Source organism: Myxocyprinus asiaticus, chromosome 33, assembly GCF_019703515.2.
Source record: "Myxocyprinus asiaticus isolate MX2 ecotype Aquarium Trade chromosome 33, UBuf_Myxa_2, whole genome shotgun sequence".
Classification (NCBI taxonomy): Eukaryota; Metazoa; Chordata; class Actinopteri; order Cypriniformes; family Catostomidae; genus Myxocyprinus; species Myxocyprinus asiaticus.
This window is the reverse complement of record NC_059376.1, coordinates 10,785,686-10,929,864: the sequence shown is the minus strand read 5'-3', so window position 1 is coordinate 10,929,864 and position 144,179 is coordinate 10,785,686. Positions and strand designations below refer to the sequence as shown.

General features: G+C 37.8%; 1 protein-coding gene across 4 annotated transcripts; it reads left to right on the top strand.

The window, feature by feature from the left end:
- Nucleotides 1-38,108: 38,108 nt before the first annotated feature.
- On the top strand, nt 38,109-126,447 carry LOC127423957 (fibroblast growth factor receptor 1-A-like). Of its 4 annotated transcripts, none has more exons than XM_051668679.1 (18): nt 38,109-38,692; nt 54,761-54,931; nt 76,325-76,582; nt 77,617-77,697; nt 79,447-79,619; nt 96,546-96,669; nt 101,753-101,943; nt 105,316-105,460; nt 110,470-110,660; nt 112,167-112,312; nt 114,012-114,133; nt 117,270-117,380; nt 118,519-118,709; nt 118,885-119,007; nt 120,022-120,092; nt 120,189-120,326; nt 120,411-120,516; nt 122,589-126,447. In XM_051668679.1, the coding sequence occupies exons 2-18, from the start codon at nt 54,829-54,831 to the stop codon at nt 122,766-122,768; spliced, it is 2,454 nt and encodes an 817-aa protein (XP_051524639.1). In that variant the 5' UTR covers nt 38,109-38,692; nt 54,761-54,828; the 3' UTR covers nt 122,769-126,447. The 4 variants fall into 4 exon arrangements, with proteins under 4 accessions (XP_051524639.1, XP_051524637.1, XP_051524638.1 ...); XM_051668677.1 differs by lacking the exon at nt 105,316-105,460 and adding an exon at nt 102,916-103,066; XM_051668678.1 differs by having other exon boundaries at nt 77,614-77,697.
- Nucleotides 126,448-144,179: the final 17,732 nt, after the last annotated feature.

Sequence of the window (144,179 nt, the reverse complement as noted above, 5' to 3'; positions counted from 1 at the left end):
AAAAAAACTTTTTTTGAAATTGATGACTTGGACCAAATAATAAAGCAGCCAATAAGTGCCCAACATAGATGGGAACTCCTTCAATACTGTTTAAAAAGCATCTCAGGGTGATACCTCAAGAAGTTGAGAGAAAATGTCAAGAGTACATGTCTGCAAATACTAAGCAAAGTGTGACTACTTTGAAGATGCTAAAATATAACACAGTTTTGATTTATTTTGGATTTTGTTTAGTCACAACATAATTCCCATAGTTCCATTTATGTTATTCCATAGTTTTGATGACTTTACTATTATTCTAAAATGTGAAAAAAAAAAAAAATTATAATAAAGAATGAGTGTGTTTCAAAACTTTTGAACGGTAGTGTATATATTGACAAAATAAAATCGTTCAGTCATTGAATTCTTTGCCCTAAACCTGATTAAGTTACTTGTGAAATTGTGCACAGTGCGGTGTTGTAGTACTCGAGACCGGTCTCCACTTTTTGAAGGTCTCGGTCTCATCTTGGAATCTACCTTATTTTTACTCTGTCTTGTCACGGTCTCAGACAAAGAGGACTCGGGATTTTATTTCAAGACCGTTTAAGACCACAACTGCGGGGGATATCACTAAATTGCCTGTGCATTGTCTGATTTATTTGTTAACATAATTACTGTGATTGGATGTAAAACTTCCTGCTTCAAATGCAAGCAATAACTTGACTCATTTCTAATTTGAAATTTTTGTTACTGTTAACGGCTGTCACCCCTCCCCGCCCCCTGTGATACAGTGATATGATGTGTAGATTCTGAGGAACTGTAATCTTCATGGGGCGCGTTTGACAACTGAACCGGTGAATGGAGGCCGGGTGGCTGCTCCTAGGTTACTAGTGTCTGCCGGATCCAACCTCTGTCAGTGCGATTATGTGTTTTTTTTCTCTCTATCAATAACGCGATTTATGCGACTTATAGTCAGGTGCGACTTTATTTCCGGAAAATACAGTAAATAAATTAAAAGTGTATTTGCTGTGCCATTGCAAGAATTAATTTGCAAGAACAAATCTACAAATTGAAAAAGACACAAATTTGTTGGTTTTTCATTATCCAATTAGCGCTCTTGGCATCTGTGACCTCATTTTACAGCGTACCTATGTTACTTGCGTTTTTTGCATAGCTGAATTTCAAACATTACGAGTTCTTGCTACTAAGACAGACAGAAAACATGGACAAGTTCTTGAAAAGGAAAACTATTGATGATGGTTATGTGGGATAATGGTGTGCCACGGGATTTTTTAATCGTAAAAAGTGTGCCGTGGCAGAAAAAAGGTTGGGAAACACTGACCTAAACCACAAAGAGTTCATCTGCAAAAAAGCGTCCAAAAGAAAACACACAGCAGTATGTAAATTCTGCAATGCAATGCTTACCGAAACAGCTGGGACCACGTCAAACTTTTATCGGCACTTAGAAAGGAAGCATAAAGAAAGATAAGCTAAGTGTAAGTGATGCTATCAAAGCTAGCTAGCTAACGTTAGCAATATGCCTCTTGCTGCATTCCATTCAACTCTGGAAAGTTACTATATTTTTTAAGAAAATACAGAGAAAATTAAAGACTTAAGTATTGAATAATTGTTTGATATATTCAGTACTTGATGGTTTCTAGGGGAAGAGTCATCCAGATAACCTGATGTGATGCTTGCACAAAAATGTTATTGTTTTAGGTGGATGGTAAAACTTGGAAAAGGAGAGTTGAATAAAGATGGTTTCAAATCACAAGTTGATTTCAGCTCCTTAGGGTTTGTTTGTATTTGTTTGCTCATAGAAAACAAAGGAATGCCTCTGCAATGCCTTTTGATTATTTTATCAAGACATTTCTCATGGTACACTGATACACACACACACACACACACACACACACATACTATGTTTTTATACTGTATCATTGTGGGGACTCTCCATAGACTTCCATGCATTATTTGGATTTTATACAGATCTAATGATAATTTCTATCCCCTAACCCTAACCCTACCCCTAAACCTAACTCTCACAGAAACCTTTTTGCATTTTTACATTTAAAAAAAAAACATCGTTTAGTATGTTTAATAAGCCATTTCCCTCGTGAGGACCGCTGGCTGGTCCCCACAATGTAGGTGATCTCAGGTTTTACTATCTAATGTAGTATAAACATGTACACACATACACACACACACACATACAGTATATATATAAATATGGCAATAAAAGAGGTGAATTGTTTTCTGTGGGTGTTTTTATGGGAATGTGGATCATTCAGATTGGAATAGTCATGAACAAGTGCCTGTGGTTAGCATGTTCCACATTTTATCGTAAGTGTGTCATGCAGTGTGAGACTCGCACTGGTCTGGTCTTGGTCTCAACTCGGTCTCGCCCTGCCTTGGTCTTGGTCTCGACTTGGGCTCAACCCCTCAAAGTCTTGGTCTTGTCTCGGTCTCGATACACTCTGGTCTTGGTCTTGAATTGGTCTTGGTTTAGGTGGTCTTGACTACAACACTGGCACAGTGGTCTTACCTTAGCACTGGTTCCTTATCAGATTATTCAGCCTGAAATGGCAAAAAAAAAAAAAAAAAAAAAAAACAATTACCAAAACCTTTTCTAGAGCAGGTTGTATGAATGACATATGGTAACTTTTGAAGTATAACATGAAATATCAAAGTTACTGGGTGAAGAGTTGAGAACAGAGTGAACTGTTTGCTCGGGACTAAGCAAAAGTGCGAAAAGTTTAACATTCCCAAGGTCAAACCATTCGTGCAAACAAAGTAGAAACACGAACAAAAAGCTCCAAAAAAGATTGGCTTACTGTACCAATACTCAGACGAACAATTATTTATCTGTCTTCTCATGCTCCAAAGTCCATTTATCCTCATCACAGGCACAAATGTTAAATTATTCTGTCTTCTCACACAGCGCCATCCATTTATCCCACGTCACAGACAAACTAACGCTTGAAAAGCAAACCGAAGCTCACAAAAGCTTAAAATGCCACACAAAATCACACACCCCTGGCTTATCTTATTAACACGAATAAATATTTCTTGGTTTTGTCCCACTGACAAATCAAGTTTGGCTGCAGTACAGGCACAAACGTTTGTTCCTATCATCACATTAAACCCTGAAGAGTAGACATAAAAAAACTTAACACGTTGGGAGATAAGTTAAAATGTATTTGCTAAACATAGCAAATACAACACATCTATAGAGGTGGACAAGCCCCACATTACCTAATAGCCTTTTTAGACCTTTGCTGGATGAGACTGGGGGAGTGACAGTGGATGGAAATCGAATCTATGTAGTCGACATCATCGAGAACTGGGTGGAGTGAAGCAGAGGGAGAGGTAATTGAATATCCTCAACCTTGATTTAAAACATCATGTCATTTTGATGATTGTGCTTACTTAAAGCCTTCAGCATGGACAATTGTGATGCGAGATGGGAGGTGTCAGAGAGAAAGGAGAGGATCAAGGTCAGGTGTAGGGTGTGTTAAACAGTCAGAGGGTGGGGCTGTGTTTAGTGATATTACAAGGAAATACTGCAACACCTTTTCACAGGTACACTGATCAGTGTCAAGTCCTCTAGCTCTGACTATGAGAGTGTTGTGTATCTGTATCTGTAGTTCTGCAGGTTTAAACTCAGATTATAGTAAAATGCCCACTTTTTTTTACTGTATGAATAATTTATTTTAATCTAACTAAGTTACTGACTTAGATGTATAAATGTGTCCCTAGCAAAGAGTTTGATTTCAATGGATTATAGTAATCATATGTACAACTAGAATGCAATGTGAGTTATATTGGATAGAAGTTTCTGCTAAATGCATAAATATGTTCACCGGATGACTTACCACAATGGCAAAAGATTAAGCCTTCTTTATTTCTGTGGTTTAATATACTGTATTTGTTCTCTAATATTGTCAGAATTCCAATAATAACATGAATAAAATAATCATGCGAAAGCTGTGTATGGTGTGAGATATTCTTTAAAATACTGTGTGTTGCATATGACTGCCACTTAGCTCAAGTAAGCATTAAATATGTTTTGATGTGTAATTAGTTTAGAATATATGTAAATCATTTAGAAGAAATTTTTTGTAGTTATTCATTGCTACATAAATGAAAGAAATTGATGTAAAAAAAAAAATAATGAATTAAAAATAAATGATAATAAATCCTAAAAATTGTATTTAAAAAATATTTTAAAATAATTTAATAAAAAATGTATAACTATCTTAATAACTATATACATAATTTATTAAGTAATTTATATATTTATTGAGTTATATTTATTAAGCAATGCCAACTTTCTTTCCCACCAAAAGCCTGCGGTCGGCTAATGAGCAGAGCCTAGTTGTACCGACACAAAGGGGCACCAAATCACTTTCCCAGACTTTAGACTTCATTGTACCTTGTTGGTGGAATGACCTTCCTAACACCGTCCGTGAAACAGACTCCCTCTCTGTCTTCAAAAAATGACACATCTTTCCATGAGTCTGTATTTGTTGCTTGCTAGACTGCTTAGCATTGCTTATCTTTCTATTTTCAGAATTTAATCTTTAATATCTCCCATTTGTTCACAAGTATTGTTTTTTTCCGCTTTTATAATTTTAAACTTTTATCGTGATTAAACTGCGTGCTTTTGCCACACACATTTTTTACATGGATCTTTGCAGCTATCTCAAACTGGTAATCAGGAACCACCACAACAACAACAATTAAATGAGGGATTCACATCGATCTCAAACCCCACTGATCAAAAACCACCACCACAACAACAACAAACAATTGCGGTAAGTCATGGCAGCACCTCACGTTATCGCTACTTGCACCACATGTCACATGTTTACTATAGCTTCTTCCGTCAGCAGTGAGGGATTTACATATGATAAATGTAAAGAAGTAGTCAAGCGGAGAAGATAAATCAGTTAGAGACATGCATCCAAATGCTAGGTCAGTGAGAAAAAGAAGCCTGTAGATACAGTTTCGGATGCGGGTAGTACAGCGAGCAACACACATACTTTGGTTCTGGCTGTAGAGCCCCTGCAGCAGGGACATCTCGGCAGCATACTCGTAGGGCAAAGCAACACCACTCTCCTGTTCCTGTTAGGATTTCCAATCTATTCTCCCCACTCAGTGATGCACCCACTGAGAATCATGTTGAAAGCACATAGGTGACTCTATTGTAAGGAATGTGGAAATAGAGACTCCAGCCACTATTGTTAAATGCATTTCAGGTGCCAGAGCATCTGACATCAGATAAAATTTAGTGTTGGCTAATGCCAAACGTAGATTTTCTAAGATTGTTATTCGTGTCGGCACTAAAGATGTCCGTCTTTGTCAGTCGGAAATCACTAAAGATAATGTTAAATAGGTGTGTAAACTTGCAAAAAATTATGTCAGACACTGTAATATGCTCTGGTCCCCTCCCTGCTCGTCATGGTGACGAGGTTTATAGTAGATTAGTGTCACTGAATGGCTGGATGTCTGAGTGGTGTCCGGAGAATAGCACAGGCATTATAGACAATTTAAATAGTTTTTGGGGTAGACCTGACTTGCTAAAGAGAGACAGATTCCATCCCTCCAGGGAAGGTGCTGTGCTCTTCTCTAGTAGTATGGCTCATTGTTTTATAATAGTGATAGTACTGGGGCCCAGGTCAGGAAGCAGACAAACTGGCTAATCCAAACGTCTGCATGCTGCCTTGAGACGTCACACAGGTCATATAAACTACAACACATAGAGAATGTATCACCTATATATCATATAGAGACTGTGTCTGTTCCCTGAACTACCAAACACAAAACCCTCAATCACAACCCTATCAAGTCATTTAGAACAAAATGTGATGTCAAACTTAAAAAAAAAAAAAAAAACTGAAGATACACATCAGATAAAGGTGGGGCTACTAAACATTAGATTGTTTTCATCCACTTTACTGATTTTCTGTCAGATCTAGTAGTTGCTATGGATAGAGCTTTAATCGTTGGTGACTCATCATCCACATAGATAATGAAAATGATACACTAGGATTAGCATTTATCAATATTCTCAACTCTGTTGGGGTTAGACGAAATGTGACAGGTCCAACCCATCACCAAAATCATAAGCTAGATCTAATTTTGTCATATGGAATTGATGTTGATAATATAGAAATTCTGCTGCAGAGCGATGATATCTCAGATCATTACCTCATCTCTTGTATGCTGCGCTTAGCAAAGGTCACTAAATCCATGCAACGTTATTGTTCATGTAGAACTATTATTTCAACAACTAAAGATAGCTTCACTAATAATCTTCCAGATTTGTCTCTGTAAAGGATCTTAGTTCGTGGGCAATGGAGGAGTCAGGAGACAACGAAGCAGGCTCAAGTTTAGTCCTTTTATTCACTTTCTTAAACACACACAATCGACGGTAACTGTCGATAACAAAGGAATAGTTTTTAAATAAATGAAAGCACTCTAAATCATACACACACTCTCTCTCAGTTTGGGGCTGTCGTGCTCTCTGGTCACTCTCTGCTTCTCTAATGCTTTGGCATGCCTTTTAATCTCCCTTCACCATCACTATAATGAGAGACAGGTGTTAGAGATAATTATGAGCCAGGTGACGAGCCTTACCGCTCTCCCTCTCCCGCAGACTGACACATGACTCCCCACCACTGACTCAGGTTGGGGAAACATCCGGCCTGCCTATTCCCCCCCATTTCTGGAGAGAAAGTCAGCCACAACCATCTGCACCCCCGGTCTGTGGATCACCTTGAAATTAAAGGGCTGGAGAGCCAGATACCAATGGGTGATCCACGTGTTAGTATCCTTCATGCGGTGGAGCCACTGCAGAGCAGCATGATAAGAACAGAGGGTGAAGGCCCGCCCCAGTAGGTAGTAGCGGAGGGTCAGAACTGCCCACTTAATCGCAAAACACTCCTTCTCGATGGTACTATATTTTGTCTCCCTGAAGGAGAGCTTGCGACTAATAAATAGCACTGGCCGTTCCTCCCCCCCCACCTCCTGCGAGAGCACCGCGCCCAGCCCCCTGTCAGATACATCAATCTGCAAAATAAAGGGGAGAGAGAAATCAGGTGCATGTAAAAGCAGCCCCCCACACAGTGCGGACTTTACCTTAAGGAAGGCCTGTTGGCACGACTCTGTCCACTGGACCGGATCGGGAGCCCCCTTTTTAGTAAGGTCAGTCAGCGGGCTGGTGACATCAGAATAACTAGGCACAAACCTTCGGTAGTAGCCAACCAGCCCATCGTGGCATTGGATAAGCATCAAATTTGGACACTGCATTCACTTTGGTAGTCAACACAGAAGCGGACCGAGCCATTGCTCTTTGGTACCAGAACTACAGGGCTGGCCCAATCGCTGTGCAACTCTTGTATTACGCCCATTTCGAGCATCGCCTCTAATTCTTCCTGAACAATCTTTTTCTTGTGTTCAGGAAGACGATAGGGGCAGCTACGAACAAAAACCTCCGGGGTGGTCTCGATATGGTGCTCTATGAGGTTTGTGCGACCGGGTAGGAGTGAAAACACATCTGCAAATTCCGCTTGAAACCTGGCAAAATCTGTAAGTTGCGACAGTGAGAGGTGGTCTCCGCAAGGGACCGGGGTGAATGAACTTGATTTGGGACATACCTCCGGCCCGAGCTCCACCCTCTCCAGAACTACCATCACCAAGGCTACCGGTACTGCCTCCCTCCATGGTTTGAGGAGGTTGAGGTTGTAGGTTTGACGTGCCCCTTCCCTATCTGTTCACCTAACCTCATAATCAAGATCTCCGACTCATGTGACCTCAAAGGGTCCTTGCCACTTGGTGAGTAATTTGGAGCTCGAGGTGGGCAGCAATACAAGCACTTTATCTCCTTGTGCAAATTCCTGTAGTCAAGTGCCCTGTCATACAGTCGGCGTTGACGTTCTTGCGCTTGGAGCAAATTCTCCTTTGTTACCTGCCCCAAAGTGTGGAGTTTTGCTCTAAGGTCAAGAACATATTGAATTTGATTTTTACTATTCGCAGTTCCTTCCTCCCAAGCTTCCCGTATGACGTCAAGCATGCCGCGCAGCCGGTGCCCATACAGTAGCTCAAATGGGGAAAACCCATTGGAGGCTTGCGGGACCTCTCGTATTGCAAACAGCAGGGGTTCGAGCCACTTATCCCAGTTTTTGTGTACAAACTTACGAATTATGTTTTTTAAGGTCTTATTAAATCGTTCGACCAACCCGTTGGTTAGCGGCTGATAAACGCTGGTGCAAATCAACTTAATGCCTAATAATTCATATAATCCGGACCAGTGTCCCCACCTCCATCACTGGACACCGCTCCTGGCTGTGTCCGGTTTCCCAGCAGCTCCAGCAGACCGGCCCAAGTCTTCCTTCCGCTCTCGTGGGGGCGGTCTCACCAACCTGGAGGGGATAGCGGAGGGAAACAGGGGGGTAGGAGAGACAAACAAGGGGAAGGGTCCTCTGGACCGGGGGCGGGGTTTGGGCGGGGCTCCCCCCCACCTCCGAGGAGCAGGAACTGGGTGGGAGTGAGGGGAACAGGGGGAGGGGAGGGAACATGAGTCACAGGGGGTGGAGAGAGAGAAGAGAGAGAAGAAGAGACTGCTTCACCGCCTCCTGGGAATGCCGCCATGTAGTCCTCTGCCAGCTGGACAGCTTCCTCCAACGATGCCGGGTGGTGGCATTGGACCCACTCGGACATGCCTCGGGGAGTTGGGAGATGAACTGCTCCAGTACCACCAGATCGACGACTTCCACGACGCTGCGGGTTCCCCCCACTAGCAAACATTTCCGGCAGGTGTCACGGAGCTGCTGCGCAAAAGCGAACGGGCGGCCATCCTTCCAAAACTCAAAGAGCGGAAGAGCTGCCGACTCTGCTCCAGGGTCCGACCGATCCATTGTTGGATGGCCTTCCTCAGGTGAATGTAATCCAGGAGGCTGGCGACGGGAAGTTGTTGTGCCACAAACTGCGCCTCCCCTGAGAGCTGGGGCAACAGACGGGCCACCTCCAATCCTCTGCAGTCTTTTCAAACAGGTTGAGGAAGGCCTCTGGATCATCGTTTGGCCCCATTTTTGTAAGAGCCACCGGTGGGACAGGCTCCGAGGAGGTCGCAGCACCAGCCCTCTCCCTGGCGATCAGGCTCCGAAGCACCTGCCAGTCCTCCGCTTGTGCCTGGAGCAGGACTTGAAAGTGTTGTTCATGCTCCCGGCATACCTCCATGAGGGCTTGGTGTTGGGACTGCTGGATACTGGTGAGGGTCTTGAAGACTTTGCCCAGCGGTGAGGACTCCATAATGGCGTTCTCCTCCAAAGCCGGGTTTTGGCACCTCTGTAAAGGATCTTAGTTCGTGGGCAATGGAGAAGTCAGGAGATAACAAAGCAGGCTCAAGGTCAGTCCTTTTATTCACTTTCATAAAACACACACAATCGACGGAAACCGTCGATTACAAAGGAATAGTTTTTAAATAAATGAAAGCACTCTAAATCATACACACACTTTCTCTCTCGGTTCGGGGCTGTCCTGCTTTCTGTTCACTCTCTGCCTCTCTGATGCTTTGGCGTGCCTTTTAAGTCTCCCTCCGCCATCACTATAATGAGAGACATGTGTTAGAGATAATTATGAGCCAGGTGATAAGCCTTACCGCTCTCCCTCTCACGCAGACTGACACATGACCACGCCCCCCATGCCACAGTCTCAAATAATCAGTATGCCAAAAAAGTTCAGAAGAACTTGATGTTGTCACAGAAAACATGGATATAGACTTCTCTAGCACTCTAGATAGTGTCACCCCCTTCGATTAAAGAAAGTTAAAGGGAAAAAATCCCACACCATGGTATAATGATCACACTCATGCTCTCAAGAGAGCAGCTGGGAAAATGGAGCGCAAGTAGAAGAGTACAAAATTAGAGGTATTTTGTGGTGCATGGAAGGATAGTGTCTCTAACTACAGACAGGCTCTAAAAATGGCCAGGTCTGCATATTTGAGCAAACTCATATAAAATATCCACAACAGTCCTAGGTGTTTTTTCAGTACTGTGGCTAAATTGGTTAGTATTAAAACTTAGACTGAACCAGATATTCCATCGCAACATAGTAGTAATGACTTCATGAATTTCTTTACTGATAAAATCAAAATCATCAGAAACAAAATTGGAATAACACATCCATCTGCCACAGAAACTCAAATTATTCCCTACGAGCAACTTCAATCCTTTGCTGTTATAGGCCAGGAAGAGCTAACAAAAATGATCTAAACATCAAAATCAAAGTTCAAAGTTAATCAAAATTAAGTTTCGTATTAATTTTAAAATTATGTTAATTACTTACAAAGCTTTGAATGGTTTGAACGCTATAATCCATTACGCTCACTACGATCGCAAAACTCGGCCTATTAACAATACCGAGAATATCAAAATCTACAAAAGGAGGGAGATAATTTTCATATTTGGCTTCTTAACTATGGAATAGTCTTCCTAGCCGTGTTTGGAACTCAGACACTTTCTCTCAATTCAAGCATGATCATAGACAGATGAATAAAATGTTAGGAAGGAAATTGTGTAATTCTACAAAATAATTAGAGAAGTCTGCCATTTTTAACTCCCTGTGACAAAGGACCCCTTGGGGTTCCAAACCCTGGCCAGCAAGAAGTAAATGAAGCAGAATAAACAAATAAATGAAATAATAAATGAAAAAACATTTGTAATATGTGGAAAGCTGTCTGATTATGACAATCGTGGTGTAAAACAAATAATTACATTAAGCATGAAAAATTAGAACTTGTCTATCAATGATCACAAACTGATTTTATAAAAAATATATTCAGACTTACAAGTATAAATATATTCGGATTTATATTTATATATTCAGACTTACAACTATATATTCAGCTTTATATTTATATATTCAAACTTACAACTATATATTCAGCTTTATATTTATATATTCAGACTTACAACTATATATTCAAATTTACATTTATATATTCTGACTTACAACTATATATTCAGAATTTCAACAATATATTCAGGATTTACATTTATATATTCTGATTTTATATTATTATTTTCCTGTTTGGCCCCATATATATATATATATATATATATATATATATATATATATATATATATATATATACGCCATGCGAGGTTTGGACATGTAAACGGCGAGCTCTGCATACTTTGCTAGTTTTAACACTTTTAATTATATAAACCGGTGAGATTCGATACACTCTGTTCCATAACTGTTCTAAGAGGACAATATGTCAAAGAATTCAAAACCTCAGGCTCTGGAGACATTAAAAGACATTAAGCTGACACCCCTCCGGAGGCCTCAAGCCAGGGAGCCGATTTGGCCAGAGAAGTGAGGAAAATTCGGCGAGAATTGTTGAACATGTTGGCAATGCTGACATAGGTCGTTGCTGACTTGGAAGATCTTGCTGTAATACGTCGATCGATCACTGCCATGGAGACAAAATTCACTGAGGTGGTCACAAGAGTGGGGGATGTCAAGAAATGGATCGATTATCTGGAGTCATCGGAGAGGGAATTAGCTGCTAATCTGCTAGTGACCAAGGTGGATTTGGAGAACCGTAACCAGCAGAATAACATCTGAATCATCGGAATTCCTGAAGCCGAAGATGATCAGGATATGGTGGAATTCCTGGACGGGCTTTTCCCGAATCCGCTTGACATAACAGGCCATAAGCTGGAAATCGAGCGAGCTCACAGGGTTCTGGCTCAGCGATTCGCTGATGGAGACAGGCCCTGATCAATTCTGGCCAAAAAGATCTTGTGTTGCATGAGGCGAGGAGTAAAGGAAGGCTTTTTTGGAAGAACCACAGCATTTTCTTGTTCCCAGACTTTGTGAATTCAACAAGCGAGAAATGTGATCAATTCAAAGAATGAAAGAAACTCTTACATCAACGGAAGGTCGCTTTTGCACTGATGTTCCCGGCCAAATTGAGAATAGATGCTAAGGATGGCCGCAAAACATTTACATGTCCCCAGCAATTGATGTCCTTCATAAAGTCAATGGACTGAATAAGTTATTTTGTGGTGCTCATGTTGTAGCCAAATGGACCGACTCACTGAACATTCACTTGACTGTTTGAGGAACTAGGCGCCTTTTTTGTTTCTTTTTTTGCTGGTTCTGCCTAGCGGCTGGACTTTGTTTTGTGAAGTAACACTCCTTCAGGACTGTTGAGTGGATGAATCTGCATGTTCTTTGTGCTTATGCCTCTTATTGGCTGGAGTTCATTTTGTGGAGTATTTCTTGCAAGACATTGGAGTGATTAGGTAATTTGTTGCACTCATGTAGCAGCCAAATGGGCCGGCTCACTGAATATTTGTTTGACTGTCCGAGGCCTTTTTTGTTTTTTGTTTTTGTGCTGGTTCCGCCTAGCGGCTGGAGTTTGTTTTGTGGAATAATACACCTTCAGGACAGTTATGTGGATGAATCTACATGTTCTTTGTGTTTATTCCGCCTATTGGCTGGAGTTTGTTTTATAGATTATCTGTTGTTGTGTAACTCTGTCTCACAATATTTGTATAGAAACACCGGACTTGTGCAATCCAACAGCAAATTTGTCTCAGGGGCTCTCGTAGGCGTGCATGGACTGTTTGAGTTTAGAGGGATGGACGCCAGTTGGCACTGTCATGTATAGGATTAATGTGCACGTTTCTCTTTTTTCTGTTTGTTTGGTTCTGGGGGAGGTTCGGGGTTTGATTGTTGCACTAATGTTGGAATGTGGTCTTTATAATTTTGTTTTTGACACACAATCTATTTTTTCTCGTATGTCAAAATGTCAAATGTTAATATGAGTGGATTGTCTCTCTCCACGTGGAATGTGAATGGGTTGGGGCACACCATAAAATGAAGGAAGGTTATTTCTCTTCTTAAGTGTAAGAAATATGATATAGTGTTTCAAGAAACGCATCTTTCCTCGCAGGAAGCTGAAAAATTTGGGAAGATATGGGGTGGACATGTTTTCTTTAGTGCTGGCTCAAGTAAGAGCAGGGGAGTCATTACACTGATAAGTAAGCATCTACAATTCAATTGTCTCAAACAGATTAAAGATAAATTAGGAAGAGTCATTATTGTTTTAGCAGAAATTCAGGGGCAAAGTCTTATTCTGGCTAATATTTACACACCTAACATTGATGATCAGGGCTTTTTTTATAGATCTTGAAGGGATGTTCACTTGCCGCTGGCACCCCTCATGGTATAATATTGGGAGGAGACTTTAATCTTTTCATGGACTCAGTCCTTGATCATAGTTAAACAAAAGTGTGTAAGCCCCCTAGAGCAACATTGACACTTCACAGGATGTGGTAAAATCTGGGTCTTACAGATATTTGGATAGTTTTAAACCCATCTGGTAGGGACTATAAGATTTACTACAGAATAGATTTTTTTATATCTAAGTCCCTCATTTCATCTGTTGTTGATTGCTCAATTGGAAACATTTTAGTCTCAGATCATGCCCTGGTGAGTTCAGAGGTGTTGCCACATATGAAGAAAAGGAAATCATATAGTTGGCGCCTTAATGTATCCCTTTTTCAAAATCCTGAACTGACGGCTGAGCAAAAAATTCTCTTGATTCTGAGATAACCTTGGAGGAGTTTGGCGGGGTAATTAATGCCTTGCCTTCAGGCAAGGCTGCGGGGCCAGATGGCTTTGCCGCTGAGTTTTTTAGATATTATGCTACAGAACTGGCTCCAATTTTGCTAGAAGTTTATATGGAATCATTAAAGAATGGAAAGCTTCTGCCAACCATGACGCAAGCCAAGATCAGTCTGATTCTTAAAAAGGACAAAGTTCCAAGCGAGTGTAAGAGTTACCGTCCAATTTTCCTGATCCAGCTAGACGTTAAATTTTTTTACAAATTTTGGCTAACCAATTAAGTTATGACATCTCTTATACATATAGATCAGGTGGGGTTTATTCAGGGCCGTAGCTCTTCTGATAACATTAGGCATTTCATCAATATCATGTGGTCAGTGGCGAATGATCAGACTCCGGTCGCTGCCATCTCACTTGACACTGAAAAGGCATTTGATATGGTAGAGTGTGATTATCTTTTTAAGATTTTGGAAATGTACGTGTAACGGGATAAAAGGGAAAGAAGGAGGTGAGAACCGGACAAAGCATCAAATTAATATTTAATTAAACAAAAAGACACAAACATAAACACATACAGGGCAGCTGACAAAGCTCTCTCTCTCTCGAACTGCCACCTATTTTGGAATGGTAAACGTCCCAGCTTACATTTCAGTAAGTTGCACAGGCTGATTGACAAAGGTGGGCTAGGCCTACCCAAGATTTTGTTTTATTATTATGCATTCGGTCTCAGACATTTGGCTCATTGGTCACTTCCACCTGAGAGAGCCCCTCCCTGGTTTTGTATTGAACAGGAAGTTCTTGCCCCTATTTTGCCATTGCAAAGCCTTTCTATCAAACTAACTGGAGAAGTTAAGTAACACCCCGCTGTCTCGCATTTGCACTCGGTATGGACAAAAGTGTCCAGAGTGTTTAATTCAGACATTTATTTAAATGTTGCCTCAAGCATATGGCTGAATCCAAAATTATGTATTAATAAGTCCCCTTTCTGCTGGTCAGAGTAGATTGTGAGAGAGGTTAATACACTCGGTGACCTATATGAGAGTGGAGTGTTGAGGTCCTTTGAAAATTTGGTTCAACATTTTGGGATTCCCAGATCTCAGTTCTTTAGGTATTTACAGCTGCACCACCTAGGTCATGAGGCATCAGTGTATTACTCCCTGCTAATTTAGAGTCTGGGGGACAGAGCTTCAACTTCTCTCAAGAAATTATGGGAGAAAGATTTAAACTTTGATTTGGAGGAGGGAGTGTGGGCTAGGATTCTAAAAAACATCAAGTCTGCATCTAGAGATGTAAGGGTGCGCCTTATACAATTCAGGATTTTACACTCTAGATTGTATAGGCTTGGTCTTAAAGACACATCCACCTGCTGGCGATGCCAACCAGAAGATGGAGACACAACCCATGTTTTTTGGTGGTGTGTTAAGATCCAAGAATTTTGGTTGAAGGTTCAGAGTGTTGTGTGTGACCTATTGGGCGCTCAAATTTAATTTTGCCCCAGACTCTGTATTTTAGGTGATGGGGCGGTCATCAATATTGGGAATAAACACATAAAAAACTGGGTTCTAACCAGTGTTATGATCACCAGACAAGTTGTTTTAAGGGGATGGAAGTCAGCTGAAGTGCCCCCATTTCAGGAGTGATACATGAAGATGGGGAGGGTGGCGGCTTTCGAGGAAGAATCATCTAGAAGACTGGGGAACTTGGATGTGTTTGTTGGGAAATGGGACAACTATTTAGCATTCTTGGAGGGCTTTCGGGGAGGGGCAGTGGAGAGAGAGGTATAGTTATAACTGTGTGTGATTATTATATATATATATTTTATTTATTTTTTTGTGTGTGAGTATATACTCATGGGTGACCACAAGATTGTTGGGGGTCAAGGTGGGGTCAGGGATTGGTGAGGGGGGAGGGGTAGTGGTGGGGTTTAAATGTTGATTCTGTGTATATATGTTTTGCTTTTCTTTGTTTATTGTATGAATCAATAAAAATGTTAATCACAAAAAAGCACCTGCCTAATATTGTGTAGGTCCCCTTCATGCCACCAAAGCAGCATCATCTTGCATCTCATAATAGCATTCTGAGATGACATTCTTCTCACCACAATTGTACAGTGCGGTCTGAGTTACCATAGACTTTGTCAGTTTGAACCAGTCTGGCCATTCTCTGTTGACCTCTCTCATCAACAAGGCATTTCTGTTGACAGAACTGCCACTCACTGGATGTTTTTTTGTTTTTGGCACCATTCGGGGTAAATTCTAGAGACTGCTGTGCGTGAGAATCCCAGGAGATCAGCAGTTACAGAAATACTGAAACCAGCCCATCTGGCACCAACAATCATGCCACAGTCCAATTCACTGAGATCACATTTTTTCCTCATTCTAATGGTTGATGTGAACATTAACTGAAGCTTCTGACCTATATCTGAATGATTTTATGCACTGCTGCCACACGACTGGGTGATTAGATAATCACATGGAAGATTGTTGGTGCCAGATGGGCTGGTTTGAGTATTTCTGTAACTGCTGATCTCCTGGGATTTTCATGCACAACTGTCTCTAGAATTTACTGTGAATGGTGCCAAAAAAAAAATAAAAAAAATCCAGTGTGTGGCAGTTCTGTGGTCGGAAATGCCTTGTTGATAAGAGAGGTCAGACTGGTTCGAACTGACAAAGTCTACGGTTCGGCTTGGCGCTGTTTTGGTGGCACACAGGGGACCTACACAATAGTGGTTTTAATGTTGTGGCTGATTGGTGTGTGTGTGTGTATATATATATATATATATATATATATATATATATATACACACACACACAGTATATACTGTATATATATATATATATATATATATATAATTCTTGTTGCACTCTAATCTGTGTACAAATTTTTATGTTTCTGCAGCACATAAGTTTAAGTTATTTATAATTATTTACATGAAAATAATTTATTTTAAATTAACTGAAATAATTTATAAATTACAAAAGAAATTTTGTTTTAAAATAATAAAGCCAAAAATTATATCTATATAAATAATTATATACTGTAAGTTACTTATTAAGTAATTCTATATTCACTGAGTTATTTTTTATTAAGCAGTGTTACTAAAAAAATAAATAAAAAGATTTTCCCCGTTACATAAAAACATCTAAAATTAGTATTTGTATTTTTGCAACATGAAAGTTTAATGTAAATAATGCATGAAAATCAAAATATGCAATTGTAAATATTATAATTGTTAGATATAGATTATTTAGCATGTAAACTGTTGATATCACTACCCTATTAAGCAAAGGCACATAAAGTTTTTCTTTATATATATATATATATATATATTAACTGTTTAAGTTATGTATAATTTTTTTATCAGATACTTCTTTCAGAAACATATACAGTACATAATTTGAAACTCAAATGATATGCTTTTAAATAGTTTGTTAGCATTTTAATACATAAAAAGTGATGTTTGGAAACTGCACAATATTTCAAAGTTTGTCTGAGCTAAATGTGTTACAGTCGGACGGTCATTTAAAGACTACAATTAAAGTGCTCCATTGCTGTGGGCCTGTTCTAACATGTGAGGTATGTATGTGAATGGCATACATTCATAGACTGTAGACTGCATGCTAACTAGAAAAAACCCACTTAAGCCTCTCTGACATTGACAAATGAGCAAGAGAAATAAAAGAAAAATTAAGAAGGAAACGACAGATCATAGTGTGTGCACCAAGGGCGTAGATTTGGTGTGAAAATTGGTGGGGGGGTTGCAGCGTGAAGCATCTACATGTTTCCATTGATCATGGTATAAATATTGTGGGGGGTTACCTCACCCCCATCCCCCCTGGAAACTACGCTTCTGGTGTGCACCAATGTTAAAATACTCTTTTTGTCCTTTTTTTTTTGTCATTCCCTTATTCACCTTTGGCTCATACAGGGGTGTAGATTCCAGGAGGTAACCAGTGTTCAAGCCAAATCTACGCCCTTGGGCTCATACACGGCTCATACACACATACAGCATGTTTATCTCATGTTTTTGTCCAAGTTTTTGTCCATTTTTTCCATTACCATGCAACATAATTCAAACCAAACCTTGTGAGCTTAGCAATGGTTTAAGTTCATTTTCTTTTTGTTGATTTATGCCTTTTCAGAAACCTTTAAATCAAACTGGAGACCTCATATGAGTCAGGAGAGTCTTGTTTAATTTACAGGTTTTTACACTGGCATAGTTAAGAGGCAGCATAAAATTGCTTTACTCTGCTGCCACACCCTCTTTTTCTGTTTGGATTGTTTATTAACAAAAGGCAGCCGATTCTGGCATGATAACAATTTACACTTGTGTATGTGTATGTTCACACCCAGGTCCATATTGTTTGTTCAAATATGAAAAGACAAGCAATCAGAGAAGAGAACTGCATCATAAGAGAAAGAGATTGAATAGAAGTATAAAAGAAGTATCACAGAGGACAAACAGCGTATCCATCTCAGTTTCACCAGCAGCTGTTTTTAGATTAAGAACTTTATAGTCAAACACAAATGAATTCCAAAGATACCATCTCACACTACACAGTTTAGATAAAGAATACTGTACATTTGCTAAAATACAAACAAAATATAGTGCAGATGAGTTTGTTTTTATACACATGATGCAGAAAAGTACATTTAACCAATTATGGTTACAGCAACTTTTAGTGTGTGCAAGCAGTCTTTCATTTTCAAATGATAGAGTACCCTGCTGAAAAGACCAGTTTAGACCAGCTTAAATTTCCATGCTGGTCCATGCTGGTTTATGTTGGTTTTGTGCTGGTCTATGTTCTTCGCCATCAGGAAAAAAAATTTTTGTTAACCAGCAAGCTGAGTTCATGTACCCCATCAGACATTTTTGCATCAATTCAATTAAGAACACATTTCCCTCTAGAGCTACTCAAACACGAGTTCTGGTCGCATGGAAACCAGGAAGTAATCGTGTTCACATAAACAAAGGTGAGCATGATTCGGAGGTTGCATTTTTGCTCTAAAATTAAATTTTTACTCCACTGACTATTTGGTTTAGGGTTGGGGTTTGGGTTAGGGGGTAGAGTTAATAAAATATTCATTCCTGTTAACTGTGTTAGACTGTGCAAGAGTCATTTACAACTAAAAATGCAACTCACTTTTGGCAGACATTTTATCTGGAAACTGGAGCTCTCATGTTGCCCATCCATTCAACAACACTTCCAGCTTCAGCCACTGGGGGCAGTGGTTCGAATTGTGGTAAGCAATAACTGATTTCACCAGCAGAACTTTCGATCTCCTGATGGCAAATTCACAGTGCGATCAGTCTGCCTCTTAAACTGGATGGACTGTAATGATTTTAAAAATGTTTTAGCAACAATGTTGTTTTGAGCAGCTCAGCTGAGAGCACAGAGTCTGTAATGGCAGCTGCAAGATTGAACGGGAATTTGCGCTGAGCAAAGTTTGAAATAAATCTCACTTATAGGTCATAATTTTGGCACATTGGTATGTGCTGAACATCAGCATCTCTTGGCTCATTTCAGGTCTTGAGAGAAGGATCACATCTCAACACAGGAAAATGTAGTCCAGCCAAAGAGATAACATCATCACTTGGAGAGTCAAATTATACACTGGGAAATCCCATGGGTGCCCTTTTAATTTGTGTTGATGTGCTCATGATATTGATACGTGTTTACTTCTAATCTGAGCTCAGCCTTTTTCGTTACAGAGGGAGAGAAAGTGTTTTGAGTGAGTATATTGTAATTGATTATGGTAATGTAATGTGCTCAAAAGGATCACAGTTATTTGTATTGCTTGGCAAGGAATGACTGAATAGCCCTTCAGATGAATAACTTGAATTGTGTTCTTTGTTAGAGAGATATTTGTCTCTTAATAAAATGAAAAATATCTACACTGAATGTTTTAACGTGCCATTGTTGAAACCAGCCAGACATTGCACTATTTATCTATAAACATGCTACAACACATTAAAGCCTATTCAACAAAAGCTCACTGTTGCCAGCTGTGCAAAAGCTTTCATTTTTACAGATCACAACTAACTTTGCTGTCAAAAGTATCCTGAGCAATTAAGATCTGGGTTGCAGCCAGCTATGTGCATGTAGAAAAAAAAAACTCTAAAGCTTTTCTTTTTGTCATCCTCCCTGTTTTAAAAATAGTTGGCTAGGGGAAATGGTTTAAAAGCCTCCCCTGTCATTTTCCTCATGCAGAGAGCAGCCCACACCCTGTACATTAATGTGTGATGCTTAAGATCCTGTCCAAGCCTGCATGAGGTCACACTGGTGCCATTACGATGAATTCTTGTTTGATTAGAAAATCTGATCAATGTGAAAACATTTTCTTTCTTTCTTTCTTTCTGAATAAATAAATAAGTATATATACATATATATATATATATATATACACATAAAGATTATAATTATTTTAAAAAACACGTTTGTAGGTGATTTCCCCACAATGTAGGCATAACCTGATCCACATACACAATGTCTACTTCGCTATCTAAATAGTATATATATATATATATATATATATATATATATATATATATATATATATATATATATATATATATATATATACACTACCGGTTTCATTATCAAACGTAAAAGTTTTGAAACACTTGACTGAACATGTTTCTCATGATCTTAAAAATCTTTTGATCTGAAGGCGTATGCTTAAATGTTTGAAATTAGTTTTGTAGACAAAAATATAATTGTGCCACCATATTAATTTATTTCATTATAAAACTAAAATGTAATTAAAAAAAAAAAAGTTTTTGAAATTGATGACATGGACCAAATAATAAAGAAAAGCAGCCAATAAGTGTCCAACATAGATGGGAACTCCTTCAATACAGTTTAAAAAGTATCCCAGGGTGATACCTCAAGAAGTTGGTTGAGAAAATGTCAAGAGTACACGTCTGCAAATTCTAGGCAAAGGGTGATTTTGTATAGTCACAACATAATTCCCATAGTTCCATTTATGTTATTCCATAGTTTTGATGACTTTATTATTATTCTAAAATGTGAAGAAAAAAAATTATAATAAAGAATGAGTAAGTGTTTCAAAACTTTTGACCGGTAGTGTATATATATATATATATATATATATATATATATATATATATATATATATATATATATATATACTACACATATTATACAGTACATAGCAAAACAAATTATGTACACAATAGTGTTGGTGAAGCTACTTTGAAACAATAGCTTTCTAAGCTAAGCTACTCGTAACTTAAATTGTTTAAACTACAGTCAAGCTACTCTTTAACAGAAATAGTTAACTACACTACACGCTACAAACAAAAAGTAGCTTATTGCTTTGAAACTATTTAAAGAAGAAATGTTTCAGATATACAGTATAACAATCCGATTCTTTTATTAAAATTAGCAATCTGTTCTGATTTCAGAATTTAATATCACCTGATAGTAATATTAATTAGGGTGACATTCCCTTATGAAAATTAACCATGCTTTTACAACAGTAACCATAATTTATCCATGACATTTGTAGTGAAACTATAATAATCACAAAATTAACTGTGGTTACAACAGTCACTACAATATTACTCTAGTAAAAAAAACATGACCATCCAAAAGAACCGACTCACTTCGGTTTTCCCTGTGCTACATGAAGGAAAGAGGATGGTTTAGGTGTGTATGTTTGATTCCTCCCTTGGATGCATTGCTTTGCTCACAATTCTATGTGACAAATGTAGCGTTTTGTGATGCTACAACGCTACTTGTTGGAAAATGGAAAGGCTACATTATTGTGAAAATAGCTGAACTACTGTGATGCTACTGAAAATTTATTTAAAGGGACAGTTCACCCAAAAATTTAAATTCTCTCATCATTTACTCACCCTCATGTCATCCCAGATGTCTTTCTTCAGCAGGACACAAATTATGATTTTTAGAAGAATATTTCAGCTCTGTAGGTCCATACAATACAATTTAATTGCTGCCAACATTTTTACACTCCAGAAAGCACATAAAGGCAGCATAAAAGTAATCCATGCGACTCCAGTGGTTAGATCCATACCTTCAGAAGCAATACGAAAGGTGTGTAAGAAGCAGATCAATATTTAAGAACTTTTTTGCTATAAATTCTTCTCCCTGCTCAGTAGGGGGCAATATGCATGAAGAATGTAAATCACCAAAATCACAAGAAGAAGAATTTAAAGGTGAAAGTTAAAGTGGAGACTGACTAAGCAGGGAGGATAATTTATAGTAAAAAAAAATAAAGAAAAAAAAAAAAAAAAAAGACTTAAATACTGATCTGCTTCTCACACACCTTTCATATATTTTCTGAAGATATGGACTTAACCACTGGAGTCTTATGAATTACTTCTATGGTGACTTAAGTGATATTTGGAGCTTCAAAATTTTGGCACCCATTCACATGCATTGTATGGATCAAAAGAGCTGAAATATTCTTCTAAAAATCTTCATTTGAGTTCTGCAGAAGAAAGAAAGTCATACACTTCTGGGATTGCATAAGGGTGAGTAAATGATTAGAGAATTAGAGAAAATATCTCTTTAAGTTAGTAGTGTTGCTAGTTTTACTTAACTACTCCCCAACACTGGCACACATACACATTGCTTACCTGGCCTTAAAAATGAGGGCATACCATAGAAGAAAAAAATTAACATTTTGCATTTTTAGAATAAGAAATAAATGCATCGTTCAGATGTTTTTCAGATTACCTCAGTGTCCTTGGATGCCCCTAAAGGAAGGTTCTGTAAGATTTAACTTACTTCTTGTGACAGTTCTGCCCCCACAGCAGAGCTAAAGTAACCACCCCCCAGCCCCACACACACACACACACACACAAAGACACACACTGTTCATTGAGCTGCTCCATCTATCCAGAACAAAAGCCACAGAAGAACATGCCGGAAAGACACAGAAAGGCTGACGGAGGACACAATGTGGCGTTGACAGGTGCATGAGCTTTATCACAAGTGGAGGTGGTTCCAACGTTGCTGTTGCACAAGTTACCTCATCCAAATCCTAACAACTCCGACCACGTCTAAAAAAAAAACCCCACATTCATCAACCCTTGTAAAATAGTGATATACAGTATCTTTCTAGCAAAAAATCTCAATTCTCAGTTGCCCAGGAAGTGGTTAGAGAAACCGTGGGAGCAGTTAGGGCCTAAAATCTAGGTATGAAAATTGGTATGCAAACATAATCCTGCAGGTCCATTGTTCAGAGTAGGTTCCTCTCCTCTTAGAGCCGCCGAATGGCACCTTGTGGTTTTCTCTTTTTTTGCCTCTCCATGGATGAGAGGGTTCCTGTCTTTACTCGTGCCTGCAGAATTTCCTTATGCTGAAAAGGAGGGAGGAGGTGTATAGACATGGAGGATGAAGTCTTTGTGAAGCAAAGCAGAAGTCAACAGCCTGTTTTAAAGGGAAATAGTTAAATGGGTGTTTAGTGGCAGGTGTTTGTTGCTGAAAAGACGAAGACATCTGTCTTATTTGTCTTATGCAAAAATTGTGACTGTCATTTGACCGAGATTGTGTGAGTGGATGAGAACGGGTGATTTTGTGTTGTGTGTTTCCAAAACTACCAGGATATGCAGAGGTCCCTGGGAACAGTCAATGATTAAACATCTGAACAGACTTTATATAAACCTCCAATAACACAAGGTCATCGTTTTTATTGCCCCTTTATGGTAGCTTGTGACTTGCTGGTGTGTGTGCTCACTTCTTCACAGTTAGAGAGTGCTATACAGCTCAGTATCCAGCTGTCTGTTCACCTACATACCACATACACATATGGAGGACCCTATTTTCAGACCTCAGATACTAGCTCTGTTCCAAAACCTGGTGAGCTGCCTACCTAGATAGCATTTTGAGGCAACATCATAGGTGTGGTTCTGACAGGAAAGCTGTTCCAAAATGTAGAAGAGACCATCTTTTTGCCAAATCCTTTCTCAGTATTTCACTTACTAGCGAAGGCAGGGAGCTTTTTACTTTTAGCTCCAATCCAGCAAAATGATGAGCATTAGGTGTGCAATTAATGGTTAATAATTTTACTCATTTAATCATTCATGTGGCCACACATAATAATGGGAAATTTTGTTGCAAACACTTGTTGCTGCCTAAACCAGCTAAATAAGTCTCATATTTTTATCATTATTCTTCATTAACTGCACAAAAAATGCATACAAACTAAACTGCACAATCAAAATCCTTTATTAAAACTAAATTATTACCAATAACAATTTTCTTTCACCATGATTCATAAATTGACATGCAACCAACTCAGAAAGTTGGGACTCAATAAAAATCCATAGTTTCCCACTCATAATTATGACTTTGTGGTGGCATTCATGTGTGCTCAACTTGTAAATACGATCATTCTGACAGGACTTGAACACACTACATGAACCATGATTTGCTATTGCAGGTGGTATTATATGGGCAGGGGATATTATCATTCTAGAGAGCTATTTACTGGACAAAAAGTTTTATACACTCTTGAGTATGAATCATCAGCTAGAGGTCTGCATTCCCGCGGAACTCCCACAGGACCTGCGGGACCCCATCAGATTTCTTGCGGTGCTGGATTAAATTTCGGTGTTGAAGACGGGAGCGGATGGTACATCCATGAGTTGTGTGCGGGAGTGGGCGGTCAGAGAAGAGCCTGAAAAATCCGATGTGGATATCTATTTTTATACTAAGAATTCATGAATGCAAAAAATCAAACAAAACAACAACAACAAAGAAATTATTATCATTTTATTTTACAGTTAATTTATTTTTGATAACAATAAACAGAAAATCCAACGTGAAAATGTGCACACAACATGTGCATCAAATTATCCAATATTTAGAGTAGGCTATATTAAACGGCACTTTCCAAGAATGGCAGAGAAAAGTGTGGACGTGAAACTGGGACTGGAAAATGGCCCATTTTATTGTTAAGAAACCAACCTCAGGCTAGTCAGATGAGCATCAAGTTGTGCGGTGTCTGATAAAAGCAATAACAGAAAAATAAAACGTTATTTGTGTACACTTGTCTATTTGTATGGCTTTTGCCCTGTGTGGAAAACAATGCAGGGTTGCGGGAATGGGAACGGTCGGGAAGAAAATCACTGGTTTCTTGGGAGCCCGAGACACCTCTTGTCTTTGATAAAAGGCCAATGAAAATTGCTTGCCACTCCCCCGGACATACGGGTATAAAAGGAGCTGGTATGCAACCACTCATTAAGATTTTCTCTTCGGAGCCGAACGGTCATGCTCACGCAGAGACAGCATTCGTGGATGGTCATGTACTCATTGTGAGGACATGTCCATGGCAACGATGCAGTCGCGGCTCGCCTTCGTAAGAAAGCAAGCCACCCCAGAGGCTCCCTGTCTCGGTCCTTTTACCCACGGGTATGGGGCCAGTGCGGCTAGCACTGGGGACGATTTGGGGACCTCAATGGGACCGCCTCCGCCAGGTATCCCCCCGCAGACCTCCCATTCCCCAGCATGCTCGTCTGCCCCGATCGGGCTTCCGGATGAGTCCGCCGGCTCGTCTCACAGCGAGTTCGACCTCTTATTCGGAGCCAGCGAAAGTGATGAGCTCTTGAGCGCAGCATCGGAGAGCAGGCTCGTCCAGTAGGACATTGAAGCCTCAGCTGGGATCCTCCCTTCGGGGACGATTGCCCAGTCACAGGCTGACACGGAGATGATGACATGCTTTCTCCCGCTCAAAGCCACGCCCCGCCCCCGTTCCTTTCTTCCTGGAAGTGCATGAAGAGCTGACAAGGTCGTGGGAGGCACTTTTTACTGCCCGATCCCGATCTTTTCAGTTTCCTCGCCCTCACTACCCTTGATGGTGGGGCAGCCAAGGGCTATTCGGCAATCCCCCCGGTGGATAAAGCCCCCAAAGCCCCCGTCCAAGGCCTGTAGGTTTATGTCGTCTCTGACGGCCAAGGCTTACGGTGCCGCTGGACAAGCCGCCTCTGCCCTGCAAGCCATGGTTCTCCTGCAAGTCCGCCAAGGCGATAAAGGAACTGCACGAGGGTAGTTCCGCCCCGGGATTGAAGCAGGAACTGCGCTCGGTGACCGAACTCGCTCTCCGAGCGACGGAGGTCACGGCGCGGTCTCTCGGGCAGACGATGTCCACATTAGTGGTCCAGGAGCGCCACCTTTGGCTCAACTTGGTCGAGATGGGTGAGGCCGACAGGACATGGTTCCTTGCTGCCCCCATCTCCCATCCTGGCCTATTCGGTGACACCATCAAAGACTTTGCCCAGCAGTTCTCGACAGTGGAGCAGCAAACGGAGGCTATCTGGCATATCCTGCCCTGGCGCTGCTCAAGATCCCGCACCCCGTCTGCTCATCGCCAAGGGCGTCCCCCTGCATTGACTACACCGGCTCCACCGCAGCCTGCCCCTTCGGCCCGGCCCCGACGTGGAGCCCACCGCAGGAAGCAGACACCACCTGCACACCACGACGCAGTCGACGGTAAGTCCTTAGGGAAGCACGACTTGATCATCAGGTTCCTGAGAGGTGCCAGGAGGCTGAATCCCTCCAGACTGCGCCTCGTTCCCTCATGGGACCTCTCTGTAGTTCTTCAGGTCCGGGCTACTCTCACGTGATCCTGAGACCCCGACCGGGCTATGTGCCCAAGGTTCCCACGACCCCTTTTAGGGACCATGTGGTGAACCTGAAAGCACTGCCCCAGGAGGAGGCAGACCCAGCCCTGTCGTTGCTGTGTTCGGTGCGTGCTTTACGCATCTATTTGGATTGTACGCAAAGCTTTAGGATCTCTGAGCAGCTCTTTGTCTGCTTTGGTGCACAGTGGAAAGGAAGCGCTGTCTCCAAGCAGAGGATCACCCACTGACTCATTGGTGCCATAACTATGGCATATCACGCCCAGGACATGCCGCCCCCAGTAGGGCTACGAGCCCATTCTACCAGGGGTGTAGCGGCCTCCTGGGCCCTGGCCAGGGGTGCCTCTCTAACAGACATTTGCAGAACAGCAGGCTGGGCAACACCCAACACCTTTGCAAGGTTCTACAACCTCCGGGTGGAACCGGTTTCATCCCAGGTAGTGGCACGCAATACAAGCGGATAAGCCCGGGATAGCCGGCCGGGTGTATCGCTTGTACATAGCGCCTTTCACCTCTTTTGAGCTGAAGATGTGCGGCATTAATTCCCAGTAGTGTTCACAAACTTTGTTCCCTGGTTGACTTCCTCCGAGCCCTGTGGCAGTCGAGTTTTCGGAGAGACTCACTGCCGGCCCAGTACATGTGCTAACTAAGAGTCCTGTTTTGGGGTAGGTGCTCCGCATGTGGCGGTTCCCTGTAAGGCTAACCCCATGCGATGTATATCTTCCGCTAATTCATTTCCCTGTTGGCAAACTGCATCTTCCTTGGGCAGAGCCCCTCTGCCCCAGTCTCCATGTTTGTAGTAACTCCTCCCCTGTTGGGCAGGATCTACCTTGAAGACTGTCCACATGGTCGGCAAGACCATGTGACGTATTTTTCCACTTAAATACCCCCCCCCCTTTGGGCGAGGTGTGGTCTCCACGGTGTCCTCCTTGGGAGGGATACCCCCCGACTAGACCTGGTGGCCCAGTCGGATAATCCCCCTTCTTTTTTAGGGAGTGGAAAAAAAGAAGGAGAAAAGAGGCCACGACTGGGTTAGCCTGTCTCTATCTTTTGGGTAGTCGACTTGTCCCCAAAGGGCCGTTCGACACTCATAACTATGTTGGGGGAGGTTACGTGTCGACCTGGTGTGCCAGTTGTGGCGTTTCGTATAGGGACCCCTATTGTCACTACATCGACACAACGTCGAGTGAGTGACAGATAGGGAACATCATGGTTACTTGTGTAACCTCCGTTACCTGATGGAGGGAACGAGACATTGTGTCCCTCCTGCCACAACGCTGAACTACCCGCTGAAATGGCCGGACCTTGTCTCGGCTCCTCAGCATAAAACCTGAATGAGTGGTTGCATACCAGCTCCTTTTATACCCATATGTCTGGGGGAGTGGCAGGCAAATACCACTCGCCAATTTTCATAGGCCTTTTATCAAAGACCAGAGGTGTCTCGGGCTCCCAAGAGTGACCCCTAGTGTCACCACATCGACACAACGTCTCGTTCCCTCCACCAGGGAACGGAGGTTAAGCAAGTAACCATGACGTTATATCACCTGGAGAGAGCGAACCATTAGCATTCACATTCATCTGAATAGCAATCGATGGTGCATGCACCCCGGAAGTATGCAACCTGCATTCTACCATTTTTGCTTATGGACACTCAGTTCTGGGCACTTTTTTTGTGCCAGTCACCTGAGCCATAAATGCCATGTGGCTTATCACTCTGGGGTCACAAGAAAATGACATCATGACAGCACTGATGACACATAAAGAACATGCACAATCCCAATGCTAACTTTATTCCTTTAGAATTCCACTATCCCATGTGCAACAGGGCAATCTTAAGGATCTATTTTAATTAGATAGTGTGCAGACACACCCTGTGAAGTTATAAATCTCTCTGATAATTAATGTTTTAGTAATTATCATAGAGGAAAGCTGTGAGGTGAGGACAGACCAGCTTTTCCTTTAATAGGATTGTCTGGTAATCAAGAATCCCTTTTAATAGCCATAGAGCTGTGAAGCTAGAATTAAACCATATGTTTTCAAAAATCTGAACAATGAAGAATTACAACTTTTCCTGGATATTTGTCATTAGCTTTGTACAAAACAAGAGCTAACACTACAAAGTTATTAATGTTTTATCTCCATGAAGATTTCAGTTATCACAATTCTTTTTAAAACATGTTTTACTTCAGAAAGAGGATTGCATTTGAACACAGCATCTCTTACAGACAGTCAAGATGATTTGCAGATTTAATTTAAGAAATGCCAGTGTCACTTAGCAGGCAAATGTTTTATGATTTATAAATGATGTAACGGCAATGTGCTCACTTTGAGCATCAAAGTTACATATGGGGATCTAGAAATATGACAGTTGGATATGTAAATATGGCTTACAGATATTATAGATCTTTTATCTTTGTGTTCTCTATGGCAAAGCAGGTTTGAGAGGTTGCAAAGATTTTGAACTGCATGCTTTGCAAATGTTTATATAGGCTAACTTTGAATTTTTACAACAAAATTGTTTCTAGATCTGTCGATTTAACGCGTTAATTCAGAACGATTAATTATATAAACAATAACATGCTAAAGAAATGAACACAATTAATCATCCCCCCCGTACCGTAATAAGTAATATTTCTACCATCGGAGCCTGTCAAGCTTGAAGTACCACTTGTTTTCAGCAGGGGGCAGTAAGCAAAACTCCAGCTGTACAGGCAAGGCACAGTATACAGTATATACGTGCAGCTGTATAGACAACAAATAAAATGGCATACTACCGTAATACTTTTACTATTTCTGCCATAGAGAGATATTCCGAACTCGGCCTCAGGCCTCCATGACACTGGCAACAGCACGTGTTCTCAGAACGTGTTTGTGCATTTAAACACAGCTGGACGAGTACAATTCTGAATGCAGGGATCACGAGACAAGTTCTTCTACATTTTAAACTACATTTAACTTGACACAGCGACCTAAAAAATGCTGTTTATGATGCGAAACAACCAAATTGAGGTGCTCCAAAAGCGCCCTTCTAATGCATGTTAGTGGTGCTTGCCTCTAAAAAACACTACTATGCATTGGTTGGTTGCCAGGAGTCAAGACATTGCAACATGGTTGCTAGAGTGTTCTGCATGGTTGCTATGATGTTGCTAGTGTAACGGCTGGTACGTGATAGCTGTTCAGTGTATAAACCTCACTCTCCTGACCTTGAGAGACACACTAACGACCGAAGCTAGAGCCATGGCTTTTCAAGCCTCCTTGCTAGCGCGTCCGACTCTCATTGTCATGTGTATTCTGTTGATTCATGTCTTTTATTTTCAAATGTTTAGTTCTTGTTTCCCTTGTCATGTGATTCATGTTTTCCCTCCATGTTCATGTGTCATGTTTTCATTGGTTTATTGTTTAATTATCTTGTTATCAGTTCTGTTTGTTCATTGGTTTATGTTTCCCCATGTCCATGTATTTAAGCATGTATTTATTTATTCATGTTTTCCATTGTGTAGTGGTCTAGTATTCAATGTGAAGGTGTATGTGCATAGTCAAGTCATGTTCATAGTCAAGTCACATTCATAGTCAAGTCATGTTCATAGTCAAGTCATGTTCATAGTCAAGTCATGTTATAGTCAAGTTCATGTTTACGTTTAGTTCACATTTGTAGTCAGGGTTTTGGGATTCCACATCTGTAAATAAACTGCACTTGGGTTCTTCATCTTCACGTCTTCGTCATTGCCATCATTGTCAACAGTTTCAGCATACGTTACACTCATGCAGGGTATTGCCGGTTCGAATCTCGCTCTGGGCAGGTCAACTAGGACCGGTGACACTAGGTGGTTGGTTACTGGCCCAATTCAAAAGAGCTCACCAAGTCTCTATGATAATGTTGATGCAAAAAAGATGCAAACAAACCTTAATGTTGACTGAGGCTATCAAATCCCTAAAATTCCTAAAAAACCATTTGTGTTCCACAGAAGAAAGAAATTCATACGAATTTGGAACAAAATGAAGGTGGGTAAATAATGACAGAACTTCCATTTTTGGGTGAAATATCTCTTTAACCCTAAGTATGACAAATGATAATAGTGCTTTGCTAAGAATCCATTTCAAAAACAGACATTACAAAAACATTGATTGGTGTTCCTTCACTCCCCCTCTTCTTTCCTGCAGTCTATCCCTCATTAGTCTCACTGAGGCTGGTGCCGTATTTGGTGATAAGCCCCCTTTAGTAGGTCAATTGGACCCTTTCAGATTCAGCTGCCTGTTTGCCTGAAGAATAAGAGAGGGGTACGGCAATACAGTTTGTTTGATTTATTCCTCGGCTCTGGTATTGTGCAAAATAAGATCAGGGGAGCACTTCCTCATTTCAGGGAATGTATCTTATAGGTCTTACCAGCATCTGGTCTTACATAAGTGGGATTGGGCTTGGCTAAACAATTTGATGCTCTAATGAGCAATAGGGGTTTAGAATCATTTCTCTGTCACAACAAAAATTAATAATAATAATAATAATAATAATAATAATGTTAAAGTAACTGATGTTTCAATAAAACATTGTGTCAACAGAAAAGAAAATGCAAAAGAAACCTTAGTCCAGAGGCTCTGTTGGAACATGAGTGGTTTGTTACACATTGAAGAGGCATCTGCCATCTCTTTCATGGACTTTGCTGTTGTTTGAAGAGCAAATTGGGTCAATAAAGGTTTTAGTTGAGAGAAAATTGTCACCTTAAGCCCTTCAGGGAAACCTTACAACTGTGAACAGAACATTGCCAAACAAATAAACACTGTTCAAATGGAATTTCAGAGAAAACTGTTTGTTTCTCAGAATGGTACATGATCTCATTCAGACATACCTTTTGTTGTTTTTAAGCAGTATTTCCATATCTTTTTTTTTTTTTTTTTACTTCACCGGATGTCAACAACATCCTTGAGTGTCTTACAATGAAATGCCATGACTGATGTTGAACCTGTGCCACAGGCACTGTATTTCACTTGAGATCTGCAGCAAAGGGGAAGACTATGACTGTTTCTCACACACAGCTATAGTATTGCTTAATAAGGCTTTGAATAAAAAGTAGTCTGTATGAATATAGTTGTATTAACTACTTTTATGGTGTTTTTATAATGCTTTTTGTCCATCTTGTGTATCTTCATGTGAAGATTCTTCAAAAAGTCTCCTTTTGTATTCCAAAGAATAAATACTATGAGCTTGAACAGCATGAAGGTGTGTAAATAATAACAGAATTTTCATTTTTAACTATTCCTTTAAGAAGATATTTCTAGGATCCTATTCTATGCTATAGTGACCCCAATGGAAGTTTGAATAAAAAAGGAGATGCTATCTGAAGCTTGACAGAATCTTTTTCTGCTGTTGAGATTATGAATGTGAAGGCTCTTGACTTTGCCATGGTCATCTTTACTCAGCAAACACAAGCCGTGTCAAAGGTGTGTGGACATTGTTGACACAAACACACACACACACACACACACACACACACACACACACACACACACACACAAAGAATTAGTGGAGTAGCTTTATCTAAAAGGAAAAAAAGAAAAACAACAGAATTTATCAGTCATGCTCAATATCTACAATACCTTTTGTGTGTTTAGAATGTTTTTGTATCTATGTGGGATATTATTGGATAGCTGACACATAACACAGCATTCATTTTTAATGCGATGTAACAAAGTAATTTTTTAAAGTACAAATATTCAATCTAGTATCTCAACTGATATGAGGTCATACAAACCATATATGTTATAATTTTAAAATAATCTATAGAAAAATTATGTATAAAATAGTTTTACTAGCATGTCACACTGCAGGACATGTCAACAATCCAAAATAATTTCATGTCAACTACATCTTATTATATGACTCTTTGAAATACTTGATTCTGACTGGTCAATCACAGTGCTTAATGCTCAAATATTTATTATTATTATTATTATTTTTAATGACTGCTAAACTGTACAATTGACCACTGGCTATGGCAAACATGGCAACTGTGCTAACTTCAGCTATCACTCTATCATATAACTTTCCTCTCACAGTAAAACTATTTGACCTCAAATCAATCAAATACATGTCATTTTTTAAATTTATTTGATAAGAAACCATCAAAAGGGATAATTTAAAGTCAGTCTGTCATTATCGCAAGATAAACCTGACAAGATTATCAAACCCTGACAACAGGGGCGTAGCAGTCATTTTAAAAGTGGGGGGACACAGCTGTCAGTAGGTGGCTGCACAGACCCAACAATTACAGTGTAGTATTAATATATTAATATACTACAGTATATATTAATATATACTTATAAGTATTATATTAATATATATGTATTATTTACTTTTAATTTTTGTAGTATTTTAAAGATTCAAGTATTGCAAATTAATTGCAAAATTTTGCACAATTAGCTGCAAAAATTAAGGGCAACTTGTGGAGCACTTGCTTCTGTTTCACACATGACAATAAAAGACTGAGCACAAGCTGGTCCTGAATAAATTATTTAATCAATTACAGTAATGACAGTTGTGCATGTGCACAATTGTATTTTTTCCTCTGTGCTTGTGCATTGTGGGATTTAAATGTAGCCAAGTGGCTCGAGTGTTTTGACTAAATTCACCAAAATTTGTTCAGATCCATTTAATGATTTAGTGACCATTTCTGGTGATGCCAGAAGGTGATGACAAATGAGTGTCTTGTGTGAAATTAGTTAGGCACTGAATCAAAGATCAAAAGAAAATTTTAGTCTTTTAAAATCTGAATGTCTACGGACTAGGGCTGTCACGATTATGATTTGGCTGACAATTAATTGTCAAACAAACAATAAAGGGCTGTTACAATGAACTGTCTCGATAATGTCATATAAATTGTCATATTTTTTAAGGTGTGCTTTTTTCTGCTTTATACACCTGAAGAAGACATTTTTTACATATTTACCTTCAAATATATAAATCAAATAATAAAATAGTGATAAACTATGATTTCATTTTAAAGCTTTAAAAACTTATGAATGACATGAAAAATAAAATAAATATATCTAAATTTAAATATGGCTCTCTTTTTGGTCAATTTTAAATTTACACTTGTTTTTGAACTCATATATTTTATAATAAAATATCTATTATATATATATATATATATTATTCTATTTTTATTATATTATGCAATAGTAAAATATTTATTTCCTAATTTCTTCACCTTCACACATTGTTTTAATGCTCTGATTAAACCCACAAGCCCTTATTTGTCAAGAAGTAAAACCTTTGAGATTTTGTTTCATAATTTTATCACTCCACAGAAATAGAGTTAGCGTACCTCTCCTCCTCTTTGTCGCTGTGTCATTAACACAGCGTGTATGAACCAGGAACATCTGCCATTACACGATCGTTTAAAGTGAAACCGGAACGCTGTGCGTTCACTATCAAAGTTTATACTTGTTCGTTTATATTTTCATGGGAGTTTGGTGCAAGCCTCTGCTGACAGCGCGCACATCAGAGCGCTTCATGAACTCTTGCACAGGACAGCAGCTGGTTGACCTCCGCGGTGCGGTTCAGTGATGCTCCGATGCAGAGATAAAATGAATGACACACAAACGCGCTGTTCGTGTCATTTATATTGTGTATTACCGGTAGCTTAAAATTCCCTTATTTTGGCATTAAAATGTAATTGGAATTTGAATGACCAATAATCACGGTTGTCTCAAATAACCACAGTTAGATCAAATAATCGCGATCAGATGGTTATTTAATAATCGCGACAGACCTACTACAGACCTACAGACTTTAGTAGAGGTTTTAAGCATTATAAGAACAAAGAAAATCTATCATTTCCCTACAGTTTGTGAGCTGCTGAGCATGACTTTTATCAAAAGACAACAATAATAGTCTCATAATAATTATGTTTCAATAACATCCGTACGTTTTCATATTTAAAAAAGCGTGTCTACATATCTATTGACTTCTGTAAAATTCATGTGTTGTAAGAAAACAGCAAATCTATCTTTTTCCTACAAACTGTCGACTGCACACCAACATAGAGGTAAAAACACAGGAGCTGATATTAAAAATAGCTTTACATATTTAACACCGCTCTAGTAATCTGCTTAAATTTTCAAAAACAACCGATCAAACTATTACCTCACAAACATAATGTAAAAAGCATAACTTAATGAAGACACAGGTGCTGATATGAACTCCACTTACAATGTGTGCTTAAAAGAAGGATTGTCCTTTTTTTTTATTGCAGTGCATTTCACGTAATGCTGCCAATCATGAACGATATGCTGACAAATAACTATTGTTTGTGTTCCTCAACTCTACATTATTAATTTAAATCAACATCAATGCATAAAAAAACATGGATAAATGTGCATTGTTGAAAACAACTTTGTAGAAATTAATGGAGCCGCATTGATAAGACTGTCTCACTGATGGCCTATTATGTAAGGGTTGTTTCAGCTCATGAAACTCACCTGTGATTGGCAGGATGGTTGCTCAATCAGCCCAAAGTAACAAAATGCAAAGAATGCTGTATACAAATCCACCATTTGGACTTGGTACGGGTTTAGCTTGGAAAAGTGCAGGGGGGAAAAATCCCCTGCACTTTTTAAAGAGTGCGGGGGACGTGTCCCCCACGTCCCCTGCGGCCTCTATGCCCTTGCCTGACAAAAAGTCAAGATATGTAAGGAAACGTCCTGGTTACTTTTGTAACCTCCGTTCCCTGATGGAGGGAACGAGATATTGTATCGATGTAGTGACACTAGGGGTTGCTCTTGGGAGCCCCAAACACCTCTGATCTTTGAGAAAAGGCCAATGGGAATTGGCGAGTGGAATTTGCATGCCACTCCCCCGGACAAACGGGTATAAAAGGAGCTGGCTCGCAACCACTCATTCAGGTTTTGTGCTGAGAAGCCAAGACAAGGTCCCGGCCATTTCAGCGGGTAGTTCAGTGTTGTGGCAGGAGGGACACAACATCTCGTTCCCTCCATCAGGGAACGGAGGTTACAAAAGTAATCAGGACGTTCCCCATCTGTCACTCACTCAACATTGTGTCGATGTAGTGACACTAGGGGTCCCTATATAAAATGCCACAACTAGCTGAACTGTGTTACGTGGACTGGCGGTGCGAGACGGGCAGACCATTGTGTGCCTCGTAACCAGCACACTCAGCCGTCACATAACCTCCCCCAACACTCTTATGAGCGTCATATGGTCCCCTGCAACTCGGGGACATGTTGACTGCCCAAAAAATGGGGACTGGCTGCCCAAGCCGCGGCCTCTTTTCTTTCTTCTCCCCAAAAGGAAAAATTGTTCGGCTGGGGGCCATATAGCGTCCGCGTTGGGGGGGGGGTGTCACTCAAGCGCCCAGGGGCGTTCTCTGCACACCACCGGTGCAAGAGGGGGAGAAACCGCTGTAATGCGGCGTAAATCCAACAGCTTTCGAGGTGAATGGATTGGCGGAGGAATTCAGCTCGCTGAAACACAACCGCTCGGCTCCGAAAAAAAAATCTGAATGAGTGGTTGCAAGCCAGCTCATTTTATACCTGTATGTTTAGAGGAGTGGCATGCAAATTCCACTTGCCAATTCCCACTGGCCTTTTCTCAAAGATCAGAGGTGTTTGGGGCTCCCAAGGACGACCCCTAGTGTCACTACATTGACACAAGGTCAAGTGAGTGACAGATAGGGAAGTCCTGACATGTAGGGTCCCCCTTGTATATATTTAGAATGTAATTATATCCATTTGCAAGCTTAGAATGTTATTGTATCAATTCTAAAAATGAAGAATTATAATTTATCTATTTAGAATGTTGGTTATTTTATCTATTTAGACTGTTATAGAATGTTTTTCAAAGTTTAGAATGTTATTGTATCTGTTTATAATGTTGAATGTTTATACATTTTTTTTTTTTTTTTTTTTTTTTTAAAGCATTTTATCCATTTAGAATGTGACTGTATCTGTTTAAAATGTTATGGTATGCGTTTTCAAAGTTTTAATTCTGTTTTCTGTTTACAATGTTGAATGTTTAGACATTTATTTTACTCTATAAATAAAATAAAAAAAATCAGAATGATAATGTATCTATTTAAAACATTTGTTGTATCCTTTTTTCAGAATGTTATAATATGTAATTTTTAAAACGTTTAGATTTACTGTATAATACATAGAACGTTTGTTATTGTTTCTATTTCGAATGTTATGGTAGGGTGCAATGGGCCTAAAGGTCCCCCAGGGTAAAAGGCACTTTTGAGTTTGTTTTCTCCCAAAACACTAAATTGTAACAAATTGCTTTTCAATTGTTTGTCACTTTAGATTTGTTATGAAGAATGTTCAAAGTGGGCTCACATTGACTGATCCAATCACATTGGTGATCCATTTGGGTATAGAATACGTGAGATGTTATAATACATGCCAAATGTGACTGAAATGAACAAGAAATGGTGCACCTTTTATGAAGTGGCTATTTTGAATAAGTATTATTTTAATTTGTTTCTCAAAAAATATTGACAAATGTTTTCCTGTAACTATTGCCCCTAGTCAAGTCATTTTAATTTGTATAGCACTTTTCACAACACACATCGTTTCAAAGCAGCTTTACAGAAAATCATGCATTAACAGAAAATGAAACTATAATATCTATAAAGTCTTAGAGTCATCATTGTGTAGTTTAATTAAATATGATTGTAAATTGAGTATAAAAATAAATAATTATATCTACTACCTATATCTACACAATATCAATATAACCCCCGTGAAGGCCTTTTACCTCAAGTGTGGGGGCCACTCACCACCTTTTTTTAATAAAAATTAATTTAAATCAAAACAACCGTCTGTTAACAATTTATGTTGCTTCATCAATATTAATTAAATAAATAAATACAATTCTATCTTGATACACTTTGTGACCACTTTGGCTAATTGTCTTTAAGGTGTGCCTTTAGACTAGTTATTTCCTATGTATTTTCAAAGTTTATAATGTTATTGTATCTGTTTAGAATGTTGGATTTTTAGATTGTTATTGTGACCATTTTAAAAGTTTATAATGAAAATGTATCTGTTTAGAATGTTTGTTATTGCATCTATTTAGAATGTTATGGTGTTTTTTTTTTTTTTGTTTGTTTGTTTGTTTTTTTTGGGTTTTTTTTTTTTCAAAGTTTAGAATGTATTTGTATCTGTTTACAATGTGGCATGTTTAGAATGTGGTTGTACGCTATCAATTTAATAAAGTTTAGAATGATAATGTATCCATTTAGAATGTTTGTTAATTGTTTAATTGTATCTATTTAGAATGTTTTGGTGTTTTCAAAGTTTACTATGTTATTGTATCTGTTTAGAATGTTGAATATTTAGACTGTTATTGTGACTATTTTAAAAGTTTAGAATGATAATGTATATATTTAGAATGTTTGTTCTCGCATCTATTTAGAATGTTATAGAATGCAGTTTCAGTTTTTAGAATGCGTTTGTAACTGTTTACATTGTTAAATGTTTAGAATGTTACTGTATGCTATCAATTTAAAAATAAAAATAAAACTTTAGAATGTGAATATATCAATTGTAATATACAAAAAAAATCAATGTTATTGTATCTTTTTATAATGTTGCATGTGTAGAATGTTATTGTGTCCATTTTAAAAGTTTACAAAGGTAAATCTATCTATTCAGAATGTTTATTATTGTATATCTATTTAGAATGGTATGGTATCTATTTTCAAAGTTTGAATGTTCTTGTATTTAAGAGGGGTTCAGTGTTAGAGAAACTACAATCCCAGTGTGCACCGGGAGAGCTGTTTGGAAGTACTGAGGTGTTACTGATGGAGGGGGGAGTCAGGTCTTTATTCTTGGTGATGTCAGAGTGTGTGAGATTGCTCACACTCCTCCATCTGTGAGTGCGGAATCTCGCCGTATCCTCTGAAGACCTTGGGGAGGCCGACACCACGGACTATCTACAAACCATCAAACGATGGAAAAGTAAAGTTATTTTGCGAACACGGCGGCTCGAAGTTGTAACTTTTGAGTGAATTTTCGACTGAAGTGGCGATTGGGGTAAAAAGTTTTTTCCTCTACCTTCTTTTCGCATGGCCACAAACAAAAACCACACGGGTGGGATTTTCAGAAGAAAAACAGACAACACAGACTTTAATTTGTTGATACAGTAAGTCTGAAACGTTGTTACTTGGACGAAATCTTAACGCGATCTTCAGGACAAGCACGCGCCTCCGTTGAGTATTTTCACCGATTTCAAACGAGTTCTCGGCCAATCGAAAACCCTCCAGTAAATTCCGAGTGGTACTTTTAAAACCCTCTAAAACCAAAGAGACCAGAAAGACGGCAAAGGGAGAAGTGTGGAGATTCATCCTGTGACTAAACATCGGGAACGAGTTTTTACGAACTTCTGCTAAATCTTATTTGGGATCGACTGTTTTCAGAAAGGAACAGGTGAGTAACGTTTGTGAAGGCGTTGAATCAGTCTGCTCGTTTGTATTAAAATAAACATTCTTTGTTGTTTTGGCATTTGAATAAGAGTAATGGTGTTTTTACAGTCCCCTTACGTTTTTATAAACATTTGCATTAAACGAGTAAGATGACAGTTACATTAAGTTTCCAGAAATGTGTGCATTTATATGCATTAGCCTATATTTTCTTTCCTCTTTTTGTCGGTTTACTATCTTGCGCCGTATCTTGAATAATCTATTTTTATTTATTTATATTTTTCTATTGTATTATTCTGTAAGGATCTTTTCTTTGAACCAAAAGAGTCCATATACCATTGCTTCTTGAAATGATTTGCAGTGGTTTAATTGAAAATAGTTTGACTGTGCAGTGTTTAAGACTTCTCCTGATGCTGTCTGGCATTTTGTTTTTGCTCTTTATTGTTTTTATGCAAAGAAGCACGTGAGAAATTGAAATTGAGAAAACACTGTGAGATAACATTGGCTTTCACCATCAAATGGCTTTAAATGTGAGATGTGTGCGTTGATGCGCGTGCCGATACTACTACGCGCGCTGTCGCCTAAATCTCAGATTTAAATCCATGTAGTACAACGAGTACGAGCATATTATCCAAACACAACAATACAGCCACTTTTTCAAGAGTAACTAAATATATGTTGTAATTCCCATACAGGTGAATGCATTTTCTCATTCGCTTTGTAGCTTCTGTGGAAAAGTGTGTGCGTGCGCGCGTGTGTGTGTGTGTGTGTGTGTGTGTGTGTTCATTTGGATTTGTGATCTATTTGGTTGCTGGGCTGGGCTCCAGACTAAAAAAAATGACTTGGGAGCCATTGGCTCCTAAACTGAAACATTAAGGAGCCAAATGGCTGTTTTTAGTAGCCAAATCACAGATTTTCTCGATTTAGATTGCTGTTCAGAAACGAGATGGGAAGCCAAAGAAAAGGAAGACAGCTGATAACCCATTAATCAGAGGTTTAATAAACAGTATACATAGTCGAGAAGATACGTTTACATTCCCTTTTGTCTCATAAATGTTCACACCCCTTAAAAATGTATACAAATATAAGAGATAAAATATTTTTTTATTTAGTACTGCTCTTCAGAATCTACATTACAGATTTTACATATAGTATGCATATAGTAGTGTGCTGTCGTCTTGAACATCATTGAATGTTTGCACCTCGTGTAATAATTGTGTATGAGTCCCTCAATTGTCCTAATTATCAAAAGCTTGATTATTTATATATATATATATATATATATATATATATATATATATATATATATATATATATATATTAAAACATTTTTTTTATTGTTTTTGAATATTGCCTTAGTCTTTCTTTACTGTTACCGGATGGCTCAGACACAGAGACTACAAGAGTGCAAATTGAATGAAATCCCAGATGCAGTGTATTGTGCTATTTCAATCCCAATCAGTAATTACCAGAAGAAGAAAAAAGTGTTACATAATGCGGGACTTTTAATTATAATGAAATACACAAGGGACTCTTATTTTGAAATGTCTGCGCTCCCAGTTGTGAGCTCACTGATGGTTGAGAAAGTGAATCTGATTCAAACTGCTAACCTGAGCTCCTGAGTTCAAACCCTCAATTCTTTTCGGGTGATTCATGAAAAAGATCCGGTTCAAAAGAGTCATTTGTTCAGGACTCTCTCGCTCGGGTTTGTTGTTGCGTGCGGTGCAGCGAGCTCGTCAGAAACAGAACGGGTGAAAAGCGGCACGAGACACACTGGTTGTGCGTGTTCTAAAAATATATTCAACTCACAAGATGATATCTGACAAAACCGCATATAAACGCATACAATCCGACTGTCGCCACTGGCAACTAGATTTTAAATTATTGTCGCAATCAATTATTTTTGGTCGCATTTGAGACCATTTTAGTCGTAGTCTCGAGCCCTGCAGGGTTATGAATGATATTTTCTTTCATGTGAGTTGGGCTCTTAAAAATTTGTTTGCATTTTGAGTAGAAAATTTTTCTTCACAGAAATCAAAGTTGTCAAAACAGTATTCACCCCATACCTGAGTTTTTTAGATACCCTTAGCCAAAATAAATGCCTGAAGTTAAATCTTGATGTGAAAGGGCATGTTCGTTCTTGCAGTTGTTTATCTTTCTGAAGTAAAAAGAACATCAACATGGATATACTTAAGTATAGCTTTGGAAGGCACTCTGGCAGAAAGCCAGAATTCATGAAAACTTCATAAAAAAAATCTGTGCTGCACATTAAATTCTGGAAGTGTTTCATGTGCTTTAAATGTCTTGAATTGAAATGACTCTCCAGCTAAAAGACGCTGTTTGAGTCCCTATTTGTGCAGCAGAGGAAATGCACCTTTCACAGAGATCAATAAAAAGATTTTAATTTGCATCCTCACTGAGTGATGCATTTTACTGTGCTCCAAGGCTTGTGTTGTGTCACTGTGTGCATGGCAAGGCAATTCTGCAACGACCACACAGCGTCAGTCCCTCTTTTCCTTCTCATCACTCACTAGATAATTTGAGAGTACTGCGAAGACATCCCCCACTTCAGTTTTGGACTTTGCTATACATTCTCGAACTTTCTAAACATTGCTATACTCTTGTCATCAAAGTCTTACATACACTTAAACACACTATTCCTTCCAGAAACCTTCCCTGCTGATAAGTGGCAATTGTCATTTTAAGTAAAGATGTTCACGGACAGTTTCCACCCTTTCACTTGTTATACGTGACTAGAGAGCGGTGCAGTTTCTGAATGGCAACATGCAGGCTGGCTGGAGCATGCGCTGACTTATGTAGACATGCTGCAAGATGAAATGCAAAGTGAGCATAATACAGTCAGCTTGATATTTTAGGCAGTTAAAGGCAGAAAGCATGATCTATTAAATCTATTTCCCTATTAAAAGGATAGTTCACCTAAAAATGCTAATTCTGTCATCATTTACTCACCCTCATGTTGTTTCACAACGCTGTAATTTACTTTCATACATGGAACACAGCAACATGGTCACAGAGGAAGTCTGCATGTTGTTTCTGATAGATCCGGTACCCTAGGATCAGACACATTATGCTGACTCACTGATGAGCGCCATCTCCTATCAGACATTTTTGCATCTGGATCAATGCATGGATCAAATAACCAATGATGCGATGTCATTGATGCAACGTATAAACATTGATGTATATTTTTTTTTTATATCAGAATAAGCTTTATTGCCAAGTATGCTTACACATACAAGGAATTTGTCTTGGTGACAGGAGCTTCCAGTACACAACAATACAAAAACAGCAGCAAGACATAGACAATAATAAAAAAAAAAAGTTATACACATATGTACATACATACTCACACATACGAAGTGCAGTCTAATACAAATCTGTTATGTACTGTGCAAATACAAATCTGTTATGTACAGTGCAATTTTTTTTAAATTATTTTTTTCCAGAGGAATGAAATGGCAGAAGAGGTTGGATGTGTTGGATAAATATAAGAAAGACTAAACTGTGTATTGCACATAGTTATTGCTCAATGGGGCAATTTAACTGTTGATGAGATTGATAGCCTGAGGGAAAAAACTGTTCCTGTGCCTGACAGTCCTGGTGCTCAGAGCTCTGAAGCATTGGCCAGAAGGCAACAGTTCAAAAAGGTAATGGGCAGGGTAAGTGGGGTCCAGAGTGATTTTTCCAGCCTTTTTCCTCACTCTGGAAGTGTATAGTTCTTGAAGGGGGGGGGGGAGGGGGGGAACCAATAATCATCTCAGCAGTCCGAATTGACCTTTGTAGTCTTCTGATGTCTGATTTCATAGCTGAACCAAACCAGACAGTTATTGAAGTGCAGAGGACAGATTCAATGACTGCTGAGTAGAACTGTATCAGCAGCGCCTGTGGCAGGTTGAACTTCCTCAGCTGGTGAAGGAAGTACAACCTCTGCCGGGCCTTTTTCACAATGGAGTCAATGTGGGTCTCCCACTTCTGGTCCTGTGAGATGGTACTGCCCAGGAACCTGAATGACTCCACGGCTGCCACAGTGCTGTTTAGAATGGTGAGTGGGGTCAGTGTTAAAGTCCACCGTCATCTCCACTGTTTTGAGAGTGTTCAGCTCAAGGTTGTTTTGACTCCACCAGACAGCCAGCTGTTCAACCTCCCCTCTGTATGCAGAAAAAACAACAAAGCAATAGGAGCGCTCCACACCGAGGCTGCCATCCACGGCGCCATCATGATGTATTGACCTTTAATATGCACCTTTATTTTGACAATCTAATGCCAGTCATGTCCGTACACATTTCCGTCAGGCAATGCAGCAACCTTATGATATTCATCTTGCTTTATAAGTGCTAAATATGCTTTTCATGTGGGACATGGATGTGCGTGGGGTTGATGGAAGCCTGAAGTTGTGCTCTGCTCTATCCGTGTGCTCTTGTCAACTGCAAGTTACAGTGACAGAATAGCACATGAGCAATTAAATCAGGCTTCCCTTGATATCGTGGCGAATGCGACCCATTTGAATTCAACATGAGGATTTTCTATTTTAAAGTGCTCTGGAGCAGTTAATCCATGCCAAACAGCTAGACAGCCCTGACATTCTGAACAATGCTGAAGAGGGAAAGAGAAAACACCTGCTTTGCACCAGCATCAATTTCAAGACTTTTTTTGACATCTAGACAATAATACCCTTACTAAAATTTATCACAGGAACACAATTTTTCAATACAAATTGCAGCCAAGGAAAGACATGGATAGCACATATTCTTCTGTCAGAAACAAGTCGTGGGTATGTAAGTATTTTGGATTGAATGATGTGCTTGACTGTTGCAGAGATGACAAATTGTCACTGTAGTGTTTACCTCATTCCACAAGGCAATGAGCTTTCATCAAACGATTGATGATCACATATGTGACTTTATTTTTTATATAATTTAAAAAATTTCAACAACTGAAGTACCTTATTTTGTTGTGGGTGTCCCAATGTGGATACTGGATTTGCACTTTTCAGAGAGCTCAATAAAACATTTAAATTATATTTTGGTTTGCATTTGTGAGATAATACAGGTGCATCTCAATAAATTAGAATGTCGTGGAAAAGTTCATTTATTTCAGTAATTCAACTCAAATTGTGAAACTCGTGTATTAAATAAATTCAGTGCACACAGACTGAAGTAGTTTAAGTCTTTGGTTCTTTTAATTGTGATGATTTTGGCTCACATTTAACAAAAACCCACCAATTCACTATCTCAAAAAATTAGAATACATCATAAGACCAATAAGAAAAACATTTTTAGTGAATTGTTGGCCTTCTGGAAAGTATGTTCATTTACTGTATATGTACTCAATACTTGGTAGGGGCTCCTTTTGCTTTAATTACTGCCTCAATTCGGCGTGGCATGGAGGTGATCAGTTTGTGGCACTGCTGAGGTGGTATGGAAGCCCAGGTTTCTTTGACAGTGGCTTTCAGCTCATCTGCATTTTTTGGTCTCTTGTTTCTCATTTTCCTCTTGACAATACCCCATAGATTCTCTATGGGGTTCAGGTTTGGTGAGTTTGCTGGCCAGTCAAGCACACCAACACCATGGTCATTTAACCAACTTTTGGTGCTTTTGGCAGTGTGGGCAGGTGCCAAATCCTGCTGGAAAATGAAATCAGCATCTTTAAAAAGCTGGTCAGCAGAAGGAAGCATGAAGTGCTCCAAAATTTCTTGGTAAACGGGTGCAGTGACTTTGGTTTTCAAAAAACACAATGGACCAACACCAGCAGATGACATTGCACCCCAAATCATCACAGACTGTGGAAACTTAACACTGGACTTCAAGCAACTTGGGCTATGAGCTTCTCCACCCTTCCTCCAGACTCTAGGACCTTGGTTTCCAAATGAAATACAAAACTTGCTCTCATCTGAAAAGAAGACTTTGGACCACTGGGCAACAGTCCAGTTCTTCTTCTCCTTAGCCCAGGTAAGACGCCTCTGACATGGTCTGTGGTTCAGGAGTGGCTTAACAAGAGGAATACGACAACTGTAGCCAAATTCCTTGACACGTCTGTGTGTGGTGGCTCTTGATGCCTTGACCCCAGCCTCAGTCCATTCCTTGTGAAGTTCACCCAAATTCTTGAATCGATTTTGCTTGACAATCCTCATAAGGCTGCGGTTCTCTCGGTTGGTTGTGCATCTTTTTCTTCCACACTTTTTCCTTCCACTCAACTTTCTGTTAACATGCTTGGATACAGCACTCTGTGAACAGCCAGCTTCTTTAGCAATGAATGTTTGTGGCTTACCCTCCTTGTGAAGGGTGTCAATGATTGTCTTCTGGACAACTGTCAGATCAGCAGTCTTCCCCATGATTGTGTAGCCTAGTGAACCAAACTGAGAGACCATTTTGAAGGCTCAGGAAACCTTTGCAGGTGTTTTGAGTTGATTAGCTGATTGGCATGTCACCATATTCTAATTTTTTGAGATAGTGAATTGGTGGGTTTTTGTTAAATGTGAGCCACAATTATCACAATTAAAAGAACCAAAGACTTAAATTACTTCAGTCTGTGTGCATTGAATTTATTTAACAGACGAGTTTCACAATTTGAGTTGAATTACTGAAATAAATGAACTTTTCCACGACATTCTAATTCATTGAGATGCACCTGTATATGTAACTGATTGTGTAAAATAAGCACATAATATCAAATAAGCACATAATATCAAAAATGCATTGCGACAGACTTTGCGGTATCAGCAAACATCGGATCACTGGTTAAGAGAATCGATATAAGATCATACCGTGATGAAACTTGTGATTTACACCCCTATTTGCAACTCTCTTTTGGCTACCCTCCGTGAATATTACAAAATGGAACTTGCAAGTGCCCATACACCTAACAATTTACCGCTTTGGCAAGTTGGGGGCAGTGTTTCGCATTTCGGTAAGTACAGATCTATTTTAGCTAAAGAAAAGTCAGCCTTCTGTTTGCAAATTCACTGTGAGATCAGTCTGAACACAGAACCAATGTTAGGCTGATTGTTAGCCTCAGTCACCATTCACTTTGATAAAAAAATATACTATGAAAGTAGCCTTAATGTTGAATGAGACTAACATACTGCCTAACATCTCCTCCTCCTGTTCCACAGAAGAAAGAAAGTCATACAGGTTTGAAGCTACATGATGGTGAGTAAATGATGACAGAATTTGCATATTTGGGTGAACTATCCCTTAAAGAGACAAATCATACATCTATAGCACCATGTTTTTTAGAGCTTAAAATTTGTGTTTTAGATATTTTGATCTGGAATGTCATTGGAATACAAATTTTTCCCAGACACGTCTGGTCCTATTCAGTTGTAGTTTTATTGCTTACCTTACTACATTTACAGCTGACCTGTTTGCAGCAAGTAACTGTAAAAACACTGGTCAGATCCAGAGGGACTTTAATTATTTTTTTAAAGTCTTGTTGCTGTTTTGTATTGTTGTGTACTGGAAGCTCCTGTCACCAAGACAAATTCCTTATATGTGTAAGCATACTTGGCAATAAAGCTCAATCTGATTCTGATATGATTTTAATGATGGCTTTCTTGAGTAATATTCAACCATTGAAATACTCAAGACCTGTAACCGACCTTGTTTAATACAGTCGTTTGCGTCTGTAATTACATCAATTGCTTTAATTGGAGGGGAAATCATTATGGCCGCTGGTCCCTCTGGATCTGAACAGTGTTTTACAGTTGCTTGCTCCAAACAGGTCAGCTGTAAATGTAGTTTGCAATGAAGGTGTTAGCTTGAAAGCATAAGTTTGAAACGTGCAGTATTTCTACGTGGGGAGTCACATTAATCAAAGTCAATAATCATGTCTATTCTGGAATAGGCTAGTTTTAATTTCATTCAGAGTTTGCTGTTCAGCTATACTTTATCCTTAGTAACTCACTGGAATAATTTAAACCATTCTCTCTGGGTGAAACATTTCCTTGATACAATTCTATTTTAAACAAAATGTAGGGTTCTTGTCCACAATTCTTTGCTTTGTTTGTCTGTGTGTGTTAGAGAAGCTTACAAACCACGTTTTGGTCAGTTGTGGATATCTTGTTGTAGCATTATGTTGTTTGAAAATGAAAGGATGCAATTGAATGAAGGAGAAAAGAAAAGTGGTGCTCTCCTGTGGGTGTTCTTCCGGTGGAAGTATGTTGTTGAGAGTTTGGAGTGAAGAGGAATTCTTTGCCCTCTAATTTACTAAGCTGGCAGGGCTGGGCTGGGCTGGCACAGCAAAGTATCGGCCAGTGCTTTTTAAAGGAAAGTTACTATTACACGACTGTCTGAGAGCTTTAATATGAGACATTGTGTGGAGAGTTTCATTACATGTAACCCTTTAAACAAAGTTTAACAGTCTTCATTCTTGAAGAGACACTTACAATTACTTATTTTGTTTACATTATTAAGTCCATAACAAAACAACAAAAGGTTTTCCTAGCATAATGTTTTTTTTTTTTTTTTTTTTTTTTTTTTTTGCAGGTATGGAAGGTAAGGGTGTGATAATGTGATTCTCTTATCGAAACTGGATTTGATTTGATAAATTTTATTGATTGAAGGGGAAATTCACGTTACAGCAGCACATCCTAAGTGATAAAAATATAAAAAGAACAAAACCTTCATACAATATTGCACCAACCTAAGTACTATTACCATAAAAATTGCACAATAGTCAAGCCAATCATGTGTGATATTGATTATACAGTCTTATGGCAGATGGAAGAAAATACTTTCTATAATGCTCTTTTGAGCAGTGTGGATGAATAACCCTTTTATTGAACATGCTGACCAGTGGCCACACTGTCTCATGGAGGGGGTGAGAGTTATTAGTTATGATAGAAGACAACTTCTTGACCATCTTTTTCTGTCCTATTTCATCTATGAAGGGCAGAGGACACCCCAGGACAGAACTAGACTTCCTGATCAATTTATTAAGTATTTTTTGTCTCTCTCCATAATCCCTCCACCCCAACATACCACAGTATACAAAATGACAGATGCTACCACAGTATCATTAAAAGTCTTAAGCAATACCGGCACACACCAAAGGATCTCAATCATCTCAGGAGGTGGATACGATTTTGACCCTTCTTAGACAAATAATCTGTATTGTCAGACCAGTCCAGCTTATTTTTTAGGTAGACACCCAGGATCTTGTAAGATTTTACAATTTCAATGTCCACCTCCTGGATGTTTACTGGCAATCAGATTCATTGGGGGCTTGTCCAGGATCTTGTTTTTTCTGACATGAGTGCATAGAAAGTCTACATTGCTACTGAATGTTGCTACCGAATGTTCCCGTACCCTAAAATTGACTACATTCTGAGTTACTGATGAGCTGCATTTCCCATCAGGCATCTTTTCCTGTGGTACTACTGGTTGCACGAGCAGCCTCTGAGACATGGGTTTTGGTCCTACGGAAACCAGAAAGTAATCATGTTCACATAATCAGTGTTTAGTGTTTATTTGAAGGTTGCATTTTCCCTCTACGATTACATTTTTACTCCACTGAGGATTATGTTTAGTGCTGGGGTTTGGGTTAGGCCGTACGGTTAATACTGTTGACTCTATTATATAATTTACAATTCGCTTTTCAATCACTTTTGGCACCACTGCATGGATATTTCACCCGGAAACTGAAGCTCACACATGCCCATTGGTCTAACAACATTTCTAGCTTTGGCCACGGAATGTCACGGAATTCACTGTGAGATCAGTCTGAAAATTAAAATGTGATGTTCTTTTCAATATTAGATTTAGATGGGGGCTCATCCGGCTTCTTGTTTTTTCAAGAAAATCCTGGACAGGATTAATACAGAGATTTTAGAGTGTTTAGAGGAGAATATGTGATTTGGAAAATAATAAAAGGGAAGAGGAGGAGAGGAAACAGTAAAGAGGTCTGTAGGTAATGTGCATTAGCCCAGCCCTAATGGCCTCCCCATGGAATGTCTGGCGGCACCCGGTTCGGTAGGACTCTGTGGCTCTGGCTCCCACTGGCGCTGGAATGATTGAGGTCAGGCGTCCCGTCTCCGACACAAACCAATGCTGTTCTCTGGAATGTTCTGCTCCAGTAGTAGGCAGCGGTAATGAGCAGGGCCTGCTCAAAACACTTGCCATGTTCCCCTTCAATGATCAGAAGGAGAGAAAAGCATGCTGGGGTCCATTAATTAGGGTACTAACTTTTCTTTCCACTTGACTTGATCTATTTCTTTTTATTCCATGCCCTCTCTTGTTCTCTGTTTATTTTCCCTTCCCCTTTTCTCTCTTGAAGTGAGCACTGTGGAAAGACATTATATATAATCAGCTGAATGTTTGTTCTGCTGTTTGTTTCAGTTAGAAATAGTTTGCATAATTAGTGGATATATATATATATATATATATATATATATATATATATATATATATATATATATATATATATATTTAAAGTATTCAAACATTTACTTCAGCAGAATCTTAGCCAAGGGATTTTGTCGTAAACTTTTGAAAATTTCTTTCTAAACTTGTAAGCTTTCTTCCATTTGGCGCTTTTCCCCTCAAAAATATTTTTAACTGTTAAAGTCCTATAAAACATATTTTAAGGATTCTTGACCTGTTGAATCAATTATAAGGCTACATTGGAAAACAATATATTAAATGAGAAAAAAAAAAAAAAGTGATCCTTTTGTATTACCACATATATTCTGAAACTATTGTAAAAGTTTTCGTTTTGAATTGTATAGAGCTTTTGTGGTTGTGGACCCACTGTGGATAAATGGCTTGTTCATTAAAGAGTTGTTAGAGTCTTTGTATGCTGGATAGCTGGTAACAATAACAAATATTGCAGTGTTTCTAATTTTCTTCTTTTTTTTTTTTTTTAACCTTTATGGCCTTTTGTTATTTGTATTGATGCGTTAGGTCAGTCCATCTCAAGTGGTCCATTAATTGTAAAGTTGGTTGCTTGACCTTTTTTCATTTTCAAATTATTATTATTATTATTTTTTTTTGAGTGATTACCTCTATGTATTGGTATTACAAAACCACCAGTTTTTTATTTTTATTTTACTTGGTTTAACCATGATGGCCATCTTTGTGTCATGGCACACGCCAAATTTTGGTTATGCGGCTGTTTATGGAAGCCTCAAGATCTTGGCTCAGGATGGTCCTAGCTCCTTGGAACAAAAACTGATCTCTAGAGCACATTACAAGGTACATGTACATATATAAATACATTTTGCAAATTCTTGTTCCTTAGACTTAGAACTTAAGTTCTAATGTAATGCTCAAGATTGCTCAAAGTTCTGCTAGGTCAATTTATAATGGGAAGGGATCGAGTCTCAGTCTTATTAACAATACTTATATACTTTTTAACTACAAATGTTTGCTTCCGTACATCTCTGTGACGTACGCTCATGAGAGGGATGACGTAATTTCGTTGGTAAGGTCACGCGTCACGTGGAGGAGTCAGGAAGCGCATCATTGTTTACAAGAGAAACTTGTGCCGTTCACAAACTAAAATTGTCCAAAACAATTTAAAAACAATATAAAATAAAAAAAAAAAATCATTTCCAAATAATAATAAAAAAATAAAAAACAATGTAAACAATGACGCGCTTCCTGACTCCTCCTCCACATGACGCGTGACCTTACCAACGAGATTACGTCATCCCTCTCATGAGCGTACGTCACAGAGATGCACGGAAGCGGACATTTGTAGTTAAAAAAGTATATAAGTATTGTTTTGTTTCTAAAAATTATCAACCGTTTGCGTTCAGAAGAACTTTATTTGTCGACTGGAGTCATGTGGATTATTTTGATGCACCCTAAATATGCATTTTGGACCATCAAAAAATGGAGGATATTCACTTGCATTGCTTAGAGGAGCAGGCCTGAAATGAAATCCTAAAAGTCTTAAATTCTGTTTTGATGAAGAAAGAAACTCAGATACATCTTGGATGGCCTGAGGGTGAGTAAATTATCAGCAGATTTTCATTTTTGGGTGAACTATTCCTTTAACGCATTGAGTTTCTCAGCCAGAGAAACGGAGAATTCATCCCTAGGGAGAACGACAGTGATCATATCTGCTGTCAGTCATAACCCACTGCTTAAAGGTGATGTTATCAGGAAGTGTGTCATCTTAATCTGACTCTTCAAGCATTTGCAGTAAGGCCTCAATACCTGGACACTGGTCACACTTGTTGAGCATGCAGTCATAACTGTTTGTCACAGACTAGAAGTTCCAGCAAGTCCTTGTAGTCCACTTTAGCTTTGCTGACTCAACCATCAGCTTGATGTTCTTATGTTGTGTGCAGACACAGACAGTTCCAGTTCCAGATGCTCCTTCCAGCACACGCCATTTTGGCCTCAGTTCACAAAATTTTGATCTCCCTATCTTTAACAGTGGGTGCTGATTTTTAAACTCCACATACAGTTCATTAAGTTTACTTAAAACTAAATGCTTTTGTTTATGAACTACTTGAAGAACCCTGTGATAGATAATGCTTCACTGTTGCCAATATCAATAGTAACATTTTAGACCTCATTGACAAGCATAAGCTATTGTATGTCAATCATATAATTACTGTAAAATACTGTTCATTATTATTATTTGTTGTGCTTGTAATACATCTGTTCATTTCTCAAAATGTATGAATAAAGTAGGCTTTTCCCCAGATGTCTACTAGCCCTAGCTTTGTAACCAGTGGAATCTCAAATAATTATTTTTTTTTTTTTACAGCAGAATGCTACTTGGACTTATTTCTGTGAAAATTTCAGGTTCCTGTCTGGTCCCCCACCAGAGATATTCAACCCGAAAGTGAGGGGAATTTTTAAAAGATTGCACTTTCTCGCCCCCATAAATAAATAAATAAGAGAAGTCTCAAACCTGAAATGTTCTTCATGCACACTCTACTTACCTAGGTACCCCTAAAAACAAATTAAGTCTGAGACTCGAACCCTTCCCATTATAAATTGACCCTATAAGTGGGACTTGGAGCAATCTTGAGCATTACATTAGGACTTAAGTTCTAAGTCTAAAGGCGGTTGCACACCGGATGAGAAGCGCCACTCCGCATCGTGGTTAGGGCACGGTACAGGTATCAATCACGGGGCACGTCGATGCAGTTCAGGTTGCAGACAGTACCTGCAAAAGTTACCAAGGTTTTTCCCTTCAAGAATGAAGAACGCTAAAGTTAATAATTGATGTCTTTTGATAATGATTTGGGTTGAATTTAATGGAAAATATGCGAGTTGCGCTCTGTGACGCGGCAAAATTTGAGCAGCCTCCGGAGTCGTAGCTGGGCGCCGCCAACAGACGGCGAGTGGTGGCGGCAGTGTGCGTACCTTCATTGAAAACAGTTGTTTCTAATTTTAGAACGTGCCATGTCATCCGCCAGACGCGTCCGGTGTGCAACCCCCTTAAGGAACAAGAATGTGTGAAATGTACCATGTAATGTGCTCTACAGATACATTTTTGTTCCAAGGAGCTAGGACTATCCTGAACCGAGATATTGAGGTTTCCGTAAACAACTGCATAACCAAAATTTATCGTGTGCCATGACAAAGATGGCCGTCGTGGTTAAATCAAGTAAAATAAAAAATAAAAACTGGTGGTTTTGTAATACCAATACATGGAAGTAATCACTCAAAAAAAAAAATTGGAAAATTAAAAATAGGACAGATAATGATATGGACGAGGGTTTTACGATCAGGAAATGTTACAGATTCAAACTCATTGCCCACATGAGCACAATAGCTCTATGTGTCAGCATGTGTGCTAATCGCTAGGCCACGGCTCTATTGGGTTGGTTCTTAATTCGATCCAGAGTGTGCTGACATATAAAATGTGAAAGATTAAGGTTTAGCTAGAATCTTTTCAGTAGCTTGAAGTTACCCAAAAGGTAGCAAATCGGAGAATGTCACATGTCCTCTTTATCCAGATCCTCTAAACGTTTATCGTTTCTTATAGAGTGCTTAAGCTAGATGCTTATTACATTACTGCCACACAGAACACAATCATATTAGTCATATAGAGGTCATAGAATTATATATTTTTTTTCTTCTTGACTAAATTACATCTTGGCCATGTATCTGAGGGGTGTGTAAAAGCTTATGTGTTTTGGCCTGATAAAGGTGGTTATTGGTTTGTTGTTTGAGTCAGCTGCTGGTATAGCTTGGAAAATAATCTGACAAACTCTGTGAAGGCTTTTATATGTGTTTGTAAATACATCATATATGTGTTTGTGTTCATAAAATAAAAGAACTTGATTTTTACTTTTTCTGAAAAAGGTACTTGCCTGTGCAAAACCTGCCGCCACAATGTTAAGGTTTTGTGGGTGGTTGCCAGGGCGTTGCTGTGCAGTTGCTAGGGTGTTCTGGGTGGTTTCTAGGTGGTTTCTTACTGGCCCAAGTTAAAATAGCCCACCCCCAAATCTATGATATTCTGGTCCCTAGATATGACTCCCTGTATAGGAGTCTGTAAGCAAGTAAATGGGATTCTTTCACTGTAGTGTTTTCTCCCGAATAGAAATGGAAGGACTGGAAAACTTAGAGCTAAGAAAGATCTGTTCTAAATAAGTTGAATGCTTTGAGGTATCAATTGGTTTAATTCTTAGGCTACGACTTTTACAACAAAACAAAACAATTTTTAGTTTGCTTCAAAGGTTTATAGCAATTTAAAATTATTTCGAATTATTTAGGCAACATTTTGTGAAGACAAAATCTTAATTGTAATCCAAGACTGACTATTGTAGAATTTCCCCAGCTAAACAATCAAAAGGGAAAACATCTGCCAAATGAATTGTGAAACATTCCTCTTTTCAGACCAGTCCATTTGTATTGGGCTGTGTGTCGAAATGTGTAAATGTTTGAATGAGGAGTTCCGATAACTAGCAGGACAAATGGTGTTTCGGGGTCATGCTGGGGTCTTGACCAGCACAGAGATGATAGATCTCTGTGAAAGGGAGAAGGAGGACTTTTTCGGATGTGAGTGTGTTTGTGTTTCTGTCTCTGTGTGTATTTTGCTGTGTATGAGAACAAACAGATGGTGTGAGCCCCACAATGAACTTTACTATAACTGCTATTTCAACTATAAAAATATGTACATCAAGATGTATGCAACCTACAATGTACCATTTATGTTCATTTTATAGTTATGTTGTATATAAATAAAAGGAACTCCTTTGTGATGACTGCCTTATTTTTAGGGCCTAACTGCTTTAGTGTGGTGTTCAAATTGCAATTGTTAATTTTTGTTGATGCAAGCTCAATCTGGACACAAAATGTTCTCTTCTGTAGGTTAGATATCACCAGCCTTTCTTGCTTTTTTCTCTAGGGGAAAATCTATGGTTAAAGTCCTTGAGTTGTTAAAGGTCGTACTGTTCCACTATTGGCCTTATACAACAAGGTTTTTTTCCGTCGTCGTCGTATTCATGGTTGCATCTGAAATGGGTTTGGAGTGAAGTTTTATCAGGCTGTTTATATGAAAATCTGATCTGTGCTGCTTCAGCATCAAAGTGTATTCTGTAAGTTTTCTGTGTACTACAGGAATTCTCTGGGTTTTGTTTAAAAGAACCAGGTTTTGCTTGAATATGTGCAGCAGTCTAAAATGCATAACATTTTTAAAGTTCATAAACTTTCAGAAAACAGTAATGAAAGACAGCATTAGATCAAAACTGACCCTGTTTATTAAAAAATACCCCTTGTCTCATTTTGTATGATTTCCCAATGCATATTTTATCTACAAAAATACAATCATAGTCTTTCATCAAAATGTAGTGACACTTTTTGCTGACCTAACCAAGGCCGTGCAGACTGGGGAAAAATAATATTAACCAGTAATATCATTGTCCACTTTTCATGATCCAGTCTAATCTCAGTGTAGAAAATCACCTTATATTAATCAGTCCTTATATTATTTATTTTCCACTAAATAAACTCAGTGATACATCACAATATGGAAGTTGAATGTATTTCAAATGCCATTTCATATCGTTTTTCATTCACCAGTGTATCATTCATTGTGAATAGAATATTAAGAATTGTTTTCTGGTTTTCTCTCTCGGTCACAAACTCAGAGCTGATGTCCTAGCTGTGTTTATGGAGAGCTGCGCTGGGTGAACAGTTCAGATGTAGAGGACCCTTGATGATGATGATGATGATGATGATGAAGACTATGTTGCTGCTGATTTCAGTACTCCTAACTCAGGCTCTTCAGTCCCAGGGCAGACCCACCACCCAAGATGAGGGTAAGTTATTTATCATTTCTGTAGTATCAGAACATCTTATAGCTAAAGATTTGCCATCTTTGCATGTCTTCTTTAGGCTCACTAAAATATTTTTAATAAGGCGCCATATCCTACACTTTTGTAGCTTAAGTTCACTTGAAATATTTGTCAAGATTAATTTAGTTTTGTATAACCATGTATCTTTTCCACCCTCTTGCTGACCCTTAGAATTAAATGTACAGTACATCTACTGTATCTTTAAGACTTCTATATGTAAATGATCTCCGTTATGATTGGCTAAGCTTGCCATAAGAATGAATTTCTAAATGTCTCATTTGAGTCTTAGTTTTCATGAATGGACTGAGTGGACTTGGGAGGGAGCTTTGCATTTTAAAAGTGGTAGTAGTATGTAATAAAACAGTACAGAAGAGCAAGGAAAATCCTGTTTTACATGATATCACCCTTTTAAGTTTTAAAATAAGCTGTCTGATATACGATTAAAGCAGTATGACTGTATGGAAAAATCCATGGACCGTTATATACTCAGACCAAACTCATATCTCCAGTACACCAAGCCTAGCCAAGAGAAAGTGTTACTTGCATGCAGGAGGGAAAGCACATTCAACTCTAAGCTGTGGAAATTTAAACTTGGGTATGATTCGTTCTCCATATCCACCTCTCTATGCTATAAATGGAATGGAAGAATGGGTAACGGGAGGGGGAAAAAAACACACCAGCTGAAATAAAACCCTGAAAAATGTGTCTCTTGGCAATATTCCAGCGGAGCGAGTGCTAGTGCCTCTCACAGGCCAAACATGCTTCCGTAGCTTCATCGTCCTCTTTTGGGATTTCGGAAAGACATTAAGCTCATGAGACTTCTAAATGCCTTACATTACAGTTACAGCAATTATAAAACAAGTGGTCTCTTCTTGTCTGACCGACTGTGAAGGCTTTAAATAAACCAGGTTGGTTTGAATTTACCCCAGAGATGAAGGTGTGAAATAGTCCATCTGTAGCCTCCGGCTAAGCAAAAATACCGCTCTTCTCTTTTCCCCCTCTATCTCTCTCTCTCTTCCCTTCCCGTTGTCTCACTCTCCTCCTTTTGTAATGAGAAGGTATTTGTTGTCAAGGGAAGAGTAGACTACTGTAGACGCTATAAATTGCTGCCTTTAAAAGAAGAGGTAGAAAGTACTCCGCCCTGTGGTGCTATTCCACTGTGGAGATCGTGTTTCTGGGAAAAATAAGCATGTTTTATAGATGGGTGCAGGTCGGTGAAGCATAGATCTGTGGTCCCTACTCTTAATGGAAACTTGCTTTGCACAAGAAAGTTGGTGAAATGTAACGTCTGAGCATGTTTAAGACTATAGTAGTGGGAAAATAAAAAAAACTACCCTTTTATGCTGTAACAATGGGACTTCATGCTTTTTAAAACCCAAAGTGTTTCCCAACTTTGTCATCTTTATGTACCCCACAGTCCCATTAATAAGGCTCAAGTACCTCTTCATCGACACCAAACCTGAAATGTGTTCTAGCTGATATTATACTAGATATCATCAGCATTGTCATTAATTTCTGTAAAGTGGCTAGTTGGTGTACTTGAGTCCAGACTCAAGAATGGTCTTGAGTCAGAATGTATACATAAATGGATAGTTGCCACATTGACACATTTGGTACTTTTCCACCATCGGGCTGAATAGATATCTGCTCTGGGCTTGTTGACACGTTTATGGTTTATTTTTCAATTGTGGTGCTGTGAAATCAGGATTAGAATGGACTGACTGAGCAAGTGACCAATCATAAGTCGCCACGTCACCAAAGGCACGGAGAACCAGCACGGTTCTAAGACCTGAGTATGGTTAGCTAACCTAGTTGAGAAAACCATGCTGGGAATAGTTTGTAATTGTACTGTACCGTAATCGTACTGTGCTCAAGTAAAAATGCTATTGGAACTGTTACTCACCGTGCTCAGAACCGTTCGGCCCAATGGTGGAAAACAGGGCTGTACGTTAACTTTTTTGCACATTGCACTGGTGCTACAAAGGTTGAAAGTTTTGTAGCACAGGCCACACAATTGTAGCACAAGTATAAAACGTCTGTTACCATCTCTGAAAACAACCAAAAATAGTGCAGTTTATCACTTAAACAGGCATGTGACTGGCAAAGGACATTAATGTTGCATACAGGGCACACAAAATCCAAACCTTAACAAGAAATGTTTTCAGACAAACATTTTCTTTATTTGCCCAAAATGGCAGACTGCAGGAACATAACGCCTCTTACTTAACATCAAGTCAATTTAGTTTATATAGTCCAATATCACTAATCACAATCCAAACAACATCCATATATTACACTTCAAATTAGCAGGACAAATCAGTGGGTCTGTGGGCAGACATCACTTAATAAAAGAACTGTTTTATTTGCAAACCAGCAAACTCACCCAAACTGAGACACTCCTCTACTGGACTCACACTGTCAACAGTTGCATCATTGCTAGTGTGTGTGTGTGTGTGTGTGTGTGTGTGTGTGTGTGTGTGTGTGTGTGTGTGTCACAGATCTAGCATGTCTGTTGGCCACTCTTTCCTATTTGGGCTCCTGGCGTGGCATTGGGAAGTGCTGTGTTTCCAAAAAAAAAATAAAAATTGTTATCCCTTTTTAAAATGCTGTTACCCATTACATAAGGATTGTCTTCTCTAAACTTTTCAGGAGCCTCCGTGCACCAGCAACAGAACAAGAGCTGTTGTTAAGCATCGAAAGTTAGCCAAGGAAAATCCTTTTTCCACTCTGCATTGTATCTATAAATTTTCCCTTTCGTTTCTCCCTTAATTTCATTTGGCAGTATTGCTTCTTTTGTTTCTTCCTCGCGGGCTCGTTTGGGTTTTTGGTTGAGCACTTGAAAATACCACTTCATTTTCCTGTCATCATCTAACTCAAGCTGAGACTTGCTAGCTGAGGAAATGGCATAGAGGCAACTGCATAGGAATTATGGGATTGTTCCCTAGGAACTGTGGGAATTGGTGTTGGATATAAGGACTCTTCGCAGCAGGGACATGATTTTGAATTGCACAATAGACTACAACTACCAAGTAAAATAACGATGCGCCATTGATTAACCTCACACATAAACAAGCAAACTACAAACTCTCACTTCACCTAAACAAGCGGCTCTGTCTCACACACATGCAAAAATGTGTCGCACAGGTGCTACTGTGGTAAATGTATTCATTGCACAGACCGATTTGTTTTTTTGTTTTTTTTATTTTTTTTTTTTATAGCACGTGCGACATACAGGTGCATCTCAATAAATTAGAATGTCGTGGAAAAGTTCATTTATTTCAGTAATTCAACTCAAATTGTGAAACTCGTGTATTAAATAAATTCAGTGCACACAGACTGAAGTAGTTTAAGTCTTTGGTTCTTTTAATTGTGATGATTTTGGCTCACATTTAACAAAAACCCACCAATTCACTATCTCAAAAAATTAGAATACATCATAAGACCAATTAAAAAAAACATTTTTAGTGAATTGTTGGCCTTCTGGAAAGTATGTTCATTTACTGTATATGTACTCAATACTTGGTAGGGGCTCCTTTTGCTTTAATTACTGCCTCAATTCGGCGTGGCATGGAGGTGATCAGTTTGTGGCACTGCTGAGGTGGTATGGAAGCCCAGGTTTCTTTGACAGTGGCCTTCAGCTCATCTGCATTTTTCGGTCTCTTGTTTCTCATTTTCCTCTTGACAATACCCCATAGATTCTCTATGGGGTTCAGGTCTGGAGAGTTTGCTGGCCAGTCAAGCACACCAACACCATGGTCATTTAACCAACTTTTGGTGCTTTTGGCAGTGTGGGCAGGTGCCAAATCCTGCTGGAAAATGAAATCAGCATCTTTAAAAAGCTGGTCAGCAGAAGGAAGCATGAAGTGCTCCAAAATTTCTTGGTAAACGGGTGCAGTGACTTTGGTTTTCAAAAAACACAATGGACCAACACCAGCAGATGACATTGCACCCCAAATCATCACAGACTGTGGAAACTTGACACTGGACTTCAAGCAACTTGGGCTATGAGCTTCTCCATCCTTCCTCCAGACTCTAGGACCTTGGTTTCCAAATGAAATACAAAACTTGCTCTCATCTGAAAAGAAGACTTTGGACCACTGGGCAACAGTCCAGTTCTTCTTCTCCTTAGCCCAGGTAAGACGCCTCTGACGTTGTCTGTGGTTCAGGAGTGGCTTAACGAGAGGAATACGACAACTGTAGCCAAATTCCTTGACATGTTTGTGTGTGGTGGCTCTTGATGTCTTGACCCCAGCCTCAGTCCATTCCTTGTGAAGTTCACCCAAATTCTTGAATCGATTTTGCTTGACAATCGTAAGGCTGTGGTTCTCTCGGTTGGTTGTGCATCTTTTTCTTCCACACTTTTTCCTTCCACTCAACTTTCTGTTAACATGCTTGGATACAGCACTCTGTGAACAGCCAGCTTCTTTGGCAATGAATGTTTGTGGCTTACCCTCCTTGTGAAGTGTGTCAATGATTGTCTTCTGGACAACTGTCAGATCAGCAGTCTTCCCCATGATTGTGTAGCCTAGTGAACCAAACTGAGAGACCATTTTGAAGGCTCAGGAAACCTTTGCAGGTGTTTTGAGTTGATTAGCTGATTGGCATGTCACCATATTCTAATTTTTTGAGATAGTGAATTGGTGGGTTTTTGTTAAATGTGAGCCAAAATCATCACAATTAAAAGAACCAAAGACTTAAACTACTTCAGTCTGTGTGCATTGAATTTATTTAATACACGAGTTTCACAATTTGAGTTGAATTACTGAAATAAATGAACTTTTCTACGACATTCTAATTTATTGAGATGCACCTGTATATGTGATTGGAATTTCAGGCTACATCCAAACATATATATATATAATTTTTTTTTTTTTTTTTTAAATGCATCTTTTTCTCTATATTTTGGCCTTCTGTCCACACTGAGACAGCAATTTATCTAGCATAAACTGAGCTTTTCAAAAACGCTATCCCAAATGGATATATTTGAAAACGTTGTCTTCGCATTTTAGTATGTGGACAGGGAAGATGTTGTCATGTGATCCATTCAAACCAAAACTATCAAGATGGTGACCTATGTTGTAGCAGCGTTGTTTTGTTTGATAGTGTTGTTAAAGATAAATGTAACTTTGTACAACCTTAATATTGCATTCCTCAAGAAATATTAGTCGGTGGCAATGGAAAGTTTACTTGGAATTGGTGTCTGGCGGCGGAACATGAGAATAATTGCGTTTCAGGCCTTACATGGAACGGTGAGTTTTCACATACACAGTGAGAGGATTTAAGCATTTTCATATTTTTCAGTGTGCAACTTGTTTGAAAATGGCAGTGTGGACAGAGTTTTAAAAAAGAAAACACTATTTTCAAATTTATCCAGATTGTATGTTAATTTCAAGTTTTGTTAGTTTTGTGGTGCAATCATGGAGAAACTATCGAAAAACACACACTAGTCCATTTATTTATAAATTAAGTTGTACTTTCTGTTTCTACGAGCAACAAAACAAAATAAAAATCTTTCCAAGTACTCCTTGGAACCTGTTTAAGATTACCTTGGTGTACACACACCCCTGGTTTGGGAATCACTGCCCTAGGTTCACTGTGGTTGTAACATAAATTGGGCGCTCGTCTGGGTTTTAATCTGGGGTCTGTTGCACTAAAGAATCACGCCCCTAGATTTCTGGCTAGTTTAGGTATAAGTTTTTAGTTTCTGACCACTTGATTGAACACTGGCCTTAAGGATTTTGTTATGACTATAATGAAGGTAGGAAGACCAGACCAGAATGTGATGGATTATCTTTTTTACCAACTTAACACTTGACAGGCAAATGGCCAGGTGTGCTGAGACCCTCTGCTTATTTCCTCTTCTCCTGCTCCTCTTCCTCTTCCCTCCTGTCAGAACAGAGAATGCTCTTCTTTCTATATCCCCCTGGGGCCTCCTATGGTGTAAATGGTAGTTTCAGCTGTTGATGAGTGACTGACACTCCAGCATCTGGTTACATTTTTCTTTTTTGGAAATGCAACCTGCACAAACAACAGGGCTTCCTAAACACTTCCTGAAGTGTTTAAATGTCATTGTGAGCAAACACTGTTAAATGCTTTCAATTGAATCAGAAAAGAGTAAAGATATTCCATTTCATAACCCTCTGTTAGTGTTGATTTGTTTGGAAGTCACACAAAAATGTTCATTTTCTTTTTAGAAATTGAGACTCTATGCCTTTATAATTTTATCTAGGGGTATACATCTTAATTTGAGGGTTTATTAATGTCAACAGAGGAATGAATATTGAAATCACTACTGAGCTAGTGACTTCTGATCATGTCATGTATTTTAATAATTTCCCTACAATTTCCTTTGGCTCATGATTCTACTTCCTTTTTAAATGAGCTTTAGCAGCTTGTTCATGTTGAGGTTGAGTAAGTATTGTAGTGCAAAAGTTAGTTTAGAAAAAGCAGCAAAACATTTATATTGCTAAAGTGGCTTTGTGCATAGACAGAATAGATGGTTTAAGCATAATAGTTTGGAAACAAAATTTGTTTGAATGTTTACATTGAGTCGTATTTAATATAAAATGTAATGTTGTAACGGGGTTCAGGATGGGCAAGGAGGCGGCGGGAACCGGCAGAACAGTCAACATAACTTTAATGACATAACTGAACTTAAACATAAACACACCAACACACACATAGCGGCCGCGTGTGTCTCTCTCTCTCTCAAACTGGCACCTCCGGCTCATCTTTATCCCCCTCCCAGCTGATTAGGACAATTCAGCGCCGGCGTGCGTCCTCACGACCTGGCCACGCCCTACTCCTCATCACACTCCTCCACCGCCCAATTCAGGAGGGGAAGTGTTGCCCTTCCGGCCGTCCTTCTGCCGGCAGGTCTTTCCCGCCTCTCTGGAGCCCTGGGAGAGACGAGGGGAGGGAGAGGGAAAGAGCGAGGGGGAGATACAGAGAGAGCAGCGAGAGAAAAAACTCCCTCGCCGGTCCCTGGACACGCCGTTGCCTGGTCCTCAGCCACTCCTCCACCCCCTGCGGACGACAGCCGCTCCTCCCCTGGTGCATGGCTGTAAGTCCTCCGATCCCTGGCAGACGGTAACTGCTCCTCCACTTCCTGGCAGATGGCAGCATTTCATCTGCCGAACGGCAGCGGCGACTCTGTCCTCTGGCGGATGACAGCGGCTCCTCCATTTAACGGCGGACAGCAGCGGCGAGGACTCCACGACAGTGCATCCCTCTGCCTTCCCGGGTTTCGGCACCAATGTAATGGGGTTCAGGATGGGCAAGGAGGCGGCGGGAACCGGCAGAACAGTCAACATAACTTTAATGACATAACTGAACTTAAACATAAACGCACGACACACACATGGGCCACGTGTGTCTCTCTCTCGAACTGGTGCCTCCGGCTCGTCTTTATCCCTCTTCCGGCTGATTAGGACAATTCAGCACCGGGCGTGCGTCCTCATGGCCCGGCCATGCCCTCGTCCTCGTTACAGATGTATTTAACATGGTTTTTAAAGAGTAGTTAGGCTCTTACCTTAGTTCTATGTCCTCAATCCTAGTCTAAATACTGTTACTAACTAAAAGTAGTGATGCTGTTAACTTACAATTTACAGTGGTGTGACAAGTAGCTTTGGTAAGTCTGATTAATTTCATTTGGATGGTTAATTCCCATTTCAGTTAACCTGTTCAAAAACACAATTTACCGACTTTAGTCATCACTCAATAATATTCCCACTGCTTCCACCCCTGATGCTAACTGCTTTTTCAAAAGAGTAGCTTAATTGTAGTTTAACTACTCTGAGTAACTTGTAGCTTGGTAAGCAACAGATCCAAAGTAGCTTCTCCAACACTTGATTTAGGATAGTCAGCTCTGGTTTATGAATGGTAAGTCTCCAGTCTGGAATTACTTAAGATCGCTTTCTCTCAAACAGTCTTGCTCTCTGTATAACTCTCTCTTTAGAAGGAGATGAATAAATAATTTGGGAAAACAATGGCTGTTATTCAGCAGGGCACACTGATCTCATTTTTGTCCCTCCCGCAGAGCATGTGCGTGTGTACATGGGCACATTTGTGTGTAGCCAAGCAGTGATTATGTTTATACAACTGTGGCCGTTGTGAACAAATGCCATTAGCATCCAAGTCCTCATGTGGGGTTCAGTTGATGATAGGCCAGCAAGACAGGGGTGGTAATGATACATAGGTGTGTGTGTGTGTTTGTGTTTGTGTGTTTGCTTAGCTATAGTCTGAGGACAAATTTGTCCCAACAGTGACCACGTTTACATGGACATCAGAAAGTGTTTATTGCAAGAACGCTGCTTAAAGGAATAGTTCACCCAAAAATGAACATTTGCAGATAATTTATTCACCCTCAGACTATCCAAGATATATATGACCTTCTTTCTTCATCAGAACAGGATTTAAGATTTTTAGGAAAGTATCCCAGGTTTTTAGCTGCATTCAATGCAAGTGAACGGACACCAATTTTTGACAGTCCAAAAAGCACACTTAGTCAGTATCAAAGAAATCCACATGACTCCCGTCGATCAAGTAATGTCTTCTGAAGTGAATCGATATGTTTGTGAGAAACTAATCACTAATTAAGACTTTTAACTTCGCTTCCTGTAAACACTGAATGCCTCACGTTGCTGTCGTGTGATGTCATCACGTTGGCGTGTTCACGCGAGAATTCAGAAGTTCTACCCTGTTTATCACAGAGGAACGTACTTCACGCGAGATTTAGGTCAATTCAAACAGCTACAGAGAGCTGGTGGAAGCGCCGATTTAAAGTTAAAAACGTTTTAATTAGCAATTCGTTTTTCACACAAACGTATGGATTAACTTCAGAAGACATTACTTAATCTATTGGAGTCGTGTGGATTATTTTGCTGCCTAAGTGTGCTTTTTGGACCATCAAATATTGGTGTCCATTCACATTGGATGAAGCTAAAAACCTGGGATACTTTCCTAAAAATCTTAAATCCTGTTCTGATGAAGAAAGAATGTCATATACATCTTGGGTGGCCTGAGAGTGAGTGAATTATCAGCAAATTTTCATTTTTGGGTGAACTATTCCTTTAAGGCTCTGAATTGGTGTGTGTTCACATGAGCTATTAGCGGCTTTCTCTTCACTCCTGTATACATGCATCTCGGTCAGGAAGCAGCTTTCTCCACAGCTATGTAATGTCCCCATAATGCTTGTGTAAATAACTAACATGGTGTCTGAGGAAGACTTTGCTGTTTTATTCTCTGTTGCTTCACTTTTATTTCAAGATTTTCCCAGTGTACACCCAGAAATGTTGAATTCTTTCCACTGTGTTGAATTGTTGTTGGGCTCCATCCTACAACGTTTGTTATCCGGTCTGCTCACGCACATGCGCACTCCTCTAACCATCATTCCCCTGTAAGAACATGCTTATGCGTTGACATGACCACAATAAGCCGCCTTCTCCGAGAGAAACCCATGTGTGTTAAACCGCTTTCTCTTAATCCCTTAAACGCTGTAAGGAAATTGGAGTTATTGTGTACATGACGTTTCAGAAAGCCACTTTCTGCAAAATCCTTGGAATAAATCATTTTCTTAAGTGCATGTAAACGTGGTCAGTGTGTGAATTGTTGATAATCCACATTTGGCTGGACAATCTAAAAACTTTGATGCCATTTCAAGTGTTGCAGTCTAATGTTTTTCCTTTGTAGGGCAGTAAGGTATGCCCTCATTTAGATTGCCATGTTTTTTTAATGTCACACTGAGCCAGCACCTTCACTAATCACAAGTAATGGACTACTAGTCACGGTAATCGCATTTGGTCACAAAATGAATGTACTAATCTTATTACAGTTTCTTTCTTGTGTAATCACTAAACTTTCTCACTCCATCACCACCTCTAATGAATGGAAATCTTTGTGGTTGTTCTCTTCTTGCATTGCTTCCTCTTTTGTATCCAGTCTCTCTTTACGAAAGGCCCCTCTTCGTCTGTCTTGTACACTGCCTGTCCTCACTCGCTCACCTCTAATTTAGTCTACCACAAAAACGAGGAGGAAAAAAATTCCTTTCATGTTTTGCTGTAATTAACTTGATTTTCAGGGGTGTCGATCATCTTTTCTGAATGGCTTGAAGCAGGAAAAATAAACTCAATGGTTGTTCCAGCTGGGTTGCTTTTCCAGAAATATGGTCTTTAATCTGACCTAATCTGGTCATAGAATCTAGAGGATTAACAGGCCTGAGATTCCATGAGGAGTGACTTGACAGGAAAGGGCTCATCTTTTTGTTCAGTTTGAGTCTGAATCAAGACTAAGACGCCGTTTCCACCTAGTATTATGATGCGTCTCTGGTGATCCGATCATGTGATCTGGTGAGACACATTGCTGTTTACATCTGGTTGTTTAAATGTGTCTTCTGTGACCACTTGTGATCGGATTTGGAAGGGAGGGACTGTTTCATGACGACATATATCAATCACTATGTCCGTGTCCGTGTGTTCCTGCATGATAATAAACCGCAACAAAGTCAGAAAAGACAAAGAAAGTGCGGGGGAAAAAATGGCACGCTATTTCTCCCTGATGCAGCTGAAATTTAATCTAAGCACAAAATCAACATTTCAAGCAGAATTGTCCATTATTTTAGTGGATTAATTGTATTAACCTGAGCTGCAGATGTTTGTGCTTTTCATAAGTGTCACTGCATGTTGATATCAGACACACCGAAGAAGATCCGTTCTCATGCTTGTGTATATATCCGCTTTTTAAAATGTTACTTTTTAAAGGTTTTTTTTTTTTCCTTTTAAAGCTGCTTATAACTGGCATAGTTTAAACTCTTGTTTTAGCGCAGCGATTGATTGACAGGTGAGGGGAGGCACTTCGCTGCTGCCGGGACGCATACAGGACGAATTAGCGTTTACACCTCAAATGTGACGCGTTTTTGACCACATACGTATGTGGTTTTTGTGATCCGATCACAAAACGTTTAAGACCCCGTTTAGACCTGTATTTAGCACTGACCACATGTGATCCGATCACCAAACAATGCATCTTTATACTAGGTGAAGATGGGGTCTAAGCCTTAATGGTTATCGCCAAGGCAAGCATCACAATTATTATTACTCATATTTGGGCTTAGGAATGTAAACAAACTATTTTTGCCTGGTGGAAGATAAAACGAGTGAAAAGCTGTTGTTAAATGCATATAAACGCACACCTGATACTGCACATTCTATATTATTACGACTGCATACAGTTTGGCTAATAAACTGTTAATTAGAAGAACTGTTCCGATAATTATTAATAATAAACTGTAAATATAATGTCTATTGAATATTAGTTTTAGGGGGATCGTATTACTGTTGGAGCCATTTTGTATTTGCATTTGCATCATTCATAAAGGGATAGTTTGCACAAAAATTACAATTCTATAATAATTTACTGTACTCACCCTCATGCCATCCCAGATGTGTATGACTTTCTTCTGCTGATACAGAGATTTTTAGAAGAATATTTCAGCTTTGTTGGTCCTCACAAGTGAATGATGACTAAAATTGTGATTCAGCATAATAAAGTCAGCATAAAAGTAATCCATACGACTCCAGTGGTTTAATTCATGTCTTCAGAAGCGATATGATAGGTGTTGGTGAGAAACAGATAAATGCTTAAGTACTTTTTACTATCGATCACCACTTTCACTTCCCCATTCTTCTTTTGTTTTGGCGATTCGCATTCTTTGTGCATATCGCCACCTAAAAAGGACTTAAATATTGATCTGTTTCTCACCCACACCTATCATATTACTTCTGAAGACATGGATTTAACCACTGGAGTCGTATTGATTACTTGTATGCTGCCATTTATGTGCTTTTTGGAGCTTCAAAGTTTTGGTCACCATTCACTTGTATTGTATGGACCTACAGAGCTGAAATATTCTTCTAAATATCTTTGTGATCTGTTGAAGAAAGAAACATTATACACGGCAACAAATCATACACATTTGGGATGGTATATGAGGATGAGTAAATGATGAAAGAATTTTCATTTTTTCGTTAACTTTCCCTTAAGAACATTTTCTTGCTGTTACTGTGGCAACCAAATATGTTTCCCACCATCAGTCTATTTTTCTCACATAATGCTCTAGTTTTCAGTGCAGTAGTTGTGGCATTGCCAGATGACATCTGGACTCTATATCTTGCACACCAGTGCTGTCTTCAGCTTGTATTGCATTATGGGTTGTTTAGCTCTTTGAAGTGACTTATGGCTAGGTAGCATGCCAGCATTTAATATCCTGGAAGGAAGCATGTCGATTAATGACTATAAATCATCAAGCAGCTGTATAATTTCCTCCCTGTGTGATTATTACAGAATATTCTCACTTGATGCCCCACAGTAAACAACCTCTTTAGTGATTGGTGTAAAATGTTTTTGGGATCGGTCCTGCTCAATGCTGAGTGCCAAGAGGATATTACTTTCGTTGCCACAGACTTATGATCAATTGTGTGTCTGTAATATGTCAGAATTGCTCATCAATTATTATTTAAAAAGTTGCTGTCTCTAGAAGCAACACTGTGGTCAAGTGAGGCTGTGATGGTTTGGGGAAAGAAAGTTAATATCTGCATATGTTCATCGGTAGGCAAAGTAGTGATGGGTAATATTAAAAACATTATATCTTGGTATGTGTCAGCTTTTTGACTATATTATACAGTATTTCTCGATATGTACAGTATGTAGTTTTTCTGAAATGGCTAAAAAAGTTGGTTATTTTTAATCAGAGTAACCATTTCAACCAAATAGCCATTGTAGCCTGGTAAATTCCAAATGTTTAATGCAAGAGCTAAAGCACAGTACAAAATCTAGTTTTTAAAAATAATCAAGGCATGTTTTTCATTAAATCATTAATTATTTACCTTCATATAGTGTAATAAAATATTTCGATATATGACAACTTTACATAGAGACTTTAGGGAAGATTTCTGAGTGATGATGCCAAATGAATCAGAATTTTGAATAAGGAATCAAACAAACTCAAAATTTTAACTTATTCAAGCTTACTAGCTTTGACACGTTTTTGTTACTGAAGTTTAAGTCAGACACGCTATTAAAACAGCTGTCATTGTGCTCTTATAAGGAAGGATTGCGAAAGAAGTCTAATGATGGTCTTTAGGAAACTTAATGGCCAAATAAACAGCTAAATTAAAAACTGCGATATTCATTGTTGCATCCCAGCAAAATAACTGCGAAAATTTCATGAATATTGGATAAATTGCCCAGTCCTAATAGAAACCGATGTACATGACAACACTTCAAAATTACTGTTACTGTTTTAACCAGATCCTTATTTGGCCTGATTGTATTGTGAATTAATAGCGGTAATGTTGACAAAGACAACTACAAAGAGAGAAGATAAAGTAGGACATAGTTATATATAGTTAAATAGTTATGTACAAAAACGGTATTAAAAATGGGTAAAGCTTGAGTGATTAACAAAGTAATGACCATTGTTGAGTAAGTTACTCAAAAAAAGTAATTCACTACAAATGACTAATTACTACTCTAAAATTGTAATCAATTTACTGACTTTATTGATTTCTACATTAAAATGTAATCACATCACTAATTACTTTTAAGTTACTTTCTATAACACTTTTCTCAGAAAAACATTTGTTTGTCCACTCAACAAATTCAAAATAATGTCTATATTTCCTCCTCATTCATGGATTTGTTAGGGGGTGCATACCCTTCAGTGGTCACAAAATGCAAACAGATGCACATAACCAAATTCATGTTTTAAATCTATTCTACATACTCTATATAGGCTATATTACTTTTAGAAATGTGTAATGCAAGTAATAAAGTAATCATTTAATTTGAAGTCAGTATCTGTAATCTGATTACAAAAATTTGAAATGCAGTGCGCTACACTACTTTTTACTAAAGTAATTAGAGCACAGAAATTAATTACTTTGTAATTAGATTAGGGTTAGGTAATGACACGAGCATACAGCACATTTTAAGCTTCTCTTTGTGCCTGAATAACTCCACTAGCTCATCTTTTCTCCGTGCCTCCGTGTTTTGTGGGGAAAGTTGATCCCTCCCTGGCCCCTGCTCCTGTCAGGATTAAGAGCCTGTTAGACACATGTGAAGCAGGAAATACCTTAACTAGACCCTACTGAGGTCACCATGGAGACCAGCCCAAAACCTGCTGCAACAGGCCTCTATCTCTATCTGCTTTATTGGACGAGTTAGTGGTAGTGACGGAGCTACTACAGTAAAACTAGTCAAGAAAAAATTACGGTAATGAGTCAAGTCATTTTTATTTGTAGCGCTTTTCATAACACACATAGTTTCAAAGCAGCTTTACAAAAGATAATGCATTAACAGAAAATTAAACTGTAATATCTGTCTTAGAGTCATCATTGTGTAGTTTGATTAAATATGATTGTAAATTGTGTATAAAAATACATAAATAATAATTGTATTTAGAACCCCAGTGAACAAGCTGATTAATGTTGGTTAATGGAGAAAAATAACTTTGGGAGAAACCAGGCTCACTGTGGGGGCCATTTCCCCTCTGGCTAAACAGCAGGAATATAATGCCAATATTACTTATTTATGTGCAGTGCAAATCATGGTTTAAAATTAGTAAACCAAGTAAGTGTTAAGGGCCAGTGTTTAAACAAAGATGTTGTATGAACTGTAAGATTAATGACTAATGTCTTAGAAATCCATCCTGGATTAACTGCAGAAGTTCACATAGATGCATTGTCCTTTGTTAGTTGGTTGATGAAGGCTTTTGTTGGCAAATAATTGATAGTCTATGTGTTCCATTTTAAGAGAGTAGTCCATCATTAGACCAAGTTGATGCAGGCAGAGATGAGTGAGGTGCATCGCAGTTCAACTGGCAGGTAATTTCGGTGAGGTCTATCCAAAGTCCAAGGTTCAGGCAGTGGCATATGAAGTATCCCATGTCTTATGGTTGGAGTTGGCATCAGTTCATCCCCTGAAGTCCATCGTAATAGACTGAAATGATGTCTGGCTGGCACCGGCTGCATTTAGTCATCATCACTCAAGATACATGTAGCAGTGGAGACCGACACCAAGCAGGAATGGAGCTGGATCTGGCCGGCTCTGGTAACCTTGGGATATGAATCCCGAGGTTGAGACAGGGAAACAAAAAGAATAATATTAGTGTAGATGCCATTAAATGTTTTGCAGAGTTATAGATCATGATAAATGTTTCTGGTTCCAGCAGACCTAACTAAAGCAGCCTAATTGTGAGATGATGGATAAATTAGGTGTATGTCTGGCTAAATAGATTTTAGTCTTTAGTCTAGACTCTGAGTATGTCTGCATCCGAACAGTGTTTGGGAGACTATTCCATAGATTAGGAGCCAAATAGGAAAAGGATCTACCTCCTTTTGTGGATTTTGATATTCTAGGAAAGTTAACAGGCCAGAATTTTTGATCGTAATGAACGTGATGGAATATAGCGTGGTAGAAGGTCACTTAAGTACTGCGGAGCTAGACCATTCAGAGCTTTGTACATAGTTATCAAAATGTAAAAATTAATACGATATATGATCATATTTCTTGGTTCTAGTCAGCACTCTGGCTGCAGCATTTTGAACCAATTGAAGTGTATTTATTGAACTTTCTGGACATCCTCCCAGTAGTGCATTACAATAATCTTGAGGTCATGAACGCATGAATTTGTTTTTCGGCATCAGCAACAGAGAGCATGTGTTGTAACAGCAATATTTCTGAGGTGGAATAATGCTGTTCTACAAACACTGGATATTTTATTTTCAAAGGACAGATTGATATAAAATATAACACTTAAGTTCTTCGTTGTAGAAGACAGTACATCCATCAAGAGTCAAATTATATTTTAGCGTCTTATTTATTTATTTTTTTAATAGAGTTTTTTGGTCCAATAATTAGTACCTCTGTTTTGTTGGAATTGAGTAAAAGGAAATTTCTGGCCATCCAATCTCTGATTTCATTGATACACTCTGCTAATTTGGAGAATTGTGACATTTTGTCGGGTTTCAAAGAAATATAAAGTTGTGTATTGTCAGCATAACAATGGAAACCTATTCCACTATTCCTAATAATATCTCCCAGGGCATATGTAAGGAGAAGCATATGTAAGGAGAAAAGCAGTGGCCCTAAAACTGATCCCAGTGGCACTCCATACTTTTGTTTGATTTGATAATTACACTTTAACACAGAGAAAGTGGTAGCGGTCTGCTAAATAGGACCTAAACCATGCTAATTCAAGTCCATAAATGCCAACATAATTCTCAAGCCTATTCTAGAGAATGTCATGATCTATGGTGTCAAAGGCAGCACTAAGATCTAAAAGTACTAGCAGAGAAATTCAGCCACGATCAGATGATAAGAGCAAGTCATTTGTAACTCTGATAAGTGCAGTCTCTGTACTGTGATGGGGCCTAAATCCTGACTGAAATTGTTAGTCAAAAGTTTACATACACCTTAGCCAAATACATTTAAACTCAGTTTTTCACAATTCCTGACATTTTATCATAGAAAACATTCCCTGTCTTAGGTCAGTTAGGATCACTACTTTATTTTAAGAATGTGAAGTGTCAGAATAATAGTAGAGAGAATGATTTATTTAAACTTTTATTTCTTTCATCACATTCCCAGTGGGTCAGAAGTTTACATACAATTTGTTAGTGTTTTGTAGCATTGCCTTTAAGCTTGTGGGGTAGCCTTCCACAAGCTTCTCACAATAAGTTGCTGGAATTTAGTCCCATTCTTCCAGACAGAACTGGTGTAACTGATTCAGGTTTGTAGGCCTCCTTGCTCGCACATGCTTTTTCAGTTCTGCCCACAAATTTTCTATCGGATTGAGGTCAGGGATTTGTGATGGCCACTCCAATACCTTGACTTTGTTGTCCATAAGCCATTTTGCCACAACTTTGGAGGGATGCCTGGGGTCATTTCTAATTGGAAGACCCATTTGCGACCAAGCTTTAACTTCCTGGCTGATGTCTTGAGATGTTGCTTCAATATATCCACATAATTTTCCTTCCTCATGATGCCATCTATTTTGTGAAGTGCACCAGTCCCTCCTGCAGCAAAGCACCCTCTCAACATGATGCTGCCACCCCATGCTTCACTGTTGGGATAGTGTTCTTCGGCTTGCAAGCCTCACCCTTTTTCCTCCAAACATAACGATGGTCATTATGGCCAAAAAGTTCCTTTTTTTTTTTTTTTTTTATCAGACCAGAGGAAATTTCTCCGAAAAGGAAGATCTTTGTCCCCATGTGCACTTTCAAACTGTAGTCTGGCTATTTTATGGCGGTTTTGGAGCATTGGCTTCTTCCTTGCTGAGCAGCCTTTCAGGTTATGTCAATATAGGACTCGTTTTACTGTGGATATAGATACCCGTCTACCTGTTTCCTCCAGCATCTTCACTTAGCTGTTGTTCTGGTATTGATTTACACTTTTCGCCCCAAACTACGTTCATCTCTAGGAGACAGAATACGTCTCCTTCCTGAGCAGTATGATGGCTGCTTGGTCCCATGGTGTTTATACTTGTGGCTTATTGTTTGTACAGATGAACAAGGTACCTTCAGGCATTTGGAAATTGCTCCCAAGGATGAACCAGACTTGTAAAGGTCCACAATTTTTTTTCCTGAGGTTTTGGCTGATTTCTTTTGATTTTCCCATGATGTCAAGCAAAGATGCACTGAGTTTGAAGGTATGCCTTAAAATACATCTACAGGTACACCTCCAATTCGGTACACCTCTTATCAGAAGCTAATTGGCTAATTGTCTAAAGGCTTGACATCATTTTCTGGAGTTTTCCAAGCTGCTTAAAGGCACAGTTAACTTAATGTATGTAAACTTCTGACCCAATGGAATTGTGATATAGTCAATTAAAAGTGAAACGATCTGTCTGTAAACAATTGTTGGAAAAATTACTCGTGTCGTGCACAAATTAGATGTCCTAAACAACTTTCCAAAACTATAGTTGATAATATTAAATCTGTGGAGTGGTTAAAAAAATGAGTTTTAATGACTTCAACCTAAGTGTATGTAAACTTCTGACTTCAACTGTACTATTTCTTTGTAGAAATGAACATAGTTGGGAGGACACTACCTTTTCTAGTATTTTCAACATTAAACTGGATATTTGATATCGGTCTATAATTAGCCAATTCTCCAGGATCAAGCTCTGGCTTCTTTATAAGCTGTTTGAAAACTGCCATTTCAATTTTTCTTGGGACATGTCCTAAGGATAGCGAGGAGTTAATAATATTAAGAAGAGGTTCTGAGATCTGAGAAAGGGAATATCTCTTAAAACCTTAGTTGATATTGGATCTAACATACATGTTGTGGCTTTTGATGTTTTGATAAGTTTTGTTAGCTCTTCATGACCTATGACAGCGAAGGATTGAAATTGTTCCTGAGGAAAATTTTGAGACTGTTTTCTGAGATACTGTGACAGACGGTTGCATAATTCCAATTTTATTTCTGATAATTTCTATTTTATCAGTGAAGATATTCATGAAGTCATTACTACTGAGCTGCGACGGAATATCTGGTTCAAGTCGAGGCTTTATTCCTAACCAATTTAGCCACAGTACTGAATAAACACCTAGGATTGTTGTGGTTATTTTCTATGAGTTTGGTAAAATATGCTGACCTGGCAGCTTTTAGTGCCTGTCTATAGCTACAGACACTATCCTTCCATGCACCATGAAATACCACTAATTTTGTATTCTTGCACTCCATTTTCCGAGCTGCTCTCTTGAGAGCATGAGTGTGATAATTTTACTATGGGGCGGGGCTTTTTTCATTAATTTTCTTTAATCGAAGGGGGCAACACTATCAAGAGTGCTAGATAAATATATTTATATTTTCTGTTAATACTTCAAGTTCTTCTAGACTTTTTGGCTTACGGAGTATATGAGAGAAATCTGGAAGATTATTAGTGAAGCTATCTTTAGTGGTCGAAAGAATAGTTCTACCTGAACGATAGCGTGGTGTTGATTGAGTAACATTAGCTGATCGCAGCATACATGAGACGAGGTAATGATCTGAGATGTCATCACTTTGCGTTAGAATTTGTATAGTATCAACATTAACTCCATATGACAGAATTAAATCTAGCTTATGATTATGGCAATGAGTTGGTCCTGGTACATTTTGTCTGACTCCATGAGAGTTGACATATTGATAAATGCTAATCCCAATGTGTCATTTTCATTATCTATGTGAATGTTGAAGTCACCAACAATTAAAGCTCTATCCACTGTAACAACTAGATCTGATAGAAAATTTGCAGGTATCGCCAAAGCTGTTCTTCCTTAACATCTTTTTTCATTAGGCAACAGAAAATCAGTATTGACACTATTGACAGTTTTCAGCTTGCTAGCCTCATGTTTTTATGGAGAGTTTGAATGTGGTTATGGAAAGCATTTTTGAAAGTTTCCAACTTCGGTGGATGAAAATGCCATTCCAGTGTGTATGTACACGTAATATGGACATTAGTGTACATTATTTTATGATAAATCTTTCTTTAATCAAACTGTAATAACTTTTCCTACCTCAGAAACAGCTTTTCTTATTTTCTGATGTGGGTGTGAAAATAACATGAGTGTGAAAATATAATAGTTGTGAATTTGTTGATATAGAATGCCTACTTTCACTCTGAAATAACATCACATTGTGGAAGTTAAATGTCTCCCTTTTGTTAGAACATTGAGGAATTTTGTATTTACATTTTCTGCCATTTTCTACATTTTACATGCATATTTTTGGTCTTGGGTCGTTAACCTAAGCAAATCACAAGGATGTAGGCCACGCATTGTTTGCGTGACTCTCATGACACCTGTCAAGAAAATGTCCTGGTCCTATTTTACTCCAAAATTAAAAGGATCAAATAAGGAATTACATTTTACTTATAGTAAATAAAGCCAATTTTTAGGTTCATTAAGATTTTTTTTTACATTGACAGTTACGCACATTTTACCTCCTGATTTTCATTACCCCAACACCAAAAATAATGTTCATCACGATTTTCTCATTACCGCACTGTGAATAAAATATATATTACTTGGATTGTAAAGTATTTATACATCGTAGTAGTACTCCCTTGGTACTGACTTTCATTTAAGCTAACTTTATTTAAAAAAATGTCTATTTCAACAAGTAGTAGGATTTCATGGAAACCTGACCTTTTTGGACAATTATCAAGCCGTGATGCGCCTTTTACAGGAAACCAGTTGGTAACATTCAAATCCCTTATTGTAAGTCAGATGCACTATTATTGAACTGAACTAAATCCAATTTCCATTTCAAGAAGCAGCAGTCACCATTTGTTTTGTAAAAGTAAAAATCTCACCTCTGCATACTGTTCGTAAGGCGCAGCAATTAGCATATGGTGTCAGTATGTTTTCTTTGACAACATCTATTCTTTTAAGGATGACCCCCAACTGGGATAATCTCCCAGTACACTACTTATATCCTACAAGAAGCAGTCCCCGAACCACTTTTTTGACAAGTGCAGACGGGTGTCATGAAGTTGATGGACGATGTATCAGCATAATTGAATAATTATATTAATTACTCCACAACCCCCCCCCCCCCCCCCAATCTCAGTCCCCCTCTTCCTCCAATGGTCGCCAGGAGCAACGTGTGGGCTCAGGTGGCTTTGTCTGAGACAATGCCCCAACCTTGAATCCCTTAATCAAATTTGAGTTCCCTCTCCGAATTGGCCTGACAATTGGCCCTTGACTAATTCGAACTGAGATTTGCACTGACAGAGATGGTATCTTCAATAGACGCTTGAAGGTGTTTTGCTCAATATCTGTAGGATGTGAAATGCTTACAATGTTCTGGATTCAGTAATAAAAAAAGCCACATTTCTACTGGAAGGCAAGTGTGCGAGGATATTGGTGGATTTGAATGCTGTATCATGGAGACCAATGTATTAAAGAGAGAGTTCACCAAAAAATTACAATTCTGTCACCATTTATTTACACGTTTTTTTTAAACCCATGAGTTTTTTTTTTTTTTTTTTTCCTGTGGAACACACACACACACACAAAAAAAAAAACTGTTCGCTCTTTCTTTTAAAATTACATTGAATGGGAAAAGAACACAAAAACAATCATAAGTTTCAGTTCAGTGTAATTGCATAGAAAAGAGCGACCAGTAACATGTCTCGTTTTGAGTTTCATGGAAGAAAGAGAGTCATATGGATTTGGAGAGACATAAGGGTAAGTAATGACAGTTTAGTTGTTGGTTGATCTTTTTTGCTTTAACACAGATTTATTGACGTTTTGGGATCCAAGAATATTGATGGATTATAACTAAAAGGGACTTTTTACACTGTGTGTGTTTTAGCAGTAGCCTCAGTCGAGCCTACGCCATTCACTCTGTATCCGGGGGAAAAAATGGAGCTTAGCTGTAAAGGTAAAGAGGAGACACATGAGGTGACCTGGACTAAGGACAGTGTTCCATTGGTTGATGGAGAACACATGCACCTGCGGAACGAACAGCTGGAGATCGAAACTGTGGAACCAGCCGACTCTGGTCTTTATGCTTGCTTTGCTCAGGGCCCCAACAGCAACCACACAGACTACTTCAACGTTAATGTTACAGGTGAGTATGAATAATATGAAATTACAGATTGATTGTTTCAGTTTTAAAGGAATAGTTGACCCAAAAATTTTATTTTGTCATTATTTTGTCACCCACTTGTCATTCCAAAGGTGAATGACTTTCTTAATTTTGTGGAACTCAAAAGGTGATTTTAAATCGTTGTTCACTAGAAATCTTAATGTCTAACATATCTTGCCTTTTCATGTTCATGAGAGAGGAAGCGACAAATGAACGAATCGTTCTTTTGAGTTGGATCTTTTCAATGAATCAGTTGATTCAATTCACAGAACTGGTCTGAATGATTCGTTTACAAATCAAGCTGATCCAGTTCTCGAGTTCACACTCAATAATCTGGATTAACAGCTCACTGATTAACAGCTTAATTTTCAAAATGTTTACTTTAAAGGGCTCATGACATGCCTTTTTTCGTATTTTAATACTGTATGTTCCTTGAGGTTGACTTATAATATTAGAGAAGTTTTTTGCACAATAAAAAAAACAGTAATTTATCTGTAAAACATGATCATTTTCCACCCTCATTCTGACCCTCTGTTAGAAACGCTCTGTTTTGGTGCTGCTGCTGCTTTAAGACTTGACAGTAAACACCTACTGTTCTGATGGGCTATCTGCTCTTGACTGACCTGCTCTCTCTTGCCATCTCACTGCTCACCACTACTGGGTGGGTCTACTGAAATAATATGGTAAAGTTGTTGATGTGTCATTGTGGAGCCGGTCAGATGCAAATGTCTACCACAGTGTGACATCACAATGTGGAGAGAGTAGAGAACGAGTCATTTTGGCAGCTTTGTTTCAACAAATGCTCTTTTCGCAGTGAGGAGGAAGTTTTGAGTTCTGAAAATGTTTTTATAGTACAATAAACTCTTACATGTGAAAAGATCAAGGAAAATTAGATTCCTCATGTCATGTCCCCTTTAATTTGCACAAACCTATCCTATGGCTTCAGAAGATTTGTAATGTAGTGCTTGAGTCATGTGGACTTGTAGATAACCTCATTTTCTCTTTCTTGTTAGAAGGATTGGCTTCCTCAGAAGATGACGACGATGAAGAATCTTCCTCCGAGGAGGCTAAGCTATCAAGTAGCCAGAAACTGCTTCGTGAGTCACTCTTAGTCAAACTCTCTGTGCTCCTAACTCTGACTCAAAGTTCAGAAAGCTAAAGACATTGCAACAAGTCTGACGAAATGGCAATAAACCATATCAGTTACTAGGACTAGGGCTGGGCGATATAGCGAATATTCATGATATAATCGTGATGATTTTGCTGACAATATAAAATTAAGCAGTATCGTGAATATCGCCATAATTTTAGTGTGTTTTTTATTTATTTATTTATTTATTTATTTATTTATTAATTTTTGGGGATTTTTCCCCTCTTTCTCCCAATTTGGAATGCCCAATTCCCAATGCGCTCTAAGTCCTCGTGGTCGCATAGTGATTCGCCTCAGTCCGGGTGGCGGAGGACGAATCCCAGTTGTCTCCGCGTCTGAGACAGTCAACCCGCGCATCTTATCACGTGGCTTGTTGAGCGCGTTGCCACGGAGACATAGCGCGTGTGGAGGCTTCACGCCATCCACCGCGGCAACCACGCTCAATTCACCATGCATCCCACCGAGAACGAACCACATTATAGCGACCACGAGGAGGTTATCCCATGTGACTCTACCCTCCCTAGCAACCGGGCCAATTTGGTTGCTTAGGAGACCTGGCTGGAGTCACTCAGCACGCCCTGGGATTCGAACTAGTGAACTCCAGGGGTGGTAGCCAGCGTATTTTACCACTGAGCTACCCAGGCCCCTTTATTTATTTTTATTTATTTATTTTATTTACTATTAAGTCTCATAAAGAGCACATCAGTAGACTAATTTCAAAATCCTTCAGGGCTGCACAGTTAATTAAAATAACATCAAAATGGCGATATGGTCATAGGTGATTATCAAACTGCAAAAGGCTGCGATTAAAGACATAAACACGGTCTGTGTGTGCGCTTCAGAATAAACGGGTGATATGCTGATCTGTGTGCACGGGCAGGGCTAATGATGTTTTTAGCATTTTAGAGCAGTTCACATGCATTGTGAAAGAAGTGAACTGCAGGTTCAAGCAATCGTGCAATTCCAAACATTATTCAAGTTATTATGCACATTTACAAAAGTGTCACCATATAGAAAGGGAGATGACAGTGTTTTACCAGATGTGGAACAATGTAAACTGTCAAATACATGCTGCATTTTCAGTGTCAAGAAATAGTCAGAAATAGTAAAATGTAGTATGGTAGTATGCCATTCTGAACACTGCCTTGGTTTCTTTTGATGGGTTATTCTTTGAGTCCAGAGGGCACCATCAAGCCAGTCAGACAGAACAAAACCAGCAACCAACACACATCACACCCTTTCATCTACAGTTCGGTCACCTTCTACAGTCACTCTTCAGGAACCTACAGTTGTTTTTGCTTTTCTGTTTAAAGGAATAGTTTAGCCAAGACTAAAAATCCTGTCATTTACTCATGCTCTTTTCGTTTCAAATCATATGACTTTCTTCCATAAAGTAGAAAAAGAAAAGTTTAGCAGAATGAATACAGTAGCTCACAAGTCTTTTAATGGTGTTATTTTTTGTTGTTTTTTGGATCTTGACAACTCCTGGTCACCATGCTTTCATTGAATGGAAAAGAGTAGCAAAAATATTCTTCAAAGCTTAGAAGGTCCCTTTGTGTTCAATGGAATACAGTCAGTCAGACAGGTTTGGAACATCATGAGGCTGAGTCAAGGATGATATCTATCCTACTAACTATCTTTTGACGTTATATGTTGCTTTGTAATGACTTGTAAGTTTGCTTTCTGTGTTACACAGCGATGGCGCCAGTGTGGGCTCAGCCTGATAAGATGGAGAAGAAGCTCCACGCGGTTCCCGCCAGCAAAACTGTCAAGTTCCGTTGCCAGGCCAACGGTAACCCTACCCCAACCCTCAAGTGGCTCAAAAACGGCAAGGAGTTTAAGAGAGACCAGCGAATAGGAGGATTCAAGGTGAGAGCACCTGGATGTGGTTGCAAGCGCACCACTGAAATGTGCATTGTAGAAACGTAAAAGATCAAAAGCAGGATTAGATCTGTTTAAAATACAGAACATTTAGCCGTTTACTGTCTGCTGTTAGATTTAACACTACATGTGTTGTTGGTGGGCACCTACACTGGTTTGGGTGTTAGAAGGACAGAGCTGTGCACCTCCTCCTTAACAGATCTGTCTTCCAGACACTTCACTATAGCATGACTTTGAATAGCCATGCCTGGAAGGCAGACACTAAATATGTGGGTTACTTCTCTTTGCTTGGCAGTCCTCATTTTACATAACTGGTTCTACTCAGACAGACCAGAATAAACTTTAGGACTCACTCTGGGCTTTTATTAATTCAAACATGAGTCATTTGGAATCTAATCTACTAATATGAACAGAACCAAAATATCAACATTTAAATCACATTTTGATACCTTAGCAGCACATAATTAGCGATACCTGTTTAACACTCTGTAAACTTTTATTTTGGCACACAGTTGTTCTAATTATGCACATATAAAATGAAAAAGTTGCATTTCTTATTATGTTTATAATAAGCCATATTTGTGCTTGTGGAAAAGATTTGCTCATCCTTTGGTTGTTGGTTAGCATGATAATTGAGCGTTTGTGGTTCTCTGAGATTCGCATTTGTTTACAACTAAAAGAAAAGCCCAAAAAGTTATAAAGTCACTTGGTCCAAATCCCCAATCAGACAATGTGGCATGTTTTTGATTGCTTCATGCTGGTGTCTTCTAATAGGGAACAGAAGAGCTGCTGTAGTTTTTCTGAAACATTGTAGCATATTGCTTAAAGGTGAACTGTGTGATTTCTGTTCTTCTAGCAACACCAAATGGAATCACAAAAATAATGATTGTTATGAAACAGGTTTTGCGAACACTCATCTCACATTACATTGGTCGGACAAATGGATGGTCCCGCCCAAAACTCCACACCATTGGTTGAGGAAATGTTTCTGGCTGGTTGGGATGCTCAAGCAAACAAAGTCTGTTTTCAGCTAAATTAACCAATGAATGGCTTACTTGTTGTTGCATACACAAAAAATAAAAACGTTAATTGAACTTAATAAAATTTAGGAAACGTTTTCCACACAATTAAATTACATTTGATCATTTTAGTTCATTTATTTGAATACATTTGATCAAGTCTTGTTGTACAAACTTAAATTCATTTTGTCACATCTACCAGAATTTTTGTTTTGTTTTTGTCAAAGTCATCATTTTAATTACATTTGAGGCAACTTGATATATACCACTTCTGTTTTTTCGTCAAATAGTTGTTGTAGCGCAAGTGTAATAAGCTGTGAGCTTGTAGTCTCAGTATAAGAGGACAACAACTTGCTGATGAGTTTTAAATCAAGCTTTCCAACCTGGCATGCACGGTACTTAACATCCAACACACAAACCACAGTGACGGTGACACTCAAAAAATCTGCTTTTTGGAAATCCATGCACTCACATGATTAAGCTAGAATAGGTATTTTAACATCAAACAATTACACACTTCACCTTTAAAAAATACAGAATTACATTTCAGATTGTTCTTTTTCTTTTCCCATTCTTCACTCTTTTACATGACATTAAAGTGATGTTTTCCGCTGGCATTGTGGACATGTAGTGGCTGTTTTTCCCATCAAGGTGTTTCCCAGCTGGGAGGCATTAGACCTCTTCCTCTCCTAACTGTATACACACTTTACCATCTGGAGTGTGTTTAAGGCCACTGCATTGCAAACACACATGAACACATGCACAGAATTACATGTACTTTGGCACAATTTTTATCCAAGCACACAAGTATACCAGGTAATAAGCTCAGCCATGCACTCAAAACCATGTCATTGCAAGAGAAACATGCCTGCATAAATTCATACAAACACGTATCCTTAAGCTCCAGGAGTTAAAGGGGGTTCATTGAGGGGCCCTGCTTCTTTTTGGAGTCACCTCCCCCAGCTTTCTCTCACAGTTTGTTTCTTTTGTTTAACAAGAGTCTGGCACAATTGTTAATTTGCATGAAGTGTATGTGAAAAGGAAGTCAGGCAGACTGCTAGTATAGCAGATCACATCTAGGGTTCTGTAGGTTTAGAAGCTAATAACCTTCTATTAATTTTGCCCAACCAAAAGGCCTTTATGTTTGACTTTCATAAAGCCACAGTAAAGAGGCTGTTATAGCAGTGTGTTTAAGCTGCCTGACACTTACTGTTTTTTATCTTTAAAGGAATAGTTCAACAAAAAAATAATTCTGTGATCATTTACTCACTCTCATGTCGCTCTAAACCAGTTTGAATTTCTATCTTCTACGCAGAACACAAAAGGAAAAATTATCAATATCAATAGACCCAAATGTATCATAAAAGAAGTCCATGCGGCTTGTGCGTCATATTCAAAGTATTCTGAAGCCATACAGAACAACTTGAAGAAATTTAAGCCATTTTTCAGTGTTATTCTTGACGTCCATTGTGCGTTCATGAACGCTGTGAGAAAAGCTTGTTGACAGTGGCTCGCATGTTCATGCAAGAACTTTTGTTGTTTAGAGCTAAAAATGCTATTTATAAAATTTTGATCTGTTTCTCACCCACACCTATCATATCACTTCTGAAGACATGGATTAAACCACTGGAGTCTTATGGATTACTTTTATTCTGCCTTTATATGCTTTTTGGACCTTCTGAGTTCTGGTCACCGTTCACTTTGTGTGGACCAATAGAGTTGTCATATTCTTCTAAAAATCTTAATTTGTGTTCTGCTGAAGAAATAAAGTCATACACATCGGAGTAAATTCTAGAGACTGTTGTGTGTGAAAATCCCAGGAGATCCGCAGTTACAGAAAAACTCAGCCCACCGATAACCAGCCCGTCTATTGTATGGCTTCAGTTGACTTACAAGTTGTATAGAATACATTAATGAAATGTTATTTATTTATTTATTTATTTATTTATTTTCTGTAGATGAAAGAAAATCTTACAGGTTTGAAATGACATGAAGATTCATTTTAGTGTTAATGAATGTCCACTGATTAATTCAAATAATTCAGCTGAATTGTAGAGGTGCTTGTTGCTTAGCAGGCATATGTTAATACTAAAGTACTAAAGTTTGATATGTGCTAGCAGCAATTTATAGAGCTGTCAGTTGGGCAGAGAAACTAAATGTAAATTTTATATTTTCAAAATTCAAATTAAATTCAAATTTTAAAGTCAACAGATTTTTAAATTGATGTTTTTTTCCTTAGTCCACAAGAGGGCACATTGTATACATGCATACAGCACCGTGTTATATTATTGCAAAGAACATTCCTTGCTGTTAAAAAAAGAGCATTTCATTTCAACTAATGTGCATAAAATAAATAAGTTTTAGTTGGTCCATATTTTCAAATGTTAAGTCAAAAGTAAAATGAGGGGGATAAATGCTTCAATAGGCAGTTCACTTGCTGTTACACTTGAAATGATGCCACAGCATACAACCCCAGACTCAAGCTTCATAATAACAATGAAATACCATGAAATAATTGTTTTTATTCAGTACAGTTGTAGGTAGGGATAGCAATATTCCCAGATAGCAGTGGTATTCGGCTGAACTCGGTGGTGAAGTGGCTCAGACTATGAGCCCAGGCCAGGGGCTGTTCAATCAGACGGAACACAACAGAATGGAACCGAACACGAGGATCTCGAGACACACATTTCCAAGTTGAACATCTTTCCTGACAAAGCGTTTAAAAAAACTCACTTCTTAATCTAAGAAACACTTATAAGAGAGCAAGACGCAACGGCCAAGTACCTCCACCAACTATAAGGGGCTGTTCGCACCGAATGCTTTTGCAACCATCCATTTGTTTTTCTATGTAAACGCACGCTAGACGAACGTCTTTGCTTCGCTTTGTTTTTGTTTATTCAGCGTCTCTTGCAGGAGCGCTGTTTTTTTTAGATGATTTCTAATTAAAAATAACTTTAAAAAGCATCTTGAGACGCTTTCTGTTAAATTGCATTTGTTGCGCTGTCTAGCCTTTTTTTTTTTTTAGTGCAAGAATGCGATCGATCGGAAGTCATCGTCAGTGCTTGGCACACATCCAAAAATTGAATGCACAGTTTTAGCATTCGAATTAGAATTTTTTTTCTTACATTTGATGAATATTCGAATTTTGAATTTTTATTTGACAGCCCTAGCACTTTATAGAGGTTTTGGCTTGAAAAGAATGACTTGAATGTTAAACTGAACTGACAAAGATTTGCTTCCAAGTTACTTACCCCTGTTAAACTTTCATCAAAATTATCTTAAAAAGGCAAACAGACCTCTACGGAAGCCCTGAACCACACTGTGAAAAAACAAATTCTCCTGTGCCTGTCTTACAATTTATTTTTTTTTTTTGTTAATCTCTCACAAAAAAAAAAATAATTCTCCTCATGAGGCAACGCATTAGAATTTTTGTATTTTTTACTTGCTAGCGAACAATTAGCATGCGGTACCAGCCTCGGCCACCAGGTGCCACTATCAGTAAGCATGAAATCTTATGCTTAAGGTGACAGATGACAGCTATGATACTTGATTTGTTTATTTTTGTTGTTGTAAAATACAAAAGGAATGTTTTACAAATCTTAATCAAGGAAAGAAACACTATATAATGTTTGAGAGTCTACTAATACATGAGATCCCAGAATTAAATTAATATACCTCAGGTTACTATGTTTCATATGGCATTCGTTGTCAGTTTTTTTGATGACATTAACCACTGGGAATATTGATGCTGCTATTGATATTGTGCTTTTTTTAATTTGTTGGCCCAAGTAAACATGCGCTATATAGACGTCTTTGACCGTTGCGACACCTCTCGCTCTGTTTTCAGTGCTGTGTTTAAAGGGATGACTCGTGTTAGAGTTGCCTAAATCAGTTAACTCTTTGGAGCGACTCGTCAGCTTCAATCACGGCACCGTGTCGAGTTAAAGGAAGATGCTGGGCTGCTTGAGGAAATGGTGCACCCTTCGTGTTCAATCATCGTCTGGCTGTCTGGTTGTCCCTTGGTCTGTTAAATGAGGGGAAGCACTGAGAACTTTGCGTCTCTTAAATATTGCAGCGTAGGCAATGCCTGTCCTTTTGTTGTGATGTGTGTACAACTGGTAATGTTAATCTTGTTGTAAGTAATGTTATAATGTCTGGACGAATAAAATAATGCATATATTGACGGAACGTTTAACAACGAATTATTTACATTGGAACTTCATCACAATCGAAGCTCAACAAAATGAGATCATGAAATACAGGTGAAAATCAAAAGCCTGCAGAGAGTTGCAGATTAAATTGTTAGATCTTAAGAATTGTAGGTTGCTTTTGGATATATGCTACCAGGGTGGTGTGCCCATTTAAATACTTCCAGCTCACATTCTCATTTTCCATATTGTGTTCCAGCAGCACGTGGTCAAACATCCCTTAAAAGTAGTTGATTATAAATGCAACAACTCCAAAACCCACCTCACGAGAAGTCGGGGGAGGAAAATCACCATAAGCAAAGACACAGCAATCACAGGAAGATAGAGGCAGAGTTTTAATTACTAATAATCTGCAGGTGGTGAAACAAGTGGATGGCAAAAACCCATTACGTCATTGCCTAGGTGAAAATTTTCAACACAAATAGTCGAATAGAAACTTGAAATGTCCAGAAGAGCAGGTTTATTGGCACTTTTGAAACATTTCTTAGAGATCTGCATGGCAAAGTCATAAGAATAAAGGAGCGCACACACATAATGCTCCCGGACACGAGAAGTTCTTTAGAGCAGTGGTTCTAGTGGTTCAACTGATTTTGCTTTGGAACCCAGATTTCACACTGGACATCAAGTGGAATAGTACAAAACCGGAATTTAATGGATCCTACATGCATGGGTCACATTTTCTTTCTACTTGTATAGTTTGTTCATAGTTTTCAGAGGTTCTAAAGCCCTTGCTTGACCTTAGATATACAGTGTAATGACATATGAGTACAGGTTACTGTTACTAATGTAAAATCGTGAAACATTTTTTGTAAGGGTGATGATGAGTAATTCTAAAAGTAAAACAAAAACTTTATTTTGCCGCATAACACACTGTTGCTCTGTCCTACCTCACTGCTGTTTATAATGTCGGGGCTGCCTGTTTGAGAGGTTTGACTTCACCCATATCGATTTAAACTAGAACATTCACACTAGAATCCATTCCAGAGATACAGTACATTAGAGCAGATCATTGGCGTGAGTTGTTCACTCGCGTGAAAAACAAGCTTTCGTCGCACTGTGAAAATATAATGTTGCAGAGAAGCCTTTTGTGTGTATTAGATTATCATTAAATTAGCCTCGGCAGTCCTAAATTTCATGTGGGTGGCCACTGAATATGTTTCAATGGGGGAAAATAACATGTTCCTTCCCTGCTGTCTGCAATCCAGTCCGAATAAACCTGTGACCCACCAACTGAGAAACCGCGAGGATTTAGTAATACAGGAGTCACTGTGGCGAAGTGGCGATTTTGTTCTTTCGTTAAAGTTCATTAAAGTGCATGAACACACCAACCTGCATCGATCGCTCATCTCATCTCAGCCAGTCCTGGGAAAAGAATGCGAAGGCAAGCGGAAGAGACGAGAGATACCATGTGCCAGTTTTACTATGTTTGTCAACAAAGCATGTTAATAATAATAATAATAACAGTTAAAAAAACTTACAAATAACAATAATAGTCGTTAGCAAATGCCATATTTTAACTATACGATCCTTTTCAAACAAAGAAAGCTATGTTGGTATAAGTCTTAGCTTGGATTATTATTAATGCATTATTGCACTTAATTAGGTATTTCTCTGCAAATTGAATTCACTCTTAATTGGGATGTAAGGCCATTTTTAACCGCTTAATTCCTCATTCAGTTCAAGCCCCATTCTCTGTGCTGTGCGCTCAAAAGTCTTAAAGTTGTGCTATAAATACAGTTTCTCTATTTTCTAATTTTAGTGTTTTGCGTGGTAACCTAAATTCTCTATCTCCTGTAGACACTGACCTTGGAACTAGGGTTGCTCCGATACCAAAACTTTGGCTTCGGTACGATACCAGCCCTGGTACCTCGGTATTGATACTAACTTGATACTTAGGCAACAAATAAAAAAATACACAGATTTTTTAATGAGATTACACAGAAAATGACTTGTCTAAAAGAACTGAATAAAGTCTTATAGATACAAATTATGCCTTTTCTGTTTTAATTTTTCTGGATTCCATTTTAAATGTTTTAATTAAATGTTATGATCAAATTGTGTTTAATCAAATACATACTGTACAGCTTTAATCAAATGAAAATATAATACTTTTCATCTATCTATCTATATAAACTCAGCAAAAAAGAAATGTCCTCTCACTTTCAACTGCTTTTATTTTCAGCAAACATAACATGTGTAAATATTTGTATGAGCATAAAAAGATTCAACAACTAAGACATAAACTGAACAAGTTTCACAGATATGTGACTAACAGAAATGGAATAATGTGTCCCTGAACAAAGGGGGGGTCAAAATGGTACCTGAAAGTAACGGTCAGTATCTGGTGTGGCCACCAGCTGCATTAAGTACTGCAGTGCATCTCCTCCTCATGGACTGTATCAGATTTGCCAGATCTTGCTGTTAGATGTTACCCCACTCTTCTACCAAGGCACTTGCAAGTTCCCAGACATTTCTGGGGGGAATGGCCCTAGCCCTCACCCTCTGATCTAACAGGTCCCAGACATGCTTAATGGGATTGAGATCTGGGCTCTTGGCAGAACACTGACATTCCTGTCTTGCAGGAAATCACAGCACAGAATGAGCAGTATGGCTGATGGCACTGTCATGCTGGAGGGTCATGTCAGGATGAACCTGTAGGAAGGGTACCACACGAGGGTGGAGGATGTCTTCCCCGTAATGCACAGCGTTGAGATTGCCTGCAATGACAACAAACTCAGTCCGATGATGCTGTGACACACCGCCCCAGACCATGATGGACCCTCCACCTCCAAATCGATCCCGCTCCAGAGTACAGGCCTCGGTGTAACGCTCACTCCTTCGATGATAAACGCGAGTCCGACCATCACCCCTGGTGAAACAAAACCGCTACTCGTCAGTGAAGAGCACTTTTTGCCAGTCCTGTCTGGTCCAGCAAAAGTGGGTTTGTGCCCATAGGTGACGTAGTTGCCGGTGATGTCTGCCGATCCTGTGCAGGTGTTGTTACACGTGGTCTGCCACTGCGAGGCCGATCAGTTTTCCTTCCTGTCTCCCTGTAGCGCTGTCTTAGGCATCTCACAGTATGGACACTGCAATTTATTGACCTGGCCACATCTGCAGTTCTCATGCCTCCATGCAGCATGCCTAAGGCACGTTCATGCAGATGAGCAGGGACTCTGGGCATCTTTCTTTTGGTGTTTTTCAGAGTCAGTAGAAAGGTCTCTTTAGTGTCCTAAGTTTTTATAACTGTGACCTTAACTTATCTTTAAAGTACAGTGTCCTGAAAAAGGGATGTTTCTTTTTTTGCTGAGTTTTTATATATATATATATATATATATATATATTAGATATAGAGATATATACAACAGTTAGTTCCTCGAATCTGATTGGACGAGAGATGTTCTAGGAGTACTGATGGTCTCGCAGCATCAGCACTCTGACGCTTCACTGTTTGTATCCCTCCGCTTGTGTTCGTGCCGTTCTAAACTAAAGTGTAAGAGCAGTGCAGATGGTTTAAGAGCTGTACAGTTGAAGTCAGAAGTTTACATACACTTAGGTTGAAGTCATTAAAACTCTTTTTTGTTTTTTTTAACCACTCCACAGATTTCATATGAGCAAACTATAGTTTTGGCAAGTCGTTTGGGACTTCTATTTTGTGCATGACATGAGTAATTTTTGCAACAGTTATTTACAGACCGATTGTTTCACTTTTAATTGACTATATCACAATTCCAGTGGGTCAGAAGTTTACATACACTAAGGTAACTGTGCCTTTTAAGCAGCTTGGAAAATTCCAGAAAATTATGTCAGGCCTTTAGACAATTAGCCAGTTAGCTTCTGATAGGAGATTTATTGAATTGGGGGTGTACCTGCAGATGTATTTTAAGGCCTACCTTCAAACTCAGTGCATCTTTGCTTGACATCATGGGAAAATCAAAAGAAATTAGCCAAGACCTCAGAAAAATAAAATGTGGACCTCCACAAGTCTGGTTCATCCTTGGGAGCAATTTCCAAATGCCTGAACATATCACATTCATCTGTACAAACAATAGTACGCAAGTATAAACACCATGGGACCATGCAGCCATTATACCTCTCAGGAAGGAGACGCATTCTGTCTCCTAGAGATGAACGTATTTTGGGGCGAAAAGTGCAAATCAATCCCAGAACAACAGCAAAGGACCTTGTGAAGATGCTGGAGGAAACAGGTAGACAAGCATCTATATCCACAGTAAAATGAGTCCTATATTGACATAACCTGAATGGATGCTCAGCAAGGAAGAAGCCACTGCTTCAGCACTTTGCAAGTGCACATGGGGACAAAGATCTTCCTTTTTGGAGAAATGTCTCTGGTCTGATGAAACAAAAATTGAACTGTTTGGCCGTAATGACCATTGCTATGTTTGGAGGAAAAAGGGTGAAGCTGAAGAACACCATCCCAACCTTGAAGCATGGGGGTGGAATCATCATGTTGTGGGGGTGCTTTGCTGCAGGAGGGACTTGTGCACTTCACAAAATAGATGGCATCTTGAGGAAGGAAAATGATGTGGATATGTTGAAGCAATATCTCAAGACATCAGCCAGGAAGTTAAAGCTCTGTCTCAAATGGGTCTTCCAATTGGACAATGACCCCAAGCATACCTCCAAAGTTGTGGCAAAAATGGCTTAAGGACAACAAAGTCAAGGTATTGGAGTGGCCATCACAAAGCCCTGACCTCAGTCCAATAGAAAATTTGTGGGCAGAACTGAAAAAGCGTGTGCGAGCAAGGAGGCCTACAAACCTGACTCAGTTACACCAGTTCTGTCTGGAGGAATGGGCCAAAATTCCAGCAACTTATTGTGAGAAGCTTATGGAAGGCTACCCAAAATGTTTGACCCAAGTTAAGCAATTTAAAAGCAATGCTACCAAATACTAACAAAGCGTATATAAACTTCTGACCCACTGGGAATGTGATGAAATAAATAAAAGCTGAAATAAATTATTCTCTCTACTATTATTCTGACATTTCACATTCTTAAAATAAAGTAGTGATCCTAACAGGGAATGTTTTCTAAGATTAAATGTTAGGAATTGTAAAAAAAAAAAAACTGAGTTTAAATGTATTTGGCTAAGGTGTATGCAAACTTCTGACAGCAACTATATGTCTCTTTACATTTAATTTTTTGACATTACATATTTTAGCCAGCAGGTGGTGGCAAAAAACTATTTTTGTGTGTAATATAAGCCAGTTAGGTGACATGAAGTGAGTCAGCGTCAGTCAGTGTTTTCATTCAGTAGCACTACATGATCGCTCGCATTACTACTAAAGCTAGGAAATAGCTTTCAACGGCTTTAAACTAACAACTTAAGCATTAAGGCTTATCACTGCTGTGAGACACAACAGACTGATTAATTACACAAACAATGCGCTTACCTCTTACTGGAGTTTCCACATTGGAGAGGACATACTGTTCAAAATGGTGGATGAGATTGCGGTTTCTATAATGAATGACTCTTGCGCACCAGCTACGGCTATTTTTCCACTGAGAAAATAGGATGAATTTGACCAAAATTACATTATTTTCAGAAAGATAACACACTACAGCATCTCTGCTTGGGAGTGGCAACAGGTGATGGCACACGCTCCATCTCTCTCTCTCTCTCTCTCTCACACACACACACACACACACTTGTAATCGTGCTATATGTCCCTAAATCAGCACTGCCGTGATTACCTATGGCCGAATCACAGCAGTGCTGATGTAGGGCTATATTGCACTCTTGCTCGTGATATTGCTTAAATAATATATATATATATATTAGACACACACACACACACACACACACACACACACACACACATATTTATATACATATACTGTTTTTGTTTTTGTTTTTTGTTTTTGTTTTTTAAAGATGCACAACAGAGCTTTACAGTATTAATGAAAAAATTAAATGAAAACAATTTGATTACCTCAGGCAAAAGGCTGCCATGGCTGAATCACAACATGCTGATATTCAGTACACTTGCTTATGTGATATTGCTGTCAGATAATAATACTAATTAACCCTTTAATATTATATTATTGTTACTATGAGTATTATTTACTTTTATAAAGTAGTAATTTTCTGTCATAATGTCTTCAATTTCATGCAATCAGTTCAATAGAGCTCTCATTTCAGTGGGACAAAGATTGAAAGATCTTTGAAGTTCTTCCTGTTTGTGAAGGTTTCGTTATATCAAGTCCTGCGACTCGTGAGCTGAAATCTCCGAGCTGCAACAGAGAAAGAGTTAATTTGAGAGTTCACAGCTGTCTACGCACTAAACACTGCTCTGCGGCTCTGCAGATGGATACTACTGGACACACTGCATGAAAATTAAGCATTAGTAAAGTGTGTTGCGTTTTTGTGTGTTCGTGTGCATGCCTGTGTGTGTGCTCGTTTGTGTGTGTGCCTGCGTGTGTAAAGGAGATGACAGGGCAGAGAGGCACCTCTTATTCATACTGTTGCGCGAAGCGCATCTAGTCGTATTTCGTTAAATGACATCCTTCTGCAGTTTAATGATCACATTTGGCCATATAGATGCTTTTTTTATTATTATTTTCAAATGGTATTTGATTTCATCTCAAAACTCTCACATTACATTACATTTTGCTAATGGCAGCATACTTTTAATATGGTACCGAACAATATGGTTAATATGGTTAACAACAAGATGATATTTCGTTAGTACAGGTATACCACACAACCCTACTTGGAATGAAGAAAAAAACCTGTCAGAGTCTCTGAAATCTCTCTCTTTATCTCTGTCTCTCTTTTTACCCTTTTTGTACCATCAACAAACATTGTCTAGGTTTCCCGATAACATTGCAATTTAAGCTTTAATGACCATCTTAACTGATGTCGTTCGTTATTTTATGATGGAGTAACACCTGTTTCCCAAACCAGCACGTAGGTTGCTTGTTATAAAGTGGAACTTAAGTGCTTCATTATGGAAGCTGTCTAGTTCAAAGGTGCTGATCACTTTGGCCAGTATGTCCAGATGTTTGTCTTCTCAACTTGAAAATAATTTGGAAATACTAACAAACATGGAAGTTGTTTGTAACCTTGTAGAGGCGCCGAAACGTATTAACTATTACATAATTTAAATAAATTATGATAGTAAGATGGAGTTTCAGATGTAATGATGCTCAATTATAGAGATTAATAAATGTGATGCAATAAATGCATGTAACGTACATGTACATGATGTGAATCATAAAGGGCTCTCACGTAGCCTAAAGTTTTGTTACTTTGGCTGGAAACTGAACAAATGCACACAGAACAGGATTAAAATGATGGACATCAGTTTTGAACTTCTCATAGACCTGTCTACTGATAGGCACTGTGTACTTGTAGCCTTTAAACTGCACTTACGCAACATGTAATTTGTGACTGGCTTGTAAAAAGACTATAGGCAAGCCGATTTGAACCAGCCATTGAAGGAAGGAAGAAGAGGAGGAGAGAGAGAGAGAGAGAGAGAGAGAAATCTCACATTGCACACTCTAATCTCCCCTGTTAACCATATTTTACTTATTTATTTAGGCCTATTAATTTAAGTTTTAAACTGCAGGGTCACATAACTCGCGTATGTCTTTTTAAATAATCTGTTTAATAAGAACATATACTTTCTGTTGTCTTTACAATTTTGCTTAAAGAAGTGCAATTTACCTTTTGGAAAAAAAAAAAAAGTATTTTTATACCTATTTTTTCCATTATAATTGTATATTTTTACTAAATCTATTTCAGTTACTCAACACAAAAGTTATTGTTAATTATATTTATTGACCAACATGTGTACAAATGGGTTGACAAAAAATTTTTCACAGATAATCGTCTTTGTTTTAATGCACTATACAGTAAAACTTTAGTACATAAGAGTCACATCTGATCTGGCATCCTTTTTTGTTTTTTTGTTTTTTTTTTATGTCCTATTAACCGTGTATAATCCTTGTTTCTGTATTTTGTCAGTACTTAATTGTCCTCAAAATGATAGCAAAAGAAAGACAAAGATTTCCATATCGGTGTATAACAGCTAATTCTGTGTTGAATTCAAATGGGCTGCGCAACTTAGTTTTGTACATCAGGGAGTCAGCGCTACGCCGCTCGGGTGAGAGACCGGTGGTTGTCCCGTTCTGCTCTCCCGCTTTGGCCGGTGGATGCGCTGCATGGTTTTATCCCAAATTCCCCGATGGCTAGTAGTCCATCCTTGTATGCCAGTCCAACAGTAGCAGAACAGTGCTTCCTTCATTGTTGATATGAAACACAAACCTGAGCCTCGGTTAGATGCTGGCAACTTTCTGTGATTTGTTCAACTGCAGGACCAACATGAGTTGAATGCATGGAAAAACAGAAATATTTTCAGATTCAGAAATCCATAACATGATAAACATGCATGAAAATAGTCCTGTCTTTAGTATCTAAACAGAACTGTGATGACGTGTTTCCGCCTTATTTAGCAGCGTAAATCTAGCAAAATGTATGAATTTTTTTTATAATATTGTTCTTTGTGTTATATTACCCTGGAATTAGTTTACAAAAATTAATTACCAGGGCCTGGGTAGCTCAGCGAGTAAAGACGCTGACTACCACCCCTGGAGTCGTGAGTTCGAATCCAGGGCGTGCTGAGTGACTCCAGCCAGGTCTCCTAAGCAACCAAATTGGCCCAGTTGCTAGGGAGGGTAGAGTCACATTGGGTAACCTCCTCATGGTCGCTATAATGTGGTTCTCGCTCTCGGTGGGGCGCGTGGTGAGTTGTGCGTGGATGCCGCGGAGAATAGCGTGAAGCCACGGTAACGCGCTCAACAAGCCACGTGATAAGATGCGTGGATTGACAGTCTCAGATGCGGAGGCAACTGAGATTCGTCCTCTGCCACCACAAGGACTTGGTGCGCATTGGGAATTGGGCATTCCAAATTGGGGAGAAAAAGGGGAAGAAAAAAAATTAATTGCCACAGCTGTGAGGGGGATTCTATTACAGCTGCTGAGAAGTAAATTTACTAAACAATAAATTTGGCATGTTCTCCACCACTCTCTATTTTTTTCCTCTTCTGGAAAGTCATTCAAATGTAATAGTGGACTTTTTCTTTTGCTCTTGGAGCAAATGGGTAAGTGAAAATAATATTTGCTGTGGACTCCCATTCACCGCGTTCCAAAACCCGGAGTGTGAAAAAGGTCAATATTTCTGGCTTCGCTCGATTTTTATTCCAAAAGACGGCAAAACCTACAGTGTCAAAAATACTCTGATTCAAAATGTGCACCGCTCGTTAACGTAAAGCTTGGTCACACTTTAATTACAAAACAACAAATTTAATGTTATTTTATCACTTTATCTTAACTGATGTCATTCAGCCCTTTGTAAAATGTTCCTGAGCTGGCAGCTGGACCTTATATGAACTTGTAGGGCCTTGCTACTCGGATAAAACCGATATAAAACTTGCATAAAATGGCAATTTCCTTTCAATTTGCCAAGTATAATATCAAAAACACAAAGAAAATAATAATTGAATATTAAATATGTCTTACCTTAAATTCTGTCCAAATTACATTTTTCTGTCGATCCTGCTGGATGTCTGTTATATCTGTCTCTTAAGTCTTTCTAGCAAGTCAATCCACTGTCAGCCATCTTTGGAATGCTCTCGGGAGGCTATCAACTTGAATGGGGGAACATCAAAATCTCAAAAACAGTTGGTCAAGATTATTATCAAAGAACATATTTCTGGGGCCTGGGTAGCTCAACGAGTATTGATGCTGACTACTACCCCTGGAGTCACGAGTTCGAATCCAGGGTGTGCTGAGTGACTCCAGCCAGGTCTCCCAAGCAACCAAATTGTCCTGGTTGCTAGGGAGGGTAGAGTCAAATGGGGTAACCTCCCCGTGGTCGCGATTAGTGGTTCTCGCTCTCAATGGACTGCCAAGGCCAATTTAATGATAATATAATACACGCAAAAGGCTTCTCTGAGACACTATCTTTTTTGTGCGATGAAAGCTTGTTTTTCACGCGAGTGTAATGATCTGCTCTAATGTACTGTATCTCTGGAATGGATTCTAGTGTGAATTTTCTAGTTTAAATCGATATGGGTGAAGTCAAACCTCTCAAACAGGCAGCCCTGACATTATAAACAGCAGTGAGGTGGGACAGAGCAACACTGTTATGCACCATAATAAAGTTGTTTTTCTTTTAAAATTACTCATCACCCTTACAAAAAATGTTTCACGATTTTACATTAGTAACAGTAACCTGTACTCATATGTCATTGCACTGTATATCTAAGGTCAAGTAAGAGCTTTAGAACCTCTAAGACTGGTGGACAATTTATGAATAAAGTTTTCCTCCTGTGTAATAGCCTATGTTCTGTTAGAATAATGTTTAATATTAGTAAATAAACTGGATAATAAATATAATGGGCTCATATAAATAAATATGCTCATCAACTTGTAAAAGGGGGGGGAGAACTTTTGTTTTTGACATCAACAACAAAAGTAATGTCACATTTATACTTGAAAATCATGAACAAAACTATGCGAGTTAAAAGAAAATGTGACCCATGCATGTAGGATCCATTAAATTCTGGTTTTGTACTATTCCACTTGATGTGCAGTGTGAAATCTGGTTCCAAAGCAAAACCTGTTGAACCACTAGAACCACTGCTCTACTAGAACCACTAAAGAACTTCTCGTGTCCGGGAGCGACAACGCGTCACATAGTTCTGGGAGCATTATGTGTGTGCGCTTCTTTATTCTTATGACTTTTCAGTGCAGAAATTTTTCAAAAGTGCCAATAAACCTGCTCTTCTGGACATTTCAAGTTTCTATTCGATTATTTGTGTTGAGAATTTTCACCTAGGCAATGTCGTAATAGGTTTTTGCCATCCACTTGTTTCACCACCTGCAGATTATTTGTAATTAAATCTCTGCCTCTATATTCCTGTGATTTGCTGAATATATATATATATATATATATATATATATATATATATATATATAAAATTTTCGAGAGAATATTTATTTATTTATTTATTTTTTATTTTTTTGGAGAGAAAAAAGTGAGAGAGAGAGAGAAAAACATTTTTGAGAAATTTTGTAGGACATAGGCTCAGGAAGGCACAAAGTCTCATAAAAAAAAAAATAAAAAAATGTCACCTTGTGAAAATGTTTTTTTTCACAGTGCGGTTCAGGGCTTCCGTAGACCTTTAATGCTTTTAGCAAATCTCACACGTGCCCAGACACAATTTTTGCAAATAGTTTATATATTGTGAATTTATTTTACTGGTATATGTAATCTCACACCAAATCTGTATACTTTTCTTCTGTGGAATGCATTTCTTTTAGCTTAACTACAAAAGCAAGGCCAGGGGTTTGATGCAGGGAACACACATATTGATTATTGTCTACATTGAATGCACTGTAAGGCGCTGGATAAAACATCTGCCAACAAAATGCATCTAAATGCAAAGATGTTAAGACTTGTTGAACAGAACCAAGAACTCTACTGGTAGCTGAAATAATCATCAAAGCAGCCAAAATATTTAATAAAATGTTCATGCAAGGTATTTAATACAGCGGATTGTGCAAATTCAGCGGAATGCTCTGCTTGCAGATGTATGCATGTTCTAAAGTTATGCAGATTCTGAACTAAACTGTGTATATATCTGACTTTTTCATTTCACAGGTTCGAGAGCACATGTGGACCATAATAATGGAGTCAGTGGTGCCATCAGACAAAGGCAACTACACCTGTCTGGTGGAGAACAAATACGGCAGCATCAACCACACCTACCAACTGGACGTAGTCGGTCAGTCAAAATTGTTGAAGCTCTGCATTATTATGCTTTTGATTTGATTTAGAACTTGTTTAGGGAATATTTATTTTGCAAGGAGCCAGCCTAATACAACATAAAAATGTATTACAAATATAAAAGGGAACATGTTATAATAATTATTAGATTAGATTATAATAGATTATAGAGGGCCAAACAGGAAATAATGGTATAAATTCTTATATATAGTTATAAATCCTAAATATATAAATGTAAATTCTGAATATATACTGATTTATATGTATGTATTCAGATTTACAATTATATATTCAGATTTATAAACACATATTTGCATTTACAACTATATATTCAGGATTGAATATATATATATACATACACATGGATTTATAATAGTGCTGCACGATTATAGCAATAATCATAATTGTCGATTATTGCCCTTGATATTGTAATCGCAATTATTAATGTTGATTAAAATATATATAAGTCACAAAGCAAGCAACCGTGTGGTTCTTCAGATTAGCAGATTTCAATGGTGGATATGAGCTGCGCTCCAGTTTCTTTTAAGCATCTTTTAAGCATTATATTTTATTGTATTTTATATTGTAATAATGTTTGTTAAGGTAAGGCAAATAAAAATTATTTTAAATTGATATCTGTGGTATAGAATAAATTAAATTATTGCTAAATTACTGCTTAAATTATTAGTCCACGTACAGTAAATAATATGGCATATTCAGTATTCAAACTTATTAACAGCCAATTTAAATCGACCAAGTTACTGCGTTCAGTAAGCCCTTTGGTGGCGAGACAGGGGACCATTCATCCCGTTAGATCTTCAATGGTGATCTTGTCCATGTAAGATCATCGTTAGATCATTTTTGGCCTCAGTGGTCGCACTTAATTAAAAACAGGAAATTAAAAACAGTCATTTAAAAACAGGAAATTAAAAACAGTCATTTGCAATCAGAGTTTGTGCGATTCGTGAAAATGTTAAATCTACCAGTAACAGCTGCGTGGCAAATGGGTCTTAATAGAGCAGACGTGATAACAATGACAGTGATTCCTGAAATATGCTATTCATGCCATATTCTTTGTTGGCTACACCTCCAAAACAAACTTAAGCTGAATTACTTTATTGCTATTTTGTATAAATCAAATTCACATTGGCCTACTTACTAACATGACAAAACAAAACTGTTATTACATTTTTAATAAATTGTACACGGAAATCGAGCAACGCAACAAACTCTCCCATTGCAATGACTGCTGCAGGTTTCAGACCTGCATTTCGACACAAGCTCAGTGACGCTCCGCACGATGTTCTGCACTTTCGCGAATGCTCTCATTAAAAACAAAGCTGTCTAATCAGCATTATAAATCAGTTATTTACACCGCGTCTATGCCTTGATTAGAACAGGAGCGTTTTCGTTTTGTCGTGTTGCTCATTTGCAGTGTATTTAACATCTACGTTCAAAGCGAGCGGTGCAATATGCAATGAATCCAAAATAATTCCAAAGTGCATTTCGCTCTTGTTCTACAGCTTCTTTTCGAGTGTCAGGTGATGTTTCTTCAGTATTAATTTTAGTGTGCCACGCGAACAGAGTTAGAACATAAAGCAAGCATCTGGGCATTCAGACGGTTTAAAACTTGCGCATTAGGATCAGTTGTCATTACTTGTAGTACGGAGGACTAATTTAAGCGGCTCTGATTGGCCATTGCCGTTTCATTGATCAATGGACATGTTAGTTATTGGTTAGAATACTCAACCGCTGCGAAAACACGGTGTAAATAGAAACCATTGACGAAACAGGAGCAGACTTGAATTGAACGCTGTAATCGTCAGTTTTCACGATTACATAATCGTGGCAGCCGTAATCGTAATCGCGATTAGTTTTTTGATTAATTGTGCAGCCCTAATTTATAACTATATATTCATTTGCAATTATACAGGTATATTCAGATTTATAACTGTATATTCTGATTTGCAATTGTATATTCAAATTTACAGTACAACTATGTAATCAGGATTTATAAATGTATACTTGGAATTTTGACTAAATATTTGGATTTACAACTGTGTTCGGGATGTAATTCTTTTATTTATAAGTAGTTCATGAAAAGTTGCCTTTTAAATTAGTCAACCACTATTCTTAATAGGAAAGATGTTTTGAGTTTCTTATTAGAAGTCTTAAAACAGTTTAACTCAATAAAAATTTGCATTACCTTTCCATTTTGTGAAACTTTAGCAAAGGGTAAAACTTTTACTCACCATATCTATACAATGCTATACAGTCATAACCTCAACAATAAATACAGTAGTTGTGAAAACAAGCAGTGATACTTTTTTCCATAAATCCTTTGTATAATCACATTCGAAAAAAAACAAATGTGCTACGGTTTCCAGATCAGAACTACAGAATGCACACTGAGGAGAGATGTGCTTTTTGAATTTAGCAAGAAAAGAATTACAAGGATAGGTTTTACTTCTGCGTTTTTATTCTTTATTTGATGTAAATGTTCTTAACCAAGTTCGGCTAAATCCCTTATTTGCCATTCTTCCCCACTAGCTTAATTTCAATGATTTATTGCTTAGCCTTTGATTAAATAGATTGTCGTTTTTAGCTAGCACGGTAGATGGCAAATGGTCCCCAAGGGAGGGTCGCAGAACCACTTCAGTGTTTACTTGAGTCAATCAGATGCTAATAGCTGTTGTTTACCATGTAGCTAATGGTTCAGCACAGCACCGTTAATGGTTACCATTACTTCACTGAAATGAACTGAGGTAATGGAAAGCTTTACACTTTGCGTGCGAGTGTCTATGTGCACTAGCACATCAAGGACAGGCACGTACACTCTGTTGATGGAGTGTGGTAAATTATCCATTGAAAAAAGTGTTTACCTGATGCCGTGGATAAGTTAGAGATGCGGTCAGTGGCTCAAGATGAGATCAGAGTATTTGGAATAAATTAATTCAGAACACTGATGGGTTGACAGACTTGATTGATGCCTTCATTAAAGATCCATTAAATCAGTGCCGAACCGTTGAAGACAAAAGCCCATTGTGACATCATTTGGACAAACAAGCATACACATTCATAAAAATGCCGTTTTAATTTCTAACACACACTCAGACACACACATTCACTCCCGCCCTGCATTTGCGCAAAACACAAGTATGCGTAAAGTTTACTGATCATACTTTTATAGATGCTATAAGTTCAGAAACATATTCTACCAATTATGTGAATACTTCTAGCTGTGCGTACTCTATTTCAACTTTATAAATGCATTATATAACTTTCCCTTGTGTCAGTTCCAAAATCTACCAATTGATTTGTCAATGGAATCAACACTTTGTTTACAAGGTATTTACTTTTCAAGTTTATGCAAATATAAGTAAATATGACACAAAATAAATGTTTCTCTCATTTTAGAAATGTTGTGCACATTTGATTTGCTGCTGTTAAATTGTATTATATTTACACTGGCGACCAAAAGTTTGGAATAATGTACAGATTTTGCTGTTCGGAAGGAAATTGGAACTTTAATTCACCAAAGTGGCGTTCAGCTGATCACAAAGTATAGTCAAGACATTACTGATGTAAAAAACAGCACCATCACTATTTGAAAAAATTCATTTTTGATCAAATCTAGACAGGCCCCATTTCCAGCAGCCATCACTCCAACACCTTATCCTTGAGGAATCATGCTACATTGCTAATTTGGTACTAGAAAATCACTTGCCATTATATCAAACACAGTTGAAAGCTATTTGGTTCATTAAATGAGGCTTAACATTGTCTTTGTGTTTGTTTTTGAGTTGCCACAGTATGCAATAGACTGGCATGTCTTAAGGTCAATATTAGGTCAAAAAAGAAACCGCTTTCTCTAGAAACTCATCAGTACACTACAGTTTTCAAAGACAAAGGACAACTGGCTCTAACAAGGACAGAAGAAATGTGTTTTTTTTTTTTTTTTAAAAAAACATTTTTTTATTATTATTGTAATAGTAATTTTTCATGTTATAAATATCCTGACTATACATTGTGATCAGTTGAATGCCACTTTGGTGAATAAAAGTACCAGTTACTTTCCATAAGAGCAAAATCTGGACATTATTCCAAACTTTTTGCCGCCAGTGTATAAGCATTTATTTTGGCCATCCACCGTCCTGTTCTTATATTGTTATTGGCATTGGCCATTAAAAACCTACATTGGTCAACCACCAGAGACAACTACAAGTAAGCCATTCTTAGGTTAATTTTCTTAAAAACTGTAAACACTGTGTCTCTGTGGCGCTAAGAAAATTCCTCTGTTTCTAGCGACCCATCTCGTGAGACACAACGATATTGACTCAACCAATGGCATGAGTTGTGGACGGAACTATCTGTTTGATCAACAGAAGACAGGGGGCATGTTCAGGATGCTGTTTTGAAAGCAGTGTTTATTCTTGCAATTCCGTTTGGTGGCGCTAGTGGTGCAGAAAATACATACTTCAGCTTTAAATTTACAACATATTTATATCTTGCTACCTGAATAATAATGCATCCTGTTTAATCGCACAGATATTTGAAGGTAATTCTGTCTCCCCCGTGAGTACTGAGGTTAGTTACTGTTGCATTAACGCAAGAAGGCATATTAAGAATGTACAACAGTATCTTCCACTTGCAATGCATTTGCTTAGCATCTACTTAGTATATGTTTCTGATCTAATTTGCAGAGTGTCCCAAGTACTCCATTGCAGAATGTCTGCAAACTACTTTGCATTTTTGATCACTGTTAAACTTACTGCCTCTGTTCAAAAGCCCTCAAGGGCAGTGGCTTAAAATAACATTACCACTCATTTCCACCAAATTGCAGCAATTATAACAAGATTTTGGTCTGCATGTTTAGAAGGCTGCTCCCTAGACAATGTGAGATTAGCATCCGATGGGCAATCTGCTGAATTTCAATTTTTTTCAAATGCAAATACCAACTTTGATTGCTTTAAGAGGGAAAAATGTTCTCAGCTTAGCGTAAGGATTAAAAAAAATCAAAGCACACTGGCCTTATTGTATTAGTATTTCTACATCACTAACTCGGTTTTTGTTTTTGATAGAGCGTTCTCCGCACAGGCCAATCCTTCAGGCTGGGTTGCCTGCTAACCGTACAGCAGTAGTGGGAAGTGACGTGGAGTTTGAATGTAAAGTCTTCAGTGATCCTCAGCCTCATATCCAGTGGCTGAAACACATCGAGGTGAATGGCAGTAGAGATGGCCCTGATGGACTGCCTTATGTCCGGATTTTGAAGGTAAAAACCATGTTCTTCTTTATCTGTTTGAGATAGACCTTTAATTATAAAGATAATGTTCAACAACAAAATTCAATCTGCTGGCTGTGGTGGCTACTTTTTTGAATGAAGAGAAAAACAACTGGCCCATAAAAAGCATAACACGATGTATCCAGAATTATAAACTCTAAACTAGCACTGGTCATTTTGAGCAGATCACACATAAAACACATATTGCTGACAATATTTCTTGATAAACTTCCTTGAACATTGTTGTCGCATTACCTACAAGCTATGGTTATGTTTACTACATTTATAGCGAGGTTTCCATCCAGATGTTTCACATTTTTAAGCGCATTTCTAAAAAATTGTCTAAAGAAAATGTGAATCATTGTGCTTTTCCATCCACTTCATCATGGGCATTATCTTGAGGGAGCCTGTATTGTCATGACGAAGCAGCTGAATGACCTCCGTGTTTCGGCGAGTGTTGTATTTGCAGTATTGGAGCAATTGTACATCGTTCTATTAAATGCTGCCTGGAGATGCCGCAGAATGACTGCATCATCTAATATAATGCGGGCTGAAATGACTGCTATGCCCATACACCATCAGCCTCTGTATACCTGGGAGCGCCCACACTCGAAACTGTTCTGGCAGATTGTGAGGACACACTTTAATGACCAGCTGTGAGTTAAACACCTATGAATGTCAAGGGCTATTTTCGAAAAATGTCTTTGTTGTGAGAAGGTGCGGAAACACATGCACAAATGGTCAAAACGTTATCATTTTGCGAATAAACTGTTTCCATCACCTTACTGCACATTTTGACTTATGCGAAACTCTAGAAAATCCACGGCAGACTGTTATAATCTATTACACAAAGAACAGTAATTGCAGAGTTCTAACAAGGTCACAGTGTGGTACTACAGCAACATTGGAATCACAGTGACCTAAAACAATGTTTAACCTCTGACATATGTTTAACCTCCGCAGCACTCTGGTGTCAACAGTTCGGACACACAGGTCTTGACGCTGTACAACGTGACTGAAGAAGAAAGTGGAGAGTATATTTGTAGAGTGTCCAATTATATAGGCCAGGCCAACCAATCAGCATGGCTCACCGTCATTAAACACCCCTTCCAAGGTAATACACATGCCCTACTAAAGGGATAGATACAGAACATGAGTGCAGATTAAACGGACATGCATGGCTAGACAGAGGTAGTGACAGTTGCTAGCAGACTTACAGGTGACCATAACAAATCTTCTCTCTCCGCCACTTCGTTTTTAATTTCTTTGGTGCCTCTTGCCGTAAATGACGCCATGGAAAATCCCAGCAGAGCAACTGGAAGTATTTTGGCTTTTGTTTATACTAGAAATTTCCTTCTCTCCATCCCTGTGCTACACTTTGCCCTCCTAATAAAGGTGCCCTCTGAAGAGTTACTTGCGCTCTCTTGGCCTTCAAAGGCATGTCAGCTGCACCTTGAAAATGTGTCTGTTTAAATTCCTTAACCTCGCTCAAGGGCTTTATTTTTTACCTGGCTCGGTCAGTTTCACAATGTTTTGTTCAGGACTGCTTTGTTTGATCATGACCATTAAAATTTGCTGTCTTCCTTCCATGTAGGGTTGTCAAAATACTTGCATTTCAAAACCAATTCCAGTGAAATTTCATGATTCTCTGTACCAGTTTTGATACCACAGTAAACACGAACATGCTAGTTAGCTCATTCTTTTATTTAAAAAGTTATTTCTAAGTATAAATGAGTGCTGTCAGTTGATTACAAATTTTAATCGTGATTAATCGCATAACATTTCATTGTTAATTGTGATTAATCGCAGATTTTGAAAGTGCTGAATTTTGACTCTATATATATTTATTTTCTTGTCAAAATGCATTTATTTCCTTCATAGGAAAGAAAACAAAACTATGTAACAATCCTTCATTAAATTTTTTTCAAACAAAGTCTTCCACAGTATAAAGATAGAAATTCACTAAAATAGCACCAATTCAAGTCTAAGTGGGAGTTTGACTAATTGAAAGAACTAGTCCCCATAGATTGGGTATTCATTGCAATGGGCATTAAATCTCTTAAACTTTCATTCTCCACAATATCAATCGGCCGGCAGACTGTGGCTATCTGCTTTGCTACAGCAGTCGGAAAGCTGCATCCACGATTCGTGTCAGGACGTCAACGCCAGCGTCAAGTGCTGCTTTGAACTCCACATGAATAGCCCTTGCAGACAACGTCTCATTCTGCGTTTTTGTGATAGTTACGATTTAACGTGCTTCTGTGGCAATTAAAGTGCACTTTACAGAGGCTACAAAGCACTTGATTTCTGTCACAAGTCCCATCTGGGCTTGTTTTTTACAAATAGCATTAAGAGGTCCTTTCTTCATTACTTGATCATTGACAATCGCTGTTGTGTGTTTGTTGTGGTGTGTGTGTGTCCATGTAATGACCTCGGGTGGACACATCACAAAGGATCCGCTTGGTCTGGCAGTGACCCCTGTGTGGGCGGTGCTTTGTACATAGCTACACTAAATATTTACAGTGGACAAGGATATTATTTTAGCGGTGAGTTTATTTTTAACTTCACTGTCACAGAGTATAAAGTGCAGTATTAAAAAGAGGTTGCTTGTCAATTAATTTTTTGCTGGATTCACATGTGCATAACGTCCACCCATTCATTCTTCGTCACGGTATTTTGCCATTCAGATGTAAATGTGACTGAGCCATTAATAGTCATTGAAAAGCCTAACAATTTAATTTGTAACTGTCAATCAAACTATTTGCTCTTAGACTGGCTTAGAAGATTAGATGAAAAAACAATGGAAAGTCCTACCTTGTACCTAAAAGTACTTTTGACATCCCTACTCTTACATGTATTTTTTTAGTAATTTATTTTGACTGCTTTTCTAATCTCTTTGTATCTACTTCAGTAATGTTAAGTCCTTCATTTTCTGAATGTGTGCACGTATGCACGCATGTAAGAGCGAATCTTTACAGTCTCTGCTGGGTAATGTTCCATGTGGCCCATCTTGTGCATGTGGAGAGATGGACTCTAGGGTGCTCAGGTGGGTAGATGTCGCCCTCCTCTCTGATGACTGGTTTTCAGGTGTTGGGTCTCTAGCGGGTGGAGCCGTGCACTCTGTCCAGCAACTAACCGTACATCTATCAGCAGGGTCATCGAAGGAACCACTTCCAATCAGGAAACAATCCTGTTTCCTCTTTAAAGGATGATGAAGGACCTCGTTTTAGGGTTTTTCTCCATCATCAACGCCTTTCTCTCTTGAATCTTATTCTAAAGATTCTAAACACTCTCCCTCTCTCTCTCTCCTCTGGTGGGTTTTTCCGGAGCGTTCTGGCTTCAACCTGTGGTTCTTTTGTCTAGACGGCAGGCGTCAACACCACGGATAAGGAGATGGAGGTACTGCAGATCAGGAATGTGTCTTTAGAGGATGCTGGGGAGTACATCTGCTTGGCTGGGAATTCTATCGGCCACTCCCATCACTCTGCATGGTTGACTGTCTATAAAGGTATCTGTGGTTCTTTTGGTGCTCTTGGTTTATGGTTTCTCTCTGTCTAACAACAGCAGTTCACACTTTGGGTCAAATTAAGTAAAACCACTGCAGTGCGGCAACAATGGTTTACATAAAATCAATTGTACTATAGTTTGACTTTGTGGAAAGCACAAAGTATTGTGTTTTAGACATTGTCAGTACTAGTTAACACTAGCTTTTGTGCATAGTTGCAGTGGTTCTGTAGCAAATGACAGAATACTTGATCGGTGTGAACAGCACTATTCTTCAAGCCCTGTATTTCTGCTTTGTGGTTTCACTCTTTATTTGTTGAAATGTCAGTTGAAACATGTTAAAATTACATGTTCTCTCTAAAGATCAGTGGTTTTCAATTGGTTTTGGTTCAGGGCACAAATTTTTCTTTAGACATCAAGTGGCGACTCAACACAGTATCGGAATTGTTTGTCGTATAAAAGTAGATAAAAATGTCCTGAATATCAAACATTTAAATGTATTAATGTTAATACGAACATACATTACGTGATGTTGCGAGTCCTTTTTCTATTAATTTTATTTTGCGTAGTTTTGTTCATGGTTTTCAACCTGGTTATCCAACCTGTCCATGTTGGCCTCTACAAGTCTACAAAAGTCCAGTTGAGTTTGATTGGATGCACAGCCTTTGACGTCAACAACAAAAGTTAGGGGAAGCATTTTCTCTTCCCTTTTTGAAAAATACATTTATTTTGGTACCCTAACTATATATGATTATAAAGTTAGGTGCATTTTATCATTTGCGACCCACCAGTTTACACGAACTGCATAAGCCCAGCAATATATAAAATTAATGACATGACAAAGGATGAATAGGAAAATTGACAATTCTAGTTTCTATGTATCTCTTTCAATTTTGGTTTAATTTAGTCTTAAAATTAGGTGTTTTGAAATTTGAGGACGTCAAGTGGCAGCCCAAAAGTTTATTGTAGAAAGTAAAAATTGTGCTTTGAGTTCATGTTAGTCCATAATGCTTTAATGTTAACATATAACAACTTTTAATTTAAGTGTATTAGTTTGTTGAAATTTACATAAACCAAAATTGATACAGTTAGTGCTGTAAAATAATTTTTCATTGTTAGTTCCTGTTAAAGAAGTTAACTAATATGAATGAATACCATCTTATTGTAAAGTGTTACCAAAATTATTAATATTATGAAGAACTGCATAGGCCCAACAATATGTGAAATTAATTTCATTAGCATTTTATCATTTGCGACCCACCAGTTTAGAAACACTGCTTTAGAAAGTGGAATCGGCAAAGCCAAACCACCCACAATCTGAAATGAAAAATTCCCAGTTAAACATGTTTTGCAAATGGCAACCATTATTCTCACCATGTACTTCAGCAACTCTAACAGCACTTTGATTTTACTAAAAACATAAGTTATATAAAGCATAACAAAACTGAGAGCAAGGTGACACATTGTGGCTTGTGGTTTGGCACAGCTTTTTTTCCATTATAACACTACTTTCCATTATAAAATCCTTTTTCCAAGTATTTCAACATTAACCTGTTCCTAATTAACAACTTTGCATGCCTGAACTCTGGACAAGCATCCCAAGGAGTGTTAAAGGGAGAGTTCACCCAAAAATGAAAATTCAGTCATCATTTACTCACCCATATTGTTCCCACTTTCTTTCTTCCGTGGAATACAAAAGGAGATGTTAGGCAGCACATTAGTCACCATTCACTTTCATTGTATGTGTTTTTTTTTTCCATACTATGAGAGTGAATGGTCACTGAGGCTGTCAATCTGCCAAATATCTCCTCCTTGTTTTCCATGAAAGAAAGAAATTCATACGGGTTTGGAACAAAATGAGGTTGAGTAAATGCCGACATAATTTTCATTTTAGGTGAACTATCCCTTTAATCTGTTTGGTCTGATAAATACCTCACCTGGAGTTCGTATCGATTCAGTTTTTGAATGGATTCAATTTATCAATATGCTTGTCAGTCAAAGCCTTATACACAAAGTATGCTTTGAAGTATTTGTGATGTTGAGACATTCAACATTGAGAATGAACATTTGTTTTATTCTCGCCGTTGAATGTTGCTCTTGTATTTCGATGCTGCAAGAGGAAAAGATAATCTGCAAATTGTGGGTCTAACTCTTACTGCAAAAGCCATTACACAAGCGTGATTACTCAGGAACACTAGCTTTATATTCACTTTATTTGTCAACTTTGATTTTTCATTTATTTATTAAAAGAGAAGGGAAAGAGGAGTAGTGTGTCAAAGATCTGCATTTGCATGTGTTTTGTTGTGTGCTGTGAAAATGTATACGGGACACATCATCTTTTGTGTGCATGAATTGTGTGAATTAAACCCAGTATTATGAACCAGAGCCTTAGGGCAGACAATCAGCAACCAAATTGCATAGGAAATATCTTTACCATTCAGACTTTTCATGCTATTTTAGCCCCTTAACCTAACTTTCCATTTATACCGAAATGCGCAGCCTCTCAGATTTTGTCTACCCACCCAGATTAGCCATTCCTCTCCATTTACGTTTGTATTTGGGTTGCAAATTTAATGACTCATATGAGTTTACATAAGGCTGTTTTTTGGCCTAATCGACAAGTGAGATCTGCCAAGTATCATGAGCAGTGTTTTCCTTCTCCTGCTTGTCACATAAGCAGAAGAATGTGCCGTGAAACCTGATCCATGAAAGAAGTAATTATGATGCTACAATAGGAATTTGTGTTCCATACAATGTGCCTGTAACATGAAAGGCTTTGTGTTTTTGTTTTTTCTTCAGATTTGTGTTTTTGGGGTTTTTTTTTGTTTTTTGTTTGTGAATGTGTGTGAATAAGTGTGTTTATGGGTTTACAAAGAATTGACAATGCGCATGCATTTATGTACATACAGTATATATATATATATATATATATATATATATATATATATATATATATATATATATATATATATATATATATATAAAACTACTGTAAGTATCTTGCTTATACAATATTTATTACTTTATTTTTTCTTTTATCAAGCTGTAAGATTCCTAAACCAACAAAAACCAGGAATTGGTTCAGTACTAGGCAGAGTCCATTTTTATACCATTTCCAAGCATTTGCTTAGAACGAGCAATAACATGACCTGCAACAATTGACCTTTTGCTAAGCCCCATCCCCCTCGGTTTCTGTTGCTCATTCAGACAAGCTTTACTGAATGTCCCAAATGAATACATTGGAGATTTCCATGAGCAGATGATGACTCGGATGGTTTTCAGCAAAAATATGTTCAATGTTAACATTTCAAATTCGATATTACTCTTATGTGGGTGGAATGGAGTGTGACTTTGCAAAGCATTTTTGTCTTTCATTTTTCTTTAAAGAAATTGAAATAAAAAGTGATTTGGTAAGGCATGCTAATGAGATGCTAAGTTTTATTTATGAGATAGTCAATTATTATATTCAGTCATAATTCTAAAATAAAATGTCATAAATATGAGAAGTCAAAATTATGAGATAAAAAGTCAGAATCATGAGATACTAAGTCATAATTATGAGATATTGTAAATGTAGTTATTTCATGAGTTTTAACAGAGGTTGTTATTGCTAATGCTGCTTCTTGCTTAAAATCCTATAAAGGGTGCATTTGCACAGCACAATTTGATGCAGTTTTGCTAATAAGACAAGTATTTCATAATTAGTGAAGCAACATTGGAAATACTCATCAGTGTGTTCACAATTTATTTGCCCACTGTGATTCTATGCAGTGAGAACACATAAGATCAATGTTTTATCTCATAATTATGACTTTTAATCTCATTATGATTTACTATCTCATAATTTTGACTTAATATTATAAAATATATATAATAATATTTCATAAGTATGACTTTGATTCTAATAATAATGACTTGTCTCTTTATTGAATTATCTCAATATTATGACTTTGAATCGAATTTATGACTTGTAATTGAATTAGTATCTCATAATTATTACTTAGTACAGTGTATCATAATTAAGATATTTAATCTCATAATTATGAGTTTGAATCTAGTAATTGATTTATCTTGTAATTAAATAGTATCTCATAATTATGACTTACTATCTCATAATTTTGATTTAGTATCATAATAATGACTTTTTATTATGCAAGTATGACTTTGAATCTAATAAATACTTCTATCTCTTGATTGAATTATTTCAAAATTATGACAATCTATTAATTAAGACTTCTAATTGAATTAGTATGTCATATGTATATAATAAGTATATTGTAATTAAAACTTTGAATCTAATAATTATGACTTATCTTGTAATTAAATTAGTATCTCATAATTATGACTTTGTATCTCATAACTAAGACATTTCAACTCATCTCATGGTTATGATGCTTTCAGAAATGTGATTTTAAATCTAATAGTTATGACTTTTGTTTTGTAATTGAATTAGACTTTCATAATTATGGCTTTTTATCTCAAAATTGACTGAATCTAATAATTATGACTTATCTCATAAATAGAACTTAGCATCTCATAATTCAGATTTAACAATGCATAATTTTTTTTTTTTATTTTATTTTTTTTTTTTTCAAATGTGGCAAAAGTGGGCTTCCATAATGAAGTGTCTCGGTAACAACATTTTATTGTACTTTTGCATGATTTCTCTAAAATTCCATTTAAAACTATTCAAACACACAAGACTTCTATAGACTAACATTAGAAAATAGCAAAAGCTTCACTGAAAATATGGTGGACGGCAACAGTTGCTAAGGTAGGATGGGTCTTTAATGTGTTTTTAAGGCCAGACTTGGCAACGGGTCAATTGCTGTCTTGGCCAAAGCACTGCTGGTACTGAATATCGGACTCTCTTTGCCTTTTAATAGAAAAGATTTCCTGTTTTAATCTTAGCACTCAAATTATAGATGAACACAACTTAATCCCTTCATCATTCAGCAAGCTCATTCCCTCCCCTTCTTCCACCTTGCATTGCTTCCTCCTTTCAAATTCCAGCCGTTCCCCCAACTCAGCTACCCAACCAGACATACCTGGAGGTGCTAATCTATTGTGTGGGATTCTTCCTCATCTGTGTGATGGTGGTGACTGCCGTACTGGCCAAAATGCACAGCTCGACCAAGAAAAGCGACTTCAACAGCCAGCTGGCTGTCCACAAGCTGGCCAAGAGCATCCCGCTGCGCAGACAGGTAACAGAAAGTAGATAGGGGGTTTGATCTTTTTACTTCTAAACATAAACTCCCTTTTTTTTTTTTTTTTTTTTTAAACTGCTGATTGCCATGTTAATGTTAATATAAATTGATAAATTGTTAAAATAATTGGTATTCTAGTCATATTAAACTGTGAGCATTATCTCAAATCAAATGGACAGAGGTCATTATCAGACCTTAAAAGTTATCCAGGACCGCAATGAAGTTTTAATGATATTCCGTTGTTAATTTAGCCTGGTGCAACCCTGCATCCTTCTGCGAGGACATTGTGTTTTGTCTTTGCTATACGCTATGCATCATTTAATTTCATTTAAACTGACTGAGCTCAGTTAAGAACAATCTGGGCTGTCGTTGAAGGGTTAAACTTTCAATGCACTGAGTCATATGACAAAACTACACGACGCCTTTAGCTTTCATATGCAGCCATGTGCATTCACTCTTAAAATCCGACCAAAAGTTCAGTTTCACGCTGCAGATGATTGTTGACAGACATGGGTTAATGATAATCAGTACATAGATTCAAAATGTATAATGTATAAACTTATTTTATTATTGTTGGCAGTGACTGGATCATGTTGGCCATTATTTTGAATCAGAATTATTTATGCTAATTTCTGATTGGTAAAATGCTTCAGCACTGACTGTCACTTGTTTGTTTGACAGTGCAAAGAGAGAACATTGAGACTGTGTTGCCAAAGTAGAAAAAAAACTTTAACATAAAAGTCAAATTAAGTAAAATAATATTTATTTTGTATGATTTTTTTTTTATTTATGCTTATCCCAATACACATTATTACAAGGCAGATTTGCAGAAAATCAGCAGTAATGTCTGTATGTCTCAAAAACATTTTTTGTTTTTGTCTGCAGGTCAAGCATTTTTTTTTTTTTTTTTGTATTCCGTTTGATGCTAGTGACACAGAAACGACACATTTAAGCTTTAATTATTAATTTATAGAGGACCAAACCTGCAGAAATTACAAATAAATAAATACAATTCAGAAATATATGAAAGAAATTAAAAATTAAAGAATAAATAAAGAGAGAAATACATTTATATAAATACAGAAAAATAGATATAATAATAAATGTTTAATAAATACAAAGAAATTAATGAATAAAGGAGAAAATTAATAATAAAAATAATAATCGAGGACTAATTGTGTAGGAATTGTAAAATATTACCCCTAGGGTTCATTTATTTATTTATGTTTATTTTGTTTTTGCAGGTATTATTTTATTATTATTATTATTATTATTATTGTTAATATTGCTTCTATTTATTTATTTAGATACATTTCCTACTTAAAGTTTTGATAGTGTCAGTTTGTTGTCTGTCAGTATGGTTGATAACATTTGTTGTATAATTTTAACATTGGTGCTGATGCTCAAGCAAGTAACGCACAAATACACAACCTCATTTTTTGTTTCAACCTAATTTCTGCTGCAGTTTTGTATGGAGAGTAAGGTTTAAGTGTTTGTGTGCAGGTGTCTGTGCACTCCAGCTCTTCAATGCACTCAAGGGGAAAACTGGTCCGCACCTCCCGTCTCTCCTCCAGTGGCTCTCCAATGCTCTCAGGGGTCTCTGAATATGAACTGCCCCAGGACCCTCGCTGGGAGGTACCCAGAGACAGGTAACATGCAAACACACATTATGAAGTAGAGTACATTTAATAGGGCCTTATCATTGAAAACGTGATTTTTATTTTATTTTTTATTTATTGTTTGCACTTTTGAGTGTAATAAGAGTTCGATGAATTATATAGACATACTTTGACAATCACAACACAAAGCTCCTTCTCCATGTATGCAAGTTATTGAAATAACTTTAAATAAGCTGCAAAAACAGATCATTCAGAAATATTCGTAGCTATAATATCACAAACGTCAGGGTGTTGACATTTGACAACCAATGTTTACGTTGATTGCATCAATGCCTAATCAGTTACTCATCTCAGAAGTAAAGAGGTAAGCCAAACATAACAGGTAATTTACATATATAATTCTTAAAGGCACATCATCAAAAACCTGTTTTGTACTAAGTGTCAAAGAAAGTTTGCAAAACGGTCATTTAAAACTAAATTTTGATTATTTTTGGTGCAAGAAACCTTGACCAATATTTTAATTGAACTTCAGAGGAAAAATTAGATGTTACAAAAGTGAATAATATGGCACCTTTAAAAGTAAATGTTAATAAGTAATGATTACATCATTTATTTTGACTCAGTATGCCTATTTATTCCCTGATATGTAGAATAATTTTGTCTCAGCTGATTAGACATTTCTCGAAACTAATGGTGCATATAATGAAAGTTTGTTTATTAAATAGAATGAAATATATAAATTAAATGCACATTTCAATAGGTGGCATTTCCAGGGTTGGGGAGTAACGGAATACATGTAATGGGATTACGTATTTAAAATACAAAATATAAGTAACTATATTCCACTACAGTTACAATTTAAATCATTGGTAATTAGAATACAGTTGCATTCAAAAGTATTTTGATTCCTGAAGAGATTCCTTTGCATTTTATTGTCATTTGTTTCATTTAATATTTAGTCCTTTCAGATGGAAAACATTTATACATATAAATGATGTGATTCAAAGTGCATTTGAACAGTGGTGAAACACTTTCTTATGATGTGTTACATTCATACGAGCAGACAGAGAAGTAAGTTTGAAGTAAGTTTGGAGCAGAAGAAACAGAAATAAACCTTGTGTAAATTGTCAGCTTTACGCTAAGCTAAAATGCTATTTCTCGCCATTTTACTTGCATGTTACCAGGCACGATCATATTTTTTTATCAAGAAAATTCACGTTGGATCATAATTTCTTTTTTTCTAGTAAGACCTTTGATATTAGGGCAAAAATGGTATTCTTGATAATCATTTTTGTATTGTTTTCCTGTAAAAATAGCTAAAAATCCTTAAAACAAGATCAGTTTGATTTATCTTGTTTTAGAAACAACACTGCATAAGATATTTAGGTTTTTCAGAGAATGTATTTTTAACATGTGTATTTTGTCTTACTATACTGGCAGAGTTTTTATAGTCAAAACAAGTGAAAAAATCTACCAGTGCTGAAGAAGTAATCCAAAGTATTAGAATACGTTACTGACCTTGAGTAATCTAACGGAATACGTTACAAATGACATTTTACAGCATGTATTCTGTAATCTGTAGTGGAATACATTTCAAAAGTAACCCTCCCAACCCTGGGCATTTCAATTGCCAAGACCCCCTTTAAAACTAGATGTTGATAAATGAAAATTAATGTTGATTAATAAACTTACTGTAGTGCATTCAGTAATACATGTGTTTATATCTCAGGCTGGTTCTTGGGAAGCCACTTGGAGAGGGTTGCTTTGGGCAGGTGGTGATGGCCGAGGCTGTGGGCATGGACAAAGACAAACCCAATCGTGTCACCAAGGTTGCTGTCAAGATGCTTAAATGTAAGAGCTTATTTTCTGTTATTCTTTTATGGTATAAAAAGGGGGGAAAGGCCAGCAAACTGCCTGGAATTGTGTATCTCATTAGGAATGTGATGGTTTACTGAACTCTCGTCTGTATTCCACTTTGACCCTTAACACGTTAATCGAGCTCTTGTGTCACATACCACACCAGAGCAACGTGTGTTTATTCTGGCGCAGATCCTGCCATTTCCCCTTAATCTCCTCAGCGAGCCAATGGCCAGAAACGCTAGCAAACACTCTGACACGAATACAGTGTGTGTGTACAGAAGTTTTTAAAACCTAACACAGCTTGAGCAGATCAGGGACATTGACAGTACAATGTAGTTAGTTTGTAAAACTAAATTGTTATGCATACAATATCAGAATTATGATTTTGTTCCAGCAAAAGTGGAACAAGAATGACAAATCAAAGGAATAGTTCATGGGGAATTTGGAGGCCAAGTCAACATCTTGAACTCTCAAGTTCCTCAAACCATTCCTGAACAATATTTGCAGTGTGGCAGGGCGCATTATCCTGCTGAAAGAGGCCACTGCCATCAGAGAATACCGTTACCATGAAGGGGTGTATGTGCAGAACATTGCCTAGAGCATCACACTGCCTCCGCCGGCCTGCGTTCTTCCCATAGTGCATCCTGCTGCCATCTCTTCCCCAGGTAAACAATGCACACGCACCCGACCGTCCACATGATCTAAAGAAAACATGATTCATCAGACCAGGCCACCTTCTTCCATTGCTGCGGCTACGCAGCCCCATACGCAGCAAGCTGTGATGCACTGTCTGTTCTGACACCTTTCTATCATAGCCAGTATTAAGTTTTTCAGCAATTTGTGCTACAGTAACACTTTTGTGGGATCAGACCAGACGAGTTAGCCTTCACTTCCCATGCGCATCAATGAGCCTTGGGCGCCCGTGACCCTGTCGACGGTTCCCCGGTTGTCCTTCCTTGGGCCAGTTTTGGTAGGTACTAACCACTGCATACCAGGAACAAGCCACAAGACCTGCTGTTTTGGAGATGCTCTGACCCAGTCCTCTAGCCATCACAATTTGGACCTTGTCAAAGTCACTCAGATCCTTACGCTTACCCATTTTTCCTGCTTCCAACACATGAAATTCAAGAACTGACTGTTCACTTGCTGCCTAATATATCCCACCCCTTGACAGTTGCTAGTGTAACTAGATAATACTCTCTTATAGAGATAAATATAATCTTAGCTAATTAATTTCAACAAAAACAGTTGAAGTCAGAAGTATACACACTTAGTTTGATGTTATTAAAACTAATTTTTTATCCACTCCACAGATTAAATATTAGCAAACTATAGTTTTGATAGCAAGTCGTTTAGGACATCCACTTTGTGCATGACATGAGTAATTTTTCCAAAAATTGTTTACAGACAGATTGTTTCATTTTTAATTGACTATATCACAATTCCAGTGGGTCAGAAGTTTACATACACTAAGTTAACTGTGCCTTAGAGCAGCTTGGAAAATTCCAGAAAATTATTTTTCAGAAAAGGTCAAGCCTTTAGACAGTTAGCCAATTAACTTCTGATAGGAGGTATACTGAATAGGAGGTGTACCTGTGGATTTATTTTAATGCCTACCTTCAAACTCGGTGCCTCTTTGCTTGACATCATGGGAAAATAAAAAGAAATTAGCCAAGACCTCAGGAAAAAAAAATTGTGGACCTCCATAAGTCTGGTTCATCCTTGGGTGCAATTTCCAAACGCCAAAAGGTACCACTTTCAGCTGTACAAACAATAGTACGCAAGTAAAAACACCATGGTACAACGCAGCCATCATACCGCTCCCAGAAGGAAACGCATTCTGTCTCCTAGAGATGAACGTAGTTTGGTGCGAAAAGTGCAAATCAATCCCAGAACAACAGCAAAGGACTTTGTGAAGATGCTGGAAGAAAACAGGTTGACAAGTATCTATATCCACAGTAAAACGAGTCCTATATTGACATAACCTGAAAGGCTGCTCAGCAAGGAAGAAGCAAATGCTCCAAAACCGCCATAAAAAAAGCCAGACTACAGTTTGCAAGTGCACATGGGGACAAAGATCTTACATTTTGGAGAAATTTCCTCTGGTCTGATGAAACAAAAATTGAACTCTTTGGCCATAATGACCATCGTTATGTTTGGAGGGAAAAAGGTGAGGCTCGCAAGCCGAAGAACACCATCCCAACCATGAAGAATGGGGGTGGCAACATCATGTTATGGGGGTGCTTTGCTGCAGGAGGGACTGGTGCACTTCACAAAATAGATGGCATCATGAGGAAGGAAAATCATGTGGATATATCGAAGCAACATCTCAAGACATCAGCCATGAAGTTAAAGCTCGGTCACAAATGGGTCTTCCAATTGGACAGTGACCCCAAGCATACCTACAAAGTTGTGGCAAAATGGCTTAAGGACAACAAAGTCAAGTTATTGGAGAAAAACACATTGAGATACCTGCTTTCGTATTTGCGCTCCATCAAGCTGTTTTTCAATGCAAGAATGTGCTCTTATCTTGTGTTGTCTGCGGTCGGTGAGTGTGGATTGTTCTCTGTATTAGCGCGTTGCCCAAACAGCTGAAGTTTTGCTTGCTGCCCCCTGTAGAAAACAGATGGGACCTCAAGCTTGAATTACTCAGATGGATGGAATATTCCTCATCACAGTCCGGGGACATGATGAAGTGCATAAATTTTTTTTTAATGCATTTTTTTTATATAATTAATCGCACTGAAAGAATGCATTAAATCGACAGCCCTAAAATATATATATATATTTATATACACATATATATATCACACACACACACACTCACACACACACAAATACAGTATATAAATATATATGTGTGTATACAGTATATACATTTGTAAGGCCATGCTTCCTGTGAATTCTTAAAGCAATATTAATTGTTATTTGATTGTCAGCAGAATTAAGTCAATGTCCAATGTCAAGTCCAAAATCAGACACCTTTCATCTACACAAGAATTTAAAAAATAAAACCTCTGAACCGCCTGTCAGCTTTTCAGCTGTTTGTTCCTTTTGGCTTTTGAGGTCGAATGTTGCGTGACTTGTCACACTAAGATATGTGTGTTTATCAATATTGCTTTTTTAGCCGACGCCACAGAGAAGGACCTGTCAGACCTCATCTCAGAGATGGAAATGATGAAGATTATTGGCAAACACAAGAACATCATCAACTTGCTAGGAGCCTGCACACAAGACGGTGAGTAAAGGAGGGGAGGTAAAGAAAGAACGAGAGACAGATGAGTGGAGGGAGACATTTTGAGAATGCAATATGTGCGTAAATCATTTCAGATTCCAAAATTAATTTGTTAGGCATGCTTTTCTATTGAAAAGGACAGGATGTTGTCATCAGCTCAGCTATTGTGATTTCATAAGCTAGATACATTTGATTACCTAAATTCTTTATTGAATCACACAAAATGTGTAAAAAAAAACAAAAAAACATTTGGTCATTTTGAAATTATCGGCATTACCATACTTGCTTGGCCGATTCACAGAAATATTATCCTTTTGTGTCAGTTTTATAATCTACCAACAGCCTTGTCAATGGATAATAAACAACTTATTTTATTAGTGAATTGAATAAATAATGTTGTGTTTATTTTAGGGCTGTGAATCGATTAATTTAAGTAATTAATTGTGCAGTATTCTGAGATAATTGTGGTTCATAGTACATTAAAACAAACATTAAATTATAAGCATGATTATACTGACTTTGTACTTTGTCTCAAAGAACTTGCGAAAACTTGATAAGTCATCATTTATTTTAATTATTTAAATATAAACATGTTAAAATGCAGATAGTTAATGAGACATATTTTTACAGGTATATTGTAAATCTTTGACACAAGATAAAATAAGTTGACGGGCTTTAATTAAAAGTTTCCAGTGGACTTTTATAATAAAAGGATCAAATAGAAAGTTTTAATTCATAGCTTTATTGCAAAATAAACTTAAGTGTACATTGTCAATACATAATTAGACACTAGACATACAGATATAAAACAAATTAAATTCTGTTGTATTTAGTGTACCTCTTGGACATTTATTGATGCCAATTTAAGCCACAGGACGTGAAAAAACAAACAAACAACTGCATTAATTGCATTACCTTTTTTAACGCATTATATTTTCCAGCCCTAATATATTTATTTTGAGACATTTTATGTATTGCATTGCATTGTATAAATATATGCATTATATTGGTCACCCTGATGTCTGGATATCAGTATCAGCCATTGAAAAACCCATTTTGGACAGCTGACCACTTTTTGTGATCAGCTTGTGTTCCTACATGAATTTTATATGTCTGAAATGTTTTCATATGGCCGTTTCAGGTCCGCTCTACGTCATTGTTGAGTTTGCAGCAAAGGGTAATCTGCGAGAATACCTGCGTGCACGTCGTCCTCCCGGTATGGAGTACTGCTACAACCCTGACCAGGTGCCTGTGGAGAATATGTCAGTCAAAGATCTAGTCTCCTGCGCCTACCAGGTGGCACGTGGCATGGAATACCTTGCATCCAAGAAGGTTGGCATCTCACCTGCTATTCTTCTGTCATTGGTTATGCCAGTCATATTGACATATGACTGGATAGCTTGTCTTGAGGGTATTGCTATTGACCCATGTCTTCTCCTAGACTTTGATTAATTGTTCCCTTGAATAATGCATGTGTGTGTGTGTGTGTGTGTTTTCTCTCTTGCAGTGTATTCATAGAGACTTGGCTGCCCGAAATGTCCTGGTAACTGAAGATAACGTTATGAAGATAGCAGACTTTGGCCTGGCCAGAGACATCCATCATATTGATTACTACAAGAAGACCACCAATGTAAGACTTGTATAAGGCAGAAGTCATTGAAAAACTGAAAATTGCTATGCATAATGTTTTTTCGATTGCTATGTCGTTTCTCATTGAATACTATGAAGCTATCACAGCTAGTCATCTTTGATTGTATTTACAAGATGAGCACATGTGAACACAACAACAAAGTCATATTTACCAGAAATTTACCAAAAAATATTCCGTGAGCCCTGACTTTCTAATTTGGAGGCATGTCAGTTAAAGAATCATGGCAGAAGCAAGTTGGTATTGATCATAGTAAGTTGTAATTGTCAATGCTGATTGTATAAATTTGTACACATTGTGTGTACTGAAGAATAGCGAGACAGTTTGCAATAAAATACTACTCATTTATCCAGTTCATGAAAACTCATTTTTTTCTGCGGTTGCAAGAGAATGATGAAATACATTTGCTGCCTTCAAGTGCACCTGGGAAACACCTTTGGGCATTTGTAACTACGACTTATCACGCACGCGTTTAAGTCAGAAACAAAATATGAAAAGCCAAACTAAAGCACATGCACAATAAACAATGAAAAATCATCGGTTTCCATCATCTTACATGTCGACACGCCCCTTCCAACATCAAAAGTTGGAAAATCAGTTGTCATCTAGAATTCCGAGTTTCCCACTTGTAAAATGAATTTGCTTGTGCTTTGAAGTCATAATTACGATATTTCTGTCTCCACTTTAAGGCCGCAATAGATCAATTACACATGAAATACACATCCCTCTTCTTCGTTTTGTTGCACTAATGCTAAAAAAGCTTCCTGTCATTGCCGGTAAGTTTAAAAGAGAAAAAAGAAATCTGAAAAACAAATCCATTTTAATCGGACCAAAATCACTTGAAACTTGAATGCACATCATGTCATCATTGCGATTTCCAAAACTCCTCAGGTTAAACTCTACAGAAGGACTTGAATGAAGCATTTATCACAAACAGATATCGGTAGTTGTGTAACCTCATGTAGTTGGTGAATGAAGTAATTGTGTTTTCCACAGGGCCGTTTACCAGTGAAATGGATGGCACCTGAAGCTCTGTTCGACCGCATTTACACCCACCAGAGTGATGTGTACGTGTGAATATATTCACTCAATCTCACTGGGATACAAAACGCAAGTCTTTACATATTAGTAATGGTCACTCGGATGGTGTCTTTGTGTGTTAGGTGGTCTTTTGGGGTGTTGCTTTGGGAGATCTTTACTCTTGGTGGCTCACCGTACCCAGGTGTTCCTGTAGAGGAACTCTTTAAACTGCTAAAGGAAGGCCACCGCATGGACCGCCCCTCCACATGTACCCACGAACTGTAAGAGCCATCATTGTTGCTCATTAAAATTTTGATTTGGGGAGGATCTCAGAGGAACTCACCCCACAACTATTTGTCTTTCAGGTATATGATGATGAGAGATTGTTGGCATGCTGTTCCATCTCAAAGACCAACTTTCAAACAGCTGGTGGAAGATCTAGACCGCACTGTCTCTGTGACATCCAATCAGGTTAGTACTTGCAGAAGCTGCATCAGAGCTGTCTTGAATTCACAAATGAGCTTTCAAGACTTGGCATGTAATTTTACTCTGCTAGAAGAGGAAAGTCATTTCAGCAACGAAAACTTATTCGGACAAGACATGATGAAATATAAACTTTTTCATAAAGTTAGAAAATAGTATAAGTATATATTTTCAGACATTCAGTTGTAAGACATGTTTGAACTCCTATTACATGTGACTTCTTTGGATCATACAAAAGTTTCCAGTGACAGCTAATTTGTCTGTCTACAATCTTATCTAATCGGAACATATTTGATGTTTAGAGGACAGGGAGGGTTTATTGATTTTCTGAAATAGTTTGTGTTCCCTCACAATAGTTTGTGTTCACTCGCAATTATTTGGGACTCTTCGCTATAGCTTGATCCATCCTTTTGGATATTTAACCATGGTTTACTACAGTAACCATAGTTGAACTGTAGAATTCATATTAAAACCATAGAAACCACAAAGTATACCATGGTTTTACTACAGTAACCATATTTTGACCATATTCGTAGTGAAACAATGGTAATAATATAGGAAAACCAAAAGCATGCTAATTCAAATCAAAATCCTTGTGCTAGGAAAAACATGGTTACTGCAGTTTTACTATAGTAACACCATAAACACTAAACATAACACACTAAAGACCCTAGTTCCTACCTTAAAACATGACCTTACGAAAAACAACTGCAGTAACAAAGGCTGTAGTAAGAACCATGATGCATGTTTAATATTACTATTGTTTCACTACGAATATGGTCAAAATATTGTTACTGTAGAAAAACCATGGTATATTTTGTGGTTTTGTTTTACTTAAAATACCATAGTGGAACTATAGTTACTGTTGTAAAACCATGGTTACACTGAAAGAACACAATACTATTGCAAGGGAACACAAAATTATTTCCGAAAATAAATTCCCTCCTGTCTTCCAAGGGGCTCCATTGATGTTAAACGAACAGTAATGTGGAGCAGAAGTTTGCACCAATATGATTTCACTGTGGGCGGAGCTACCCAGCATGGCGGCACATAAATAGAAGCCAATCAACCGACAGGATGTTCTATCACTCATTGTTTTTCACAGTCATGGCTGGTTAGGACACAGTGTCTAGTTTCTGTGTGAGGTAATCATGCGTCGTGAGAGTAATGTTTGGTCATTTTACTGATCAAGACAATTTGGACCTTAATATTTTTTGGTGAACTTTCTGTCTTAAGTGCTGCCCCTCATGTAAACCCTGATTGCACACGTATATCACCCCAACATCTATTTGATATGTTTGTTTATATCTGGAAGACTTTAGGTATTTTTTGAGGTTGTTTGCTCATCTGCAATACATCTATAAGATGTTTTCTCTCAGATGTCAATGACCCTGTTCACTACTGGTATTAAAATGCGTCTTGGGTGATCTGGTCACATGTAGTCAAGTGAGACTGTTGTTTACACCTGGGCACGAAATGCATCTCCTGTGACCACTTGTGTTGGGATATTGAGGGGGTGTTCTGTGATTTCATGATGACATTAATCAATTACTATGTTGCGTTACTGCATGATAATAAACTGCTAAAGTAGAAAAAACAAAGTGCAAACAAAACTGGTGCACTGTTTCTCCCACATGCATCTGAAATTCAATCTAAACACAAGCACAATATTTCGAGCAAAATTAACCGTTATTTTAGTGGATTTACCTGCATTAAAGGTGCTTCAGATGTTCGTGCTTCTCTTCCGTGTCCATGCATGTTGATATCAGACACACTGAAGAAGGTACATGAAGTTCTCGTACTTGTGCATGTATTAGCTTTTTCAAATTTTCCGATCTGATTTTATTTTTATTTTTAAAAGCAGCACGTAACCAGCAAAGTTTAAACTCTTGTTTTAGTGCAGTGGACAGGTGAGGGGTGGAGCTTCGCTGCTGTCCGGGAAGGATTACTGTTTACACATGCGTTTTTGACTACTTTATGATGTGTTTTTTTGTGATCCGATCACAGATTTGGGAATGCTGTTTGCACTCAATTTTGTGTGTGTTTGTTTTCATTTTCAGGAGTATCTGGACCTGTCGATGTCTCTGGACCAATTTTCCCCAAATTTCCCAGACACACGCAGCTCTACCTGCTCTTCTGGTGAAGACTCTGTGTTCTCCCATGACGCCGGTGCTGATGAACCCTGCCTGCCCAAATTCCCCCTGCACCCCAACCGAGGAGTGCCGTTTAAAAAGCGCTGAGCTCCCTTTACCCATAACTCTACAGTTTGCTACCTGGCTGGACTCAACCCCTGAACTCTAGAAGATGACACTTTGCCACACAGCACACTACAGAGTTGCCAAAAGACAAACTGCTTGGGATGGTTGGACTATACAGCTAGTTTTATACAGCTGGAAGAGAACAACCTGGTCACTTACTGAGGGCACTTGAGCAAAGAATGGTAGTGTGTGCATTTCTGAAGACTTTTCAATATGAAATATCTGAAATATCTTCCTTTATCATGTAGAGAAAACCTTAAAGTGACATCGAGGGAGAGATGGTCAGATGTTAGAGGAGTGTTTGAACGTTTTCTATTGATGTTTAATAATGACCTTTCTGTTGTTGCTCAGAATTCTTAGAAAATGTAAATTCAGCAAATTCTTAAGAAAATATATTCCACTAAAAGGTCTGTCCAATTGTATTTTAACTTCGGGCAAACAGTTTATCTGACTGATAGCTTTCCTTGTAAATACAGCTAGAAATGTATAAATATGAATATATATTTACACTCTACCCTTATTTTTATTACACTATTTGAATTTTGTTGCTTTTTTGTACCAGGGTTTGCATATGTAGACATTTTTGAAGTGTAGCTTTTTTGAAAGAGACTGTAAAATGTCCATGAGAATTGTGGATTATATTATTAAGAGCTGATAGATGGCCAGTTTTGTTACTAAATGTCCTTTTTTTTTTTTTTTTTTTTTTTTTTTTTTTAAGCCTGGTAGAAGTAGCTCATAACTGCTGCAGTGTCCTAAATGGTACTCAGTGCAATGTCAGATTTAAGCTATATAAAGTATGTATGTGTATGTGTGTGTGTGTGTGTGTGTAATATATATATATATATATATATATACACAGTTGTGCTCAAAAGTTTGCATACCCTTGGAGAATTGGTAATATATGTACCATTTGTACCATTCATTTCTTTTATTTCTTATGGGATTCATATTCAACTGTAGGTTATAACAGAATGGCACAATCATAAAACAAAACATGGCAACAAAGGAAAAAAATGAAATGACCCCTGTTCAAAAGTCTGCATACCCTTAGTTCTTAATACTGTGTTTTGCCCTCTTTAGCATCAATGACAGCGTGCAGTTTTTTGTAATAGTTGTCTATGAGGCTCCAAATTGTTGCAGGTGGTATAGCTGCCCATTCGTCTTGGGAAAATGCCTCCAGGTCATGCAAAGTCTTTGGTCGTCTTGCATGATCCGCACGTTTGAGATCTCCCCAGAGTGGCTTGATGATATTAAGGTCAGGAGACTGTGATGGCCTCTCCAGAACCTTCACCTTTTTCTGCTGTAACCACTGGAGGGTCAACTTGGTCTTGTGCTTAGGGTCATTGTCATGCTGGAAAGTCCAAGAGCGTTCCATGCGTAACTTTCGTGCAGAAGAATACAAATTGTCTGCCAGTATTTTCTGATAACATGCTGCATTCATCTTGCCATCAATTTTCTCAAGATTCCCCGTGCCTTTAGAGCTCAACCCCCACCACCCCCCCACCCAAAAAAAAAACATCAGTGAGCCACCACCATGCTTCACAGTGGGGATGGTATTCTTTGCACTATAGGCCTTGTTGACCCCTCTCCAAACATAGCGCTTATGGTTGTGACCATAAAGCTCTATTTTGGTATTGTCACTCCAAATTACAGTGTGCCAGAAGCTGTGAGGCATGTCAAGGTGTTGTCGGGCATATTGTAACCAGGCTTTTTTGTGGCATTGGCGCAGTAATGGCTTCTTTCTGGCAACTCGACCATGCAGCTCATTTCGTCAAGTATCGTCGTATTGTGCTCCTTGAAACAACTACACCATCTTTTTCCAGAGCAGCCTATATTTCTCCTGAGGTTACCTGTGGGTTTTTCTTTGTATCCCGAACAATTCTTCTGGCAGTTGTGGCTGAAATCTTTCTTGGTCTACCTGACCTTGGCTTGGTATCAAGAGATCCCTGAATTTTCCACTTCTTGATAAGTGATTGAACAGTACTGACTGGTATTTTCAAGGCTTTAGATATCTTTTTATATCCTTTTCCATCTTTATAAAGTTCCATTACCTTGTTACGCAGGTCTTTTGACAGTTCTGCTCCCCATGGCTCAGTATCTAGCCTAATCAGTGCATCCACGTGAGAGCTAACAAACTCATTGACTGTTTATACACAGACACTAATTGCAATTTAAAAAGCCACAGGTGTGGGAAATTAACCTTTTAATTGCCATTTAAACCTGTGTGTGTCTGTAACAAGGCCAAACATTCAAGGGTATGTAAACTTTTGATCAGGGCCATTTGGGTGATTTCTGTTATCATTATGATTTAAAAAGGAGCCAAACAACTATGTGATAATAAATGGCTTCACATGATCACTATCCTTAAGAAAAATACTTTTCAAAATCAATGCCAAAATTTCACAATTTCTGCCAGGGTATGCAAACTTTTGATCACAACTGTAGATACACACATGAAGAGCAGTAGGCTAGCTATAGTCTTTTCAAATATATATATATATATATATATATATCAGCAACTATAGTTGAAAAGACAGCTAGCCTTGCTCTTCATGTCTTATATTGGGACAGTTCACCCTAAAATGAAAATGTTGTCATCATTTACAATGAAATTGAGTGACTGCATCTCCTTTTGTGTTCTATGGAAGAAAGAATGTCATACAGGTTTGGAAATACACGAGGTGACAGAATTTTCATTTTTGGGTAAACCATTCCTTTTAATGAGTCAGTATCTCTTTATGAGACATTCTTTAATGATCATAGAAAAAAAAAGACATTTCCTATAAACACAAATGTATATCGCCCAAATAACTTTGGAGAAATGTAGCTAGGCGAGACGCTAAGCATTTAGCCTCCATGCAATTAAATAACTATGCTTTAACAGCAGTGGTGCCACTGTTGAGATAGAAAAGATCTGCTGATCCATTATTTTACTCTAGAAGGATTACATCCAGTAAAATGCTGTTGAAAACCGAATCACGAAACCTTTCACAGTTTGATTAACTTCATAAACAACCTTGTAAATATCTTGCTGATGAGTTTACATACAAACATAAATTGTTTACTGCAAAATTGACTCTCTCATTTAGCGCAGGTTAGTAGAGGTGATTAATATTATAATGCATAGCTTGTAGTGTAAATGCCAGATCCCAAGCTGAGTGTAAGCTTTATTTATAGCAGCGTGAGTGACCCTTCTTAGCCAGGTTCTATGCTACAAGTGCATCAGACTGAAGCCACTGTTTCCAATGGTGACTGGCTCCTTGCCAATGGCCGATGCAACACGCAGGTTTTCTACAGCCAAGTGAACCTTGTTGCCCGATACTAGCTCACGCTCTTACAGCCAAGGCTTGATTTATATGGTTAAAGACTCTGGTTGAAGGATACTGGGTATATAGCAGTTTAAATTTAAAATGGTTTGTCATGTTGCAAGTGAACAAGATGTTTATAGGACAGTTACAGTACATTTTAATTTGCAGTACATTGTTTTGTACTGAGGCAATGTGGGCCAAAAAATATTTGGACTACTGGAACACTGGTTATTACTGTCTGTTTTCTTAAAAGGCATGCATTATGATGGGGATTGTTGCATTGCAGTTTAGTGCACACCAGATTTACACTTCAAATTCATTAATAAATGTATCAGCTTTTATTTTCTATGCAATGGCTTGTGTTGAATTCTTATTCCGAGTTGGCCCACTTAGAACTGAATGACTTAAAGGAATAGTTCACCCAAAAATGAAAATGCAGCAAGTGTCCAGCATACATGGGAATTCCTTCAATAAGGATTAAAAAGCATTTCAGGATGCACCTCATGAAGTTTGTTGACAAAATGCCCAGAGTTTGAAGCTAATACAAGATCATTCTGTTTTGTACAACATTTTTGACCACTACATAGTGATAATAAAGAATGAGTATAGGTGTATCCAAACATTTGAATTTGTAGTTTATAAAAAAAGGTTTGAACAGTAAAAATGTTATTAGAGTTTTAAAGGGATAGTTCACCCAAAAATGTAAATTCTCTCATCATTTACTCACCCTCATGCCATCCCAGATGTGTATGACATTCTTTCTTCTGCTGAACACAAATTAAGATTTTTAGAAGAATATTTCAGCTCTGTAGGTCCATACAATTGAATGGTTACCAAAAATTTGAAGCTCCAAAAAACACATAGGCAGCATAAAAGTAATCCATATGACTCCAGTGGTTTAATCCATGTCTTCTGAAGCAATTTAATCAGTTTTGGGTGAGAACAGACCAAAATATACTGGATCTCCTTTTTCACAGTACATCTTGCCATTGCAGTCTCTATAGGCACAATCACGATTTCAAGCCTGATTACACTTCCTAGTGTTTGATGCATGCGCATCGATTGGATCGCTTCTGAATACATGAATTTAACCACAGGAGTCTTTTATGCTGCCTTTATGTGCATTTTGGAGCTTCAAAGTTTTGGTCATTGGACCTACAGAGCTGAGATATTCTTCTGAAAAACTTTATTTGTGTTCAGCAGAAGAAAGTCATACACATCTGGGATGGCATGAGGATGAGTAAATGATGTGAGAATTTTCATTTTTGGGTGACCTATACCTTTAAAGCTCCAAACTCTGATAACATTTTTACTGTTCAAACCTTTTTTATATACACTACAAGTTAAATGTTTGGATACATCTATACTCATTCTTTATTAGTGGTCAAAATTGTTCGACAAATCAGAATGTTCTTGTATTAGCTTCAAACTCTGGGCATTATGTCAACAAACTTCATGAGGTACATCCTGAAATGCTTTTTAATCCTTATTGAAGGAATTCCCATGTATGCTGCACACTTGCTGGCTGCTTTTCCTTGACTTTCTGGTCTAACTAATCCATTAAAAAACTTCGTTATGTAGACACAATTTATATTTGTCTACAAAACTTATTTCAACAATTTAAGCATAAGCTTTTAGATCAAAAGGTTTTCAAGATTATGACAAAAATGGATTCAGTTAAATGCGTCCAAACTTTTGATACTTTGGGTAGTGTACATCTATCTTTCTCTGTCCTTGTCCTTTTTTGAAGAACTCTGGCAACTATTGTTGTTCATGGCTACAATGACCTGTTTCAAAAAGGCACCTGCCTTTTCATATCTTCATCCTATGGCAACCCTTGAAGCAGCATCTACACTCTTATCTGTGTGGATGAGAGAGGGGGGTGGAAGTGAATTGTACTATCACATTAGACAGATGGTGGGAAATGGAGACATGAGCAAGATCAGTACAGCTATGCTGCAGCCTGGAAGTGTGAGCTTGACAACGTCAGCAAAATTTCAGCCTTGACCACACTTAGTAGAAGGAAATCCAATGTAGGCCATGTACTTCCAATAATTAAGTGTTATATAGAAGGCAAGTGCACAGTGTCAGGCCAAACTACTGCAAGGAAATCAATAAATTATCCTTTACAGTGCACTAATCAGTATGTTAGCTGCATGTTCTGTGGTTTATTCATGGATAGACGGTTGAGATGTTTACGTCTGCATTATTTAGTCATTCTAAAGAAGGAAAAAAACTGAAGGAATGGCATTTTCCTCGAACAGGTATGAAACATTGCTTCAAACTCCTTGAAAATAACAATCTAAGATTTTATTGTCTAGCATTAAAAACATTAAACATAAAAATAACATTTATATAATTATAAAATGAAAATCTAATTAGTGACAAATTTGAACAAACTTTTATAGTAGAGGGCATTAATTGCCCCCTGGACTTGATATTCAGGAGCAGTTTTATATATATATATATATATATAGATAGATAGATAGATAGATAGATAGATAGATGGATCATGTATAAAAAAACATTACTGTCATCCATTTATTCTTGTGACAAAAACACAAGAAGAATGTGAAAGAGAAAGTGAAGATTTATAGTAAAAAAAGGACTTAAATATTAATCTGATTCTCACCCACACCTATCATATCGCTTCTGAAGACATGGATTTTACCACTGGAGTCTTATGGATTAATTTTATGCTGCATTTAAGTACTTTTTGGAGCTTCAAAGTTCTTGCCACAATTTACTTGCATTGTATAGACCTGCAGAGCTGAAATATTCTTCTAAAAATCTTTATTTGTGTTTAGCAGAAGAAAGAAAGTCATACACATCTGGGATGGCATGAGAGTGAGTAAATGATGAATTTAAATATTTGGGTGAACTACTTTTAAAACATTAACATTTGTTTAAAAATAAAAATAACATTTCTACAATTACTAAATGACTTTTTCGTTTTCTTTTGAAATTTTGTCTTGAGAGAATTCTCTGCTCATCTGTCATTTGGGTGCTGTTGACTGAATTAGATTCATTGTTCTATTTATTTATTCTTAAATGACTTAATTTACAGTATGTGGGTATGCTCTTGACATTGGGTCTCCTATGCCCACTCCCCATCATTCATTCAATCATGGGTGACAAGTCACCAATATTTCACCCAAGCAAGGACACACACCAACTCTGTTAGTAGTCATGACATTCGTATTTGTACCATTAACATATCAAGATGTTATCTTTAGTCATAGAAAGCACGTTCTCTATTTAGCCCATTCAAGAACCTGTCCATGGAGAATCCGATATCTCTGTCTGAAATGGAGCATCTTCAGTTAGTGGGTGGAGTGCAGGCTCTTTATCACTGTCTCTGATATCCTTACTCTTTGAAAAGAAAAATGTGGGGTTTTGGAGATAAAGAGTGTATTTAGGGATCTCTAATCTTCAAAGAGGCAAAGATTGCCCTCTAAATGAAGGCTTCATGGAAACGCATCCTAAATTCCAGACAAATATTCCACTGCAGCTGTTCAAAGATTTTTTAAAAGATTTACTTTTAATCTTACATTGTACCTAGGTGATATTTATTTTTAGGGATTAAATAAAATAAGAATGTCTTCAAACTTTTGTGACCCTTAATTCATGGGTAACTATTACAATTACTAGTTACCTAAGAATCCAACTACTTGGACCTGAAATTACCCATCAAGGGTTAGTTCGCCTAAAAAAGAAAATTCATTCATTGTTTACTCCCCTTTGTGTTGTTATAACCCCATATGACTTTCTTTATTTTTCTTAACACAAAGGGAGAAATTGTGAAAAAAACAATTGTGCTCAGTGATGTGCGACACAATGGTAGTTTATGGTGACCACCTCTTCCAGCTTCAATATGACACAAATGTATAATTCAGAAGTCTAATCAATTATTCCATGAGACTCATGATTGATATGAAAGCATACGATGAGCTTTGGTGAGAAACAAATCGAAATCTAATGTATTATTTAGTGAAACTGTTGACCGACTGTTACTCTCCTCTGCGCATTCACGAGACTGCACGAGAGCTGCAGTTCACGCAGCCTCTCACTCGTGACATGGGGCGTTCAAGTGAAAACTTGTTTTGTTTATCTAAAGACAGGTCCACCGTCCACTACAGCGATAGAAACAACAGAACACAACACAGCTGCACACAAACCAAAGAACCGAACTTACTAAATATGTCTGAAGTGTTTGTAGTCAGAGAATAGATGCATTTTTATGCCCAGCCTCATTTGTTTGAAACAAGAGTACTCAATCAAACTGAGAGAGATAGAGAATCCATATATCATTCGTTCATTTCATATTCAATTAGGAATTCAAAACCAGAAATACCAAAAATGACTTATTTCATTATTTGTTTACAAAACCAATATTAAAAAACAAATAATGACTTGTTTTTCATCATTTCAATTTAATGCTCAAGTTAAAAATGGGAAATTGGAAAAACAGCCATGGGACACTGTGTGTTTTGATTATTTGATTTCACTAATATATGGCTTGAATATTTGATTCGCACATATGGGTGGACCTGAAACGCCCATTTCTTCTGACTGGTCAAGCTGCACCGTTGACTTCCTCAATGCTGTGAGACAGAAGAAAAGTTCTATGCTGTTTAATTGTTCAGATGAATTCGTCTCAGTTAATATTAAATTATTTACCAATTATTCTCAAAAACTCGCCACGTTTATTGCAGCTGAGCTATCTCTCTCTTCAAACAGTCAGACACGGTGCCTAAACATAACCGTAAAATGTTCACTGTATGCAGACAGGGTTTTGTCTTCATGTGATTCAGCATTAGGACAATCATTGCCACGTGGAGCAATTCATAAGAGCGACACACACACAAACTTGTTTTTATAACATTGTGGGGACTCTCCATAGACTTCCATGCATTTTATACAGATCTAACGATAATTTCTATCCCCTAACCCTACCCCTAAACCAACCCTCTCAGAAACGTTTTTGCATTTTTTACATTTTCAAAAAGAACATAGTTTAGTATGTTTAATAAGCCATTTCCCTCGTTGGGACCACTGGCTGGGCCATTTGGTCCCCACAATGTAGTATAAACATGTACATACACACACATTATTAAAGGAATAGTTCACCCAAAAATGAAAATTTGCTGATAATTTATTCACCCTCAGGCCATCCATGATGTATATGACCTTCTTTCTTCATCAGAACAGGATTTAAGATTTTTAGGAAAGTATCCCAGGTTTTTAGCTTCATCCAATGTGAATGGACACCAATATTTGACGGTCCAAAAAGCACACTTAGGCAGCATCGAACACCAGTCGATCAAGTTATGTCTTCTGAAGTTGATCGATACATTTGTGTGAAAAACTAATTGCTAATTAAAATTGTATTAACTTTAAAAAAAATCACTTCCTGTAAACACTGAATGCCTCACGTTGCTGCCGTGTGATGTCATCACGTTGGCACGTTCACACGAGAATTAAGAAGTTCTGCTCTATTTACCACAGAGGAACGTACTTCACGCGAGATTTAGGTCAATTCAAACAGCTACAGAGAGCTTGCGGAAGCGCCGATTTAAATTAAAAAATGTTTTAATTAGCGATTTGTTTTTCACACAAACGTATGGATTAACTTCAGAAGACATTACTTGATTGGCTGGAGTCGTGTGGATTACTTTGATGCTGCCTAAGTGTGCTTTTTGGACCGTCAAAAATTGGTGTCCATTCACATTGGATGAAGCTAAAAACCTGGGATACTTTCCTAAAAATCTTAAATCCTGTCCTGATGAAGAAAGAATGTCATATACATCTTGGATGGCCTGAGAGTGAGTGAATTATCAGCAAATTTTCATTTTTGGTTGAACTATTCCTTTAAGGTGTTTATTAAGATTAATCCCTCGCTCTGTATGCCAAATGTCTTCTCACAGTTATCCATCTTCGTGCCACACAACTTGTTTTATTCATTTATAAGTGGGACCATGCAGTGCAGCTGATCGGTTGAGCACTGGTGGTCCACACTACACTGCACTGGACAATTGGCTGAAGTTGGGTATGGCATTCGCAGTTAGGGTGACCAGACGTTACTTTAAAACCTGGGACAGTCCCAGGTCATGTACCGTGTCACGGTGGACTTACAGTCGGGACTCCTTTTGTCCTAATAATTAGTCTAAGGCAGCTATATTTTGATTGCTTTAAATAAGCGTTTTAAAATGACATCAGTGTTTCATGCGTTTTTGAAATGAGAAATCATCAAAGAGTATTGAAAGAATCAGTTTATTTCCATTTTTACATATTGCAGGTGCATCCAAGACAGATGAGCATCTATGCCAGTGAATTATAACAGCTACAACAGTAAATAACAAATGATAAATAATTATAATAACAAATAAATTGGAAGATATAACATTTAATATAAGACAATAAGTATTTACATGGCAGCGAAGAGTACTAATTTCAAGCTCAGATCATTCCGACATCCATGTTTTTGAATGGGAATATGGGTGGCCTTTACCTACTGGGCCGTATATGCGGCTGTTCTTTGTGCCTTTTATTATCAGACAAATGTGAAGGCTATGTGTAAATGCTGATTTTAAATTCACTGGTCAAGCTTTTGAGAGACAAGCATTCATGAACTTTCTTTAGCATAATTGCCATGATGAGCAAGTCCCTCATACCTACTCTCCCAGAGCGGGGAAAGTTAGTTTTAGGTTTGATATTTTTTTGGGGGGGATATTCGGTTTCTCGTACCCACGCTCTCTGCCGGTGGCAAGTTTGCAAAGATATCACACACTTGGCTTGATGTTATGGTATATAAATATAAATGGTATATAACTATAATATACATAAAACCCTGCACTCAGAAATATCAGTTGGTGTGGCTGCAGAATTATGACTGAAAATGCACTTTCATTTGCTTAGTGTACTTAAGGGACTGTCTGAAATTTCCACTCACTATTAAACACAGGCGGTGTCCAATCACTCATTCAGTTGATGTGCAAGTTAAATATAAAACATTAAAAGTACATTTTTACATTCCAAATGTTGTAGTAGGTTGCCAGTTAATAGAATGAACTACTACAAGTGAAATGTTTACAGTAAATCCAATAATATGAATACAGAATTAGAATATTTAAAATAAATAATTATTCACCAAAATGTTATTTTCACATTCCAAAGATTATAGTAAATTCCCAGTGGATAGACTGACATACTACAGATGAGATGTTTACAGTAAATCCAATAATGAGTAAAGTATTAGATTATTTTTGAGAGAAAATAACTAAAATTCACCAAAATATTATTTCACATTCCAAAGGTTGTAGTAAGTTCCCAGTAGATAGACTGATAAATCTCACCTGTAGTAAGTCAGTCTGCGCACTGGGAACTTACTACAACCTTTGGAATGTGAAAATAATGTTTTCATTAATTTTAGTGATTTATTTTCATAATATAAGTGAAAACTGTACATTCATATGCACAGCCATCACTCTGGAAATCTACTAAAACCTGTGAAATGTTTTTTTGTTGTTTGTTTTTTGGTTTGTTTGTTTTATTTAAAAAAAAATGTTTTTTTTTTTAGATAGATCATGCAAGCCGATAGTCAAATAAATGACTTCTCTGACGCCAGTGACGTTTTAGTTGTGGGTGGATTTTTTCAGATGGTCCCTTACACACCATAGGCGAATATCCAAAGAATATCGAACCTAAAAACCTAAAAAACTAAGTTTAGACTACTTGATGAGAGAGATAGCTCAGCTGTAATGAACATGGCGAGTTTGGGAGAATAAATGGTAAAGAATGTAATATTAACTGAGATGAATTTATCTGAACAATTAAACAGCAGAGAACTTTTATTCTGTCTCACAAGATTAAGAAGACGACGGTGCAGCTTGACCAGTCAGAAGAAAGGAGTGTTTCAGGTCCACCCATATGTGCGAATCAAATATTCAAGCCATATATTAGTGAAATCAAATAATCAAAACGCACAGTGTCCCGTGGCTATTTTTCCAATTTCCTATTTTTAAATTCCGCATTAAATCGAAATTCCGAAAGACAAGTCATTATTTGTTTTTAATATTGGTTTTGTAAACAAATAATGAAATAATTTTGAAATAATTATCTTCTACATTTCCATGAGAATGTCTGGTTGCAGTTCTTACTGTCTGACAGAAGAAGGGGTATTTCACCTTTAAACCTTTTAACCATAGGTGGCGCTTGTTTTGGGTCAGTGACCCCTTGACTAAATCATATGTGTGGCTGCTCTGCAAACGGGAGTCCATATGGGACTGAATCAATGGGCTAGAAATGACTGAGAGGGCATGCAAGGGCCTCTACCTTTCAATCAATCTTCAATTCTGTATTGTTTGTTTTTCTGTTTCTGCACTTCCTTCAGAAGAAATGTTTGAGGAAAAAAAAGACCAAGTCATTTTGACAAATTAAACAGTGGAAAAGGAAGCAAGATCTGCAAGAAAAAAAGAAATATGTTAGTTAAGAAAACTTTTAAAAAACCTTTACTGCATACAAAAGTAGCACACTTTCAGACTAATTTGAAAACTTACTTGTTTGGATTAGAACTGGATAATAATCTTGCATTGATCTATCTGTCAGATCAAATGATTAATTTCAAAAGTCTCTTTACAATAAGAATCTACAAAGTAGTATTAGCAAAATTCATGAGTGTTTTATCATTCATTTTTATGAAGGCACTTGGACGAAAGAGAAATGGGTTGCACTAGACAACTCTTCCCCCTATAATGCACCTGTTCCCCTGAGGCTGTGCTCTGCCCTACTCGCAATGGATTGAATTTCCTCTGCAGGTTTATCGCAGCACACTTAAACGCTTTAGGTGGGGCCATGTAATCTTGGCCTATCAACTTGTTCTATACTATTAGCCCTTTGGCAAAACTGTATTTCTTGTCTGAACAGACAGTGATACCTTGGAAAGAAAAACTTTATATTATTATGCTGGAGTTTGGAGTAATGTAAAGATTTTGCTGTTTTCGAAGTTAATTGGTACTTTAATTCACCAAAGTGGCAGTCAACTGGTCACAAGGTATAGTCAGGACATTACTGATGTAAAAAACAGCACCATCACTATTTGAAAAAAGTCATTTTTGATCAACCTTATCCTTGAGTAATCATGCTAAATTGCTAATTTGGTACTAGAAAATCACTTGCCATTATATCAAACACTGCTGAAATCTATGTGGTTCATTAAATGAAGCTTAACATTGTCTTTGTGTTTGTTTTTGAGTTGCCACAGTATGCAATAGAATGGCAATAGGTCAATATTAGGTCAAAAGAAACTTTAAGAAGCTTTATCTAGAAACTCATCAGTCGATCATTGTTTTGAGGAATGAAGGCTATACAATGCTTGAAATTGCCAAAAAAAATAAATAAAATACACTACAGTCTTCAAAGACAAAGGACAACTGGCTCTAACAAGGACAGAAAGAGATGTGGAAGGCCAGATGTACAACTAAACAAGAGGATAAGTACATCAGAGTCTCTAGTTTGACAAATAGATGCCTCACATGTCCTCAGCTGACAGCTTCATTGAATTCTACCCGCTCAACACCAGTTTCATGTTCAACAGTAAAGAGAAGACTCAGGGGTGCAGGCCTTATGGGAAGAATTGCAAAGAAAAAGCTATTTTAGAAACAGAAAAACAAAAAGAAAAGGTTAGAGTGGGCAAAGAAACACAGACATTGGACAACAGATAATTGGAAAAGAGTGTTATGGATCTTAACCCCATTGAGATTTTGTGTGATCAGCTAGACTGTAAGGTGCGTGAGAAGTGCCCGACAAGACAGCCACATCTATGGCAAGTGCTACAGGAAGTGTGGGGTGAAATGTCACCTGAGTATCTGGACAAACTGACAGCTAGAATGACAAGGATCTGAAAGCTGTCATTGCTGCATGTGGAGGATTTTTTGCCGAGAACTCTTTGAAGTAGTTTAAGAATTTCTGAAAAAAAATTCAAATTGTAATAGTAATTTTTCACATTATTAATGTCCTGACTATACATTGTGATCAGTTGAATGCCACTTTGGTGAATAAAAGAAACCAATTTCTTTCCATAAGAGCAAACTCTGTACAATATTCCAAACTTTTGGTCACCAGTGTATATATTTAGAAAAGTCTCTTTCTACGTATACAATTTTGGAATCTGAAACAGAATAATAATTTTGGCAGGGATCATGATGATGTGGCAATGAGTTTTTTTGTCACTGCACAATTCAGTCAACACAATTACAAGACACTCTCATTATTCCTAAAAGTATTATGCAAATTAAGGCAGTCAAGATGATTAATATTTTTGCAAGGGAAATAAAAACTCTTAGAGAGAAGAAAATCATTCAACAATTTTTAACTCACCCTCATGTCAATCCAAACCCTTATGACATTCTTTCTTCCTTGGAACACAAAAGGTGAATTTTAGATAAATTTACCAGCTACTTTTTTCCATATAATGAAAATGAAAGTAGTGTCCTACTATTTTTCAAGTTTTCTGAAGCCACACAATAGCTTTGAGTGAGGAACAGACAAAATTCGAAATTCCTCTTCTTTTGCTCTCAAATGAAGTAAATGCCGTTAAATTCCTATGATGTGCTATTTTTGTTGTCCATATGACTTAAGTCCATTGCAGAGCTTTGACAGAGGAGATGATTATAATGCTGTGTTCACATTGTTTCAGAATTACTGTAATTACATGAGAGCAATTCTACTCTGAGGTGTTCATGTCCTGGGACCTCTAAAGTCATTTGTTTCTACGGCAACACTCACAACACCATTTATGACTTTGTTGTTGATAAAATGTTTCAGAAAAAAGAAAGCACTCCAGGTAATAACGGCATAATAAAATTATACCTTTAACTGTTGAGGCTACTGCCATATTGGTTCTTTTTAAATGACCGACATCACGACTTTAGAATTCCGAGTTTAAAATGGATTACAAGTCGGAATCTTGTAATTATGGTAATTCCGACATTGCGTGAATGCACAATAGGCCCATCAATAAATCATTTTAATTTCAGTCTGTTCCTCACACAAAGAAGACTTGGAATGTAGTGCACAGAATTATACATTTAATTATAAAAATTTGCATAATTAAAAAATATATAGAAATATCATAATAATCTCAAAAGCAGTAATTGGTGGAGCCAATGGTGCCCTTAACAGCACTACAGCAGATCGGAGAGTCTCACGTGACAGGTTGGACCGAAAATCCCGCTCTGTGTTGCTAAGGTCAACAAAATATAAAACAAGATTAGACATTGCACACTTGCAGTCAGGGGTGTAGATTCCAGGGGGGATAATAAAAACAAGCAAATACAACCCCCACCAAAATTTATACCATGATCAATGGGAACATGTCAATCCTTCACACTGTAAACCCCCACCCCCCCCCAAATATTCAAGCATTATTAATTATAATGGGATTCATTGTGTCACGATGCTTTGCCTGTAAATGAGAGATTAGAAAAATTCAAGGAAGGATGACTCAGGAGCGTCGCTAAAGTCTTTGGTCCCCCAGTAAATTAAATTTGAATGAAAAATCATTGTTTGAGGGAGATTACCGTATACCGATCTGAAAACTACCTCTGAAAATATTTCAGCAATCATGCAGCCTGTCCCATATTTCCATATCCCATAGGCTAATTGCCAATTTAGAATCCAAACTACTGATGCCCGATTCATGAATGAATCACTCTTTTGAGTTGATTCTATTCAATGGATTAGTCAAACGTGTTAGCAAAATGGTCTGAATCAGTTTGTGATTCAGTCTGAGTCATTCAGACAGTTCACCTCAGGAACTGAATCATTTGGAGCTGTTTCTCACTCAGTAAACAATAATGGGATACTTTATAACACAGATAAAAGAATGCTTGTTGCAGTGGATACTTACCTATAATCAGAGATCATTTAGCAGAGACAGGCCACTTCCATTAAAATGAATGGGAGAAATTGGAACGGCCAACCAAGGAGCTCCCATCGGTCAATGGATGTAGAACAAAAGTCGTGCCTTAAAGGTAAAAGAGCCAATCACCTTTTAGATACAGACATCGCCTGTCAATCAACTCGACTGCGCATGGCAGTAGCAAAACAAGCCGGGATAATTGCGTTTTCTAACGTAATCTGAGGTAAAGAAGCACAATTTATGATTCCAGTGCTGTCAAATTTTATTGCTGATTTGAAATATTTTCTTTGATCGTAATCTTGACTGACCGTTTTTAGAAATTTGGTCTCTCCCCATACAAGTAGATAGGAGCTGCACTGTCATGACTGGAAATAGCCTCACGAGAGCGTTCCAAAGATGGCCGACCGTGGGCTGACTTGCTAGAAAGACTTTGCTATAATCAGGGATTAAATTGGGGAGCAATGGTCCGGAACGGTGTTACAGCACCTCTGATTCAAAAGTTTTCACTTCAATCTATTTCCTGCAGGCAAGCTCCAGTTTAGTTTTTTTATTCATTTCGTCTCCAAATAAGAATTCTGTGCTTTTTTTTTTTTTATCCTTACGCCCCTTCTGAGGTCTGTGCACTCCACTGACTTTCATTATATGGAAAAGATCAGACAGGATATTCTTCATATTAATCACCTTTCTTTAGAACAACATGACAGTGAGTAAATGATGAAAGAATTTTCGTTTTTGGGTAAACTGTTACTTTAACTGCTATCTAATATCTTACTTCTTATATCTTGCCAATTTTCCGACTTCAGTCATAAGAGAGATCAAAGTATCTGGAGGCAGCCATGGTGGGTTACTTCAATCAGGGCTTCATGATTTGTGAAATGAAGGAAGAAATGACTCAGTAGACTGATGTCTGCCTAAATCTCTCTAATCATATCACTGAAGCTTGAAGCATATGTCTTTGTATTCTCCGTAATTGAATTGGGCTTAGATTAAATTGCATGAAAGCACTATTATTGTTTAACTTCAAAATGGGACACAATTCTTCCTCAGTAAGACTGCAGGTCTGAACATAAAGTTAATGATATTGATCATAAATCAGCTCAGAAATGTTCAGAATATAGAAACAAACTTGAACCTGAAAGACACACTGCTGGATAGTTTTTAATGGTCAAAATTGTATGAGTGGTTTAAACCTGTTGTTTTGAAGCTGTACTTGTGCTGGGACAGTGTTGATTTAGTGCCATCAAAAGTATTTAAAATTACTTTTAGCTTTGCAAAAAATAACGTTGGAATACCTTGAAGACAAAGTATTTATTTATTAATTTTTTTATTTTCAATTTAAATGTAATTATTTAATTAATCACAGTTCTTGATAAACTGTCTGAATTAAATGTAAATTACTCAACTACCAACACTGATAGCTCTATTTTTAAATTGAGATTTCTATTTTGAACCGGATCCAGAATAATGTCAAATTCACTTTTGTTCCAGTCTATATTAATGCATAATATGTGGTTTCCACCAACTGGGAGACTTAAAGTCAATATAGTTTCTGGCTGACATTTCATTTCTAGAAAACCATGCCATTGATTACTTTATTATAGATTTACATATCACAAGTATATCACAAAGAAAAAAAGTGTGAAGTTTAAAATTATTTTAAATAATGGTTGCAAGCCTAATGTTAGACTCATTGACTCAGCTTGTCTGCAGTCTTGTAATTGCTCAAGGTCTCTTCTTCATGGCACTTGAGGTTTGGATTTAGTGCCTTATTTGAATTCTTTGCTGCCTGCGAATGTAATTGCCACTTACAACTATGTATTCACTTTCTTGTTGGAAGTCGCTTTAGTCTGTCCAGAAGAGAGATGTAAATGATTCGTATCCTAGCCTTGCTTTCGCAACGAGCCGAACCGCATCCAAGCACATATCCTAAAAAGAAGCCAAAAAAAAACAAAAAAAAAAAAAAAAACACTGCACCTGAAGTGAAACAGGGCATATGGAATTTTCCTGTACTGCAGCCAAACTTTAAAGACTCCAAAAGATGTGTGAAAGAAATACAAACAGAGACTCTTTCATGGGGCCTGGCAACGGAATGAACTCGGGAAGTGGGTTTGGGACATAACTCAGTTGGGTATTTATCTGCTCTTTTTCTGTTATGAAATGACTAAGAGTTGTAGCAGTGATTCACGGTGGTTGATAGCTTTCCAAACATCTTGAAGCACCCTGCAGGTTACCGCTTTGTAGAACGGAAGTCATGACTCATAATGATGAATGAGAGGATATATCCAGAAGCAGGCATGAATGACAGGTGCTTGAAGATTTATTTACCAGATAGATAGATAGATAGATAGATAGATAGATTGGTAGATAATTTAATGGCTATGACAGACAGACAGATAGATTGATAGATAATTTAATGGCTAAGATAGATAGATAGAAAGACAGATAATTTAACGGCTACAACAAACAGAGAGAGAGATGATAGATAGATAGATAGATAGATAGATAGATAGATAGATAGATAGATAGATAGATAATTTAATGGCTACGACAGACAGATAGACAGACAGACATACAGACAGATAGATAGCAGAAAGTCAGATATTTGCAAAGGGCCCAGCTCCAGATGCACAGCTGGTAATGTTATGCCTGTGGGAAAACTGCTGACGGTGTGCAATGTCAGAAAGAAAGTACATATATACACAAAAAGTGCCAGGTATCCAGCTCACTTCCCCCACCCCAACCGGAGTGAGATCATTTGTCAAAAGAAGAACTGTTGGATCAAGTACCTGTGACATGGGCTAGCTGAATTGGGCCGTGTGTGTGTGTGGTGTCAGCTGGTGACAGCCGTGCCTGCCACTGTAGTGCCACCCTACCAAGAACAGATTGACTGGGAGAGGAGGAAGTAGAATGAACCTCTCCACAGAGACTGTCGTGCTTTTAGGTAATACTCTGGTGCCCCCTGGTGTTCGTTTATCACACAACCTATTCAGCACAGTTTTGAAAACATTTAACATATTTGATTCACTGGCTTAAAACATAGAAAATATTGGTGTGTCGGTATAATTAGTACATTTTAAGCATTTTAAGCCAGCCACTGGTTTGCTTATATAATAAGAATAGTAACACTTTACAATAAGGTTCTATTCGTTAACATTAATTAATGCATTAGATATCATGAACTAACAATGAACAATGTTTTTTTTTTTTTTTTTTTTTTACAGCATTTATTAATCTTTGTTAATGTTTGTTGTTCATTGTTGTTAGTTCATGTTAGTTCATAGTGCATTAACAAATTCAACTTTTGATATAAAAAATGGATTAGTATATCTTGAAATTAACATTAACCAAGATTAATAAATGCTGTAAAAGGATAAGTTCATTGTTAGTTAATTTTAACTAATGTAGGAAACTAATGTTATCAAATGGAACCTCATTGTAAAGTGTTACCATAAGAATCTTAAATTGATGAGAGAGTAGTTTAAATATGTGAGGGACTAATTAGCACTTGGTGCATGCTAATGCAATGTTACAATGCTGTTTACACACAGTAAAAAAAGAGGGGGCAGCTGTAAAAAGCACAACAAAAAAAAAGAAAGAAAAAAAAAGACTAATTTTCAGGAATTATTTTGGTGCCTGTATATTTTACAGTTCACTAATATATATATCATTACATTTATACCAGCCTACTTGAACTACCAAATCTGCCACGTAATGATTTAAATTTCATCAAGTAGAGTGGCCTTTCTGGAGCAATGGCCAAATATGTATAGATAGTGTACAGTGCCACTCACTCAAACACAAAACACCATCAGGATAACACAAGTAAGACTAAATTATTGCAATTAACTAACTTAAAATAAACATAAAATGTAAAATAAAACACCCCAACGTTTATATCTGATATAAAAAAATATTTTAATAAAATAAAATGTAATGGGCCACATAGGATAGATACATAGGTTGCACACTTTTAAAAATCCATTTGTCATCCATCTTAAAGTTTAAAATAAAAGAGCTGTCAACTCAAACAAGACAGAAGGTTGTGGACATGGATAGATACAGATTAGGAAATGGCTATAAACAAATCAGTAAACTGAAATGACCAATTAGGGCAATAATAAAAAAGTTTGAAAAGCATGAGACAGTATACAATTTGCCAGGAAGAGGACGCATGAACATATTGCCCCCACGTACAGTGAGGAGGATGGTAAGAGAAGTAAAGAAGAACACAGATATTACAGTTTTGGAAATGCGCATTTTCGTTGAATCTTGGGGTTTTCACATTTCAGAATCCTCCGTCAGACTTCCATGATGAGAAGCTTTTTGGAAGAGTTCCAGGAAAGAAGCCCTTATAAGAGCAAGACACAAAATGCAATGCCTGAACTTTGCAAAACTTTATTGGACCTATGACTGGAATCATGCGATATGGTCAAATGAGACAAAAATTGAACTTTTTGGTCATGCACACAATTGTCATGTTTGGCAAAAAAAAAGGACTGCATGCAAAGAAAAGCATCTGGTGCCCACTGTTAAAATATGGTTATGGTTCATTGATGCTTTGGGGCTGTTTTGCTGCTAGTGGTCCTGGGGCTCTTTTGAAGATTGATGGCAAAATTAATTCAACTATATACCAGGAAATCTTAGCCCAAAATCTGGTTGCCTCTGCCAGAAGTCTAAAACTTAGTAGAGGTTGGACTTTTCAGCAAGATAATGACCCCAAACACAATCCACACAGAAATGGCTTCAGGAAAAATAAATCAAAGTTTTGCAATGGCTCTCTCAGTCTCCAGATTTGAACCCAATTGGGAATCTGTGGTGTGAATTGAAGAGGACAGATCACAAGCGAAGACCCAGGAATACAAAGGAACTGGAAATGTTCTGCATGGAAAAGTGGTCCAAGATTCCTTAACATGTATGATTCAACCTTGTTATCTCAGTGCTGTTATTCTCACCAGAGGATAATACCAAATATTAATAATTGGGGTGCCGATATTTTTGAAATCAATGTTTTGAAGACTAAATTGTGTTCCTAACAAAAAACATTGTTTTATTCCAAAAAGCAGTGTAACAATTCAAATATGCAGTGTATCCATTAATTTAAGCGCAGAATATCATTCATTGCATGTGTTGTTTTTGAAATATAATAATTTGAGCTAATTTTCATGAAAGGTGCCAATAATTTTGGAGTTGACTGTATTTGTATTGTCTTGTTAATCATAATATACATGTTCACAGATAACTATAAGGGTACATTTATTTTCAATACTTTACCATAAAATTACATGTATTGTCTTTTTATTTTTTTATTTTTTTATTTTTTTATTTTTTATTTTTTTGTAGCATTTTAACATTCTGTTTTTCCGGCAAAATTAGGAGCATGTTTTACAGTATCAGAGACTGCAGATGGTGAAATGGGGTCAGTAACTTTTATCTGCATTCCAGCAGTACTGCAGTGTGTCCTGATATCAAAGCAGTTCTCTTCAACTCTGATAAATCCTGCTCTATTAAAACTAGATTTAAACTAGATTTTTACATTATCTGAAGAAAATATAAGTGCTGCTTACCCTTGCAAAACTTTGCACTATTATGCGACAGTTTTGTGCGTGGTTGCCAATGCATCACTTTTCATCATTTGCTAAAATTTTCAAATCTAAATGATCTTTTAGCATATTCCTGCTAGGCTGCTAGGGGTGGTAACCATGGCATTACAAGGGCGTTCTGGTGGTTGCTGACAGGCCTAAGCTAAATCAGCCCACCACTAAGTCCAACCTAAATTGCTATGATATACTGGTGCCTCCTTAAGTCAAAGTAATATTTGACTTCTGAACAAGCCACATGATTTGAGGTATAATTCAGGATCATAGCACAAATGGTGCGGGATGAGTAAAATGCTAAAGTTTAATATTTAGGGGTTTATCCTACGAAGGGCCAAAAATCTAACTTGATTGAGGGCTGTGGGCTGAAAGTAAACTTGCATTATATCAAACTATATTATATTAAATATAAAAGTTGCCCTGCCTCCTTTATGATTTCATAATATATAAAAACATTACTCAGCAATCTGCTAAATTAATGCAATGAAGAGCTGCATCAATGGCAAATTATTTATTAATTTATCATACGGCAAGGTGGGCCAAATCAAATGTCAACACGGGCCAACTTTGG

What these genes read in the sequence shown, in the direction of transcription:
- LOC127423957 (XM_051668675.1), top strand. Translation starts at nt 54,829, where the DNA reads ATGATGATGATGATGATGATGATGAAGACTATGTTGCTGCTGATTTCA. An exon ending in CATTAAACACCCCTTCCAAG is followed by an intron (nt 103,067 to 110,469) that starts GTAATACACATG and finishes TTCAAATTCCAG; the next exon opens with CCGTTCCCCCAACTCAGCTA. An exon ending in TGCTGTCAAGATGCTTAAAT is followed by an intron (nt 114,134 to 117,269) that starts GTAAGAGCTTAT and finishes TTGCTTTTTTAG; the next exon opens with CCGACGCCACAGAGAAGGAC.